Here is a 102564-nt window from a genome sequence, read left to right on the forward strand (position 1 = left end):
ATGGATTGGAAAGTGAGAGAAGAAACTGCTAAATCCCTCACTATAGCGTAGAACATGAGCCTCAAACCAGCTGTGGTTGTCAAGGAGAACAAAGTAACAATTCTGCCTTGAGGCTTTGAAGAAGACCCCAAGGACATCAGTGGAGCTGCAGCCTGATGAGTTTTATGGAGTCATGGGAGCTAGGCTAATAGGAGTGTAATGAACAAGATTTTCAGACCTTTATAAATACAGTGTGAAAAGATGACACTTTTTACAGCTGCCATTCTGATGGCTTTTTAGATACTTTGAAGGTGTCAAAATATGATTTATCTGACAGCCTGTTTAAAGGTATATAAGACATTACAGTGGGATTCTGCTACGTTTTAGCAGAAATTTATTCAGCCTACTTGTGTTCTGAGAAAGGGTGAAGGGAGAAGTCTGTTGATTATTAACTGAACTAGTGGAACTGGGATATAGAAGAGGGGGAAATTGCAGAGCAGAACCCCTTCACACACAAAAGGGATGTCATGGATGCTGATGAAGTCATGAAGAGGAAAGGAAAGAGCAAGAATTGCTCTCCAAGGGCAACAGGTTTAGTTACAAGAGAAAGGAGCACAGCGTCTATGAGGATACTACTGCTCCACTAGAGGACAGTAAGGAGCTGCTTTTGAGCTTAAAGCAGTGTAAGATTTACTCTTTCTCACCCTTTGATAGTTGGCCAGTTTTATAAGATTTATATTGATTTTTAAATTGGAGATCTCTTGTCTAGCTCTTCTAATGCCAGAAAAACTATTTCGCTTCATCTTGAGAAGCAAGAGATCAATTGTAAAACTCAAGAAACAAGAATAGAAACAGACTGATTTCTCCTCCAAAAAAAAGGATAAAGAAATGCCAGAAGTCTAAGCAACCTTTGTGTACCAAAGAGATTATTGAAATTTATAAATTTTAAAAATTTAGTTAAATATTTCTATTTGCAGAAGTTTCTAATTATGACTTACTTGCATTTTTAGGACACTCTTGGAATAATATGTATCTTTTGCCCAGAAGGAGTGGAAGAAAAAAAGGGGAGCCAATCAGAGCCAGCAAGGAAAGTCTGCTACAAAAAACTTTAAATATTGTTACATTTATACATATTGGCTATCTTTGTCGTCTCTATGGCACAGCAGCCAATTGTAATTGCAGTCAGCTGGGCTGTCAAGAGGAGTGGACTGTGTTCTTTGAGATTTGTGGGGTTTTCCACAGTCAGCAGTGGAAAAAAAAATCAGAAAAAAACCATAAGCTGAAGTAGGTTTCTGTCTTTGGAGAAGATTGGGGCTAAAACCAATGTTTGTGAGCTAAATATTCAATGGCTTCTTACCTGAAGGCATTACTCAGAAGTTGAGAGAGTGGGAGAAATTTCTTCAGGTGTATTGAAGGATGAGCATCCAAATGGGAATCTCTGTACAGCAGTGCCTATTCTGTCATACATCCACCACCTGGCAGTACAGCCAGGATAGCCACAGCTGTCTCCTAGTTTCCTGTCCTTGGCTGGGACTGCATCTTAGGATTCATGCTGCCTCTTCTCATTCTGTGAGATAAGGGAAAACTTAGTAATCCATGCTAGGATTTGTGCATCTTGCAGTTATGTAAATAAATGCTGATATAATATTGGTCATGACTGGAAGAGCTTGAGGACATGACATTCATGTAGGAAGCACCCCCAGGGAAACAGTAATACCTAGGAACTCAACCATTCAACAACAGCAAAAACAACGCTCCCTGGAATGAGTTGAAAACTGGAATAGGCTTCTGAATTTATCTGAAGGTAAACCTCTTGGGTTCCAGCTGAGGTTATGGCCTGCTGGAGTACAGCACATTCCTAGTGATTCTTGGCATATATTCCAACCTGTGATGTTCAGACACTGGTGTGGACCCAACAATTGTACAACTTCAAGTTGGTGGCTTAGTGTCATTCTCAAAAACATAAAGATGGCAAAGTCATGGCTTTAGCACTTCCAAAGTGTAATCTGCCCACTCTGCAAACAATCTCAGCCTGAGAAGGAAGCCTTTGATCAAAAAAATGTTTTTTTAGACTGCTTGGAGCACAGAAGTCAAATTGCTGGTAAAATGTCCATAGGCAAGCTGTTTCCTGCACTGCCCATGAGGCCAACTTGGTTTTTAGTTGCTTTTAATTAGATGTGCAGTTGAACTTTGCCTTTCTCATGCAGAAAGGATAAATGCCTTGTCTCTAATGAAGCAGAAGGAAAACTATGTCTGTGTGCTGGTAATTAGAAACTCCTGTCAAAAGAAAAAAAAGAAAAATAATACAAGAGCAGAAAAATCATAGGCCAGGGAAAAACCAGAGAGAGCAGAAGAGAATGATGAGGTTCTTGTTGGTGGTACATCATGGGGTATCAGTGGACTCTTGTTTTTAGAAATAATAAACATCAGCCCTGATCCTCAAGAGAAGGGGTTTGCAATGTTTAAATCAGTTGTGGAGCATTTGGAAGAAGAAGCTGCCGCTTCCTTTGTCCTGTGAGTCTCTTAGTGTAGAAAGACTGCTCGGTCTCAACATAATCTGTCTTTGTTGTGTTCCTACACAGAGCATAAAGCTTCCAGGAGTGTTCTCTGTCTACAAGTATGAACACCTAACTGTGAAGGAAAGGTAGCAAGACACTGCAGAAATAAACCTAAGGTTAACTCATTGGAAGATGGACCTGACTTTAAGATTAGTTTTTATCAGTAAAACCTGAAATGTAGTGTTTTCCTCAGATTTCAGCTTGCTTCTTTAGTCTTTTGTGCAATTGCAATTTGTATGTCACCATATCAAAAAATCGTGTGCTGTAAATGATAAAAAGAGCATTGTCCTCTGTAAATTATTTTACAGGTTATGAAGTGTCAGCACAGGTTGGGTTGTGTCTTAGAACAAGAATGTGCTATAAAAATACACAATTCATTTTGATCATCAAGTTCAAAATTGTGATTCCTCTAAATCTACATCAATCTTCTCTCAATGATAAATATGAGATTTTTTTCTGAATTGCAATTGTCTTCTGTCTCGCTGCACTCCTTTAAAAACTACTTCTCCTCTTTTGATATTTTTTAGGATACATCTGTGTCTGGATATTTGGCTATCCTGGGCACAGTGCCTGAGGTGCAAGCACCATCACAGCAGAGCCACTTGGACTTCCTGGGGTCTGGGAGAAGTTACTGTATCCCATTCATTGTGAAGAGAGCCTCCAGTCAAGGGCAGCGAGGTCTGTCTCCAGCACTTGGCAGTGGTGGGAGATAACCCTGCCCTGCAAGAACTTTGAGAAGGACATTTGAAGACTGCTTGCCCTTGGGTGGCTTTTGTCTGCATTCCAGCTGCAGCCATGGACAAGGCTTATCAGTCTCAGTTATAGCCAAGGCTCCTGTTTAGGAGCCTTGTTAGGAAAATTAGTTGGAGTTTAGGTCAACATGCGAGAAAGGTTTTTTCATTACAGATGGGAAAGCTGATTTAAGCTAAAAGTGTGTATTTATTGGGAAGGCATCCTCAAACTAGAACACGTTACCAAATCAGGACGGTAACATTTGGTACATGCTTGCTACACCAGTAAGTGACTACACTTGGAACTAACCAATGCACCAAGAAAGTTATCAGTACAAACTGATGACATCCATGACATACTCAGACAAGAAAAGTGAGGAAAATATCTCCAGAAATAATTGCAGGAAGAGTTCCATGTCTACCTCTATTCTACACCATGTCTTCTACAAAGATATTACACACATGTGGCAATAATGCACATTAAAATATTTCAGGTACTGTACCAGAATAAATAAAATATTAACAACAATTTGGAAATACAGAAGATCTCCCTTTCCCTCCTTTCTTACTTCTGAGTGGTCTACCCAGGCTTTTAAACTTCAAAGAAGAGATCAGTTAGATTTTTTTGTTTGGATTTGGGTTTTTTTTCACTTTTGATAGTCACTAACTTTAATACCTGTTTTGAATTAATTTATTTTCAGTTACTCACTACCTTACTTGGCATGGTTCCTACTTAAGACAACAATTTCATGTGGAGAATGCTTTATTAAAAAAAAAAAAAAGTAGTGATACAAAGGAAAAAACCTTTATATGCCTGTATTCCAGAGCCAGTAGGAATAAACAGGAGACGGTGATGTGGATCAGACACACATGAAACAAGAAGCAGAGGAGACAAAATTCAGATCTAGTCATCAGCTCTAATCCATATGGTGACAAAAGCTGCTCAATTCCCTCACAGTCAAAATTACCAACTCTATGAGTCTTTTTAGAACAGTTTTAAATAAAGTGAGAATAAAATAAAGCTAGATAAGGAAGAAATAACAATTTGGGGGCCTTTAGGAATATGTTTTGTGTGCTTTACTTGTGCCCGTGGGTAAATCAGTTGTGGGAAAAGATAAAGAGATTAAATACAGTCTTTGAAATTACATTCCTAATGACTCACCATTTCAGAGAGCTTGGGAATTTAAGCTGCAATTGAAAAGAAGCATAAAATGAAAAAAAGCTAACATTATCTTGGATAATGTGTCTCAGATAATGAGTTGATACTCTTTTAATGTTGAACAGATGTCCTAGAAGAGACAATTATTTTAATTCAATTTTTTTTTACTTAAACCAGTTTGCAAAAATACAGGTACCCTCTCACACAAATGTAAGGATGAATATAATTAGAACCAAGACACTGTAGCTGCAAGTCAGAAAATCTAATTTTCTATTGCTATTCCATGGAAATATCCTGCATCTCAAATTGTAGTATTCTTACACTTTGAAACAAAATAGCAAAATGTTCCATTAAATTAAATCTAAAATAATTGAGTTTGAAATATTAGACTTCTTGAAGTATTTCACTCTGCCCTAGCAATTGAACTCACATCATTACTGTCAAATTAATAGAAGCAGGCAAGAAACTCAAACTCATCATGACAACCCTCTCTGAAATCACTGCACTCTTTATATGTGTTTCTAAAGTGTTTTGCTTGCTGGATGTGAAATGAATACTTTCCAGCTTGCTAGCCTGCCAAGCACACTCTATTAATTTCTAATAGATCAGTAAATGCTTGGCAAACCATTCAGAGAAACCAGTGGGACTTTTGAAGTTTAATCCTAATAATTTGACTTCAGCAAGGAAAAAAAGACATGTAAAATGTTGTAAAGAATGTTTTTTTAGCCATACTTCCCTTTACTTCTTTTTTGGTCAGTAATAGAGAAGCAAATGAAGTCATTGGAAATATGAGTCTCTTCTTCTCAAACTTGTGTTGGAAGAGTTAACTGTTCAGGGGGGGTGTCAGAAAGCCTTTTTTATTCCTCAGCCTCTGAGTATTGACAGAGAATATTTCCTTAGCAATCCTGGAAAAGTATTATGCATTCCCAAGAAAGGAATTGCATTTACGTCTCATCTGCTCCATCTTCTGCTGTGGTTAACAGAGAGCATTGAGCCAGGGAGCTCTGGGATTGGTGGCACTTCACCCTAAGGATAAGCAAAGGAGGCTTTTGTGAAAATTTTGTCAGGACATCAAATGGCCATGTTGTTTTGATACAGTATTGTGGAAATATATATGGAAACATGTGACTTATTCACAAGTCATTAAATCTGATCTATATTTCTTTTAAAAGACAGGTATGTGCTGTGGAGACTGGTGGTTTCCAGGCAGTGCCAGCTCTTTGAAATTACTACATGTATGATTTTCTCACAGAACTGGGTTCATTTATAAAAAGGCATTTATGTTAAAGCAAATGTGAGCTGGCGCTGAAACAATTGCTATTAAAATATATTTCACTTTGCAATGTCAACAATTTCCAACTCACTATATATAAAAATAGCTGTCATGGGCTTTCTCAGAAGAAAACTTCTGCAGAATCTGCTTATCCCAGGACTGACCTGGGAAGGACATGAGAATAGGAACAGTAAGATTTAAGGCATTTGTTACTCAGAGAGGCTACAAATTGTTGCTCCAAATGGGTCTGTAGACTTGACATGACCTATTCTAGAGGCTCTCACCCATGTCCCCAAAACCCATGGCAGCTCTTCTACACCCAGCAAAGACACCCATGAGCTGTGGCACACACTGAGTCATTCCAGAGGGAACTGCCTTCAATATGCAGTTATGAGACTCACAGGAGACTCCCAAAACCAAACATTTCCTCTTTCTGCCTCTCTAATTCGCTACCTAGAGGCAGCACCCAGCTTTATTCTGCTCTTCCAAGTTCTAGATGTACCTCCATTTTATTTCCAGGAACAAAACTGATGCTTGCCTGCCAAGGGCCATCAAGGGCCTGCATTCCTGGTGGTGAAATCTTTTCCCTCAAAATTCCCCATCTCTCCCACAATTCTGGATTCAGGCTTTCAGCTCAGATTAACTGGAAGTGTTTTGAAAAGGGGGCCCTTATTTCAAAGAGACTAAAAATGCTCTAGAATGTGATGGAGCTCAGCAACCAGAAAGTGAGGTCCTGTAATTCACATCCCATTGCATAAATCTCAGATACAGGTTGGGGCACTGGCAGAGGGCAACTCATGTGGAGGGAGTTTTGTGTGAAAACATTTCATTTTCTCAAAGAAGCATGTTAATTTTAGGATGCTCCAAGACCATTTTGGTCAGATCCTGGCCTACTCTACTGCCATTTTCAAAACTCACCCATCTGTAGAAACCTACTCCAGTAGCTTTCCTTGTGCCATCATGCAACTGATGGCTGTTGAATCAAATGCTTCAAACTGGCTTACTGTATTTTATATCCTATTGCCTATTTGCTGTGGTTTTAGCTTTTAGACAAAGGGAACTACACCTTTTGTATAGATTTATGCTATATAGTAGCCAAGAATAAATCATGCAAGTGGAAAAATATCAAGGACAGAGAGTAAAAAAGTAAGATAATGTGATTATGTCTGTGGCTGCTGTCTTTGCAGTACTCAAGCAGAATATCTGCTGCTCTGCACATCTCCTATTTTTTTTTGAAGCTAAAAAAAATAAAAAACATAAAAGACCTGCTATTCCTCGGCCATGGCTGAAGCTGAAGGGAAGAATTTTTCAGGGAGGATTTCCAAGCTCCCACTCACTAGTCAATTCAATTTTTTAAGGCTTTGGGATAATACAGACTCATTTATTGCTCAGAAGTGGCCTACATGTAACTTTATACCAAGGAGGTTTGATGAAATTTCAACATGTGAAATTCCAGTGTTTTCCTGGCCTACTGCCAGCACTTCTGAGATCTTTCTCTTTTACTACTTATGTGTGTGCAATCAGGTATTTTGGTTGTGTTTTCAGACCATTTCCCTTTCCTGTTTTCATTGCTGCACCTTGAGGATCCTGATCTCACCACCAAACCCACGTTTGTTTTTTTTTTTTGTATAAACAAAGCTGCAGCCTCTAAAATCCAAAGATTGTATAAATTTCTGCTTTTACTTAAGCAAGGCTTTCAAAGTGAACGAGAGGGCAAAAAGGCTTTCATATGCCAGACCCAGTGTTGTTATGTGACAAAAGGTAGAGAGACCCTGATGACCTCATTGGGAACATGATCCCTCCCTGCCCTTTCCTGGACTGTCCCAGGGAACCCTCAGCCCCATGGCCCAAGGGTGACATCTATCAGGGTGAGACAACAGGAGAGGCTCACCTGAGGGGTTTGGCACATTGTGGGGTGCAGGGGAACAATGTCTTGGGATGCAACAAATTTAGAGGATGTTATGGGGAGGAATCAGAAGTGGCAAAAGGGAGGGATCATGGTGGCTTGGGGAATAATGAGTAGGTGAGAGTTAAGGGATATAAAAGACCAGTCAGTGCCCCTGTCTGGCCATGCCCTGCACCTCATTGCTGCCACCTGTCCTGTCTGCTCATTAAACTGTGTCCAGCCACATCCCTGAGTAGAGGCTCCACTGTTGCTGGCAGGCAAATGGAATAGGTGGCTTGGAAGAGAGATATCAAAGCAGAAATATCCTGGGCCAGATATTTCTCCATCCCTACCTGCAAAACAGCTGGAGGAGCTGGCTACTGATCAAGGACAAGCACAAGGGAGAGTGTGAGGTCTGGGGTTCACTGTGAGACCTGTCTGCATGTGTGTGTGTGTGTGTCCAAAGATTGATAAGGGCATCCAGGGCCAGCTGCCAGGTGGGCTGGGTGTCCATGCCTGGTTACAGGAGGGGTCCATAGCCTCTTGTGGGTGTGTGTGTATGTTTGTCTCTGCACATGAGTGGGGCTGGAGCCCCACTGGCAGGTGCTGGATAGATTGGATAGATTGGATATATGAGCACAGTTCCTGCCCACATGGCATGTCTGCATGCATTTCCAACACACAGGCCTTTGTGTGGATCAGACACAGAGGGGGACAGAACTAAAACTTTTGTGTTGCTTGTGCAAGTGCTGTGTTTTCTAGGTGTGCTGGTTTTGACTGGGATAGAGTTGGTTTTTTCAGTGTGGCTGGTGCAGGACTGTGTTTTGGATCAGTGTTGAAAACACAGGGATGTTTTTGCTGTGCCTGAGCAGCACTTACCCAGGGTCAAGGCCTTCTGTGCTCCCCAGTGCACCCTGGCAGGCAGAGCCCGCGATGCACAAGGAGTTGGGAGGGGTCAGCTGAGCATTCCAGTGTAGCTGGAATGCATTCCAAACCATATGGCATCATGCTCAGCATGTGGAACTGGGAGAAGAAGGAGGAAGAGAGGGATGCTCAGAGTGATGGAGTTTGTCTTCCCAAGCCACCATCAGGTGTGATGGAGCCTGGCTTTCCTGAAGTAGATTGAACACCCACCAGGGTAGGAGTGAGTGAGCAGCTGAGCTGCCAGCTGGGCTAAAACCACCACACTGGGTTGTGGTGTGTGGCCACGTGTATACAGGGCTTATGTGTGTGCCAGTTTGGAATTCATACTCAACCTGCCTACAGAGTATTTTTACTTCAGTATTTACTTCTGAATCTAGTGACCTCCAATCCCACATGCCCAGGTCTCTGTTCTACTGAATGCAGTGGGAATAAATAAGTGGCCTAAAGTCTGATACTAACTGAGTTTTAGTTTTGGGGTTTCTAAATGAAGGATTTTTTCTTGGACAGGGAAGGCTTACAGACACATGGGGTCCACCCATTCTCTGCTGGTGGCTGCTCAAGGACCTGTACAGGGGAAAGTGATTTCTGACTGCTGCACAGCCACCAGGCAAAAATTAGAGAAACAAACTATGGAGGGAGAAACTTTTAGCTGCCATTAGTGTAGAGGCTGCAGGTTCTCCCATCAAATTTAACTAATGCAAGGCCATGCCTCCAGGATGGCCGTGCCTGTGGGTCTCATTCTGTCATGCTGAGTGGGATTGCACAGCTTCCAGCTCAGGATCATGAGATACATGACCTGGGGCTACAGGTCCCTCCCACTATCCAGTTACCAGGAATTTTCCAGTAAGTGAGACCCCATAAGGAGGTGTCAGTGATAAAAGCCAACCTGAGAAGAACCCTCTCAGCATCAGCACTGAGCACATTAATAAATCATTTAGCCCAGCACCTTCTAAATACCAGCCCCAAAGCAGCAATATTTACGCAAGTTTCTCCAGCCCATGCACAGCTGGTCTCTAACTACTGACACTCTGAGACCTCTCAGCATGAACAAGAGGTGCCCTGGGTGGGGGAACAGCTCAGACTTTTCACAGGGACAGTTTGCATGGTTAGCTTTGGGTACTAAACAGTGCAAAATAAAGCAAAGAGTATTTCCTACAAGTCTGGGGATTCTGACCTAATTCTAAACAAGCAACTGTTTGCTCCAAGCATCAAAGCCATGAATAAGCACAGTAAAACCCTTCTTCTAAGAGTGATGGAAAGCTTTCAAACACTTCAAAATTCCCTTTCAGACTCCTGTGTTGTGGTATCAAGTAGAAATGTCACTTCAGTACCTGCTAGGACGACAGGCTGGGCTGGCTGTGACACTGTTTGGAACACCTGAGCCACTGCCCAGCTGAGCAGAGACAGGAAATTGTACAGGTGATGCCTCCTGTCCTGCCACCAGGATAGCAAACAGCACAGTGGAAGCAGGTCAGCCTTATCTCCTTGTCTGCCTTTTGGTCCCAAGTGGGACAGTTTCTCTCCTGCAAGCATTGCTAAGTGTGAGTAGTTGGTCCATACTCTCACACTCTCACTTTCCCTTAAAAAGGTAACCTTTTTTAAGCCATGGATTGACACAGGGCAGTCCTAGGTGATGCATCATCAAAGGAGATGCACACACAGCTGGGGCTGTGACATGGTCCTGAGCTGGAAGCTTCAACTGCAGCCCTAGGTTAAACAAAATAAAAGATGCATTAATTCCTGATTTCTAATATTTTCCATGAAAGAGGCAATAGCAAACACAGAAAAAAAACCCCAAATCTAACCAAACAAACAAACAAACAAACAAACGAAAAAAGCTCACACAAAACCCACAGGGAAAAAACCCAAACCAAACCAAAAACAAAAAGGAAGCAATAAACATATCAGTTCCATAGGGTTGTTTTGGAGGTGTCCTAGGGGCAAGGTTAGGTTTACCTGATGGTGTTTGCAAGTTGACATACAGCATCATTTGGCCTCCTCTTTTTCTCTATATTGTCATCTCATGTTTTCTTCTGTTGGAGCTGTGCTTCTGCAGGTGCTTTGATAGGCAGAAAGCTCACTCAGAATCCTGCCTGCAGGATGGGGACAGGCACCTGTCCCCATCTGCATCACGCTGTACTGACATCCACCGCCTCATGCAGGTATGACCATGCTACAACAAAGCAGGAACATCCTCTGCCTCCAGCAGCTGTACCACAGGAGCGTGGAGTACATCTCTACATGATAGCCCCTCATCAGAGACCACTTTTCAGCCCCCACTGGCATTTTCAGCTCCTAGATGGGTGTGAGTTAGGATTTAATTCTACCCAACAGCCTTATGATAAGAAAAAATTAAAACTTGGAGGAGCATAGTAATTTAAAAGTCATAACACAGAAACTGTGGATAATGCACCAGCTGCATGGAGTAACATGGAGCCCAGAACAACACTGCCAGGGCCCAATACCACCAAGCAATTTTCCTTACAGGCCTTTTGTCCCATTCTGCAGCACATTGCACACCTCAGACTGTTCCCCCTTTTTTACAACAGACCCATCTCCCTGGCTTGTGCCTGTATGCCAATCTCCTCTCTAATGCCAGAGCATTTCTACCTTGCCTGAATTCTCTTTCCTGAGACTGGTAAGGAGAAAGACCTATGGTCTCTCATCTCTTCCTGTGCTTAGATAAGCAGTTCCCTCTTAGTTTAGCTCCTTGAGACAGCAGAGCAGCCATGAACATGGGGTCAGGGAGTCTCAAGAGACAAGAGAGACCCCCTTCTCCATCATCCTGTGCCTCCTGGGTAAAGAGGGAGATAAATTTGGAATGAAGTTAAGCCCAGGAAGAAGGGAGAGATGGGAGGAAGGTGTTGTAAGACTTGGATTTTATTTCTCATTACCCTACTCTGATTTGATTAGTAATAAATTAATTTCCTGGAGTCAAGTCTATTTTGTCTGTGATAGCAGTTGGTGCATGACCTCTCTCTCCTTATTTTGACCCATGAGCTTTTCTATATATTTTGTTACTTTTTATATCCCCCCTGTTGAGGGTGTTAGGGCATCTTTGATGAACCCCTGGCATCCAGTCAGGGTCAAAACACAACCAGCCTCTGACTGTGCATGCTGTAAGCAAAGGAACAAGGATCTCTCTGGCCTCCACCTAATATTCAGTCTGCTCCCTCAGCAGGTAGATACTTCTGGAGCAGGGATTTCTAGAATATGTGCCAGGGAGATGGACAGTGAATCACAGAGGTCAAAGTAAGCAGTCAATAGAGTGACCCAAATGCAAAATGGTCGGGCACAATCTGCTCCACACCAGCACACTGAGCATCCATTCATGCTGCAGGGACAGTCTTCCTCACTCAGAGACAGACCCCGACAAACCTCCCCTTTCACCTGGGTGGAAATTTTAAGAATGGAAGGCAGCAGTAGGAAGAACACCTCCACTAAACCACTGCTGTGCCTTGAAGAAAGAGTCTAGAAAAAGAACAAAGTGTAGCAAAAGTGTAAGTAAAGTGTAGCAAGCTGTTCCTCCCGCAGCACAGCATCCCAGCTTCCTGAAATTCAGAGATTTCTCGTGCCAGGGGTTATTCACTGGACCATCATCTGAATACACAGCTTGCTCTCACCCTCCATGGAGGAGGGAGGCTTGTTCCCATGTGAAATAAGCAGATATCTCAGTGGAAGTGAACAAAATGTCTCCAAGGGACTTTGCCACCTCATATGCCCCAACACCAAGGCTCATCAGCATCCTGCCATCCTGCCCAATGCTGGTGCAGCTTGGAGTGAGCTAAAGCTGTGAGTCAATAGCAGGATCCCTGTGCTGTGCATCAAAGGAAATATTTCCATATTCTCCTTTCAGATTGTGTTGAGATTGCCTCTGTGCTGTGGGCCTGACTTGGTAATGCTTGCTCACAGCAGAAAAAACCCAAGAGTCAGGTGATGTGGAGTCCCTTCTAGGTCCTGCTTTAGGTCCCTCAAGCACAGGGGATGAGCTGTAGTCCAGCAACAACTTGAAGCCAAGGAGAGGGAGCAGGCCAGCCAGCAGAAGCTGACAGTATCACAGCGACTTGTGACCCACCTGGAGGTCTCAGGAGGATCTCAGGAGGTGCAATGTTCAGTTGCAGAGAGGTTCTTTTCTCCCTGACAACCATAATGCCAGCTTGGGGCACTGCTGCTTTCCACCAGCTGAGCTAATGTTTCAAGTATAGACTGTTTCCTAAAAATCCTCAGGGAAAGCAATCTCCTGCCATTATGCTGAGGAGGAAGAGGATGCAGTCCTCAGAGAAGCCCTGCTGGAAGCTGAAATCTGTCCACCGTACTTTACCAGCTGGATTAGGACAGGCAGGGGAAGAAGAGGGTTTCCTGCAGCCCTTCATCTCCTTGTTTTGGCACGTGCATGGCTCCAGACACAGGCTTGGATCTGTGAAGGCTAAAATTTGGTTTTAATCACATCTCTAAGAGAATATGACAAAAAGCTGTTAGCATATTTGTTTGCAGTATGAATAACTAATGAAGGAAATACCAACCAAAACTGAAACTGTTGTAATTAACCACTGTGTAACAGAGATTTCGGTTCATCATCACAGTACTTTTAAATTAGGGGGTTATCTGCACATAAATTGTGAGTATTATTTAGAAAGAGAGTCATCTTAGAACAACTTGGTTTGCTCTAAGAACACATTCTGGAAGTCAAATTTCTCTTTATTTACAGACAACCAAAATGAAAATATTATGTCTATTTTCATGTGACAGGCTTAGAAAACAAAAACAGTCACAGGAAAAGCATTTGTGATGGAAAGTTACTGTCCTCTCACTGGGACTTCTCAGACTGTGAGAAAAGACAGAAATGGGAGGGAAGGAATATATATATATATATATATATATATATATATGTGTGTGTGTGTGTGTGTGTGTATGCATATATATAGATGTACATATTTATCAATATATATTTAGTGCATGTTTGTTTATGTATATTTATGTAGAGAAGTAAGAATCACAATGTTAGGAGAAACCAATATGAGTATTTTTAGTTGACACAAGAATAAATAATATTGTTTCTTAGGCTGGAAGGGAGCAATGTGTGCACACAAATGCACGCATCCCTGGTGGGAACTGGAGGCCTGAACTACTGTAGTTTTGATGATGGCACAAATGGAAGACAACTAAATCCAGGCTCCAGTTGCCACCATAGCTCATGTCCTGAAGACAAGGAGTGTGGCTAGGTATGGAGAAGTGGGGGGGTGGGGGGGGGGGGACTGCAGTTCTTCCCCAATTTTCCCATGAAAAACCTTCAGAGGAGATATGTGTTCTATAAAGACCTTATACACTGCACTCTGTGAATGTGGAAAGTGACTGTAGGGACAATTATCATACTTGTCTCCTTTCCCTGTAATAAGGAACATCCCTAAGAGAGAGAGACAGAGAGAGGAGGGAACAGGGAGAGAACAAGCAGCTATCTCACTCAAACTCCTTTGTTCTGCTGCACCCTATATTTCCCCAGCTTTGATTAAGCCAGTCCCAGCAAACACCAGCCCTGACCTCACTTCTCCTCCATCAGCCCCAGCGGCTCAGCCCCTCTGTGAGGAAAGACAGGGAAAGAGAGAGGCAAAGAAAATCAGCATGTCAAAACATCAGCCAGTGCTTTTATAAATGAGAAGGAGGAGCCATTGGATAAGCCCCTGAGAGGTCAGGGGGATGCTCAGAGCCCAGCCCTGTGCACAGACATGGTGCCACCTGCCCGGGTGGGTGTGCAGCGGGCAGCGAGGCAAACCTCACGTGCAGCCATGCTGCCTGACTTGTGGAGAACAAAACCCTCCACCAACTCTTCCAGAAAAGAAAACAAAAACCTTGAACAAACCATGCCCGAGCCATTTCAGCCAGCAACAAAGCTAACAAGCAAATCAAACAGAGAAATATCCCAGCAGACCTCAAACGGCTGAACAAACAAATGGAGAAACTCAGGTTCCAAAGAGCAGGGGAGCTGGGTTATGAAACAAGATTTTTGACACAAAAGGAAGCTAACAGCTATCGCTGGTGATTAGACATGGAAGAAAAAGGTCACTCTGGGTGTTAGACCACACTTCACACACACACACACACAGAGGTTATTCAATCAATATTTGTCCTGGAATCACACGCGGCAGAAAAAATTTCAAGTGAATGGTCAGCAGAATTTAATGCTTGCATTCATTCATGTTGTGCTCTTGGACGAACTTGTGTTTTTATATCTAGTACAACCTAAGCTTTAGAATCCAGGAGGTTTTTAATCAAAATACAGGAAAATCTTGGAATTAAACACTACATTTGTATATGCCTTTCATTTACATTTTCAGCCGGACAGGAACACCTCACTTATTATTTTAGAAATAGATCTGTGATAGGAGGGAGATTATTTGAATCTCCAAGTTGTGGAACTAAGATGAAAAATAATTCAGTTAATGCTCCAGAAAGACAACACTGTCCACAGAAACTTCCCAAAGCAGAAGGGAGGGACTTATTCCTGCCACCCGTGTTCTCAGGCCATGCTGCTGCGCTGGCATTAGAGGTTTTATTTAGGGTCACAGCAGTAACAGCAGGAAGACATAATCCTCTGATGAACAAGCAGCTGTTACCCCCTGCCTTTGTGAAAATTATGATCTCAGGTTGAGGATATTGTTACCTTGAATCATCATATTTTTTTATCTCCCTGTGAGTTTGTCACAACAGATTGTTTGCTTATATTCAGATCATAAGGCCATGGCTCAATTTTCTCCCCTCAGCAAGAGTTAAAGGAAATTTGACCGTAGGTGCCCTAACCATGGACTTTAGAATTTGGGTGCAAAGAATCATGATTAAAACACAAACAAAGCAAAACAAAGACAAAACCCAACCCTCTTGCCTAGTGACTTAATTACAAAATATTTGTGAGGCACAGCAGAACATCCAGTTAGGGAAATGATATGATATGATATGATATGATATGATATGATATGATATGATATGATATGATATGATATGACATGATATGTGGCATTCAGAAGACTGTCACAAAGGCAGGATGCCTCTAAGTCCTTCAAATAGTGTCATAGTGTGACTGAAGTGACATATTAGTGCTCTCTAAGGTTGCAGAAGGGCTAATTTCAACTGCACAGGGGATAGCCCTGGAGAGGAGAGCCCCAGTGAACACCACAGAGAGTTATAGAACAAAGGCAAATACAGGCTGGCTGCTTCAAGGCAGAAGCTTTTGGGGAGAAGTTTATTTTAATATCCTAGCTGGAAATTCACTGGAAAAACAGCTTCATTGGCCCTGGTCAGGAAGGATGAGAGGGCAAAGATTATGTTCCTCTGGCAGTCGGTCCTAATGAAGCCCCCGTTCTCCAGCACAGGACAAAACGTTGCCACCTCCAATGGCTGTGCTTTCTTTCAAAAAGCCATAAGCTGGTCACACTGGTTAAGGATCGCTTTGATGGACTTCCAAGAGCCTGCAGAAATCATCTGCTGTGCCCGCAGTGCCACTCTGCTGCCAGAGGAGATGCTGCAGGAGGGCAGGGAGCAATCCCAGGTCCGGCACCACGTCCCGTTTCTCTTGCAAACCATTTTTCTTCACCTGCACACTTCTCCCCTCTAAAAACACCCTCGGGGAAGTGCTGATGATCCACGCCGGTGCTGTCTGCGCAGAGGAAACTCCCTGTTCAAAGCGGGACACCTTGGCACAAATCAGGGTTTATCCTGCAAATGGGCTGGCAGGTTTCACACGGGGATTTGCTCTTTCTAGGTTTCACCCACACAAGGCTATTGAATTTGTATTTTGTAACACTTGTAAGGGAATATTCAAAGTGGAGAGGGAAAACAAAGATTGTCCACGAATGTGATTTGTTACCCTCGGAGATCTGGCTCTCACTCTGGCATTGAGCACCACAGTGCCCTGTCTCACTGCTTCTCCAGCTCTACACTGGGGCAAAACTGCACAGATTCAGGCACAATTAAAATGATGTTTCATGGGAGTCGCTAAATGCTCTGTAATGTATTTCCTTAAATAGCCACAGATTTGGCCTAAAATTACTTGGCTTGATGCCCTTTAGAAATGTCCACTTCAGAAACAATTGCAAGCTGAATTTGAGCATTTGAAGTTCTGGGGCCGATTACCCTGCATGCATTTGTCTTCCTCTTACCTTTATGGGCCATCATCCTCCTCCTTCCCTCTGCAATCCAGGTATACTGTACAGAGCACTAAAAACAACATATCCCTCACCTATCTCATTCTATTGGCAAGCAAATACTTAAGGCTCAAGACCAGCAGATGGCTGTTCAAACAAATTCAGGTCTTATCGAGCCTAGAAAGGATTGACACACCCATGTTTTCACTGTGTGGCTCTCCTGTGAGCTGGAAGAGCTGTTCTGAAGACAGAAACTACAAATTGTTTTTTCCAAGGGCTGAGTACACTTCATGATATAGTATCAAAAACTGCATTTGGTCTGTGGAAACGCTGATTAGGTGTCAGACAGTTTAAAATTCCTATGAATTCTTAAGAACAAAAATAGGGAGAGGTGACAACATGTCATTACTGTTTAGAGCAGCATGAAATTTAAACCAGGAAATTTCTTGATGTTAGAAAGAGGAAATTCAACACTAATTGAAGTTCTGCCATTTTCAAACATTTCTCTACAGCCTGTTCCTCTTGATTTTTTTTTCCTCACAAACATGCTTACATCTCCCAAAATACACAATCAGTCAAGTGAAACTGTACAGGCAGGTGGCACCTCAAGGCATCTTGTGAGCTGCTGAGGTGGTCAAAAACACCAGTACCACATAAATCAGAGAAGACAACTCCTGAAATGTGCTTCAAGTTTCTCAGCACCAAGTGTCAATCCTATTACAACATGACCAAAAACCTCCTTGGATGTTTTCAGTGGTGCCTTAAACATAAAGGTTTCTTTGGCACCTTTAGGATTTTCTTCTTAGGGCCTCCTCACCACACTCTTCCCTAAAGGTGACAGGGAAAATGGCACTCACAAATGGTCCCCATGCCTGCACCATGTTAATGTCTCATCCCAGCCCTCAGAACCTCAAGCAGGGTGCAAGAGAAGCTGTACTGATTTAAGAGCAGCAGTGAGGCAAACCAGGGCTATGTCAGCAGAGACAAGATATAGATGAACCAGGACTAAGAACTAGAGAAGGCATTTGAGCAGTGGTTAAGAGGGGTCTTGGAGTGGTAAGACCCTGACTGGAAGGCCCAGCTCTGACATCCTTGTTTCACTTCTTTCCATTGGAAAACTGGTATTTCTGCACTCCTAGTACTAGATGGAACATAATGAGACCACACTTGGGGTTTCATTTACAGATCTACTCTTGATGTACAGGACTTCTGACTCCATTTAACTGTGTAATTCCCCCAGTTTACAATCTTGCCTTGAAATCTGAGTTCTAGTGTCCCTCTAACTTCCAGTCTGTTCATTCATTGCCTGCTGGCAAAGAACTGCAGGTGAAGTTCTGTTTCCCTCATATCACTTACAGACATCAAAACTACTTTGCTGGCAATTGTAGCAGCTCGGAGTTAAAAGTAAAGCACAGATGGACTTTGATCAGCTTCACATCAGGGAATGAACACTCAGAATACAGATTCAAATAAGTATTCAGCTAGCTGCAGCAATTGCTCTGGTCTCTGACCAACTGCTCAGATGAGTGGTTTTTTTCCCCAGAACCCTTTCTTTTCAAGGCATATCATAGAACTGCAGAATATCCCAAGTTGGAAGGGACTCACAAGGATCACTGAAGTACAGCTCCTGGCCCTGCACAGGACAAACCAAGAATGGAATGCCATGTGCCTGAGAGCATTGTCCAAATGCTTCCTCAGCTCTGTCAGGCTGGGTGCTGCGACCACTTCCCTGGGGAGCCTGTTCCAACCTCTAGGTGAAGAACTTTTTTCTAATATCTAACCTAAACCTCCCCTGATACAGCTTCATGCCACTGCCTTGATTCCTGGTCACCGGAGAGAAGAGATCAGTACCTGCCCCTCCATTTTCCCCTGAGAAGAAGCTGTGAACTGCTAGGAGGTCTCCCCTCAGCCTCTTCTTCTCCAGGCTGAACAGGCCAAGTGACCTCATCCACTTCTCATACACCTTCCCCTCTAGGTCCTTCCCCTTGGAGCCTCCTTTGGATGCTCTCTCATAGCTTTGTAACTTTCTTATATTGTGGTGCCCACACAGGGCTCCAGGTGAGGCTGTCCCAGGGCAGAGCAGAGCAGGACAATCCCTGCCCAGCTGGCAATGCTGTGCCTGAGGCACCCCAGCACATGGCTGGCCCTCCCGACTGCCTCATATCCAACCTGCCATCAAGCAAGGCCTTCATGTCCCATTTCCACAGTGCCACTCTGCAGAGTTTCATTCCTGCCTATACACAAATCCAGGGTGGCCCTGTTCCAGCTGGAGAGTTCACTTGTTAAACTCCATACATTTGGTGATTTCCCAGTCTGATGTCCCCCCATTGACTTTGCTCTTGAGCTGTGACCAGTTGCTCACCCATCCCATGATGTTTATAATATTCAAGAGAGCTTTGAAGTTTCAGAGTTTTCTTCTAGAAAAGATTGTTCCCACTACAAGTCAACATTAAGACAACATAAACCACTCAAAATATACAACACTTGTTTTTCAGAAGAGATCTGCATTTAAAGCAAACATGAACCTAAAGCCAGACTCCAGTGTGCTCCCTCTCACAGAGCAGTACTTAAATCAAGCAGTAGTCCCATTAAAGCCTATGGGATTACACCTGCAGTAAGGTGCTTTTCAAAAGGGAGAGCATCACTAGGCTGCAGCTCTGAGAAGTAACACTGTGGTTGCATGGAGGGTGCAAACAAGCTTTTACTACCTAGGATGTCCTCATTAGTCCTAATGATGGTTTGAATGTGACTGATTGCATCTTGCCTGGTTGGCAGAGTAGAAAAGAACCATTTCAATTAGTTTTGAAAATGAGTGAATTTAATTAGAATATTGCAGAATGCTTCATATTTAGGGAATATTTAATTTTGTGCTAAACACCAAGTTTTTAGCCAGGATTTTTGTACTCTTGCTATAAAACCCTTTTGCTTCGAAGGAGCTTGTTCCCATAGGAACACAGTCACACTGGCCACATGGAGACAGCTCAAACATTTCCAAAATCATCATCCAGCAGAATAATTCTGCTATGTATTCCTTCTACTGCTCTGATTTGAGTGTATGTATTATGTCCTATTATATCTAGTTGGAATTACATGCCCACAGGGCAAAGTGAAAAAAAAATGCATATATACATATGCACAAACACACAAACACACACACACAAACACACAGAACCAAAATCTTGTTAATTCTTTTTGCTGTGCATCTGAACTGTTTCCTTTTTCTTCTCTTTTTCCTGGGGGACTGGCCCAAAAAACAGCCATCTCCAAAGACATTGCAGTAAATTAGAACTAAATTGTTCACTTTTACTCTGGAAGAAGGAATCACCAGTGTGTCAAACATCCCAACAGAGACACCTGCAGATGCACCAAGTATGTACCAAATGCCATGCCAGGAGAGCTGTACCCTCCTGCTACATTGCCATTTCTTTCCATTTCTTTTCCGGCCCCTAAGTAAGTTTTATTTTGTCAGAAGTTTTAGGATGGATCAGACAGATTCTTTCCAGGTCTTACTCTTCCCAGGTCTTATTTCTTCACAACTTAATGGATTTATCCTTTCCTTGGGGCTCAAGGAAGCATGAATTTTAGTCTTTCAAGTTGAATGCCATCTCTCTCTTCCCTTACTTTCTTCTACATTTGAATGCTTCATTTATTTAACAACCTCATTGATCTCAACATGAAAATTATTACACTGAGGTTCTATCAATTTGAGCAGAGAAAGCAGAAGACTCTGGATCTGTCTTGCCAGGGGATTGCCTTTCCATTTATGTATTTTCCATTTGTTGCTTACAAAACTTCTCTGCCAAAACATTCAGAGCACAAATGTATCCTGTTTAGACCAATTTTTAGCAGCTTTAATTGCTATCAGACTATGTAAAACATGTATGTGGCAAGCTGTGGTTATGGGGGTAGACTGAGCTGCTGTTTTGCCTTGCAATGGCAGTAAGACATCCTCACCCCACAGGCAGCCCCCTGGTCCTGGCAGACCCCACTGTGCAGCTGGGGCACCCGTGGCCATTCCTCTGGAGGAAAATTTGCTGCTCCTCCAGCGGGTGGCTGGACTCCCTCCCATTGCAACATGAAGGCAAGCGGGAGGATTTGGGAAGTGGAGGCAGCAGCCCCACATGAGCACCACAGCCGTGGCCCAGGGCAGCAGGGAGCGGTGAAAGACCTCTGGAGGGCTGTGATGGGAAGCCTGTGACTTGACCTGGCTGTGATGAGAACTGCAGCCGGGCACATGCCAGGTCAGAGGTGCACAGCCTTTGGCAGCTCACAGGTCTGGGGACAGAGAAGCTGCCCATCATCCTCCTCCCCACCCAGCCTGCAGCTGAGGCTGGACCCATATTCCCCTGCCACCAAAGTCGCTGCCATTCCACCTTCCTTCTCAGGAGCCCAGTCACTTGTGCCAGCTTTTCTGACCACTCTGGAACAGAGGCAGAACTGACCTGGCTAGGTTTTATCATGTTGGAAATTTGCCAGTGGCAAATATTTAGCTGGGAATATTGCTCAGGGGATGCAGGCAGGATCTCTGCCCTATCCTGGGGGCAAGGTAAAGTGGCTGCAGACCCTTGGGACTCCCATGCAGGTGGCCCAAGGTGACAGACCACAAAGATGCAGGCACAGGTTTTATTCCTCCCTTCTGACTGCAAGCTTTCCACACCAGCCTGCAATGAGCACTGCCCACTGAGGACCTTCCAAAGTTAAAATGGTTCTGAAACCTTCCCTGAAATTTTGGAATGAACCAAGTGTGGTGCTCATGGGATATCGTGTTGCCTGCAGACCGGAAACCACCACGAAGCTGAACGCAAAAACCCAACCTCTGCCACCAGAAGTTTTCCATTTGCTTCCTTCATTCCCCTTCAAGTCCCACTCCTTGAATATTTTCAAGAGGAGGGGAAAAAAAATCCTTTGAACATTTTTATTTCTTTTTCTTGGGTATTAAACATTTCCAGTCAAACTGAACTTGTAGGAGAGTCTCTGAAACACTCCACCAGCATGTCCCTCTGGGAACTTTAGATTCTATTTATTTAGTGTTTTTACTCACTGAGGGCTGTGTCTGAGAAGGTGTCAACAGTGTTTTCCTTCTCATCCAGCTCCTTGGTCTGACTGTCCTGTGAACTGGAGGGTTTTCTTAGCCTCAGCAACCACCAAACTGAAAGACTTGCCAACATGAATGTTTCAGAGACCTGCAGCCTGTTTTAAAATTATCCCGAGGTGATTAAAAATTAACAGACATTGTGACAAAGATGGATGTTCTTCCAGGCTTCCCTCTGAATGTCCAGTGATTCTGTACTTGAGTCCAAATTGCTTCAGAATCGTAAAGAACAGGATAAATCATTGCTGTCACTTAATGAAAACCTTAAAACAGCTCTTCTTAGCAACGAGTCATTCTGTTCTACTGCAGTTGGAAGCTGATTTTTATTTACACCACTGCCTAAGGTGATTTCCAAGCAAACAGGACATTTGCCCCTTCCTTGTTTCAATAAAGATCACTCCATTTTGAACCTCACGCCTATGTTAACTTACGACACTGAAAAAAACCCAAAACCCAAACTCTGATTTCAAAGAAGAAAACTGCAGGAAGACAGGGACAAACAGAAACAGGGGTTGTTTTCTGTACAAATGCCCACAGTTTTTGTTTTTCAAGGGAGGGAGGAGCTATGTGGCCCCGTTCCCATTTAATCACTCTAGTAGAAGCCAGTAGGAGCTGGCAACAGCCACATTCCAGTTGCAGTTCCTACATGGCCACCCTCCTTGTTTTGTCTAGCTGTCCTGCAAGCTCACTGAGACATGGGAGAGTATTTCAGCAGCGCCCAGTAAAATGGAGCTTCTGGTGTGGTGTGGGTCTTTAAGGGATCCAATGGTATATAAAGAGAAAAAACAAGAGCAACAACAACAAAAAACCTCAAAGCCAGCTTAAGTTGAATGAGGAACTTTAAAAACTCAAGGATGCAAGAAAGAAGTGAGGAGGAATCCATGCTGGATGTGCAAGCCCTCAGCCCCCCTGCCGTGTGCATGCATGTTTTTCATGGTCTTGCCCTTGGAGCTCGCAGAACCATTTTGAGCAGTTTCCCAAGAAATGCTTGGAAATGGCCTGAATCAGGTGTAGCATGGATCTAGCAATGAAAAATATTAAGTATCCTTAGTGAAGGTGCAGTAAATTGGAATAATGATACAGAGGCCAGTTTTGACTTAACTAGAATGCCCTAAATTCTTTAAGAGACAAACAACTATCAAATTGGTTCTACCACCCGTGCGTGCACTAACAGCTTACTGATGATCTCAAGAACTCTTCAACACAAACACAAACACCATGCATGCCATAACTCTGACAAGCAAAATAATTGGCAGGTTGGGTGCCCTGACCATCCACACCTCAGCTGATCTGAGGAGACATTGTTTCATCTTTGCTGAGAGCACCTGCTTCTGTCTGTGGGTCCTGCCCCACAGTCACACACACCACTCCAACCATGATGGTTGGTGCTCACAGATTTCTGTCACTTTCCCACTACTGTATTTGAATCTGGTTTCATGTCAACTTGGTGATGTCAGCACCTACCCTGGAATGATGCAAGCAAAATTACGTTCTGCACAGAGAGGCAAGCGTGGACCAATCCTACCCAAGGAACACTGTTTTTCCAAGAAGGTGACACTGACACTCTTCTTAGTCTCAAAATTCTACACTTTAATTAGCAAAGGTGACTCTTAACAAGCAAAACATTCAGGCTCCTCAAAAATCACCAGTGAAAAGCACAAGCAATTAGCATTTCCGAGAATCCGGCTAAATTTACAACAGACTGAAGGTTTGGGCCTGGCACTAAAACAGGTCTTGCTATCCAGATGCAGTATTAGTCTTTTGTAAAGAATTTGTACTGTCTTTATCCAATTTCCATTCTTAACTATGGCTCTCAGTGAAATTTGTTCCAACTCCCCCAACTCTTTTTCTGCCAGACACTCCTTCTAAACAGAAGGATTATTAAATTCACATTCCAAAACCTCCAATGCTACAACTGCTTTCCCCTTTTGAAGTGTAATTCTCTTCTGCAAAGTAAAGGAAAAAGAAAGTGTTTATAAAGATTGGATTTGGATTGTTTCTCCAAAGTCTTGCACAGCAAGATTAGAGTACTTACAGGCCATGGGCACTCTGCCTGGCTATGGGGATCTTATAGTGTTATCCAAGACCACTGGTAATAATGATCTCTGTTTTCACCTACAGGAGCACTATCGCCAGACATCTTTGCTGAACTTCACATAACAGCACTACCTGACTGAGCCTGACATGCCTGAAAACAAGACTGTCAAAATTACAAATGCCAATTGCATTTACTCTCTCTTCCCCCTAGCTGCCTAGGTCCTGCAGCTCTAACAAGTATCAGTGACAATAAGAAACTTGTTTTTGTCCCCAAAGCAGGCAAGCACTGTACAGAGGCCACTCAAGAACCAGCCTGGTGACTCACACTGGTGACTCAGGACTGGTTATTCTCACAGAGTTAACTCTCAGTAAAACACAAATCTTGCCTCTAACTCAAATCCTGGGTGAAGTTTTCAACTCACCTGCAAAGATATTTTTAAGCTTGTCCTGACAAACTACTCAGGACCCCAACTTTAGCTCAAAGTCTGTGGCCTTTCTGGCTGGCTTTTCACATCCTGCTGGCCACACACTTGCCTTGCAGCAGGACTGCACCCACACCATTTAAATTAAACTAAAGACAACATGAGGATTCTACACGTGTTAACTTTCCTCTGAGGGCAGGTATGTGGAGGCACTGCTTCTCTAATCCCATTCTTCAGAAAGGTAAACTGCTGAGCTTCTGTTTTTGTTCAAACTCCCTCCACCCTCTTCAATCTCTACAAAGAAAGCTTCTCCATCACCTGTGTTAACAGGACCCCCAAATTCCATGCTGACACCGAACACCCACAACCAATGAGTCTCTCTTGCAGGTCTTGGTGCACTGGGTGAAAAAGCCATCATGCTCCATCACTCCCATTACCACTTGTCATCTAAGCACTTACATAAGCCTGTGACCTCTGAAATAAAAACATTTACTTGCACTTGGGTAGAGCTGGTTGGTTGGAAGAGAACTTGGAGAAGGAAATGATTGAAAAAACAGTCACAGAAGCAAGCTTATAGAATGTGCCTTTTTGGTTTTCCTTTCAACTTTGCTATTTCCTCCAGTCAACCACTGCTTCTCCATCAAACAAAAAAGTTTCAACCAGCAGAATCAATTTGTTTAACATTTTCACATATCCTCCAGCACAGAGGACTTCTATAGCTCATGCTTTCACACAAAATTTTGCTAAGTACAGATCAAGAGGACACAAGTAACTGGAAAAAAAATTGTGTTGTGCACATAAATTTAAATTTGCTACTAAATGTATAAATAGGTCTAGAGAACCGGGTATTTCTAATGTGCCAATTATCTTTGTACTGTGGTACCCCACTTGTTATCAAAATAGCTTCAGACAGGAAAAGTAATTTTGTTCTTGTATGTGGCTTTCTCAAATGGGTTTGTTTTCACTTGCAATAGAAGACTGGTTTAACCAACCTTCAGTGTGATTTTTGGAAAAGACAGCATCCCCCAGAGGCAGCTTGTGCATATTAGACCAGAGCATCTGTTTGGGTCCATGGGAGGATTTAGGCTAGTGAGCACAGACAAAGTGAGCTCAGCTGGATGAGCCAGGCCTGGAAACACCTACAATCTATCCTGACCACCCTAATTTTGATGTAAGGAGGTTGATAGGCTCAACCATTCACATAAGTGCTCCTGATAGCAGAGACTATAAGAAATTATTTTGTAGAATTCAGGTGCCAAAATCATTCAGATGCACACATGGACAGAGGAAGGGCTAAAGTTTCCCTCTGGGTCAGCTGCAGAGGAGCTCTAAAACAGAGGTTGTGGCTTCATTTAAAATAATGCTTCCAACAGACAAAAATTTATCGCATCACAAGAGTAATCCTGTGAAAGGAGTGCACACTTCTGCACTCATAAAAAATGTCCTAAGTTAAACCAACCTCTGGAGCCCCATCTGGCCTTTTGGTGGTGGGTCTCTTTCCCAGACCTGTGTACTGTGAGAAGCTGAATTTGGAAAATACACACCAGCACTCGGTTGCCGTACAGAGTTTTTGAGCTCCAGAGGAAAGTACACACTGTTGCTGCTGCCCCTCAGAAATGCAAGAGGAAAAAATATCCCAGTGTATATCTTACTTGGTTCCAAGGTGGGAGGCCTGAGTTCCATGACCTATTTACCATTTGGTAGTAGTCCCTGGACCAGGGGTCAGCATTCAGTAACATACCAACTGCCAGGCTACAGAGCTGTGACATTTTTCTGTAACCCAGGAGTCCTGCTCCAAAAAGTCCTGAACTCTTTCAGAAGTGGTAAAAGAAGCCTGGAACTCCTCCACAGGAGCCAAGTGCGTCAGTGCCCTGACATCTCACAGGTTGCCACTGCACTGACAATGCCTTAGGTCAGAAAAAGGCATTGCCATCAAATGAAGGTGGCAGGCATGAAATTCCTCAGCCTTCCTCTCCAAAACAGAAGTTTGAAGGAACCACTTTGCAACCACAGGGGTACAGAGCATCCTTCCAATAGATGGGACATGTCAGTTAGGCTTTTCTCTGGGGAGGAGAGTTTAGCACTCTGGCCTACCCACTTTCCATCCAAATGATCCATCTTGACATGCCACAGGGACAGGCACAGAATTACCCTCTGGTAAGAAAGAAAAAAACGGTGTAAACCTCAAGAGAGCAGGCTGAAATGAGAATGTCCATCTCAAAATAGCACTCACCTACCTCTCTAAGAAGGTGTGATGTGGAAAACATATCTTTCCTCCATCATTTCCCTTCCATTTCTCACTGCTCCTGCTCAGGATGCTGCCCATGCAGTGTCCCTTACCAAAACAGTATCACACCCCAGAGACTTGGTGCCTAAATCTGGGGGTTGTGGTACTCAGTTTTAGTAAAGGCCAAAGGTTCAGAAGTAAATCCAAGTCAGAGTGTGATTCTAAGATCTTTGAATGTTCAAAATATCACTTTTGAGAAAAACACATACCTGGGTCCAAAGCTTCCTCTAACAATGGGATCGAGTTCTCCTTTCTGATCAATCTTTTTTTTTTAATCATCAAATTAGCAAGGTTTTGATAAAATTGTAGGAGACATCACAATATTTTGTGACAGTTTGGGATGGCTTGTGAATCATCCACCAGCTATAACTGGAATGCAATACAAGCCATTGTAATGCTTTATGAAGAAAGCGCGCGCTGCTATCTTGCAACAACCATATGTTCCTCTGTTTGTATGTATCTGTTATCCAACCCTTACATAAGCCCTTGATGGAATTATCATCACAGGACAAGCACGCTTGTAGCACGGTTGAGTTGATCACAATAAAGTAATGAAGGAATGAAGGAGCTCGATGCTGAGGTGGACTGGCCACCCGCCTTCGCAAGCCACAGCTGCAGACGGTGCAGACCTGCAGTCAGCTGCTCAACAGCCTTCACTTTGGGGACGACACGAATACAGATATTTGGGGCTTGGGCTATATGCCCTTTTAGGAAAGAGTGAAGCAATGTACTTTTTCTGGTGCAGGAGAGAGGGAAGGGCTGGGGACGGAGTTGAAGGAAAGGCTGGGGAGGAGGTTGCTTTAATGTTTTAGAGAACCCGTGAGATGTTACTTGCACACACAGCGGCACTCGCACGCCTCAGACTGCAGCAGGGGCAGCGGGGACCGGGACAGCCCAGGTTTGCCGCACCGCAGAACGCACCGTCGGCATCCAAGCGCATCCCCGGGGGCCGCTCCCCGTCCCCGACTGTCCTCCGTGCCCATCGGGCACTACCAGCGCCTGCCCCGGGCACCAGCCCCCGCCCGGGAAAACCAGCGGGAGCGCCAGGGCCGCTTGGCACGGCACGGCTGCATCCCGGTGCCGCTCCCGGTGCCGCAGACGGGCCGGGCCGGGCCGAGCCGCAGCCCCGGGTCCGGGGCGGTCTGTGCTGGGCTCCGAGGGCCATGTGCCGAGTACTACGGGCACTGACTCCACCTTCCCCAGCTCCCGCCCGCCCCCACGCATCCAGGAAGGGAAAAAGAGGAGGAGGAGGAGGAGGAGGAGGAGGAGGAGGGAAGGGGGTGAAAGGGAAGGAAAAAAAAAAAAAGAGAGAGGTTGAAAGGAGGGAGCTCGCCGAGACCCACCCTTCTCCCTCCTCCTCCGGGCTGCTGGCCGGGCTTTTGTTTTCCTCCAGCGCCGCGTTTCCCACACGTGATTGCCGTGTTATTGCACAGGGCGCTCGGCGGCGCGGCTGCTGCACCTATAAATACGGAGCGGGCGGGCGGCGGGGGCCCGGGGCAGCGCGGCGCGGCCGGGCGGAGCGCACCCCTGGGCACCCCCATGCACCCCGCGGGCACCGCGGCGCCCCTGCCCCGCCGCCCGCCCGCCTGACGGGCCGGCAGCGAGAGGCAGCGTCCGGCCAGCGGCGAGGGGAGGGGGAGCCGGCCGACAATGGCGGCGGCCGCCACCGCCGCCAGCCCTGGCAGTCCCGCCGCCGGGCCCCTGCCGCCGCCGGCGGAGCCCTGCCCCAGGAAAGCGCCGCAGCCGCTGCAGCCGCCGCCGCCGGCGCGCAGCGACCCCCGCCGCAGGCAGGCCGCGCTGTCCTTCCTCACCAGCATCTCCCTCGACGGGCGGCCCCCGCCGCCGGGCAGCGACGGCTCCGCCGCCCGGCCCCGCCAGGCGCAGCCGCCGCCGCGGCTGGGCAGCCCCCCGGCAGCGCCCGCCGAGCCCCCGGAGGAGGAGGAAGACGAGGAGGAGGAGGAGGACGCCTTCGCCGCGGTGCAGGTGCCGCCCGCCGTCTTCCTGGGCGCCGCGGCGGCGGGCAGCCGCGGCCGCCTCAACTCCTTCACGGCGGGGGTGCTGCCGGCGCCCTTCGGCCGCACCAGCCCCCAGGGCAGCATCGGCGGCAGCGGAGAGCTGGGGCAGCCCGGCCCCGCCGCCGCCTTCGAGCTGCAGCGGTCCCGGTAAGCAGCGCCGCGGGGATGAGGGATGCTCGGCATGCGGGGATGAGGGATGCGCAGGATGGCGATGGGCTCGGGAAGGGCGGGCACGGCCGCCGGGCGGCCGGGGGAAGCCGTGGGGAGAGGGAGGCCCGAGAGCCGCGGGGCGGGAGCCTCCCTCAGCGGGGCCGGCTCCGCTGCCCTCCGGCCGGGGGAGCAGCGGCAGGGATGTGCGGGCGTGCAGGGGCAGGTCAGCCGAGGTGCCCGAGCCTCCCGGGCGGCAGCAGCCCGTCCGTCGGTCGGTCCCGCCTGGGCGCGAGTGGCTGAAAGTTTCCCTGGCGCTCAGCAGTGCGGGCGTGCGGCTGCACCGCCGCCGTGCCCGCCGCAGCCCAGCCCAGCCCCGGCGCAGCCCAGCCCAGCCCCGCCGCACAGCCGCTGTCATCCCGCGCTCCCGAGTGGTGGCGGATTCAGCCCGCTGTGCTGCCTGTCCTATCGACAGCAGGCTGGGAACCGGCTCTGAGTCAAGTGAGCTGTAGCCAGGTCTGGTAGCCCACAAGGGGGAAGGAAATCTTTGCATGGAAATCGCGGATTACGGTGCGAGCGCATGGTTTAAGCAGCGTCTCGCTACCACCCTAAATAGGCTCTTTATCTCCAAGCACTTTGTTCCTCTGGGTCGTTTCTTGCCGCCGGGAACTCTTTTGCCTTTTAATTCCCGAAGGAACAACCTCAGCTGCTTCAGGTCTCAAGCTGAGACTTCTGGCTAAGGTGCAATCATGTAAAAATGTGTGAATGCCTGTGGATACAAAATCACCTTCCTTCACTTCCTCAACAACATACTCAGATATCAAAGACGGAGGGGGGGAAAGAAGCTGGAGGAAATGACTGTGCTCCCCAAGCCCACATCGGCAGCCACTCCCACATTCCCCATTTGCCACACTCCCTCCTTGTTTCTCCCTTGGACAAATAGGTAGACTTTGAGTCACATGTTATTGCAAGGGTTTATAAGGGTAATTGAGCATAGATCGCTGTAGAAAAGTCCCTTTCAAAACCAACCAGCTTGGAGAAATTGGAAGTATTCCAGGGGAAAGTTATCTTAGATTCATGCTCCACTGTTGGTTGTTTGTTTTCCCCTTCCCTTCCATCTGGGTTGTATTGGTGGCTTTTTTGAGCCCCTTTTCAGGTGCTGTGCTAGAGGGAGCCCCACCTTCCCAAGCAGCATGCCTGCTGGTGAGTTACCACCCTTCTTCTCCCAGTCATGTGTCTCTCAAAACATTTTCTGCAGTGACAACCCTCTAATTGCTCCGTGGATCAACTGCACAGCTGTGTCACACACACACACTCACTCATGCCTTCTGTGATGTGATTCTGCCCACAGCCTTGTGGGGGAGAAGTGACCCACAGACCATGATTTGGGAATTGCTTTTCTTCTCTTGAACTAAGCATTCGAGAGACTGGGTTCTTCTTGACCTTCTACTTAGTTTCCTACTGCAACCTATGTGGGGTTTTTGGGTTGTTGTTTTGGTTTGGTTTAATTTGGTTTGTTCATTACATGAGAACAGAGTGGTGGTTAAGAGGGAAAGGTAATTACTGTTCTTGTTTACAACCTCGAAATCCAGAGTCTTGCAAGTTCAGCTGCACTGCTAGCATGCAAACAAACTGAATAGATAGCCCAAGTCCATGGCAAGGGAAGTCACCTAAGGAAACCTTTCCAGGATGCTCCTCCAGTCCTGTAGCGGCTGTCATTTGTTGCTGTATAATTTCTTGTGATGCAGGCTGCAAGGAAAGTGCTGGTTTTCTCATACTGTTTTGTTTTCTTGAGAGCTGGATTCAGTTGTGCTGAAGACTTTGCATTACTGCACTGACAAGAACGAGGCTCTCCATTGTAGCACTTGCTTAAAGCTGGCCCTGGTGCTGGAGAGCTCTGGATAATGTCCCCTGCCTTTGCTGGCTGTCCTGATGCTGCACATGTGCAGTCCAGGGCAGACTTTGCTTTCAATAGATCTGTTTCTGTTCTGAGAAAAGTGTATATTTTTAAACACCCGGAAGGGGCAGCTGCAGACCACGGAGCTTGCACAGAATGTTAGCAGCTCATCTTCTTAATGAAAAGGTGTGGCAGGAGCTCTGGTTGCTGCGTTCAGCCGTGGCTGCACAGAAGTTAAATCACAGGCATGCACCGGGCTGGCACAAGCCCAAGAACAGAGGGTTGCAGCAGCCCTTCTGCTGCTCTCTTAATGGAGAGGAAGGAGCCAAATCCCCAGCACCCAGCCAGCCCTTCTCAGGGTGACAGGGTGAAAGTCACAGCACCTGCCTAGGGACAGGCATTAGCTCATCTGAAGGATGATGCAGAGAGGAAAATTAGATTTTTTTGGTAGTTCACGTGTGCACTGGCTGCCTTTCCTCCCACCCTTCTGCTCTCCTTGCCGTGAGTGAGCTTGAAATTGAGTTTGAGGAGTTGTTTGACAGATGAGTCTTGTGTGCTGAGACACAAACGTGAAACCTTTTTCTGTTACAGTATCAGGCAAGACAGGTTTCCTTATGTTGTTATTTTTATTTGGTTTTCAGAAGCCATTGTGAACGTATAATCAGAGTTCCCTGGCTTTTTTGTTTGTGTTAGCAGTTTGTATAATTGCATACTAGTTTATATTTAACAAGGTTATCATTAATGTGGTTTGGGTTTGAGCTCTATGTGTATTCACAAGAAACAAACAATACAAAAAAGGAACATGGAGCTTCTAGCTGCTTGGAGGCTAGTATGTAATTATATGTAAATGGCAAAAAATAGGCCTGTTCAGAAGTTGGCTGGTTGGTGCTAAAGGCTCCTGTCTTCCTGCAGGTGTTTATTTCAGTTTGTGGTGAATAGGTGGACAAGGACATGAGTTTATTAGAAGCTAGGGCCAGGGTTTCTTTCATGTGAAATTATAATTCATTTTAATAGAATAATCTGAAATTAGTGAGGAGTTCTGTGAAGCCAGGTTTCAGCAGCACTGGTTTAAAATAATTGCACATCCTGTGGATTAGGGGATGGTCCAGGTGTCTGGTTTTGTGTATGCCTAAAATTTTTCTTGCCATAGTTTTCTTTGGGAAAAATATTGCAGTTTCCATATGTGAAGTTTCCTTTTCCAGTGGGACAGGTGGTTAAAAACAAGCACATGCTCTTTTTTTGTGTTGTTTGGTTTTGGATTTTTTTCTGTTTTGCTAAGGAAGCAAATTGGTGGTTGAATTTGGAGTTCAAACGTTGCTTACAGTTTAATTTGTCTGCGTCACCACCATGTCAGGTCTGAAAGCAGATGGGCAGAAGATGGGCACCTTCTGGGAGCAGCAGGTGCTGGGAAGCAAGGAGAGGGTATCTGCTGAGTAATCACTGAGGAGAGGTCCACTCAGAAGGACACTGAGGTTATCATGTCCAAATAGATTTTTCTTCAGAATTTACTGACCTACAATGTATCTCATTTCCTGATTAATTCTAAGATTAATTTGCAGTTAGTAAAGCTTGTGAAAATTTAATTTATTTCTACCTGTTAGAAAAAACAGAGATGCATTTGGTTTGCAAAGTTCATTGGGTTGTTAGTGCTGGAGGAAGCACCCAGGATGCTGAATCCTGCCATTAAGTATTTGTGAGGGAAGGGTGAGAGGTCAGAATCCAGTTGTGCATGGCCTTGGGCAGGCAGGCAGTGCAGTGTCAGCCCACAGCAGAAGATGCCTCCAAACTGAACACGCAAGAGACAAAAGAAGAGTCTCTCAGAACCAAGTGTCTTACAGGCAGAGTCCTGAAAGGGGAGCAGAACAAAGAGCTGGGGGCACCCTCCACCCTGTGGGGTCATCCCAGCATCAGGAGGTGGCTTGTGAGCTGCTGGAAACACATCAGCCCTTTAATGTGTGATGGACACTCTGCTATTCACTGAACCCAAAGCCCTTTGGGCAGCCTGAATTTCAGAATGATGTATACAAGCATAGCATGAAAACAGTGATTTAATGGTCTGAAAAGTCAGTGGGTAGTGCACATGCTAAACAAAGTCTTCCCTTAGGTGTGTGACCTTGTATACCACTGATAGCTGCTGGCTCTAAAGAAGGGGATGCTTGTTGACCTCAGCTGTCACTTCAGGAGGCTGAATTCCTGTGCCTCCCTGAAGGGGGAATGTTCAACAGCAGGGTTAAGGCTCAGGTAGTAAGGGCTGTTTCAGTAGTAGCACACAGTGTACAAGCTCCATGAGTCCTGGAAGGAGCACATCCTTCAGCACGAGTACGCCGAGAGGCTGGGTCCTCATGCTCACCATGAGCTGTGCAGGGGCACTCACTGATGCTGCCGGGCTCTCTGAGCTGTGCAGGGGCACTCACTGATGCTGCTGGGCTCTCTGAGCTGTGCAGGGGCACTCACTGATGCTGCTGGGCTCTCTGAGCTTTGGACGTGCTGAGCATGGCCAGCCCCAGACTGCAGGGACTGGCTTTTACCACCACTGCTCTCTGCCAGCCATTTCCCTTGCTCAGGGCACAGGTGTTTGTGCCTCCCTCTGTTACTTCCTTTGAAACTGGTGGAAATGGGGTCATCTTCCAGGTGTTAGCTGAAGCTGACCAGTGGTTGAGAAGTCACTGGAGTAGGATGGCACACACATGTATGGACACCATAGATGCAGCACCCTTGTTCCCTTAGTACACAAGCTTTTAAAAACAAATCCCACAGGAATTTGCTCTGGCATATTTTAGGCTCTTATTATACTATTTAGTGAGCATCTCTGTCAGATAAAAAAGGTTAATATTCATCAGACAAGGAAAAGAACCCCTTTGCTGTCAGTTCTGAAGAGTAGAACAGTGGGACAGAACATGGTGTTCATGAGTACTAGGGAATTAATTAGAGAGCTTCACAGAGGGACAGAGGCTGAGAGGCAGCTGTGTCTGCCAGAGCCTCAGGACTCTGCAGGTTTCAGAGTGAGGCAGCCTTGGAACTGGACAGGTGAGAGGGATATTCCTATGTGTGTGCACATAACCCCTGTGAGGAGACCTGAGCTGATAACATGTGAAAAAAGTCCTGTTTGCCCTCACTGGCTGCCAATTCAAAGTTTTCTTGGTCCAGCCCTGGGAGGTGCTGTGGTTATACCACACAGGTGCTTGGCTGGTGTGCAGTGACCCCTCATTAGCTGTCAGGAGAGCAGAAGGAGCAATTTCAGCGGGTTTGCTTATGTGGTGGGTGCATTTTCACTACTTGACTTTCTTTGCACCCTTTTCTTTACCAGCAAATCTCCTGTGCAGGCAGCCAAACTGGGTCTTTGCCTTAGAAGCCTGCTACACAGCTGTTGTCTGCACCATAGTAGTGTTGAAAGCACCTTGAAATGGTGAAGATTGGTGGCAGCTGTGTGAGTCACTAGCCCTCCAGACCATCACAAAAACAGTTCCATGGTAGATAAATAGGATAATGACAGATCATAGTTTGATGATAGCTTTTGAATATGAAGTGTGCTTTAGTCTGCAATTATTAGGACTTTGAGAATTCTTCTGGTGGAAGATACCGCTTAGCTTGGAACAGTTCAAAACACCTAAAATACAAATATGAGATTGCCAAGTGTGCTCTCTGAAAAGAAAAAAAACCCAATCCTCTAGTAATTCTGTGATTTCCTTGTTTCAAAAAAGTAGATATCAGGTGAGCTCTCTGGAGACTCAGTAGTGCAGTATGATGGAAGGTAATGATGAGAAGAACCAAATCTTGATTTATTTTCTTTTAATTTTTTTCCCTCTGATTTCAGCTGTACTACTCTTGTAGTATAAGTTCTCCACTATGCAAATGAAAAGGCTACTCTTTATAATTTAACCTAAAAGTGCAGAAATTTGGTTTATATGTTGGGACTTGGATACACTGAAGCTTCTGTAGGCACCAGCTTGTCCCTTACGAAGCGTGGGAAAGCAGATTCTATTTGCAAATGGGACAAGCTGGTGTCTACAGAAATCTATATGCAAATATCCACAGAATTCACCCCTGAACATTTGCCAGTACCTCTGAGGGTGTACTCAGCCTTTATGACAAGCTCTTTTCTGGACCCAGAATTGCTATGGATGGCTGTGGGGCTGCCACCAGATACCAGACTTAGCAACGCAGCAGGTGCAGCGATACACAGAGCTGGCTCTTTTCACAACCCAACTGAAAAAACCCTTGCCAGTTTGCTGTGAGAAGTATTCTTTCTAGAAAATGGAAATGACATAATTTGGCATATGGAGAGTATCTGCTTGCTGGCCTGTCGTTTGCAAATAACATGCTGAGAAATTTAAGGAATGGTATTTGTTTTCATAGGAAGGGCTTTCAGAAGTTTTCAGGGTTTTATGTTTATTTTTTTTTTCTGTTTCGTTTTGGTTTGTTTTTTTTTTTTTTTTTTTTTTTGTCTTTATATGTGTGTGGGGAGGGTGTTTGTTTGTTTTGTGTTTTGGGAGCGTGTTTTTGGGTTGGTTTTTTTTTTTTTTTTTTTACTGCAAAGGTAGGATAGAGAGCCGGTAGAGCATTTAGCAGAAGAAAATTTAATGGTAGTTGGAGAAAACGTGATGTGCCAGTGGGAGACTTCTAGGACTCTCGGGATTTGCTTTTCAGTGTGCAATATGCAGATTTAGGGGGATACACATTTAAGGAACTGAGAGGTTCCTTTACAAGGGCCACTGTGTTATGTTCGTAGCAACTGCTTTCCTGTCATCAATGCTAAATGTATTTTCTGTTCTCATTATGTATTTCAAAGCCAGCACTGCTTTTAGGAGCAGTGTTTCAGGGTGTTTGCCTAAGGAGGGTTTTCTGTTATGGAAAATTGAGAAGTGAACGAGTAGTGAAGCAAAGGCTACTTATTTTCTAGAAGTCTTTAAAAAAAATAAAATAACCTTTCACCTCATCTATGAATATAAAGCAGAATTGCATGTTCTTAGCAAGCAGTGGTGTTTTCCCCTGTGTTGTTACAGATCAGGCTAGCAATTTTGTGAAACTGAGGTTTGGGCAAAGATTCACTCACCACAATTGAAATGTTTTCCACTCCTTGTCTTGGATGACAGAGGAAGGTATGTCCTCTCTGACAAGAGATTCTGAAACACCTGGGCTGTATGTTTACTTCTATATAAAACTGCTCAGTTAAATCAAGCACCAGTGTATGATGTTTTCCTAGTAAGTAAATCTCTGCAATATCAGGGATTTGACTCTATAAAATTGGTGGGATTAAAAAATGGAAAGCTAGAGAAGTTTATCATAATTTTTCAGTCAACAATGGATTGCATTTTGGTGCTCCTAGAGATAATCATATTACCAACGTAAATATGATTAAGTTTTTGAATCTACATGCTGTCAAGGCAAATCAGACATAGGCACATCTGCTTGTAGGTAAAGGCATTCAAAAGAAGCATACATTTTCCTGCAAAGAAAAAAAATCCCCTCATTGTGTAACAGGAAAAATCTGTAAGGTGACATTATGACTTCTTTCTGCACCATGTAACTGGAACTGAGCTGTATGAAACAAACAGGGATGAAGCTCTTGAGCTTGCTTTTCCCTTTCTCTGGGTTTTGGGTAGGATTCTGGGCACCAAGAATTCATCAGTGCCTCTGGGTTAGCAGCCTGCTTGCACTAAGCTGTATTTTTCTGCCATCCATGTGCTGTCTGCTCTGTGTGGCTTCACCCGTGACTGTGCAGGTCATACCTGCAGTTTTTTTGTGTATGCAAGGGACAGAGAAGTGATGCTGGGATGTAGTGGTGGTGCAGCCTCAGTAGGTACCAACCACAGGCACTGTTGCTGTCCTTGTTGCTTGTGTCTTCTGTAGTGTGGGAAGGCTGGTGAGAGCTTTCTCTCTATCTTCTCCCTTCTGTGGGGCATCATTTCCTTTCCCATTCCAGGATGAAGAAGGAGCCACTGCAGGTAGCTAACAGGGTTAGTAACTCCCAGGAGTTACTAAGGAGATTGAATGGACAAATGTCCATCCGAATGGAAGGCTCTAGCATTTCCAGCATCATTGTTTCTGGTCGATCTGCCATGGGCGGAAGTGCAGGGAGATGTCCCAGCCCTCCAACAAGGCTGGATGACTCAGAGGTTCATGTACCAGAAAGGGGAAAGAAGTCAAGAGACCCCAAACTGGGTTCTCTCCCTTTTTGACAGGAGGTGTACATGCTGGCAGAGTGGCATGGATTTAGTTTCATCATGATTGAAGGGTCAGATATTATTACCATTGCTTTTTACAGAGAGAACTCACAGCACTGGAGCAGTCTGTTGCCCACTGCAGCTGCTAGCAGAGAAGTGGATTCTACCCCCAGCCTCATGGTGTGCCCTTAGAAGGGTGCAAGCAGCACGGCTTCACCAGCCTGCTTCAGAAAGAGGGCTGCTGAATTTGAGTTTCCAGGGTGCATGGTGCTGGAGGAGGGGAGAGCAGAGCCTCACTGCCCCAAGGAGATGGGATGCCTTTGGCACTCAGGAAGGACCACTGTGGCAGCTGGAGGGTTGTCTGGTTTCATGCAGTACCCCCAGCACATGTAGGATGGAGAAAGTGGGAGCCAGGAGGTGAATGTCACATAAGGCCCTTTGCCTTCAGGCCTGCTTGGATCACGTACATACATTTGCATATGCACTGGTGCAGCCCATACCTACAGTTCATAAAGTTCTCATTGCTCCCTGTTCACAAGGACATGTTCTAGGCACCTGCACTACCCACCCCACTGTACTCAGCCTGTGTGAAGGGTGGAGCATAAAGCAGAAGCTAGCTGTTAGCTGTGGTCTGAAATGTGTCCTGAAGATATCTTTCTGGGGTTTTAACTCACCAACTTTATTCCTTGTGTTTTGTCAAACTTTATTTTCCTGTTGCTTCTGCACCTCTGTTAGTACCTACACACAAAGGAGATGAATTTCCTCCTTTTTCCAGTCAAGGCTGCAAACAGCTACACCCAGGCAAATGCTGGGTGACACAGAAGTGTTGCCCACGTGTCCATGGGGTGTGGTGGATGGGCACAGCAGGGAGTGAAGTCCTCATTAGGTGACAGCTACTTGAAAATGAAGACACCCATCTTGATACCTGGGACGTGGGCACAGTTGAGGAGGTTTGGTAGTTGGAAGCACACTCTGCAGTTCCCTGAATTTGGTTAAGTGAATGATACTGTCTCTGACTAGAAAACATGGAGGTGTCTTTTTGGGTAATAGGAAGAGAGGCAAAACAGCTTTCAGGTGCTGCAGTGCAAAGTGCAGTTTAATGGCTTAGGTAGGTGTGTCATAAGGTGCTGCATCAGGTTATGTAAAAAGGTGTGGAAAACTCTCCATCTACTATTAATAGACTTGGAAGTGTGGCCTTTAAAACACAAAGGGTTGTGTTTGTATTTTTAAAAATACAAGTTCACGTCAGCCTCTGTCTTCAGCAGTGTGGAACCTCCTTAATTTTATGAGGCTGTTTTCCTAAAGCAAAACTGGGTTTGATTTTTAATTGGTGGTGTTCACTGCTTTGTAGAATCCCATCTTTTAGGATCCCATAAACTAATCCAGAAGAAGTGGCAGCTCAGAGGTGGTTGCTTAAAAAGGCAGAATTATTTACAGCAGAACACAAAGTGCCACTGTCAAGTACCTCCATTGTGACCTTTGAGATTTATTTGGAAAATCTGTATTTTTCCATGTGCATGACTTGCCTCAAGATAAAATATTCTTCTATTTTAGAAGGCACTCCAGGTACTGCAGAACTCGAGAGCAGCCTCGCAAGTAGCAAGTGACTGCACACATTTGTTTTAAGGAACAGACTTCATTGTCCCAGGCTTTTTGCTTCTGTTTGTTTTAAAGAGATTATTAGAAATACTAGTTTCTTGTTTGTTCATTAGTTTCATTACTGATGTAAAGCTATTCAAATCATAGATAGTACTAGGGTGCAACAGGGAGCAACTTTGAGCAGACACGTTTGAAAATAAAAACCGCAAATTGTATGAATTTGCCAGCACCCTTGAGCAGGCACTTTCAAGGCAGTGTTTTCTGCTGCTGCCCTCATGCTCTGTGGGAAGGTTGAATAGATGATGTGAATGGAAATGTGTATTTTCTCTCAGTGTGTTTGTGAGCTCGCAGTCTTCCTTCTCCTGGAAGATGTAGCGTTGCAGCAGGAGCGAGGATGTTTTTCCCAGTGTAGTACCGGTGCTGTGCTCAGTGCTGTACAAAATGCTGTTACTCCTCCATGTTCCTTAGGAGCTAAGCCCCGAGCCCAAGACCTGTTTAGTGCAGTAGGGCACTGCAGAAGGGTGTGGGTTGTAATTAGGATTCACTCCCTTGAGGAGGATGGGCTGAGAGCAAAGAGGCTGGTGTGAAAAAGTGCTTTTAAGCCGCTGCCTGTTTGCAAGGATCAGGGCATCTGAAAACGACCAACCTCTGCATTAATTGCAGGGTTGCTCAGGTACAAATGAGAACAGGATTAGACCTGTCCTTTCTATTTTAAGTGCAGAGGTAGTATTTCCAACCCTTCGAGCGATTGCATATCTTGAATATCTTACTGGATAAATGAATGTGATAGCAACAGTCAAGGGTGGCACGCACGGTCTTTGGTGTAACTAGCACTAACCTTGTAGTTCTTGCAGTTCTTTGTTTTGTATGATTCCCCAGGAATATTTCAACACAGTCTTGCCTGGTTTTTTGTTTGTTTTGTTTTTTGGGTTTTTTTGTGTCATTTTCATATGTTAGAAGAAGCTATCTTTTGAAAGGCTCTTGACCCTCATATCCACTTTCCAAGATGAGGGGTTATGGTAGTGAAAACTTGATTCACATCCCTGGTGACGTGGGGAGGGAACTGTTTTCTTTTTACTGGTCAGTTGTGGACTCTCTAAATTTTAATTTTGTAATGTGGTAGATTCTGAGAAAATTGATATTACATTTTTTTAATAAGTTGTTCACATTAACAGACATATTTCCTGTCCGTTTAGTGGAAAAGGTGAAACAGGAAAACCAAAATTTCATCATTTCAAAACTGCCATTGCACACTGATGGCAGTTTGTGAGCTTGATCAGTGTAGTGGTCTGATGTCATACCCAGCATGGTTTTACCCTTGTCCAGGGCTTTTTTTAGATGTGAACATGCAGTGACTGAGGAAGTAGTGGTTTCTGTTTGCGTGGTCTGGCAAGAGGGGGGCTCATTTTTTTAATCAAAAGAAAATAAACAGCCCAATTTTATACAAAGTATAGCTGATTTCACTTTCAGTGGAAGCAATAAGGCAACATTTTACCTGTGACTTCTATGTAAGTAGCTACCAAATGAGCCTTCACGCTATATCTCTCCAGAGATTTGCAAGGGGGAACCACACCAAGGCACAGAGGGGGGAGGGTTGTGGTCTTCTCTTGGTGCTGCTGTCTGCAGCTTCTCAGCCTTGTGAGAAGCACCTTTGTGTTTCTTCCTTATTCCAGCCAGATGCAAGTGGGGTTTGGCGAGCACATCTCTTCATTTATCTGTTCTGACCCATCCAAGCACAAAGCCATTCCACCCTTTCCTCCATGCTAGACAAGTTCATTATTGTTCAGGTCTGAGGAGGCAAAGGGTGACAGAAGCAAAACAGTGCAAGTTTTGCATAATCTGTTTTTTTTCCTGCGGCTGTGGGGGCCATGGCCCTTGTATAGTGGCACTTTGTTCAACCTTCTTCCTTTGCAGAGACTACTGGGAAGGGCGGAAAATGCTGTGGGTTCTCGGGCAGTTGAAGAGACAGCAACAGAAGTGTGGTTTTGGTTCCATATCTGGACAGGTTATTAAGGTCCTGCTGCTTGAAACCGAAAAATAAAGGCATATGAATCGCCTGTTTTCCAAATAGCAGTTAGCAGATCCTGCCAGGAAAGGAAATCTTCACAGGTCTCATTGTTCTCTGTCACAGGTAGCTGAGTGCTGCTCTGTTAGCACTTGCATCCCTCATTTTACTTGTTGAATTTGTGGAGATGGTTTCCTGCTGTCAGGATCAAGTATCCCAACTACCACTGCTGGATGTGCTACTCACTGCCCCACAACCACGCCTGCTGGTTGTGCTACTCACTGCCCCACACCATGGGCTGCACACCCCATGTCTGCTCCCCTCCCCACTGCTGCAGCCTCCTGACACCTCCTTGCCCTGTAAGGCTCCACCACAGGCTCATGGTGGCGGCCATCAGGTTGCTTGACCATCCCTTTCCTTGCTGACACTGTCCTGACAGTCTGCAAGGCTGCGCAGCGCCCGACGGAGCATGGCAGGGGCTGGAGCTGTCACTGGGGAGGCTTTGGATGTGCCTTTCTTCAAACAATAGCTGTGTGTCTACGGTATATTTGTTCTTATTAGTACAGTCAAGGATGTTTATTCTGTATTCAGAGCTGTACTTATTCTTTGTGAGGTGCACAAATAAGTTTTTCTGGTTTCTAAAACATAGTTTTTCCTGTCTAGAACTGCAGCAGTTCTACTCCCAAATTTCTTCTCCATTTTTTTTCCTTTCTTTTTCTTAAAAACCTTCAAAGCATGCTATGGTTGGGTGAAAAATTAGTTCATATATTAAAAAGAAGAGAAGGAATACTCACTCCGGGGGCCTCTTTCTCTATACCCCTTCTCTCTAATATGAATACAGAAAAGATTTTGCATGCAAACAAGTTCAAAAGGATGCGGAACAACTTGTATTCATGTCTTGTTACATTGTCATCAGGATACTATTTTCTGTGAATTACTTACCCAGGTATTACATTACATAGAATTTGAAAGCTTTAAGTTACCAAAAACACACTACAAAAGTTTCATGGGCTCCTACTTAAAGCAAAGAGAGAGAGATTTGCAGATGTACATTTACAGATGATAAAACTTCGTGTTTGGGGGAGGATTACTGTTGCTTTAATTGCCTGTCTGATATCCTCCTTGGAAGATTAAGTATTTTTGGTAGCAGCTTTGTGGTTGGTACCCTGTTGGCTTAATATCTGTCAGAAAATGATGTAACTGTTACTGGCACAGGTAAAATTGAGCTTGTGTTCAGCTCCCTGGGAGGGTGTTGTGAATGGGAAACTGTTGTATATACATAATCCCATTAGTCAATATTGTTCAAAATCCTTTTTTTTTTTCTCTTTCTCCTCTCACAACAAAGCTCCTAGGTCTGTGGTGAAGTGTTTTGTGACACGTTTTTGAATGGGCCTTTTGCCCTGCATTCAGTTCTTTAATGCAAGAAGCTTTACCAGGAAACAAGAATCTCTTTCTTCTCTGTCTGTGTTTTTTCAGCTTGGGGCTGTGATGTTGAATATGCAGACAGACACACAAGTCAGATGATCTGAGATGTGTGATATTATGAGGTTATCCATTTCACATGATTAGTATCTGTAACAATCTGGAGTTGTTCGGTCTGCGTTTCATGTCTGTGCCATCTAAATATGTCTTAATCCTTTTTAAAGGATAGATTTTTGTGTGTTTTAACACACCCTCAAGGCTGTTATAAAGTAAATCTTCCTTGTATTATATTTAGTGCCATCTCTTGAATGAGGCAATTTTTAAAATTAGCTTTTATCATTGATAAAAGGCTGTATAATAGAGCCTGATCCTGCAAACACTTGCAAATATGTTCTTACTTTTCCAGGTAACTTGTTGCCTTTGACTCATAATGACATTACCTAAAATAGTAAAATTTAGTAGTTTTGTAGTTTTGATTTTGATGAGCCCCATCAGCTGAAGTTTCTGCAGAAATGCATCATTAGTCATGCAGTTAGCACCTTTGTTAAGAACACTGAAGTGTGTTGAGTTTTTACAGGATTAGAATAATTTATTGGTATAAGTGCCTTCTTTGCATTACTAGGCTGGTATATTTTAAAGTCTTATAGGGAAAGTTTTCAGATGTTCTTGCAAATGAATGGGCGCAATTAGTTCTTGTAATACTGAAAGCTGAATGTAGCCTGTGAGAATACTGGACACTAAATCTGAAGTCTCTGACAAAAAATCATTTTTATCCAAAGTGGGGTCAAAATTAGATTTTTTTTCAAGGCACTTCATGCTTTAAGTTCTTTTTAATATACTTAATCTAAGAAGACATGATGAGCTGCTAGCAGACTTTCCCCAGCTGGTTTTACCTTTAAGAGTTTTGTTGTCTGCATAATGCTGCTTATAGAGCAAAGATTTTCTGCCTGGAGGTGCCTCTAGGTCATTTGGGGCAATTAAAGGGATTAGTGGCCCCAAAGCAGAGGCTCACTGAAGCAAATATGTTCACAATTCCAAGATTTTATTTCACAACCCAAAGTATCACCTTAAGCTCAAGTAGCTGCTGGGTTAAGCCAGCACAGAGGTCTGCCTCTGCTCTCATATTACCCCACATTTAATTTTTTGAGCTTTCAGAAGTACACAGCTTAATTGATTGAATGGAGTAGGGGAGCCAGATCAATATTATCCATTTTCAGGGACTCAAATTTTATTTCTTTCTGCATAAGATTTTAATATGTTTTTTAGTTACATTAGCAACATTTCTGAGTCACGTGACCTGATAAAGGGGCCCATGTCTCCTATCCATCTTTGTTGCAGAGGAAGCTATTCCAGTATTTCCAGCTCAAGAGTCTTCCAATCTATGGTAGAGACTTTTCAAAGTCAATTTCTTCATTCTGCAAGGGGATTCTGTTCTTACAAAATTTCTAGCTTTCAAGATTAAAAAAAAAAGTACCCCTAAAGAGCCACGTAACAGAAGGCAGAAAGTGAGATTCATTAAGGATTCACAGAAATTCATGAATGTTTAATATGTTTTAGCTTTGTTTTTGTTGCTTAAACAGAGTCACAGATCTCTCGTGCCTTCCACTTTCAGAGAATCAGCAATGAATACTGAATGCAGCATAAGCACATGCAGAGTCTTTTTGTATATGTTTTCATGGAGATCAGGCTCTCTGGAAAATGCTGGATATCACCATGGGAGTGGTTCACAACTGTGCCCATTGCAGTGCTGCTTTTGGTGTCTGCCTTGGTCCTGCTGTCACAGGAAGATGCAGCTTCTGGGGCAGCTCAGGTTCCAATGGGTGCCCCAGGAAAAGGGAGGGCTGTCTGGGGAGTTGCTTCTGCACTGGCATCTCCCCCAGCAGGAGCCAGGGTAAGGTAGATGTGAAACTGGAAAACAAGCCACCCCACCCTAATGATCAGCAGTGTGGTTCCTGAGTTTGTAGGAGGAGGTGTAAGGAAATCCAGGGAGAGCAGTGCATCCTTCTGGCTGCTTGACTCTCTTCTTGCATCTTCCACCCACCCAGTGGTATTTGAGGTTATGGCCTGGGTGTGTGGACAGCTTTTGTTCTTGTCTCTCAGAACCTTGTGATACTGAAGTCCACCAGGAGGGACTTCTGATTTTATTTCTTTTTATTGTTACTTTTCTTTTTCAGCAAGGCAATTACCTCCTCTTTCAAAAACCCCTTCTTCTGGATGTGACCCAGGGCCACCATTGCCTGTCACAACAAAACCAGCCAGCTGCTCTGGGACATGCCAAATCCCCAACAGGTTGTCAGCCTGTAGTGAGATGGGGTGTCATCTCCTGCTGGATGTAGAGGTTCTGATCCAGCTTGGAGCTTTTTCAGAGTTACCTGTTTTGTGGTCATACTGACAGCAGTGCCTGCGAGTAGCTCACTGCCTGCTCTTGCTGAAACTTGTCCCAGCAGCAGCTGCTGCTTTGTGGTGGCTGTGGGGCTGACAGCTGCTTTTGACAGGCTTTTTGACAGGCTTTGGGGTATGAATCCAGCTGTGTGGTCTCTGATTAAAATGCCTGGGTGTGGTTGAACAGTCTTTGACAATAATACATTCACTGACAATAGTGAAAGTACCTTGAAAACTTGAGCACTGGTACTGCAGGATTGTCCCAACATGTTTTGTCAGGCTGGGACAAACAGCTGCCCCTTGAACTTGTGAGCCTTATTTATAAGAATTTCTCTCTAGTTGTTGCTGTAATCTGTGAGTCGAAATAAAGTTGTATCTCCTCCCGAATATTCATGAAATTAGGCAATTCCATGGCCAGCTTCCCAGGCCATAGCTTGGGAGGTTGGTGTTACTGAATTTCCTTTCAGTTTCTGATTTTTTATGTGTGTATGGTCTGTCAAATCATACATCCATGGAGTCAGAAGTTCGAGTGAGCATCTTTGAGATGAAGATAAGTGTTTTTGAAATTTAAGACTTGGTTCTGTGGAAAGTTTAATGGACTTTTTGTTATGCTCTGGAGTAGTTCACTGGGCTTCAAATGGGAATTAAAACTAAATGCTGGGAGTGACAGTTGTTTTTGCACAGGATTCTGCAGCCCAGTAAAAGATGCTGCTTCAGCTCCCCAGCAAAACTGGCAGGGACAGGGTAGATGATTTAAAAGAGTAAAGGAGGGTAAGGCTTTTTTTTGTCCATCGTTTTGCAGGACAGAGGAAAAGAAAGTATCTCCTGTTACACTCTATGTATAAAGTGGAGATCAAAGCTTTCAGAAGAAATACCAGGTTGGGAAGGGGAAGCAGCTGTTTCCTTCTTCCTTCCACTTTCCTCTTCATTTCCCTGTCCTCCCCCATAGCTGGGACGATCTCAAAATGCTGCAGAGATTTGGGCTCAAGACTTTTGTGGTGAGATGTGGGTTGTGAGAGTGGTTGGGGGATATGGCTTAATGTGATTTTTCCTACATTTGTATTAGGTGCAGGGCTGGGGGCAGCATTCCTGAAGCCTGCCCTAGAGAGGCAGGCTGTTGTGGTGTCATCCTTGTGTTGTCCTGGGAAACTGAAATTTCGTTGACATAGAAAAGTGTCTCTTGACTGTTCCTGTTTAAGAGTAGGATAGATAATTTGGTGCTCCCTGGTGAAACCTTGCCACCTCCGAGTGTTTGATTACTTTGCAAAATACTTTGAAACTTTTTTTTTCCTTTTCTGTCCTCCACTGGCTTGCCTGACAGCAGTGGCAGAATACCTCCTGCTCCTCCTCTAGTTACAGCCTGGAACTAATGGCTGAAACAATTTCTAGAGAATAAAATTGAGGGGTAATAGAGGATAAAGAACAGCATGGCCACGCTTCATATGTTATCTGTGATGCCTAACAGAGCTTCTTTAATAGAAGACAATTCTTCTCTGCTGTCCTTGTGTTAGCAGGACACAATCCTACAAGAAAAAAATTGGATACGTGAATATTAATGAAATCTGTCATTAATTATCACCAGAGCAGACTGAGGAGAATTGGGTTACATTTTCAGTGGATTTAAACATAACTTTGCTTATGCAATCCTGTTAAACATTGTTGAAATATGTCACTGAGAAAGCTCATTATATCTGCTATATAAAGATTACGACTTTTGGGGGAGATTAAAGTTTTAGCAGTGGTCGCCGTCTTTCTTGTGGCCACAACAGCGACCTGTTAAATGTGGAGCGGGGGGAGGAAGCTGTGGGTAAGCCAGATTTTCTGTCTGTCTGGAAGCACAGCATTTAAAGCTGTTAAGCCAAACCAGAGGAAACTCTGTGAACTTTTTTTCAGGAAGCAAAATTCTTCAGAAAGAGGGCACGTTCAAACAGTGGGAAACATTCTTTTGTTTTCCTGAGTACATATCTTTTGTATCGTAGGTATCATAGATGAATGTGTATATAAAAAGAAAATAAAATCTAAGTGAAACATTGGCATTGGGCAAATCAAAATGCTCTGTTTCCCATGAAATAGGAGATTTTTTGATTTTGCTATGAATAGTGTCAAAAATAAAAGCAGAAAGTCGGAGCTGGGTGCACGAGGAGGCAGGGCTGCCTTGGCTCACAGCTTTGGTGTGCTGGGGTGTGTCTCAGGGGGCTGCTGTGCAGACACTGCCCTGCAGGGTGTTTTATTCTCCCCAGGCAGTGCTTGCTCCAGCAAGTCGTCTGCCAATCTGAGTTAAAGCAATGTCTGCAGATCGATAGCTCTAATTAGACACAAGGCACCTGGTGTAACAGTGATTAAAAATAAGAAACATTATGACTAGTTATTGTACAACTTGCTAGAAACCACTGTATAATGATGGTACATTTGCCATCAGATTAGGTCATGAAGCAGCTTTACTGCAGCTTGGAAAATTAGGATCAAAAATAGTCCTCTGATTAAAACTTGAGCTTTTGAAAGCTCTTCAGAGAAGAAAGATATGCAAATGCAGATGTATGGGAGAAATTAAGCAATCTGGATATGCATGATTCTCAAGTTTAAAGAGAGTAATTGATGTAACCATTGTGCTACTCATTTCTCACAGTCACCCTGTCTTAATACAATTAAATGAAACATCAGAATGATCTGGAAATAAGTTGCCTAAAATACAATCCATAATGGCTCAATAGATTAGCTTAGTAGTTTCTGTGGTCATGCAGCTATTCTGCACATACCAGTGTCAGCCTGCAATGGCAGTTTTCTTGAGTTAGATTTATGAATTTCTCCCACATTTAAAAAAACCCCATAACTTTATCACATATTTATCAGCAGTCAAATAATTTGTCTTTGAAACAACATTTGCTTTCTGATATCATCAGGAGTTGGTCTCCTCCTTCTTTGCCCTTTGCTGCAGCAGTATGATTCCATCAGCCTCAGGGCATCCGCAGGTCCCTTATGTCCTGTCAGGAAATTTTTAAACACTGGGGGAAAAAATTATTGTTTCAACCAATGGGAAAAAAATTGGTTCAAAGACTGGATGTGACCAATATTAGCCACAGGCCTGTTTGGCATCTCTGTCTGTTGAGCTTAAAGCAGTCCAGCCTATTCCCTGTGACTGTTGTAGATGCTGCTCACTGGCTGGGTGGAAGGAGGTGCAGTGGAGGAAGGTGTGAGGACAGCCAGCAGCTATGGGAGCACCTCCTGGGATGCAGGAACAGTTAAGCACTTCTTGTGATTTGAGGACCGTTTTGTGCTGATCCCATTGAGCACAGCAGATCTTTTCCTCCCTCACAAAACCCCAGAGAAGCTGATCACTAATTGTTTGTGTGCTTCCCTTACCTGGCTGGCTGCAGGAGACCTTCTGCTGGTGTGATGCAGGGGGTGGTAGATGGCTGAAGCAGCATGGTGCCTTTTGGTCACAGCATCAGCTCATTAGTATAAATGAGGCTGTTTTAAACCAATTTGAAGCTGTAGTTTGCAGGAGGTCTTTGCAGGGACTGACCTTTGCTTAATGTTATTTTGGTGTCAGGATGTTGTGCAAGTCTCTGGGTGTTAAGTTGTCCATGAAGACAGTTTCTCTACACACCAAGCCTGCAGCTGTGGGATGTTCTGCATGTAAGGTATCAGAGTTTGATAAGTCTTGATGGTATTCACTTCTTAAAACCTCATACCCATTTAGCCAAAATTCAGCACTGTGTTTGTTGACATGTGTTTAACTGATGTTTGTTTACACCTGGCCCCAGCCCAGTTTTGTGTATTAAAAGTGATGCTCTATTGAAGCAGATGTTGCCTCTTGTCTGTGACATGGACTTGATTTATGCTAGTCATGAAGGGCCATGATGATGGTGACTCAAGTTGCTGCCTGCTCCCTGTGCAGCAGCTCCAGAAGCCTGAACCACCTACAAGTGTGCTCTTGGAGAGGAGCAAGGAATTACAGGAGAACATAAAATCAACTAATGCTACAAGCAAGCAGTGTCCAGTAGGATGTTCCCCAAGTTCAAACGTGATGTGCCCCAAAGTCAGAGGTCAGCACAAGTCTCGTGCTTATTCAGAAAATTCCCACAGCTTGGCTGGAAAGGGCAGTGGTCCTGGCAGTGAGCACACTCCCTCATAGCTGGGGCAGTCAAATTCCCTTCCCTGTTTATCTGTGTTCCCAGTCTGAAAGGCTGATAGAAAGTGCTTCCTGATCAGCATGATAAATGGAATTTAGCATGATAATTATGTTTACAGCAGGACAGATGTACTAATGACACGTTCCCTAAAGACTTCAAATGAGCTATAAAAGAATCAAATCTCTGCCGAAAATGCTGGCAGCAGTATTATTGATTGTGTAAGTTACAGCTGATAATTGTCTTGTTTCATTTGAATGAGACAGTCAGCTATTAATGGCTTGTGCTCTGTAATACCAAAACAGCAGACTGTGCAAAATTTGTCAGTCTGGATAATATAGTTGTATATTAGCAATGTGTCCTAGTGGACATACTCTGGTGGCTAGGGAAGGGAAGAAGTGTTACAGTTAATTTCTAATGCTGTTTCATCTTTTCTATCAAAATACTTGGCGTCTGTGCCTTCAGGAAGAGAACTGGTTTTTCTTATCTACAAATTGTTTGATGTAAGACAATGCCTGCAGTAAAAAAACAAGCTCTCTTTGTGGTTATCAAGGATTGAAATGGAGAATGACTAATTAGCTGTCTTGTTCCACTTACCTCTTCCACAGTGGTGAAATGAATGAAAGTCTTACCATTTTTTTTATGTGTGAGAGATCCCACAGATCTGTTGTGCATCCATAAGTGTGCAGTGGCACAGACATATATATACATATAATAGAGACGTGACCTGAAAATCTGTTAGTAGTTATCAGGCTTGATTTTTAAAATAGCAGTAAAATGAAATTCAAATTGGAAATCATAGTAAGTATAGTACCAGGTTTACAGTTAAATAAAGGTCTTGTATGTAACTAACCAAATTCAAAACCCCACTGCTGCAAATTGAATTACTTTTTGTGACATCCTAATTCATTTGCATTCCCAAAGCACGTTTCATTTCATCTTGGGTAAGTTGAGCTGCAGATAATATCCCAGAGGAGCACAGTTCTTGTAGTCCTAACCTACATCCATGCTCTGGGTGATTAATCTGTAAATCCTTCAAAATTTCTCTCCCCTGCTATTACATCAAAGCATGCCTGAGTAAAAAACATGTGAGCAGAATCCTGAAATGTGTTCCCATAGCATGAGAAGGACTCTGTGTGTTTCATTAGGCAATATTTTGGGAATTTTTTATGGGGAAACAGGCGGTTGGCTTTCTAAAGAGTGTGAGATGTGTTCCTGGGTTAGCGAAAGAGAGCTGATGGTCTGGAAAAACTGCCTGGAGATGCTTTGTAAAAATTGTCCTTGGTTCCTTGTGACCTTTCATCAACTTAATTCATTGCTAATGAGCTGCAAATTCATTGCAATTCATTGCAGAACTTTAAAATTGCCACTGAGTCAGATGACAAAGTGCCTTGTTTTATGTTATCAAGAAAAGTCCTCTGACTGAGGGAGGACTAGGCCATAATGCACCTCGGAAAAAAAGTTACAGACCCTTTGTCTCTAAAGGCTGCTGGTGGAAGTGCAGAGATTAAGAGAAGAGAAGAGGAGGGGGAGACCAGAAAAACTGAAAGTCTTACATCCGCATAGGTTCTATCCGTATGCCTGTTCACCCCAGGGGAATGGTAATGTGATTGATTTGTTCCACATAGATAGGCAGAGCCTTTAAAATCAAATATATCCATTTTTGCATTGGCTTAGTGGTTTTTCTTCCTAAAGCCATTTAAAAAGTGCATGTATATAAAGAAATTAAACACCAACAAGAAAAAGCACACACAGAAAAGGGTCTCCGCTAAGGAAGAATTAAATATGTTTTTGCCTCTACAGTCATGGCATTTGCCATCCAAAGGTCTGCCTAAGGTTGTGCTTAGCATGGCTATAGTTACAGCCACAGCACTACTCTTCCAGACCCTGGAAATCACTCAAACTAGGTCATTTCAGAATAACTCAGTGGACCACACCTCAGCTTTGGAGGAACCAGCCACCACATCAGCTCAGGGCCCCATGGCAGGTGTTTTTCAGGTCTGGTGCTGTGATATGCTCCTGTGCTTCCCAGATACTTGGAGACAGAGACCTCAGGCAGCCACCTTTGACTGCGGGGAACATTTGGTGTGTGGAGTGGTGCTTTATGCCCTCCTGAATGCTTTTTTATAAAGCTATTGACAAGGGGATGTCCTTCATCAAATGTAGGATTATGGAAGCCATCCCTGCCTCTCCTGAGCCTCAGAAGAGGAGGAGGCATATGCACTATTAAACTGCCTGTCCTGGGACCTTACAGTAATTTTTAGACTTTTTGCCCCCACTTCCTGAATGTATAGATGTCTGAAGTAATGCACAGGTTATATAAACTCATTATAGCCTAATGTTGTGGTGTTTGTTTGTGACAGGGAGAGGTCGGTAACTCAGGTCCTCCAGACTTCCTGTAAGGTCAGGGTGTGACCCCATTCCAGTTAATCATCTCTACCAGGAGATGGGGTTTGTAACTGCAGTTAATTGTTGGCTATTTTGCTTTAATGATTGCTTATCTATTTATTTGCTTGTATGCTCTATAGACTAGATCAAACTGGTGGCTCAGTACACATTTGAAGTGGATCACTGCGAACATTGGGGTTGGTCAGCCAAACTCTACCCTTCCTCTTTGCATAGTATGGATGCAACAAATCTTTTGAGTGGGCTGGCAAGACACTGAACAAGTCAGAAATCATCACTGAGGTTCTTTGGTATCAGGGGTGCTTTAAGGTGGCTGCCTGCTCTTGCATCTGCCAGAGCTGCTGCCTCTGATCCTTTTGGCACAGCATGAGGAAACCAAGACAGGGAAGGAAATACAGAAAAAGTGAAATTTGAGTCTTGTGCTGCATTCTAATATCAGTCCCCTAAACTGTTGTTGGCTAGCTTTGTCACTATGAGAAGCTGTTTTATCATTCTGATAAAATAAAGTATCAGTAGACTCAGTCTAACAGAGTGCTCTGGTGATTTTCCTCACTTCTGATGTGTTAATGAATCTGCTTTTAGAATAAAATAGAATAAAATATTGCAGTTGGAAAGGACCTGCAAGGATCATCTAGTCCAACTGCCTGACCAAAAGTTAAAAGCATGTTGTTAAGGGCATTGTCCAAATTTCTTGAAGTTTTTTGTGTTTTCTCCCCCCAAAAACTGATTGAAAACTGATATCTCATTGCTGAGTATTTCCTAGCCAGCCAACTTGTTGGCACCCACAAAAATTCAGTTCTCCAGTAATTACATAATTTACTAAGCGGGAGATTGCTCAGATTACATTTTATAACCCAGCACTGTGGCAGTATGTGGGGAATATAGGAAAATAAAAGGCCATAAATTTGGAAACCATTCAAGTCTGCACATGCAGCAGTTTGTGGGGTGGCAGAGCAGGATGTGTTCTCTGAGTGAGTGGGGATGGTGCCCTGCAAAGAGGCTGTTTTCAGCAGAGAGCTGGGGAGGTGCTTTCTGGCCTCTGGCCTCAGCCCATTGCCATGTGTGCTCCTGGGGGCGTATTGATCCCGGGAAAGGCAGTCCCCTGTCTGCAGATGCAGGCTCCATTTGCCAAGTCAATGAATTGTTCATTAGGGTGGCTGCTGGGTACTCTCTGTTGTGAAAACAGGTGGGGAGGCTTCTTGGCCAGTTTCTCTAAATATTGGAGAGGACTGCACCCACCATACCTTCAAAGAGAGCAATGATGCAGCTCACAACCAAATGTTGCCACTGTTATGAGAATTCCTGCAATACTTCCTTACTGGAAGTAGGGGGAAACAAGGGTTCCTTGAGGAGATCCAATCTCTTAAATGTCACCTTTTAAACCATAAGTAGTCTTTGTGCACCTGTGATAGGCTGAAGCATGGTGTTCAGTCTGTGTCTGGTCTTTCACCTTGCAGAACTAAATGTTCACAGTGGAGTAAACTGGATTTTGAAAACATTTACATTTTTATTAGAGTTCTGTACCAGGAGAGAGTGACTTCAGACTGGGAATGAGCCAATTGTCGTAAGCCATGCTGAGCAAAAGACCTCAAAAGAGAGAGAAGAAAATGATCTAACCCTCTGCTAACCAGCAGAAACCCAGTGGCAAAGTGACAGGAAGAGGCCGTGCTCAGTTGTGGTGGCAGGGATGGGGGAAAGAGGACGGTGTTTGCTTTTCCCAGAGTGAAAAATGCTGAGTGGCTCCAAGAGTGGAGACAAGCAGGGAAGAACTGAGCTCTCCCCCTGCAAGACTCATGTCCGCAAGCTCATTGGTACATTGAAGCTCCTGGACAGTAAGCATCTGTTTACCCTGATAATGGATCTTGTGGTTCTGTTTTGGAACATGTCTCCTGTATTGCAAATATGTTTCTCAGTAAAGCATAAGCAAATGCAATATTTTAAGTAAATACATATTTTTGTACTCAAAGGCTTTTGGCATTGAAACTGACCATGTATGAACTATCAAGCAACAAGGCATTAATTCCTGTAGATGGAATAATATTTAAAATTATGGCACTGGACTGTCTCACCTTATCACAGGTATCAAAAAGTTAAGATATCTAAGCTGTCCAACATGATAGCTAATTTCTGAACAATATGCACAGGCTTGCTCTTCGGCAGTGAATGGCCAGGGAAAGCAGGGCAGTGACTCTTGGGTGTGTAATGAGATGCTGGGAAAAGTGCTTGATCCCAGGGGTATGTGTAGCATGTGTAGCCAGAACTAAATGGAAAGTACTCACCAGTGAATGCTCAGATTGCCATCACCTGTGCCAGCGTTCATATCTCATGCCCAAATGCCTCATGCTAATAAGCTTTCTCCTATTTGTTTGTTCTTTGTGTCCTGCTCACACAGGGGCTTTTTCTTCTCTGTCAAGAACTCTATTCAGACCATTCACAGTGTCTAGGATATATTTTTTAGCAGTGCAATTAATTGTATGTTCAGATCTCTTCTAAGTCTAAGAATATTAAGATCTGGGATTGCAGAGTGTGTTCTCCCAAGACAGCACATGTGTGTCTGGAAGCAAGACAGGGATATGAGGTTGGGCTGTAGATAACCTGAAAAACACCTCAAATGAAAGAGGAAAAGGCTGGAGTTTTAATTGCATGGTTATGTATGCAGGCCAGAATTAAAGTTTGGTGGTTTTTTTTGAAAGTTGGTGCTTCATTTCCCTGGGATGTGGTGTTTAAGGGGAAACACTGCTTTTTTTATTTTTTTTTAAACAGAACACAGTATTTATTGTTTTGCAATGCACAGAGTTTTGTCAGGGATAAATGATACATGAAGAATCTGTTGGATTCATGTTAATCCAACAAAGGCTTGTTAGGGTGTGGGTTTTACTACTACAAAAGGACATAAAGATGGACAGTTTGTATGTTCTTTGCACTGCTATTGTATCTGCTTTGGCAAGCATCCTTGTTTTCATAAGGTCAGATGATTAATCTTGTTGTTTGCTTCTTCCCTAGTTTTGAGTGTCTCCAATTAAGCTGATGCCCATTGATGTCTTACTGTGATAATGTGTGTTAGGTTATGAGGTAATGGTGTTCTGAAAAATATAACTATGGCAGTGTTGAGGCATACTCAGAATAAATCACTGCACAGAAGCCTTCTGAAAGCTATCACACTGCTGCAGAGTCAGTAAAGTGGAGACAGTGAATCTGTAAATCACTGGATAAAGGTAACAGGATGTAGATTTTTGTCGCTTCAGCATCTGTGGGAGCTCTGCTGTGTGTAAATGAATCTTACTGAATTGTGGCTGTAGCTCCTCATTGTGGCTTGGGCAGAGCCAACAGTAAGAGGATTGGCTGCAGAGGCAGCTGCCTGCAGAGGGAAGATAGCATCACTGAATCATGGAATCATTTAGACTGACCTTTAAGTTCATTGTGTCCAACCATTAGCAAATCTACCACTAAACCAGGATGGTAGGTCTCAAACAAGATACATCTTTGAAGAATTGGGAATCCTGCTGGGGGAGGTGAACATTAAATGTTCCCCAGAGTTAGCAACATGTGGTGATTGCTCTTCTGTTTTCCCTAGACTGGGAAATGCTGGGAGTTGTTTCCTCTTCACTAGAGATGTTTTGAAATCATGTCTTCTAGAAAGATTGATAGTGTGTCAAGTTGAATTGTCCATGATGCTAAAAAAGCCCCAAAAGCCCAAAAATCCTGTTCTCCCATACCTTCTGTTTTTCTGCACAGTTGCACGCACCGCTTGCCACTCAGCACGTGTAGTGGAAGTCCCTTATCTCTTTGGAGTGCTGATATTATTTTATATTTGATTTAATGAGACCCAGATGATCCCTCTGGGACATTGGGACAGGGTTGTGTTAGAATTTTGTGTGCTATTTGAAGGATCGTGTGTGTAAAGCTTTATAATAATATGTGAACAGAGCATTGCGTTGCATTGTGAAAGGTTGGTGCGATACTTCAGTATCGCCGTGTTTATTTTCTTCATTGTTTCTTAACTTCTTTTCTCATTCTTACTTAATTCTTACATTCTGTCTCTGGGATGGCAGTGTAAGTGTTTTTCATGTTGAGATACTATGTGCAGACAGGTCAGGAGGCAGCAGTTCAAGTACTGTTGTATTTCAGAGCTTCTGCCTTGGATATTGTGGGAGGATGAGGCTTGGAGAAGGAGTAGGATGACAATATAGGTGAAATACTGAGTGCAGGGGTACCCCTGGTTTAGGAGGAGGGTGTAGCATGGAACCATGTTCATGCCATACTCTCCTGTCATCTCTTTGTTTCTGTCCATCTTCCTGCTTGTGCCCAAAAGGTCGATGGAGACATTTTGCATGGCATTATTGTCCTAGTTATCACTAGATTTCAAGGTCTGCCTCCTTGCAGTGCATATCCCAGGAAAGCAGCTTGTTGAGAGTCCTGCTAGCTCAGGGTCTCTGCTTCCAGGACTTTCTTCACAGCCCACTGCAGAAAGCTGTAGTCTTAGCATGTGTTGGCATCCTGCCTGCACACAGGTGACAGCTAAATGGAGGGCTCTCAGTATGTTCTCTGTGTGTTTGGGTTGGGCTGCTGAATTAACAAAATAACCCATTTTCAGCATGTGCCAGATGCTTTTAACTCCCATTGTGTGCAGCCTTGACAATACTTGCACGGTGTGGAAGTCCTAAATGGAGTTTGATGTTCTTTGCAGATAATGGCTCTGCTGTGTAATTATGATAGCACACAATTAAAAATGGCTTTATATCGCTTTGGGTAGCTCCTGGAAATTCTATTTCCCTTAATAATTTTCAATAGTCTCTGGGTTTGTTTTTCCTGTGTTTGTCTTCCTGTAATATTGGCAAAAGATAGGAAGAAAATGAGCTGGGACATAAGAATCCCAGTAAAAACTTCAGAGGGAGGGTGAGAGGTGACTCATTAGCGGGTCTTTCATCTGGGTTCATGCTGGGGCATGAAGTCAGGGGTCAGGAAGTGAATGGGATTCGTTCACAGCTGATGTCTTGTATAATATTTCAGAAGAGTGAATTAATTGTTTCAGCTTAGCCCTGGAGTTTGGGCAGAGGCATTCGGCTGGCTGGCTGAGGAGGACTTGGAGAGAAGTGGCATTTAAGTTTCCTGGAGTGACAAAGGGGCTGGAGCTGCTGGGGACAGGGCATGGCCTCTGTCTGGCAGCTCTGCTTATACCTACTCCCCTGGCCACAGAGGGGGGAGAGAGCCAGCAGCTGCACTTCTGTTCATACCCAACTCCAAAGGAGTTAGGGAAGAGAATGGCAAGTGATGACTTACTTAAAACTCAGGGTAGCATGCAAGATACGTTTGTAGCCATAATACTGTAATATATAGCATATATATATATATGTATATATTATTTACTTTTAGTAGTGTTTTTTTCTTTTTTCATTCTACTACATGGAAGCCTGATCTTAGATCTCATTGAATATTCTCTTGTTTTCCTTTTACTGTTCAAACCATTTTGGTGCTGGAAGGAATAATACGAAGCCCAAATGAAAAAAAAAACCAGCCCCTAGTGTTGCTGTTCCCATAGAGGATCAAGGTGATGCTCTGCCTGGATTGACCTATGGGAACTGCAAGTCCAGAGTATGTTTTGGTAGCTCCTCAGGGAGTGCTTGCAAAGGACAGGTTGGCTTTTGGGCAAGACCTCTGAGTCTGGAGCTGGCACCTTTCAGAGGGTAGATGGATGCAGAGGGAGACCCTTCACTTGCACCTCTAGGCAGGTCCTGAGGTATCCTTACAGGTATCCTGATCTCATTCCCAATCACTGTAAGTTTTATGGTTACTTTCTTTCCACTCCCCTTCTGCACCTATCCAGGGTGGTGTTTCTGTGTGTAGGATACATCTTTTGTGACGAAGGCACAGTGGAAGTAAAGAACCCAACATGTTCAAAGTGTGGAGCAGTCCTGTGCTTGTCTGATGCTTCCAAGCCACATTAGGATAAACACAGTGATCAGAAGGTAATAGCCCAGAGGTTTCTGTCCCGTGATTTTGCCTGGCCACCTGAAGGGAGGAGGTAGCCCAGAGGATGTGGGAACTGCCAACAGTCCTCAGCTCTGGAAATGTCTCTGTCCTCCCAAGTTCTCCCATCAGCATTAATGCAGCCAGCAGGCATTCAGATGGCTGGCACTTGCGTGTCCCATGTCACTGCATCTCTGAAGGGATGCAGTTGCTCCAGACAAAGTGAAGAAGCTTATCCTGAAGGGTGTTTTTTGTTCTGGGAGCCAGCAGCACCCACACTGCTGGCTTCAGCTGTTACAGGCTTGTGATTTTAACAGAAGCAGGGGGAGAAATTACACTCCCAACTTTCACAGAAATTAGTTGTATTTAAAACACAACTTTTTCTTCCTGGTTTTGTATCTGTGCTAGAAAGTCATTACACATGGATTTATTTTTCCTTATCTCTTGGATTATCATTTGCTTCCTTCCTTCCTTCCTTCCTGACTTCCTGGATGAATTTATCCAGTGTTCTGATTGCAGCTCCTTCTTTTTTTTATCACTTCCTGTCTATGTGGCTTAAGATTTTGTATGTTTAACATAACTGAGCTGACTATTTTGCAGTAGCTGAGAGCAAAGATAATATTCCACTGATTGATTAGGTGGTTATGGTGAATATATTTGTAGTCTGCTTGCTTTGGTTATTTGCTGTTTTGGGTACAGACATGCCTTATTTTATTTTTCCTTGTATTTAGTTTGGGGTTTTTTTTGCCCTCGTATTTTATTTAATTTTTGCAGTTGAGCCACATATTAATATGACTTCTGGAGAGGGGAAAGGAAGACAACATTTTAGCTTTTAAGAAACTTCCACAGAGATTTAGACAGCTGGTCAAAGATAAATCCAGCAGAGTCATTAATATCTTAGAAAACAGCCATTTAAAATACTATGGCATCAAATGTCTCTCTCAAATGTTTTTTTTTCTTTGGTCTGCACTTGGAATTTGATTGCAGGGTACTGGTTATTTCTGGGTACATGCACAGGGAACCAACAGCAAGGAAACAGATCTAAAAGTATTTTAGGTAGGTGTTGAAGGGAAAGTGATATTATATGGTTTTTAAACAAAAAAAGTCTGTAAGTTGCATGGGATTGTGACCATTGTTCTGCAAGGGCTGATGCTTAGAATGAGGAGGTCGTCATCTTTCCAGCACTGAACTGCCTTTTTCTGTAGGGAGTGAGTTTGGTGTACCTTGAATGTGGTGATAAAACTAGGAGGAAGTTTTTAAGGCTTTCTATGGACTAGGAGAAATTAACATTTTTGTTGAAACATCTTTAACTTGGTTATTAAGGTCAATTGTATTTTTTGTGTTCGTTTGACATTTAGTCTACAAAAGTTTTAAAGCATTTTGTATTGAAATTGCATCTGCTTAGAGACTTACCCCAAAGCCTGAATCCTGTGTGAGTCACACAGTGCTGTTTTGTTTTGTTCTGCATATATTCTTCCTCCACAGTAGAACGATTTTCCCATAATTATTATTGAAATAGGGCATTTTTAAACACAAAGTAGGTATCAACACAGCTTTACATCAGAATGATGGTGATGTGTGGTATGAAACAGTTTGCGTTATTTCAGTGCAAGTGTCTACATATACCAGCTGCTATAGCATGCTAATCAATTTTTGAAAAATAACCCTTTTAGGAGTTCTATAGACAAATCCTGGCTGCTTGCCTGAAGAGAGAAGGATGATTAATTTAAATACTAAACACCAGTTGAGGCGATTAATTCTTAATGAAGTCAGTGGAAAACTGATTTTTCTTGTATTTCCTGGAAGATCCTTTCAAAAGCTTTCCTTTTCCAGAATTGTTTTTTTTCCTGTGTGTGTGGCACAGGATGTGACTTTGTTCACAGCAGGTAGGTTCATTAGTTGGCATTTCTAGTATAATATCCAGCTGTGGAAAGCTTATAAAATACTGGTATTTAGGTCATCTTAATTAGGCCTTGAAATAAAGATTTAAGATAAAGTGGAATAATTGTATATCTTTCATTGCAGCTGAGCTTCTTTGGTGAAAAGAGAATGTGATTCCTGTATAGTATGAACTGATTTCAACAGAGTCTCCAAATCCACCTCTCTGGTGCTCCTTTGACAGTGCTGGGAGTTAAAGTGATTAAAACTAATAATTCTGGGGAGAGGTGAAAGATGTGGCAGTTTTCAGCTGGGTTGGGGGCTGGGGTGGATATCCTTGTTCTCACTGCTACCTGTGTCAGTGCCTTTTATGTGTGTTTTCTTCCTTTCTTCCTGGATGGATTTATCCAGTTATGCTTGTATCATGCCCTAGTTGAGAGGGAGCTCAGGTATAAGTGCTCCTTTCCCAAGTTTGGGTGAACAAAGAGTTTCTCCCACTCCTTTGTGCCCACTCACTTGCCATGTAAGGTACCCAAAACACTGCAAAATCAGCACTGGTGAAAATTGGCATGAGGGGTGGCAGTGATTCCCATCCAGCCTATGCTGCATTCGAGGTTAGCAAGCAAAAATCAGGAGGCAGCATCCCTGGTGCTAGGTTTAAGAAGCTGAGAGCAGTGAGGGAAGGCAGAGGACCCCAGCAGGCAGCTGGATGACCAGCTGGTGAAATGCAGTTGTGTGTGCTCCTGCCACCCACTGCAGCTGCCTTAATGACAGATGCAAATTTAGGATATTCAAACCTGTGTCTGACAAACTATCAGCTATGAAGTTGAGGATGGTGCATAACTTTGGGCAAGGAGACTCTTGGAAAAAGGCTTCAGTGGCAGCTGGAATATGCACCTGGTGCTGTACTAGCACCTGGCATCTACAGGAGATACTGCATGACTAATTTGATAAATCTAGTATGAAGAAGGTGGCAAGGTTGTACCATTGTTTATCTCCCTTTGACTAACAACATGCCAAGAATGCTTTTGGTGTTGTAACACCACAAGATGGGAGCATGCCATTATTTGTGTTATTAAGCTAATGATGTATAAAGAGGTATTAAAAAGCCCACAGCTATCATCTGCCACGTCATCTACCAGTGGTGCTGGTACTTGAAACTTCCAGCTTTTGCTTATGGATCAGTGAAACTGAAAAAGGAGGTGGAGCTCCTCCTGATCTGAATTTCTCCCAATAGAAGCATTCCTGTGTCCTCTGTGATTATGGATGGAGCTGTGGGAGCACCCATGGGTGCAGGAGACAGGTGTTTGGTATCTTCCTTGTCTATGCCAGCACATCCTGAAATGTAGGCTCTTTTTTTTAGCATTTTGAAGGTGTATCCTATCTTGCACCAGGTCTTCTAAAATCCTAGTTTAGACAAAGCCTGAGGGGATTTAGGTTTGCATATTTTTCCTAAGAGGATTATGCTTCACGCTTAGTTGATCTATAAATTGTTTGAGGGGTTTTCTATGATTTTCTAAGGACAGAAGAAGCTGCATGCTCATTCAAATTGTCCTGAAATTTGTTGTCTCTGGGTTAGTAATGGAAATTTGGTGTTTGAATTAATAACAAATGGAATCACTGAACCTCAGGGTTATTTTGAACTGAAAAACATTTTGGTAATCAGATTTGCAGCACGGCTGCAGGAACAGTTGTAGCAGCACAACTGGAGGGGTAAGGGAATTGCAGGAAGGATTAGAAACTGCTTACACTGGCAACAGAAAAAACAATTTATTGTGAAAATGCAGCCCAGAAATAAATTAATGAGCACCTTTCAAGCATATAGGAGTGCTCATGACATTCTTTAAACTCTTTGCTTGCCGATGAAGGGAGTAAGGCAGCTCAGTGGGAATTGGGCAAGAAACAGTGATAGTCTTTGAAGACTTTTGTCATTCATACCTGGAAGGTACTCTGTGCCTCAGCCATGGCCCTGGGGATTGATGGGTGCTGGCACAGCTCCTGCCAGCCGGGTGCAGGGGCACAGTGCCACGGCTCTGCTGGCTGCTGCAGCTGCTTTGACGCCCATCGACGACGGAGTAGCTTCAATGATTGCCAGCTTAATTTCTCTTTGTGTGCCTGAGGGTGGGCCATGTCTTACACATTCATTTATGGTATTTACTGTGGTTTTGTGGAGGGTTGGGTGCAGTTCTTGTTTTGTGCTGCTGTCAGGGTGTTTGGAGGTTGTGCAGCAGCAATGGCTGCTAAAACAAAGCCTGTACTGGGGTATCTTCCCTGCATGCTAGAACAGCCAGAAAACCTGTAACGCTAAGATTTCCATAATTATTTCTTTGAAGATGGAGGAAGGATGTGACTCAGACATAGGAAAATGGTTTAAAACAGAGCTTAGCTCACCTGTGCTGCTCATGGGGATGGTCAGAGCTTTTGTTTAAACTGCTGCTTTATAACCAGTGTCGCTGGCACTATCATCTTTCCTCTCACTTCAGACACTCCTCACAGGAGTGATGAGATGGACATCATGGAGAAACAAGTGGCACTTACTTTGTATAAAGTGCAAGGAGCAAAGAGAAGTGCCCCTATGGCAGTGTGAAGGACAGGCAGTCTCTGTGGATCTACGTCTGCATTATTTTGTCAGAGCTCTATACTTGTAACGTTGCCAGCTGTACTGCAGCATATGTGGGACTGTGTTAGATGGGTGTTAAACCCTTGAAGGAAGGGAAGCACAAACTGAGGAGGAGCTGTTGCAAAGCTGAAGTTTCTGCTGTGCTGTAGCAGCTTGTATGGAGTAAGTTTGCTTCTGGGTGGAATCAAACAGATTAAGATAAGCAGAACGGAACAAAATTTATTAATATCCAAAGGCGTGGCTTGGCTAGTGAAGGGCAGTTTGTGATCTTTATTCAGTAACATCTCTGAGGACTTCCTTGTGCCCTCTAATAAGCAGTGATGTTTTGTGCTCTGCTTTCTCTGCAGACGTCGGCTGATCTCCCAGCGATCTTCTCTGGAGACTCTGGAGGACATCGAGGAAAATGCCCCACTGCGGAGGTCATTTTATTTACTCTCTCTCTGGCTTCTTGTCTCTAAAGCACATGCATGGCAGGCTTGCTCTCCCTCCTCATGTTGAAAACTAGCTGGGTCTTCACATTAAGATATCCTTCATAGCGAGTAAAAGTGTTGAAACTTCACACGCCCTGCAAGGTGGTGGCTGATAGGAATTGCACATTCCCTGGCTTTAGGTCATTAAACAAAAAGGCAGTATTTAGATGAAATGTCAGGAATTAAAATGCCAGATTTGACTAATAGAAAAGTTTCGTTGTCACCAGTATGAATGACTAGCCCCTACTTAGTAGTATCCTAACATCTGTGGTACATTTAAAAAGTATGTACAGATGGATTAATACAGAAAGTTTTTTAAGGCTAGTATTTTTAATGAAGGTTTACTGTCTATTCTCTCAGCACATGCAAGCTTATTTTTTGGTTACCAGCATTGCTGTCTGTGTGTTGGCTGGTAGGTTTGTGACTGCTACCCCACTAATAAAACTGCTCCCATCTTGTTATATTGGCCACTTCAGTGTGGTTTGATTTGTGCTTCTGGGAGACCACAGCTTCCTCCTCTGGGGACCACAGCAATTAGTCTCTAGGCAGTCCTCTGGGGTGATGGAAAATGGAGCAACTGCTTAACAGGTCAGAAACTGGCTGGTCAGTAATCTGACCAGCGCATGGAATACTTCCAGGTTCCGCAAGACAGCAGCCCAAGTTTGAATGCCTCTTTATCTTAGGACCTGTAATTCAGCTGGTTAATATTGGTGTTTAGCCTGCAGCCTTCTTTATCCACATGCAGATTGGCTGTCTCTCCTTACCTCGAAGCAAAGAATAGCAGAGGCTGTACCAATTGGCTTATTACCAAAGCTTGATTATTTTTACAAAGCTCACTGTTGCATGCTTACCAGCATGTTATGAAGTGTTCCCATAAGTGATTCAAATATGTATAATTGGTAAAAGATATAAACAAAGTATGGTTTGCCAGGCAGTATTTTTACTTGCTAATTTGCAGAATTGGTGGTAGAATGTCTCTCTTGGTGCCATTTTCCTGTGAAGAATCTAACAAGGCTAATTGCAATCAGAGGGTGAGGGAATCTCAAGGCCTTTACTAGCAGGAGGAAGGCAGAAATGGCAAAGTGATGGGGTGCCCCTCTTGGGATGTGCCCGTGCAGTACGATGGTGTTTGGGTACAGTGGTAGGGACTGGCACAGTGGTCTGTGGTTTCAGTCCAAGATAATGACCTCATGGGCTTGAGGAGCTGCTGAACTCTGCCTGTGCAGGGAGAGGATGGAAAAGATGGGTTAGGGAAGCTCACCAGTGCACCAGCAGAGGATGCTGGTTCCGTAGGTGCCACAGAGGATGTAGCAGCCACGGTGCAGCCCTGGCTGTGCTGAGAGCACAGGACTCATCTCCAGTGCTTGCAAGGGAGCTCTGCCTCACCCTGCAACAAAACAGGCCTGAGATGAAACAGAGAATGCTTTCACATGTGCTGTGGTTTCAGCTGATTAGAAAGAGCAAGGGTGGAAGGCAGGGGGAGGATATTGCTGTTTGTCTCATCTCTCTCCCTCTGGCAATTTCTTTCTGTAACTGCAATTTATAAAGCACATTCAGATGTAAAATAGATTTAAGGCTTAATGTTTTGAAGAACGATTATTTTTTTTCCTGGAGTAGTTTATTTTATTTTCAATTGTTTTGTATACTGTCAGGAATGTGAAAAGTAATATTTAGAGTTAAAATCAAATAGGAATTATCTTTGCAAATAGGAGATTTTTAATCTTTCTAAAATTAAAACAAGAAAGAACTTCCGTCAATGGCTCCTTTATCAATAGCTGAGGAGCATGCAAAAGCGTGGGTGTTGGTGCGAGCGGGGAAAGTTGCATATTTACTAGGTTTTGGTTTGGTTTAATTTTTTTTCTTTTGAAAGCTTGGGCTTAGCTGTCGTGGCAGATTACAGGAGGTTCTACTTTGCTGAGATTATTATATGATTTTTTTTTTTTGGCATGAAGGGAGGGGGATGGTGCCTTTTCTCATTATTACTTTAAATATTTTTTTTTGTTTGAGCTGTCGCGTTTCCAGACTTATTGTCTTTATTGTTCTTGCTGATTCCTAACACAGGGTGGCTTGAATCATTTGTCTCGTCTTTCCTTCCTGCTTTTGTGTAGGCTTCTTGGCGGTACAGCAGGGAACTGAGAACTTTTTTTTTTTTCTTCTCCCTCCCCTCCCTTGCAACTGATTTATTTTTCAGATGTCGGACACTCTCAGGATCACCCAGACCAAAGAACTTTAAGAAGGTTCATTTTATCAAGAACATGCGGCAGCACGATACCAGAAATGGCAGGTACTGTGCCTGCAGGGGCTGCTTCTGCAGAGGCAACCCCTGGGACGTGAGGGAAGGGGCAGGATCAGCATCCCCCTGCAGCAGCACAGCCATTGCCACTCACCACCCAATGGTCCTTGCCAAGTAATCCCTGAGGGTGCAGGCTGCAGTGCATGCTCTGTCCCCCAGGGAAGTATGTGTCAATGGAAGTGCTAGCCCACAGATTTTAAGACCTGTGTCTCCCTAATGCAAATAACCTGGAAAAAAAGGAAAATCTGTGATGATGTTGGAGCAAACTAAGCATAATCTGGTTGTGTTTCTTCAAGGATGTTGCCAGGTTCTAAATGTGAGAGGGGCACACAACTGAAACTGCCTGGACCAAGTTTAGCAATAGTTCAAGGATACTGCCAACATCTCTTAGTGGATACAGCTTGCTGGTAAATGCACAGCCAAGGATGGTTGTGGCAAGATGAGGCATGGGATCCTAGTTTCCATGGCAGATGTAGGCAGAGAGGCTTCCAGGGGACGCGTGACAGGTGCGCCTGTGTCTGCAGCACGCCCTGAACTGGGATGTGCCCAGGTTACAGCCACAGGCACTGGTAGGACTTGTGCAGCAGCCATTGGCTGAGACCTGGTTTCCTTCAAAGGCCTATTCCCATAGCTGAAGGTGTATCCATTAGCAAAATGGGTTCTCTTCTGTGGTGTCATCCAGCTCAGAAGTTAAACTGGCTCCTCCCTGCTTATAAAGAACATACCTGTCCTCTCTGATTTTTCCAATGACAATTTCTCCCTGTGCTTCATGATTTTTTTACTCTTTTTCTTCCAAATCTGAGTAATTTTGAACTAGGCCACCTGAATAGGTTGCACATAGGCTAAACTACCCCAGTGAGAGCTGACCCTTGCACATGCCTGTTCTCATAAAACTGAGAACCATGGCTGAGAACCATGTATGCTCTGTTGGACTGATTTTTCTGCCTGTAGCCTTTGATTTCCATCAGACATATGGAACCATGTCAGTAGAAATTCTAACATTGCATTGAATCACAGGTGTTATGAATTGAATTCTGATAGGTGTTAATTGGCTCAAGAAAAATTTTCTTCACTGTTATTCTCACACATATGATTGAATGCAGTGAAAGGTAGTAATCAGCATGAATGTTGTGCAAGGTGGCCCTGAGGGATTTTAGAAACAGCTTTTAGACCCAGCTTTAGTATCAAACAGACACATGCAGAACTATTGAACTGTTGACTATTGTCTGACTAGCTGCTGATTATTGTCTTTATAAGAAACATGTGTGGAATCAAACACTGAAAAGCAGTGTTTAATTTTAGTCCATTTTGAGCACAAGTAGATATATGCTCTGGGAATTTCTTATAGCAAAATATACTTATGAGGTATTATGCAAATTCCACAGAGAAAAATTTCTGAGATGTGTGCATAAAATCTAGGCATAAACTTGATAGAAATAATACCTGCAAAAGAATGAATAAACATTTGATTTGTAAACTCCTTTCTCGATGTTTTGCAAAGTATTTGTAGCATATATGCAATATTTTACCTTAATTCAAAAATCAGTCATTATGTCTGACAATGTAACTGAATATTTTTCTTGCTAAGAAAGCTGGGAGAAAGCTTCTGTTATTCAACTGGCTTCTTATCTTTATCAGCAGACACAGTTTTGCAGAATATTTCCACAATCATAATAAAGATCTCTTTATCTAGAATACAAATACAATAAGAATGAGAGACACAATTTTGGCAATAGTTTTCATCCTATGGTCGTAGAGCCGCAGTGATGCTAGCTAAAAATAAAATGCAGAGTTAACACTTTGTGTCACCCCTATGTCTAGCAGTAAGTAATTTGAGTACAGACTGTTTTTCCCAGGGGCCTGGATGTAGTCACTGGAGTTAATAGGCATTCTGGATTAAAAGGACCTCTAGAAATACAGGTGGATCTGCTTTGTGTATTCATCCTAAACTCAATAGGGTTTTTGAGTACGTTAAGACCTTTGAAGCTGGTGTCCTCCCCAGCTGCCTGTGACTCAGAGGAGCACAGGTCTTGTGATGGATAGAAAACCCTCCTGGGACTCCTTTCCATGCCTGAGACCTTGTCCCAGGTGGCTCATGCATGGTTGTGCAGGATGCAGGTGCTGAGCTGGGCTGGAGTCAGGCTCTGAGCTCCCTCCAAAACCCCTGATCCTTCTGTCACAGTATGTCAGTCTTTCACTTAAGATGAGGAACCCAGCTTTGAAAATATCTACACTGAATACATTTTTGGGTTATTGGTGAATTTGATGACTGGGCTTTAAAATAGCCAGCACTTTCAGAAGTTGTTTCACTGGCCTGTGACTGTGTCAGAGCAAAGAAAACTGCAGTGTGAATTGTAGCTCAGGGCTCCTCTATCCAGCTGCCTTTATTTGCATCTCTCAGTCTGTAAGGTGATGTGTCCTTGTCCTGTGGCACTGAGAGCTCTTCCCCTCTCAGCCTCAGGGGTGACATGTGTTGAGCAGCAATGCTCTGGGTCCAGCCTTTGGCAGTCCTGCAGCAAGGCAGGACCTACTGTGGTTAAAATAAGAGTTCAGCTATTTAGCACAGAGAGAAAGCTCATACAGAAAAATACACAGACTGGAGCTTAATCAGTGAGTCCTTGTAAAGCTTCCTGTTGATAGTTCTGATCACTGGTTAAACCGGTTTCTTTGGATTTCTAGGTCGTGGCTTATTAAAGGAGTTGGGAAATTAGGGTTCCTAGACTAGGCTAGCAAAGCAGTCTTGTAAAACAGCATAAAATAAAATCTCCCATTTAAAGACAAAGACCAGTCAACCCTGACATACAAACTAGCACAGGTAGGCACCAGCATATGGTTTTACACACTTTACTCAGCAGGTTTATTGGTGATGTCCTCCATAAATACTGAAGCAGAGGATTAGCAAAAACGAGCCACTGAAATGGCAACCTGAGCCAGCTGGACAAACAGTTACTGGTGAGAATGGGACAAGAAGGACTCCAGAATTATCATATATAGCAGGTATAAAAAGCAGTAAAACAACGTTCGTCTCCCACCCCCATGCCATTGCTTTCTCAGGTTTTTTTGTTAGCAAATACATGAGTGAAGGCCAAACACCATCATGAAATATCTCTTTTGCTGCTCTCTTAATTGCACACACATGCAGGCTAAGAGATTAATGATTGGCAGCACCCTCATGGTTCATAATAACTCTCAGCCACCTTCTAATTGCCCTTGAACTTCTGACACTCCAAAATGAAGGCTGCCACCCTGGCAGCATCCGTGTTTTGCATGTTCACCTTTGTGTGCAGGGCAACAGAGCCCTGGCAGTCAAAAATCATCAATCAGGAATGAGAAAAGAGACTGCAATATTCCACATATGAATGGTATATATGATGTATAATGCATTGCCTGATGGCAGCCTTTTGGTGGAACACAATCAAACCTAGACAGATGCTGGGAAAAGCAGACATTATTCCTCAAGTCTATCAAATTACTGATTCTGTTGAGAGCTTTGTGCTCATTAAGGTTTTTTGCAGTATAAAAGAAATTAAGAAATTGGAAGCTTAGCTTTTATAGCCTTTTGCACATTGTCAGAATTCTCTTGTAAAATAATGGTTGCTCTGAACTATAATAACTAGTACAACTTTTCAGTGAAATGTGAGAATTAAAGAATGAAAACCTTTTTGTGAAGTGGTTTTAAACATGTCTAGGTGGCACAGTTGGAATCAAGGCATGTGAACATTCTCACACAGCTTCTGAGATAACTCCTTCAGAGGTGTGCAGGATCATAGATGCCCTTTGTTGAAGAGTTGAAATCCAGGAAAATACTTTTCTCCTATAAGCAATAATTGGATTTTCTTTAACAGCAATGGACTTCCACCATGACTTCTTCTCCAAAGCATACTTTGTGACAAGTTTCTGGACTTTCTGCCCCAGCAAACCATTGTAGGCCTTCAGAAATTTTTTTGCTTCCATGCATGTCATCAGACCTATACATAAAATGCCTTTTTATCCCTCCATGATGAGTGTCTGGCCACTGCTTTCCCTGCTTCCTTTCCAGTCCAGCTCCTAAAGCTGTTTTGTATCACTCTCCCTTGGCAGCTTTGCAGATGAGGTTTTGTGGCATCCTAGCAGTGGAGGCTGTGGGCTTCTCTCGTGCTCTGCCTGGGAGATCTTTGTGTAAAGAGGATCTGCTGATTTATGGAAAAAGAGGCAATACTTGGGTCCCAAGGGAAAGAAATCTGAAAAAAATAGAGGCTGGGCTGGTGCTTTTTATTTCCTTTCTTGTCTGATTCCTTCTGATACACACAGTTCTATGGTAACTTCCTACTGTTGTCTTTGCTTGTGGACATGGAAGCACCAGTTTGTTTTTCTTTTAAGTATTAAGAGAGTTGAGTGGTATTTTTAGGGAGGTGTAGGGCGTTGGTAGAGGAGCTGTATTTCCAGAAGCAGCCAGAGGGAGGGGGATAATATGCTTAGTGGGTACTGTGGTTTTCCAAATTAAAGGATGCTTTCTGATGTCAGCCTCGAAACCTGTGCCAAGTTTCATACATCAGCAAACAAGGCTTCCAGTGAACAAGCAAGCTGTTGTGAGTAGCAACCATTCAGCAGTAAGCAGTGGCAAGCACAAAATTAATCATATGCCAGGGTTTTTTTGCTTGTGGATTGCTGTTTTCAAATGGGGAAAAATTGTTCCTCCCTGCTCTGTAACTCAGTGCCGCACCATGAGACCATCTTGAAGGATCTGAGATTTCCCTTAGGTAAGGAGTGTTACAGCATTCAGACAACAATGAAATTGTGCTTCATCTGCTGCAGGAGAACTTCCTAAAACTCTATGTGTGTTTATTATTAGAAACCCTTCTTCATTAAAGGGTAAATCCCTCTTTGCTTTCAAACGGGATTTTAAGGAAGAAAATAGGATTGCCATAACGGAGTAATCCAGGAGAAGGAAAATCGATCATTCTGCATTTTTCCAAGGATTACAGCAGCAGCTCTCTTGGGGAGCTAAACCTTTTCCAAGAACGATGACTAAGCTGGTCCCTTAAGGAAACAGTGTTCTAATAACAGGGTAACTGGTATGAGATTCATAGGTGCATGTGCTGGTTTTCAGACAGCAAAGAGCAAAGGAGCTTGCCAGGGTTTGTTGTCCAGCTTTGACCAGTGCAGGACAAAGGATGAAAAATTCAGGTTAAATCCTCACATACAGATCTGTGGAACACAATGTCAGAAAAAATAATGTTGGTGAGTGTAGCAAGGAAGTGCAGTAGCCCTGACAGCCAATGTAGTGGTAGGTCCTAGCATTTTCACCACAAGTGGAGATTTTTAGAAAGGTAAGATATCAGAAAATTCTAACACTAATGAGGTCAGAAAACATCACAAACTGCTGTCACCGTGTCTTAGAGGAATTTGACACGGTGCAGCCTGTTAGCCAGCTCTAGAGGGAGGAAGGGTCAGTTGTACAATGGTACAATTCTCACTGTCCTGATGGTAATAAGGAAAAAGGGTCTATTTGTAAGCAGTTACTTATTGGCATTTTATATCTTACTTCTTGACCAAGCTTCTCTTGGCTTCTTGCAAGTCTCCATCTCCCAGAACTTTAATAATGTAGCTGTTAGCATCCTACTCTGTTTAATGGGAAGTGGGTCTTGACTTCGAAGTGGTTTTGATGTTGCTTAATCTGTCAGAGCCTGATGGCTGAAGGCAGCAGTGTGGCTGTGTAACAGACAGGTTGCTCCAAGCTATTTGATTTAAAGGAGATGAACTCTATCTGAGCTGAAACCAGGACAGTATCACACAGTGACTTTGCAGATGTTGCAGAGATTTGGAGACTGGTTAGAAATACAAGGCATTTGCTCTAAGACTGTCCTGGATTCTGAGATAAGCTCTCTGCAGGCAGATGATGTATGATTTCATGTAGCCAAATTTTGGCTAACTGCCTATGAGGAGCAAAGGCTAGCCATGCTTAGAGGAGGAGGGATTCAGTCCTGACATTGACTGAGACAGATGGGAGCTGTGGGGTCAGTTATGCCTGAGTATCAATGCAACATCATAATCAAGAGGGCTAATGTGATTATTGAGCACAGAGGCTGGCAGAGTGTCATGGCTAGATGCTGATCTTAAAGGTAAGACTGGAAGCTGTGCAACTTCTGAGGTCAGGGATAATGCCTGGAGACCAAGAAAGGTGATGGGGCAAAACTGGAGAAGACTCAAAAGGGGAAGCTTGAAAACAGTGAAAGGATCTGGAAACATAATAGCAAACCTAGCCTATGGATAAAGCCTATTTCAGGAACAAGAAGCTGACAATCAAGGGAGTCCTTTGCTTTAGCAGAGAAAGGTCACAACCAGCAGCCAGAGTGTCTATCAGTGGTATTTGTTGGTGTGCATCACCTGAGTTGCTGCTGGGTTTGTCTGTTGGGTTTCAGCCATTGTAGTGAGTTGACAGAATGGTCCTGTGCCTCTGTGGGTAGACTTCTTTCACTAGGAAAGCATCTGTCCTGGATTACAAGTCACATATTCAAGATAGTCTTCCTAGAAAGCCTGTAGAGGGAATGGGGCTCTACTACTCATTCACTGCTCATTTGCTGTGGCACAGGCTTCAGCACTTCTGTAAAGACTCCGTAGCACAATATCTGCGAGATGTAAAAGAGGACGGAGAAATCGTCCATTATCGAAGTTTTGTGATTGCAAATTCCTCAAAGGTAACATCTATTGCTTTGCTTATTGTGGTGGGATTTTTAAATTTTAGTCTTTGATTTCTTTTATTTTCTTTTATATTTTAGAATAGTCCTTATCAGCAGCAGAAGATCCTTCTGTAGCATATTTTCAGTGCTGCCATATCGAGACTGTACCCAAGTCGGGTATGTATATTCATACGTGTACTGCATAGTCTTTCTGGGCCTGCATGTAGACCTGATAACAGAACACAGCATGATGGAGCCTAATGCTTTTACATGTCTGCTCTGAGAAGAGATAAATGCTCTTAGGTGTATTTGCTTTGTGGAGGTTAAAACTACAGCTCTCGGTCCCCACTTTATTTATATGTGTTGTGGTATCTTTGATTATTAAGCTAGAGAAAACTAGTCCCATGAAATCAATGTTCTTGAAAAAATGCACTTTTTTATTGTTTCTTCTGGTTCCACTCATCTTTGACAAAACAAATACTCTAGACAGCATGACTTTAATTGTATAAGCTATCTTAGCTGTCTCTTTCTCCTAGGCAAACATAGTGCTACTGTATCTAGATTTCCTGAACTATAAAGAAATACTTGGATTTAAACAGAGTACTTTTTTATTTATTACTTTTAGTCACTGGTCAGATCATTCAGTCAGTGAAAGCATTATTTTGGTGACAATTTTATACAGGTTCATAGCCGTCTGTGCAGCTGCCTCGCATCCCCTGACGTGCTGAGACACTGTAACTCTGATAGCAAAGTTCCTTTGGAATGAACTAGCTCTCCAGAGACTGAGAAGGCTTTTAGCTCTTCCACTGAAACCACAGCAGTGGAAGAAACTGGATTTGGCTGGAGGACGTGGCCTGGCAGGCTGTGATGGCCAGCTGGGTGCAGTGCAAGGCTGGGATGGGCAGTGCTGGTGGGCAGCAGCTCTGTGACCCTGCCACAGGGGGGAATAGCACCGCCACCATGCTCACTTGCCAGAGACCTGAGAAGTCCTTGTGGTTGACTCAGAGCAAAAAATGTGTGGGAAACAGTCAGATGATACACTGAGGGGGGTTTGGAAGATCCACAAATCATCTACAGTCAAATCTTTCCACTGTATAAAAGACAAATTTGGCTCATACTTTCCAGCCATCTATTTAGTTCTGGAGAGTGATTTGTCACAATCTCCTTGTGCACCAGTAATTCAAAACAAAGGGAGATTATTTTTAATGCACAAAGGAAAGGAAGCACCTTTGTCAGAAGGTTGACTCTGTCTGCTCACTCTTACAGTAAATTTTTTCCCTTAATTAAACTGTGATGACACGTCAGGCAAATTCTTGACAGACTGGCAGATTTGTTCTTTGTTCTTGAGTACACTGTCATTCTTTTATGGTCATCATCCCATGGAAATTGCCTCTTTATTGAAAATGGAACACATTTTGAAACTTTGATGACTGGTTATACCTTCTAAATTACAGCAGTAACGAGCCCAGCTGCAAAACTAAATATTATTTCAGCCTGTCATGTCTTGTACTGTGCTTGCACAGCAAGAAGAGCACGGGATGAGAAGGTAGCAAGTGCCAGTACACAACAATCTAACCCTGTTCCCTTGGCTGAAAAAGCCAAGATTTAAAAAAAAAAAAATAAAAATGCCCTCTGTCTTTCTTCCAGAGCATCAGAGGAAGAGAGAAACAATTCAGTGGCACCTCCTTCCAGGAACAGCTGGTGCAAAGAACAGATGAGGCAGTATAGCATAAACTGTAGCCACTCTGTTCAGGCTGCACAGGGCTTACTTGCTTGCACATTTTGGATGTGAAGTAGGAGGGGGGAGAGACACTGGATACTCTTGTGAAGTACTGTAATGACAGCATCCTTTAGTTTGCTTTCTCTGAATCCCTGGATTGCTGATGTCTGTCCCAGGTAAGATGTCCCAGCTGGTTTGTGTTCTACCAATGCCGCTGAGTAGTAAATGAAAAGAAACAGGTCCTTGCAGGGAGCCATGGGCACATCTGAAATTGGAACTGAAGAGAGCCCCAGCAGGAGTGGGAGAGTAGGATGGATGAGCAGGCAGGAGGAGCTGTTCTGTGTGAGAGGAGCACATAGTGGAGCTGCTACTGCTTCTCCACCTTTGCTCCAACTCACAGGCACTGTGGCCAGTGAGGAAATCTCCAGGCATAGCTTTTTTGTGGAGGCTGCCAGCCCATGTTGTACTTGAGGCAGTGCAGAAGAGCTGTACTCCACCAATGCTGGTAGATACAGTCTGCAGGAACAGATCCATTATAAAAACATGGTAAAAGGCACTTTCTGAAGTCCCAACTCTATGTACCTGTCCTGTGTGGATGGGGCAGCATCACCCCTCACCAATGAGGTGTGAGAAGTGTATTCCAGACTGTGGTCCTCAATTGCTTGCCCTCCATGCAGAGGTCAAAGGTCAAACTACAACAGCAAGAACCCTCCCCAGAAACCTCTAAGCCATGATTTTTAAGTGGTTGTACCAATACAAATGGAGGTCTGGGGAGAGAGACATAGTTGTACATGAAGGGATGAAGTTGGAGGTGTCCCTGGAATAAGTTTCCTAAATGCTTACTCTTCTTCCTGTATCTAGACCAGCAGAGCAAGTGTGAGAGCAGATATAGCCAGGTGAAGGCAATGTAAGGGAAAGCTTCATTGCAAGTCAGGAGCTGAAGGAGGTGCTGAGCATCCTGGCTGCTGGCATTCCTTGCCCTTCAGTACCTCTTGATGTTACAGCCCAAAGTCATCAGACCATAGGTAGGGTTTAGTGGTAGCTAAGGGGAGTGATGTAGTGATGTGAAAACACTTGTAACAGTGTTATTGCCTCTATTCTTAATTGGACAGACACAGAGAAAGGTTTCCTGAATGTTTGGTTTTATGACATACAGAGTCATTGTGTGATGCACAGGTTAGAGGCAAGTGCTAGTACTGCAGGTTTGGGTTGTGCAGTTGCCTCTCATTTTTCAATGCATTGGAAACATTAATAGATAAAGCAGTCCTCTTTCTTCTTTAAATATAATATTCCAAAAGATGCAAGATCCACTTTGTGAACCATGTTGAAACTGCCTCAGTATCAATTTCATCTCTTCCTTGCCACAGATAAGCATTAATCCCCATCTAGTTCTTTAGATGGGCAGAAAATTGGAGGTGTCGACCTGCCATTTTTATCAGAGGTGCACCTTGTGCATCCCCTGAGCTGCTGTGGCACACACCTCCTCTGTCAGAGGCTGGTTGTCACTGTGGAATCTCACAGCAAGCAGACTTGAGCCTCGATACTGTTCCACTTCCAGGACAGGGGAAGATGCCTCAGGTCAGCAGCAGGTGTCTGTCCTACCACACACACACTCAACGCAGGCGTGTACACCCTCATGCTGACCTGCTCTGGGCCCTCAGAGGGGCTTTGTGTCATGGCAAACCAAAGAGTGAAGCCATTTGCAGATGGATTAAATAAGACTTGAAGGAATTATTTGTTTGGAGATGGGTTCCAGATGGTTTGAGGTGAATTGGATTTCAGCCCTTTGAGACAGGAGACAGGGATCAGACACAGCAGATATTATCCTTTTAGCCGTTAGGGAGGTCATGCTCCGGACACTCAAGTCCCTAAAGAGGAGCTCTTACAGCCAGACTCTGGGAACATTCCTGAAGGTTTCTGCCCACCCCACTCCCCAGCTTGGTGTGTGCAAGGGCACTCTGTGGACCGACCATGTGGCCCCAGCCAGGGTGGAGAAGAACCAGGTTTAATTCTGCCTACCCTGGAAAAAGCAGATATCCTGGGCAGGGGAGAAGGGAGACAATTCTCCATCGCTTGCCTGTTCCTGAAGCTTCTCTAGGCTCCATCAGCTTCCAAGGACATGGTACAACTCTGGCAGTGTTCACAGATGTCAAAGTTGCTCCATGTGGCCAGCAGGATGTGTTGCCCTGCAAAAATGGTCTGTGTATGCTTGCAGCCAAGTGAGAACAATCCAGTCCTCATTAGTATAGCCTAAGCAATTTCAAAAAAGAACAGTGACAATGTCTGTCACTGTTAGAGGTGTTAAAAAGGAGGAAGAAGGTACCATGTTGGTTTTCACCCCAAAAATAAAAGGTATTGCAGTTCGTTGGGTTTACAGTTCTGACGCTGTGGTTTGTTTTTTATCTTTGGCACACACCATTATGCTTCATGATTTAAAAATGTGTTTTGGAAAAGGCACTTTTTAGGCTTGTTTTTATCAATGGCAAAAGCATCCACAGATTGAAATTGTACCTATTCTGATGGTATCTTTTGTGATGTTGTAAGAATTCTTTTAAGAGCTTCCAAGTTCCTGTGAAGTCCTGTCCAGAAGATGAATCTGGAGGACCTGGGGGAGGAGGAGAGCTGGCAGTAGGACACAAATGCAGCACTGCAGCCTGCTTAGTCTTACATGAGCACACAGACCTGGGCTTGCAGTGACTGACTGACAGCAGGGCTGGAGGTGATGAGCTACAGGACAGAAAACTCAAAGCATCAGATAGTGCACATCTTATAAAGATGGCCAGTTCACCTCATCTTTTCTTCTTCCTGGCATTGAATTCATTAAGTGGATAGAAATTTACCTGCAGCAGGCGTAGCTGCTGAATATTGCTGTATTGACAAAAATACTGGTACTCCTCTGACAAAACTTGCCTCCAGCTAAAGGAAATAATGCAGCATGAGTAATCAAATGGATTGATGCCCAGGAAACAGACCATTCTTCTTAAGTAAAGCAGCAAGTCGCTAGATAAAAAGAATTTGTGTCCTTCTCAGAAATGCTACTAACCAGCTTCATCCAGTTTCTAAAGATAAGTCACTGCTGAATTTAACTTCAGATTTAACTAAATGCTGGCCAGGACAATATGTTCAATGATGCCATGAGCAAGAGGTTTTCAATATCATCACCCAAATAATATCTAACCAAAATGATCAATTAGTCCACAGACCTGGCATTCCAAACAGCCTTCTTCATCTAAACTCTGCAATCTTTGTTCATATTTAGTATTTAAACTGGGTAAGAAAGCCATATGCAAAATGAGGTGAAAAGAAGGGCTCGTGTGGTTGTCTTGCTGCCATCAGTAACTTGGCATGTTAGTGGGTGTGGAAAACAGGGCAATATTTACAGGAGAAATGAGAGCATCTAAATTGCCATATGGATAGTTGCAATAAGCAGACAGCAAAGCAGGATACTCTGTTACATCCTTCAGAGTTCCTTCCTCTTCTTCCCCAACAGATTTTGAATGCAGGGCAGTTTTGATTAAGTCAACAATCTTGAGTGCTTTTCCTGAGCATGTATCAGAAATGAGCATGTATCATTCTGTAGGCCTGGGGAAGAACAACTATCTGTTTTTAGTCTGTGACAGGGAAGCTGAAATATCCCTGCATTTCTTTACCATTGCCCATTTTCCCTGCTTCTCACAAATTGAACAAAAAATGAAACCAAGTGAATATTAGCTTTACAGAAAGGCACATAAATCTGAATTTTTTTTTCCTCACAATAGGACATTTCAAAACTCATCATCTCATGTATGAATTTTATAGAGCCACTATTGCTCATTCTTAAATGAGTTGTCCTGTTCCCTTCGATTGAAATTGACAAATGAATCTCCAAAAGCTAGTAAGTTTAAATTTTGAACTTCTACTCTGTGTTGGGCAAAACATCAGGGAAGGAGCTGGCATGCTGACAGCTAAATATCTTTGGAGAGAGAAAAAGGAGGCTGACCCATTAGAGCCATCTTTCCAGGAGTTTTTTTGCTCCTTCTCCCTGTAAATTGCAGCTGGAGTTGTTCTGGCAACACTAATGGCATTAGGATCTGAAAGCTCTTGATCAATTATAGCAGGCAGTCTCAGGCAGTGGGAGATCTGCTGCTAGTCTGACTGGCAGTGCATCTTTTCCAGAGCTCTCATTGTCCTTGTCTCTATAAACAGAGATGATAAGTAAAAATCATTTACACTGACAGATGAGAATGGCATCTTTTCTTGATGTCTCATGAACCTCTTTTACTTTCAGAATAAATCTTAGCAGTGTGGGGGGGATAGCTAAGCATAAAATACAGGCACAGAGGGCTGACATCTCTAAACAACAATTATCAGATTCCTTTTTGCAATAAGCAGAAGGCTTTTTCATGTATCTGGAAGTCTGTTTAATATTTCATGGACTCCTAAATTATTCACAGGTTAGAGTGCTCAACTGTTACTGTCATTTAAAGAGCAAGTGCCCAGCAGGACTGTTGCATGGGACTTTGTAGATCATGTCAAAGCATAACATTTGGTTCATTAAAGAAGTGTTATACTTCTGAAGGTAACAGCATCCAATTTATACTCGGTTAATCCTGGCCTGGCTATTAGAAGACATGAGATTGCTTTTTTGATCTTCTGCTCAGTAAAACTTTTGACCATCTGACAACAAATCTGGGATCCCATGTCACCTGGTATCGTTCCTAGAAAATCTGTGAACTCTGTTAGATGGAGAAACTTTGACTTTTTTTCTTGCTAAGGAAACTATCCAGTCTGACTACTCAAGAGACTGCTGGTCACATTCCAATGCCAGAGACTTGCACTGCTGGGATTGAAACTGCTTCTTGGTGGGTGGCTCCAGTGACCCGGTGGGTCCCCACTTGACTCCTCACATACCCCATTCAGACCAGGTTTCCCATGGCAAAGTCCCAGATATCTCATCCCATAAAGCCATTTATTCATGGGGCAGTAGCACAGGAACAGCCAGAGCTGGTGCCTCTGAGGCAGATCCCCAGCCAAGGAACCCCTGGGCATTTAAACCCTCACAGTCTCCAGAAGTCTCCTCTTCCTCCTGAGTCTTTGGCTCCTGCCCACCTCTCTGTGTCCATTCACCTTGCTGGCTCACTGGTTGTCCTCTCCTTTGTTACCCAGGCTGCAATTCCCAGCTCTCCTGTGTTTCCCAGTGTCCATTCACCTGGCTGGTGTCACCCACCATCCTGCCCAGTGTTATCCCAAAGGCTGGCAGTCCATGGCCTCTCTTCTAAGGCTCCTACCTGGAGCTCTGCATTTCAATCTGCATCTCAGACTGCAGCTTGTGAGCCCAGCTACTTGTACCTCTTGTATTCCTCAACATTCTGCACTCATGGATAACTGAGACAATATGTTTATTTTTGAGGGTAGTTTCTAACACTGCTCAGTCTTAATAAACAGTATTCATGAAATATCTAGAGCTTGACATTGATGTAAATCAGGGTAACTCCCCAAACTTTGTCAGAAACTGACATCTAGTTTTTTGCCTTCTAAGGAAATCTTATCCCTGATCTTCTCATTTTCTCAAGCTTTCTCTGCTCAAATAAAGTGAAGGTAGTAAAATTAAGTTCCCATGGTTTATTTTTGGATTTGGGTGTCTGCTTGAATTCCTTGAAGTTTCCTAAAAAGTACTTTTGGAAATAAAGCAGGAAAATCAAAAGTGAGGAAGAGGAGGAAGGAAGTTTTCCTTACTGAAATGCCTCTTTGGCAAGGACTGTTGTTCCTTTTCTGCATTTTCTAAGCACCATTTATTACTGGACAGTGGTTTGTGCAATTCCTCAGTCCCATCGGTAATTGAAATAACTTAAACCCAGTGAAAGCCTGATTTGTTTTTTCTATGAAGTACCTGTCCTCCATATGCTCCTGCTTCATGAGACCCTTTGACCCTGATGCCATGTAAGGACATGTCCTACAAAACCTGGTGGCAGTGGATGGCCACACCAGTGCAGTGGCTGTACCCAAACAACTGTCCTGACCCTTTCGCAGGCACGACTCACCCATTTGGAGAGCTCTAAGGGAAAGCATCCCCCAGATCTTCCCTAGTTGTTCTTGGGATGTTGGGGCTGTGTGGAGGAAGCAACTGTGCTGGGGTCCCCCCAGCAGTGGGCAGGCAGCCTTTGGGCTTGCTCTCCCAGCAAGAGCTTTGCCAAGACTTTCTTGAGCTCTTTGTCTTTAATAGGAGTGAGGAAAAAAGATAAAGGCTTGTCATGCAAAAAATTTTCTTAGCTTGCTGTTGATCATACTGATAGGGAACTCAAAAAGGATACAGTAAAGTTGCTTAGGAATTCCTTATGAGGTGTTAACCAAGGTTTTTTACAAGAGAGAGAAGGATGTGTATAAGCCAGGATGAGCCTTTCCAGTTATATGCTCATAAGAAACTGCACATTGTTTAGTACTGATTTTCCTCAAGAGAGGGAGTTTAATTCCCTGTTTTATGGACAGATTTCTCTCCAAACAGTAACACTTTATTGCTCCATTTTACAACACAAGCAGTCATATACTTTCTAGAAATATAGAGCATATGTGGAGAAGGGGAACACCCCAAGTAGCTTTTGCAAAACAGGGAGAATTACTGCAGTGTTATTCACAGGGTCCTGAAAGGAGAATCCTCTTTAGAAACATCAGAAAGATGGGCAATGGAGGCAATAGTGTCCATCAATCTTCAGCTAATGTCCAGGAATCATTCCTGTGTGTGCTCGCACTTGCCAGCTGACCCTGCTCCCTACTTCAAAAGCACAGATTTCTTTCCAGTCCTTAGAGCTGCTTTGTATTGTTTAAAGCTGCTGTGCTGACTCTTCAAAGGGTGATGGACTTCCATTTGATGAATACCAGAGTTATCTATCCATGTCTGTTAATTACATGGAAAAATTTCTCCATGACAAGACTCTGTTTTCAGAGTAGTAACAGCATTATTTCTTGCTCTGCATCTGTAGGGTCTTGAATGGAAAGAAACTACACTATTCTGATTTCAGATAGTTCAGATATTTGTTTTCATTTTGGGGTTCAGAGGCTTCCTCAGGTTGTGTGTTTGTTTCATAGATAACTGCTGAAATAGTTACAATTTGGCATTTATCTCTGTGAGAAATAGTTCCCTTAAGCGCTTTCTGCGCAGGAGCAGAGAGGCTGATACCATACTTGTGACAGGGAGCTATTTTTACATCATTATTAGTCCAACCCCTCAGTAACATGGTATCAGGAAACAAGAATGATAATATGACACTGTGCTACGTGAACTCCAATCAAGAAACTAAGAGGACTTTGTTGGGATTAGAAACTTGATACAGCCTTTTCCTTTAAAACTGAACTATGTTTTCCAGAAGACAGATGTGTTGGATTTTTCCAGCAGTGAGGTACATGACTTACTGGGGGCTCAGGATGGCCATGTTTCACAGAAATAAAATGTTTGATAGGTTGAAAACAGGGTGTATTGTATGTCACAGCAGGAGATAGCCCAGCCTGTGACTGAGTGAACAGCCTGCAGGGCTTTTCCTGGCCTCCATATCAGCATCTCTCCCACATGGAGTTTTGAGCACACACTTGGACTTCAGCAGCAACCAGCCAGGAAAATATTGCAATATATACATTGTGGAGTTTCATACAGCTCTCATTTGTGAAGGACAGATTTGCTTCTAGTCTTTTCTACCACTGCTCACATTTTGGTCATGATGCTAAAGCATGGGATACAGCCTGGTCATCTCAGGCATCTCATTTATCTCCAAATGGAAGATGCCAGGTGGATCAGTCCTTCTAAAGTAGATCCCCGAGTTTCCATGCTAGGGTCATGGAAAACTGGCTTTCTCCTGTCAGCCTCCAGCAGAAGGGTCACTGGGCTTTGGCCACTCTCTTGTGTTATCAAAGGAGCAGGAATCCTTCCTGGAATATTCCACAGGAAATTACCTCTGTTTCATGTAGGGGAATGTGGGTACAGTGCTGTGGGAACATCTGCCTGCTGGATGCATGGCAGTCAAGTGTACAGGCTGGATTGTTGTATCTCACCTGAAGTGTGTATGACTTCCAGTTCCTTCCCAGTGCCAGGTTCTGTCAGAGGTACCCAGCAATGGGGAACCTTGCTCTGTGCCATAGGCTGGGCTTTGAGCTGCAACCATGAACAAAGTGGGGGCTTTTCTCTGTAAGGTGTTTTAGACAACAAAAATGCTTCCCGTAGGAAAAGTTGTCTGGTCTGTGCTTTGCGTTGGCATGTCTGGATTAATGCTGCACCTTGTTTCAGAGTTTGGTGGTGGGAGGTGAACAAGGTGTGTGTACTAAGAGCTGTTTCTGCTCTTCTTTCTGCTTCCCAGGGACATGAAGCTGGATGGTGGACGCCAGTGCCATTCTGCTGGAGTGTGTCTGAAAGAAATAATTGGTCTTGAAGGTGTGGAGCTCGGAGCAGATGGGAAGGTGGGGATGCTTCAGTTCCTACTCCCTTAGATTTGATGTTATAAGGGGAAAAAATGGCTTAACTAATAACAAGCACAAATACAACATGCAGCATAACACAGTAGTTAAAGCACAGTATGTGCAACTGTAAATAAGCTTAGCAGAAATTCACAAGGACTGCCCAAGCTGTCAATGCAGACAACTCAGTATCCTTGAAGAAATTTGCCTCTGGCAATATCTGAGTGTGTAAAGCATTACTCAGATATGAATTACTCAGCCTTCCCCTTGCTCTAGCAGGAGGTATCACTGCAGTGTATATTGTCAGGAGTGTGAAAATAATTTCTGATGAGAGCTGTAGGTGTAATTCTATTTGCTTTCAATTGTATTTAATAACATTTTGCTCAATATTTTTCCAGACAGCAGGAAGACAGTGGCACAAAGCTGATGAGTCTTTCAAAATCCAGAAGCTCATTCACTTGAATAGAATAAGCAAATATGAATCTTTAGGGAACTGATTGATTTTAAAGAAATATATAGAGGAGAGACAATTTTAATTGTAGAAGAAAACATTTCTTCCTGAAATCCTGATTTACTTTCTACAGTTCAGTTTTACTCAGTCTGCTGTCATCTATGGATTTAAAGGCCCTGGGTCAATGCTGCTACACATGTTGTGCTCACCTAACCAGGTGTCAGGCCAGACCACAGGCTGTAAATTCCTGAGGACAATCTGTCTGCTTATAAATAATGAAAGCTCACATGCCACATGTTTTATTTGATACCTGTTCTGACCTCCTCGTAAACCAGTCTAGAGTCTCAAACTCATTTTTTTTCTTCAATGCAATGTTATTGTTGGAAAATGAGCCAACAAGAAGCAAGGCATAGCTTTTTCTTGGCCAGGGGTACAAGCAGAGAATCAGTGCACTCTAAAAATAATTTTGTCACAAGTTACTCATTCACACTTAGTCCATGTTGGGGGGCTAGTAAATGATCTCCCACAACGATTGCTGTGAGCTGGAGCTCACTTATTACATCAATAAGACTCTGCCAGACAAAGTCCTGGGAAAGAAAACTAGCAGACAAAGTGCTTCAGTTTAGCAGTGTTTAAGTGATTTGCCTCTGGCAGCTGTATGCTGAGGGACCCATATAGATGATGCTAGTTCAGTAAAGAAGCTGCTGAAATGTGCTACAGAGAAGGCCCACTGGAAAGAAACCTGACCAAACTGATATATTTTTAAATCTGACCCTCGAGTAGGATTTTGTAAATCCAGTGTATTAGAGTGTGTGTGTGTGTGTGTGTGTGTGTGTGTGTGTGTGTTTGGCTGAAGAGCTAATGCCTTCTTAAAAGCGTTTTTTGCATGAATAAACTGACTGCACTGAAGCAAATGTAGGTGACTGGTTTATATTCATCTGTGCCAAACTACTAAATCCAGAAAATCCTCCATTAATTTGGCTTCTCTTGCTTCCAGTTGGAATGCACCAAAAGCATCCCACTGTATCCAAGCTGGGCTGAAAGTAACTGTCTGTCCATTCTGACTTTATTTTTTAGACGGTTTCTTATACACAGTTCCTATTTCCCACCAATGCTCTGGGAACTCGGAGGAACACAATAGACTCCACCTCATCTTTCTCCCAATTTCGCAATGCAAGCCATCGTAGCCTTTCTTTGGGAAGAGCTAACAGCACCCAGGGGAGCATTGATGCAGGTAACTTCTCAAGTAGCTCTTTTTAATACCCTGATGGCAGGCAGTTATTGCAAAGGACTGACATGTGTTTTAGTCCCCCCATTAGCTTAAATTAAATAAATACAGTCTTCTGTTGTGGGTGAAGCACAGCTTATTCCATATTTGCTTAGAAAGCTTGTGTGTGGAGGATGGAAGTTAAATAAACAAGCACATTGGTGGTATTGACAGCCCCGATGGCACCCAGCGTGCCTCCTCCTGTCATCAGCGTTGCTTGCTCCTCCTGCATCAGGCTTGTCCTTACCTTCCTTTGCTATGGAAAATTTACAGTGGCAACACAGTAGTCACAAGCTGAAGGTGTAAATTCCACTTGTGACCTTTGTTAGGCTGGAAAGGGCTGTGTTTACAAAACCGGACACAAAACATAAGCCAAAGCACTATATGCTTAAAATATTTTGGCATGATAAATGAAACAAATCAAAACATCTGCTTGAACAGATGAAAACTTGTTGCCAGGAATAAAAGTCATTGTGGAACTTTGTATAATTCTGCAGTTCTCTAAGCCCTAAATTCGCATTTAGCAGGTAATTCATTAGCTCTAGGTCCTCTATGTCTTGGCAAATCACATTAATATAGAAATATTTAGAGCTGTCAAGACTCAGAACAATTTTTTATCTCTTTAAAAAATCTTGCATGGAGATAATATTGTGCATTATCTGTAAACTCATTTGCCACTTCTGTTAAGTCCAGAGATGTCTTGATGTGATGAATTCCTTTCAAAATTCTTTATCAAAACTGTTGTTTTATAGGTAGCGACCTGGGAGACTTTGTTGAATACGACCCAAATCTTTTAGATGATCCCCAGTGGCCATGTGGCAAACATAAGCGGGTTTTAATATTTCCTTCATATATGGTAAGTGATTCTGTGTAGGACAGAGGAATTCCCATAACAAAATTCTGAAGGTTGAGGTTTCATTTGGCTGTATTTTAAGAAGACTGTTATTATTTTTAATCTACTAATAAGAGCTGTTCAGAATGCTTTGTTCTAAATGACAGTTACTTCTCAAGGCATGTTAAAACAAACTCTTGGAGGTATTACAAAAGCAAACACTTTTATTACCTCTGTATTTCATAAATGCTTTAGATGAAAGGCTTGTTCAAACAATGCACTCATTCTCTGGCGTTCAGAGGAAAATTTATACTTCCTCAAACTGGCACCTATTACAAAATAGGAGGATGCCCACTGGGGTTTTTCTGAAGTCATGAAGCTACTCTGTGTTTTGATACTAATCATTCACTGCTCTGAACAGCTTGGTTTCCCAGATATTTATTTCACCATGGGATAGTCCTTCCTTTAATTGCAGCAATTACGAGCAGAGTCTCTATATTTCCCACTATATCCAAACCCTTAACAATACAGAGACATAATTGTTCTGTGCTCTGTGCTGTGACTAAATGTTTTCTGTGGTGAGATACTTCTGTAGCCTTTGTTTTGATTGCTCCAAGTCTGTAGATTATTTTAGCAGGACTGTTGCAAGATGCAGTGCAGTCATACACATGTAAGCATGTATCAGTCTGGATTGTACATCCAGGGTAACAGTAGGCAGTAGGGAAAATATTATTTTTTCCCCCAAAGTGGTGACCTACTTCTCTTATCTATATACAGATATGATAGGATTTGAATGAGGTCTAAAGTGCTGTCCATGTTCTTGTTTAATTTGGAACAGAAGACATTATTTAAGAAACTGCTAGTGTATGTGAAGATACAGCTTTTGTATGTTCTCATCTGCCCTCTACCCCAGGGGTAATTTGGCTTGTGGGTGCTCCTTCTTCAAAATAAGCTCTAAGTGCTTCATGTGGATGTTTATCTGGTTGCACACAGAGGCTTAATTGAGTTCTAAGGCTGTGTTTATTCTAGATTTTCAAATGGCATATCCAGAGTATCCTCTGCTTACTTGCTACTAGTTTTCCTTTAAGGGCTGGCAAGTTATTTTTTGGCTGCCAACCCACAAAGTGACAACCTTTTATAGCAGCTACATCTGTGTGGGAAAATATTTGTCAGGTTTTGATATGGTTACTGTCATGGACAGGGAACTGTCTTCCCTCAAGGGGACAGCCATTGTTAGCCAACATCCAAAGGGAACATAGCTCTAGCAGTCATGCCTGTGTTTCTGACTTTCCTCAGGCTGTGAGTGTCTGCCAGGCAGTACAAGTCCTCTAGAATCACCTGAGATCTTTGAGCCCCTTTTAAATTGATGTTCTCATGGACATGGTTAAATGAGTAAAAATGAGGCAGCCAGGATGGCATCCTGCAAGGGAGTTCTCCATCCAGGAGTGGGTATTCAGTGCCGTTCTTCTCTGTATGTTGGTTGACCACAGCATTTCAAAGTCTTATGTTTGTACTTCTGTTGTAAAAAGAAGCTGCCTGGGGATTCGACAAGGGGTATGACTAGATGCCCTAAAGGTGAAAAATTACTTCAAGGACAGTTGTTAAAATCAATGTCACTGTTTATCTAGAATATATTTGCATTGACAGGAGTCTCCCTGCTTTTTAATTTTCTCTGGGGTTGATTACTGCTGTGTCTGAAATAATGTCTTATTTGACCGTTGAGGGGTTTTTTCCTGAATGTACCCTTCCAGACATCACTTCTTCAGCACTATCTGAGGGTCTGTGGGACTTCCACTTCCCTCTCTGAAGGCAGGCACTAATCTAAGAAAGGGTTAAAGGACATTAAGTGCTCTGTTTCTTTTGTTGAGGTAGATCACAGGCAGGTGCCAAGGGCTCTCTCGATGGGGTTTTGCCTGCCCACAGCCAAGCAGCATAGCTGTGATCCTATGCAGGAGCTGCATGGCTTTGCAAGAAACTAAGGGGTGGATGGTTGTTCTTCAGTGCTCAGCTGAAAGATTTTACAAGCTGCTGGTGCTTCCTTCAGCCAAGAGAAGAGAGAAAAAGTAGTGCTGGAGTGTCCTGGGAGTTTGCAGGTTAAGTAAGATTTTTCAGTTTGGGTAAGGGCTCGTGCATAGAGCTGAATATAAAAGGTCATTTTGGCTATGTCGGAGACTTCACTCACATCTGTTTTAGACTTTCCTGACTCTCCTGACATTCCCTCCCCCTCTCCCTGCAGTTCACATCAGTCTGAGCAGGAGCATAGTAGCCTAATAACTTCGAGTCATTTTCTTCCCCCCAAATATAAAAATCGGCTCACACTGCAATTAAAGCAAATTGCAGTCTGGGGCCAGCAAGAGACCTGTGCTCTTTTCCTGACCATCACAGCCACTGCAGCAGTGCCAGACCTCTGCCAGAGAAGCACAGAGGCCAGAGCAGCCGCCAGAGCTGGGCGGAAAGAGGCTGGGATTGCTGCCTCTCAGTGCTGGGCAGAATGGGGCTGGAATTGCTGTGGTGCAGGGCGGAATGGGGCTGGGGTTGCTGCCTGAGTGCTGGGTGGAATGGGGCTGGAATTGCTGCCTCGGTGCTGGGAGGAATGGGGCTGGAGTTGCTGCCTCGGTGCTGGGAGGAATGGGGATGGAGTTGCTGCCTGAGTGCTGGGAGGAATGGGGCTGGAGTTGCTGCCTCGGTGCTGGGAGGAATGGGGATGGAGTTGCTGCCTGAGTGCTGGGAGGAATGGGGATGGAGTTGCTGCCTCGGTGCTGGGAGGAATGGGGATGGAGTTGCTGCCTCGGTGCTGGGTGGAATGGGGCTGGAGTTGCTGCCTCTTGCAAGCGTTGGAGCAGCTGAGAGCGGCTCTGATGTCAGCGCCCAGCATTCTGTTGTGCGTGGAGAGCTGCAGCTTGTAATTAAAGTTTCGCTACTTGGCCAGGATTTAGCATTAATGCTTGACAGCTGCAAGCTTGTCGATGTTCCCCTCACCCCTCCTTATGGATGTCAGAGCAATTAATGGGGAGAAGGTGTGGAAGAGGAGGGGATGCTGGGCTGCGTCACTGCCGGCGGGATAGAGCTGCATGCACTGCTGTTACTCCCATGAGCCTGGCTTGTGCTTCTTAGGCCAGGATTTCTATGCTTGCTGGGAAGGCTCTGTTGAGGTCTGTGTGAATGCTGCATCAGTAAACACTGCAGGCTTTATCCTGAGGCATAGGACAGACCAAATGTGTGGTCTGGTTTAGACTTTACTCAGAAATATGTGCAGCTAGCACTCGATGTGCTCAGTTCTTGTGGAGCCTGAGTTTATCATCACTGACATTGACTTTATAGTCTTTTAATTTTACTGAGCTGAATTAGCCCTGACTCTTGGAGAGAAGTGTTAGCTGCAAGTCCTCAGCTGTTTTCAAGGAGAAGCTGAGGGAAGCAGAAGTGCTTTTGGTTTAGTCTTGTTTGGGGTTTTTTTTGGTTTTCTGTGGGTTTTTGTTGTTGTTTTGGGGGGGGGGGGGGTTTGCCTGTTTTTGTTTGTTTGTTCTTTTTTGGTTTGGTTTAGTTTGGTTTTTTCTGTAGTGAAGCCTCAGGCTTAAGAGAGCATACACTTCCCTGTTGCATTTCTAGAAGTAATACCCACAAATTGCCTGTCAGGATAACTCTGAAAAGTATTCTTCAATACTTTCCCAATACCAACTCTATGGCTTCTATTAATTGTATTAGTTGTATTTAAAGTCTAGTCTGCTCTGGAGAAATTATTTCATTTTGTGTTGTATTTGTCGGAGAGTCTGCACTCTCTGCTGCAGTATAAACAGTAAGAGGTAGAAAAAATTCATGCTGGGGGGTGGGGGGAAGGGAAACATCATGTCATGGTTAACAGATGTCTTCCTGGCTGATACTGCTAAAACAGGAATTTGTGCAGATTCTTAAATCTCTCTAGAACAGGAACTTTATCTACCAGACTAAGCATTAATTTCTTTCCTCGAATCTCATGTTGACTAGCATACGTACAGACTCGTCAGTGCCCCCCTGGTCTCTCTGCATTCTTTCCAGCAGAAACTCCTTCTGTGCTGGACTAGAAAACTCATTCTCAAGAGGCTGGAGGCTGATCCTGCAGTACTGCTTTTGTTGGTAACACAGAAGCACAGGAGCATGTTAGCTGGTCACTGTGTGCTGCCAAAATTTGTAGCAGAAGAAGAAAAGCCCAGATCAGCAGCATGTTGACTTTGAGTGACCCATTCTGTATTCTCATCCCTGAAATATCCATCCATCTGTGCTCAAAGGATACACATGGAATTAGGTTTGGGTACTGAGCTACAATGTCAGTGTGTTGGTTTAATTATATAAAAATTAATTGACATCTCTACACCCCTTATAAAAGAAGCAGGTCACAAATCTCTGCAGAGCTGTTGCAGTGCCTGTCTGCCAGCCTCACTTGCCAGGTACCGCGCTAGTGGCGAGCACAGCCGGGCTGCGTTATTTAATAGCAGCCCTCCAGTGTGATTTTAAAATTAGAACTGCTTGCTGCCCTGGCCCTTTGGTCTAACAAAAGCCCTGCATGATGATATAATGCATTTGGTCTGTCATTCTCTCGTTCTGTCTTTCACAAGGAGCACCAAGGTCAGGCAGACTCCACTTTCAGCCAGTGAGTGTCCTTCAGTGCTGTCACCCTATTCTTCGAGCCTCTTCTGTAGCTGTATATTAAGTATCTCCAGACTGCTTCTTTATCAGCTACTGACCTTGTACCCAAAAGTCTCAGGGAGCAGAGGATAGCAGTGGTAGATAATCATGTATAAATCTTGTGCTCTATGCATTTGATGCTATATTGGGCTGAGACTCCAATAAATAACTATTTTGAGAATAATTCCTGAGTGTTAACAATATGAAATAAACTGGTGTCCTTCCATGTACTTAATTCCAAAGAAGCAGTTTTGAGACTATTTGCCTTGTGAAATTCAAAATCTTTCAGTTTCAGGTCCTTGAATGTTAATAACTTTGTAACAACAGAAACATCTTATTCTAGTCTAGCTTCCTTTTTTGGAATTTTAATTATAATTCGGAATCACTCCCATTTTCCATCACAGTTTAAAGTCTCTTGTCTGTCAGGATTTCTCATATATATGCATCATAAGCCATAATTGTATGAATTAGGTTACTGCAGTTGATAGGTACGTAGCTGGTCACCTATGGGATGCATTAAAGTAGTCAGAGAGTGCAGAGTTACTGACTTCTTTTCACTTCTTGCGTGGCTGAGACCTTATCAGTGACCTACCAAAAGTCTGTTTCAGGTGTCAGTCTCCCATCTGCTTTCTGTGAAGCAGATTAATCAGGGATACACAGAAACAGCAGCTAAGAGAGCCTATCATTCATCTTTCATTTTATTCACCTATTTTATTCTGATTTTATCCTTCTTAAGCTAAGAGATAGAGGCATCCAAGGCTAGATCATATTTTACTGGTTGCATGCCAAAGTAGGATTTATTTTCTACAATATTTCATCCTGCCAGTCTTACCAACCATTTCAGGCATTCTCTCTCCTCCCATAATTATGAAACTATATATACAGCTTTCCTATGAGAAAGCAGCTGCCTGAAAACACTTGTGAATAACACACGAGCTGAGCTCCAAGTTCAAAACTGCCAGCCAAGCAAAAAGTGTGCAGAGTAGAGACTTGGGCTGAAGCATTTATCACTCTGTCCAGGCATCTGTCAGCTACCATATATCAAGGTTTTCATTTGTTTTGTGCAGCTTCCATCACCAAAGTAAAATATACATACACAGATTTGTACACAGAGAATGTAACAGAGCCCACAAAGGAGTATTGCTGAATGCTGAACTGAAATGTGTTCCCTGCAAATAAGCTGTGAGAAACAAGACAGACGGTTCTGGATGACAGAAGTCAAAAACATTGGAGATTAGACTATGAGAGAGACAGTTTGGTAGTTCCCAGTGCCTTGTTCATGTGTCTGACAGCTCTGGGAGTACAGAGTGCCTGCCTGGTAGGGAATAATATTATGTATAAGAAAGCACGTTTGGATGGAGAAAAGCTGTGCTCCTTTTAGGGAAATATTTGTAAACCTTTCATAAAGTTTTGGAGCATCAATATTGATCAGAGCCCTGACACAGGCAATACCAGAATTGTCCTGGACAGACAGTCATGTGTTTTTCTTCACATGGCAGCTTCATGTGGGACACACAGGAAGCTCAAGGGCAGTGGCGTGGCCTGAAACAGAAGAGAAGCGTAAATGCTGAGCAGGGAACAGGCAGAGGAGGATGGTGTTGTGTCCAAGCCCTCCCCTGTCAGATCCCAGCTGCTTCTTGTGGCTTGCTGGACCACCCCAGAGCTTAGCTTCACTCCCTTACTCGTGGGCAGGGGCAGCAGTGGGGGTTGCTGCTCAGTGGCAAGCTGTTTGCAGGGTGCATTAGGTGCCCTGGGCAGGATCAGGGCTGGGGACCAAGATTTCTGCGTAACCTCGTGAGCGCTGTGCCCCAGCAACAGGGGTGCTCAGGTGCCTGGTCAGAAACCATTTGAAAGTGTAACTGATTTGATCACTCAACAGATGTTAATCCAACATTGCTTTTAAACTACCTCTCAACAGATATTTTTTGGGGTATTTTCTGCCTGCCTCTCTGCTGGGCAGGGTCCTGCATGCACAGGATGCATTTCCATAGGTACCAGCTGGACGAGCAGCATCCTGTTGCTCAAAGTCCAGCTTCTGCAGCAGCTATGAAGGGGAAAAAAAAAGAAGGGACAAAAAAAAAAACCTTGCACAAATCCTTTTCTTGAGAATAAGGGCAGTTAGCTGAGCTCTCCAGCATGGCACTGACAAGATGAGACAGCTGCCTTAGAGCCAGTGTGTTCAAACATGCTGCTGTTATCCTGTTACATGAATCAAAACCAGCACACACCAGCTTTCATCTGGATTTCATTATTGTGATTTGTATCGTAGAGACTGTTGTCTCGCAGGAAGCGGCAGAATTCAGAGCTGGAGAGGGGGAGATCCTTATCAACAGGACAAAATTGACAAATCTCTGTGTTTAAAAATAACTGTACCTCTGTACTGTTCTTAGTTTTAAGCTGTCTGCTTAGTCTCAAGCCTCTGAGCGCTTTGCTTTAAATGAAATTTTTAAAAAGAGCTTTTCTCCTTCTAAAGAGAATTTAGCTGAATTCTGGCAAACCTCCCACAGGCTGGAGGAGTCCCAGGTAAAACAAGTCAGTGCCTGCAGAGCAGCCATGGGGAAAGGTGCATCCCAGGGGGCTACTGCTGCTGCTGCTGCTGTGTGGCAGAGCCCAGGGCTCAATCCCCCTCTGCACGGTGGCCCCCAGAGCCACCCTGACTTGTTAGAGGGAAAAGCAGCTGAAACTTGCTGTGTGGCACAACTGTGCAGCCCTTCAGCAGAGCCTGGAGGATGGAGAGGCTCTTCCTCCACTGCTGTGCCCTTTCTGTTGGGAAGTGGTTTCTGGTGTGCACGTAAGCAAAAGAAGAAGATAACCTGGAGAGAGCTAAAGGCAAGTTAATTAAGATAAAATTATGTGCTCTGTGCTAATGAAGAACAAACAATGGGCAGTTAGGTTTGTAGTGAAGCATGAAATAAGGTGTCAGGTAGCTTTGTAAGGTAACACCGAGCTCAGTATTTATAGGATTGCCCAAGACAACCAAAAAATACTGGTAGAAACTAAAATCATCTTTACATTTAATAGGAGGTATCTGGTTAGTGTCTTTTGGCTCTGTAAGCTAGAGCAGCAGGACTTACTTTTCTATACCCTGAGTAGCAGACAGCAGTGGTCTAAGTTAGATGTAGCTTGTTTCAGTGTCCTCTTGTAGCAGTACTGAGAGGAAGCCCCTTAACACATAAAACTCCCAGCATATCTGTGCATTAGCAGCACCCAGCTTGCTGATGATCCTTTGGCAGCAATACCAAGGAGTAGGCAGGCCAGCTGCAGCACTCCAGGGAAAGAAAGGAAAAGGGGTAGTTGTTAAGATCTTCATTCTTCTGCTTTAGAGGTCTGAGCCCTGCCAGGTGAGATGAAGCATGTGAGAAGCTGTCTGCAGTGAAGAGGAAGAGCCCCAGCTGCACGGTGTGTGCATACATCCCTCCAGCCTCTGCAGGGTTAAAACCAGGCAGGCCCACACATTCCATTGAAGGCTTTCCCACCCGGGTAGGGCAAGGCTTCTCCTTCCTGTCTTTTCTTCTCTTCCTTTTATTCAGGTGTGGCAGCACATTGCCTGCTTGAGCATCAAGTCAGCTTATGAATTTTTAACCTCAGGGGCATTGCACTGTCTGCCTGCACCTGCAGTCAGGCTCATCCCTACACGTGCAGGGAAGCAGGTGTGGCTGGGGAGTGTTGATGTGGCAGAATGGCCCATGTTTTAAAACCTGTGCATGACCATAACAACACCCCATGGCAAAAACCTGGGTTTTTCCTGTCTGTTTTTCCCACATGCATCAAGTCCTGCTGGGCACTATTCAGGGGAAACACATGCTCTGTTTTAATTTGCTAATAATTCAGTACCATATCTCATAAGTAAAGTGCAGGAAAAGTTAGGTGTGTTTTACTCTCCTTCATGCTTATTTTGAAAACAGAGAACAACATGATTGGATAAAGGGAATTGTCTGCTTTCTCTAGAGCCATTGCACTTTGTATTCCCCAAGCCCTTCCATATATTATTTTTATGACAGAAAAAAAGCCTGAAAGCATATTCAGTCAGTCTTTTTGGCTGATTTCAATTCCCATGAGGATACATTTCAGCAGAGCTCCACCTTCTATAAAGGCATAACATGCAACAAGGGTTTCACACACCTCTTTCCACCTCTTGTGTGGTGTTAACAGCCCGTTGCCAAAATACAAATTAATTAAAACCAGAAATCAGATTTGAAATATTATTTTATGAGCAGGAGAATGCACTGCACTATCCACTGCTGCTTTCTTACATGCTTGAAGCTGTCAGGGGGTTGTATGCCTGGGGACCAGGCTGTCCCCCTGGTGCCCAAGCTGGGGCTCCTCTCCACTTCTGTCCAATGGGCAGAACTGCTAAAGCTTGGAAGAGAATTTACACATTCCCAAAATAAAGGTTGGTTTGTTGGTGAGGTGCTAGATTTTGGCCAGGTGAATGGTGACAGTGGGTTTGGGTAAAGTGCTACCTGAATAAGGACTAAGGGAACAAGAGAAGTGCTGGACACGCACAGACGCAAGGGCTGTGTGGGCCAGGAGAACCCTCTGCAACTTGGGGAGATTCATTAGGTTGTAATAAAAAGGAATAGGAAGCTCAAAGGAAATAGACTGTAGACTTTGAATGTTGTCCTGACTCTTTTGTCCATTTACTGCCTAACTTACCTCAGCATTCCTGCCTTCCACTCTACTGAGTGACCTACCATACAAGCTGGTTACTTACTTTATTATCAATGTATGCTACAGCAGGCAAGAGTTTGTACCTGTGGTTTCTTTAAAGAATCAATCTGAGAGAAATTCACAATGGGTCTCAGAACCACATAGAGGTATGCACCAAAATCTGGTCATCGTATCAGTTACTGTGATGAATTTTTTTTATCTTACAAGACTTCTCAGGTAGGTTTCATCCAGGCACATTCATCTTCAAATCACTCTTAGCAATATTTAGAGGATGCTAATAAGGTATGTATTGTTCAAGGCTTGTGCTGAACAGGTCACTTGTTTTGTCAGTCACAAATAGTTGCCTTAGTTCAGACTATATTTTCCTGTCTGCTGAAAGTGTTGGGACTGGCTGGCACTTGTTTGGTATTCCTTGCTTCTGGAAATTGAGTGACCTTCTTTGTTACAAACTAAAAGAGTCATTCTCTCTTGCCCTGTGTTACAGACCACGGTCATAGACTATGTGAAGCCATCAGATCTCAAGAAGGACATGAATGAGACCTTTAAGGAGAAGTTCCCTCACATCAAGCTAACCCTCAGTAAAATAAGAAGGTACTTTGCAAAGCTCAGTAAGGCTGCAGTGTGATGCAGCTGTCTCACATGTCAGTGCAATTCCTGCTGTACAGGAGGGGAAGCACAGCACTGATTGATCTTCCAGGAGCAGTGACCAGCAGAGGTGCAGAGTTAGTCAGATGACTGCTTGGATTACTGGGATGAGTAAACAGGATAGAGGAATGTGCAGACATGTGCTGGTCAGGTGTCAAACAGAGCATCTAACGGGACGAGGATGAGAGCTGGGCATGCTCTATATTAAAATAGCCAGAAAAATAACCCAACAGAGTCTCTAAGCTCATGGGAATTGGCTTAAAAAGAGACTGAGGAAAGAGAAGCGCTGCTTTTGTGCCTTGGCCAGAAGCAAAAAGAGTATTTGGCTTCACAGCAAAGTTGTAATATTCCATATCTGTTTCTGGTGTAGCATATTGCTCCACTGAAGTAATAATAATTTCATTTGACCCTAGTGGCCAGAAGGACACTGAGCCACACTGCTCTGTAACCAGACAGTGCTGCAGTACATGGACTGAACTGTCAGCTTGGATTTGGCAAACCATAACCAGCGGCAAAAGCTGCATACAGAGCACCAGTAATCAAAACATTGTTACAAAACAAATGGTATGCAGTGTAGGACCTCTGATAAAATATTGTTGCTAAAACTGTCAGAGCTTTTTTGGTTGCTTTAATAGTTTGACACAACTGTCTGTTGCGGGCAGTGAGGGTCACTGGTGATGTAAAAATGTGCCATGAAATGTGCCCCCAAAACAGCATAAAAATATCTGCCCAATAAATTATGTTTTCCCTTCCATTTGACTAAGCAGGAATCTCTGAAAGCTTGGCTCTTAGGGTGGAATGAGAAATGCTTTAAAACTCATCTCACAGCATACTTGTCTGGTCTCTTTACTCAGCTTGAAGAGAGAAATGCGCAAGCTTGCTCAAGAAGAATGTGGTTTTGAAGAGCCCACAGTGGCCATGGCCTTTGTCTACTTTGAGAAGCTCGCTCTCAAGGGGAAGCTGAACAAGCAGAATAGAAAGCTTTGTGCTGGAGCTTGTGTTCTTTTAGCAGCCAAAATTGGCAGTGACCTCAGAAAACATGAAGTCAAGCATCTTATAGATGTACGTATCCATCGGTTTCCAGTGTTCAATCTGCATGAAGTGCCAATGTGTGGTCTGTGCAAGCCTGTTTGTCAGTGGACATGCTCTCTTTTAGGCTTCCAGATGTACAGCCAGCTAAATATCTTCTTTTGTTGCACATTTTTGTGGAAGTAGTAGTGATCAATGTCCCTGCAGAGGTGTGGGAAGCTTCTTTAATGGGGTAGAAAGCCCTGGTGTCAGATACTGTGAGGTTTTAGATGTATCTGACCATCATTTTGTCAATACAAGGCAACAGGTGAACCCTCAGGAAATTAATTTTGCTTTTAGTTGTGTTTTCAAGAGTGTCAGTAAGGATTCTCCTTTAGGAATGAAATGCAGATACTAATTTCAGATGGAGTCCAATGGACATTTTTATTTATCAAGTTCAGCTTTTGGACAAGAAAACCTAAGGAGGTGTTCCCATCAGAACACCTCATTCCAGATGGATTTTTAGAGTAAGGTGTTTTGTCTTCTACCCGCTCCACATGAAAGAGGTAACATGAGGGTGTTATGCCATAATCCTCTGCAAGCACTGAGGTACCAATCTGATTTAATACCACAGAAAGTTAGGCTGGTGTCTTGGTATGTGGCTACAACCAGCTCGCTCAATGGAAGAGACATGGGATTGTGGACCGGGGCAGGACTGGACTCTTGCTCTCCTCCCACCGTCACAGAGCTGGGTTGACAGTCAGTTTGTTAGAAAGCCCTCTGAATAATGACAAAAAAAAAATCAGCCAAGTGAGAATTGGAAGATTTGGCCTCTCTTGCTATCTTGAAATGTTGGTCCATAAGACACTGAGCTTTGCAGTAGCCCCAGTGGGCAGAGGAGTAGCAAGCCAGGGAGATCCTAAGAAGAGGATGAGGGGGAAATATCTCTGAGCAACTGGCTGCCTACTTGTAGCATCCAAATCCAGTGAAAACAGCAGAGCATATGGGAGGTTTAGTACATCACAGCACAAAAACAACTATAAAACCCATCTCATCCCTCCTGAGGATAGCAGTTTCTATTACTCACTGTTCTTACGACACCTTCTGCCTCTGAGGTATTAAGATCAAATTATGGCAAAAAAATTTCCCCAACAGGGCGTTGTAGCACAGTCTAATGCTGAAAGGAAAACTAGTGATTTCAAGCAGTGCAGGAAGTTTGTGGACAATTACAAGATGCATGTCTTCCATTACACAAGTGATTTTGCTGTTTGCATGAAGCTAGGAATTTCCTGTTGCTGCTGTGGTAATCACTGTGACCCTTAGAAGATGCATCTGCTCACAGTGGAATGGGTGAAGTGACGAAGGTGTCAGCAATAGCATGGCTGGCTGAGCTGTATGAGTTCACCTTCACAGTAAGGATTTGGAACATCCAGTTCACACAGCTCTGGTTTTCTAAACCTAGAGCCATGCAAGTCCATCAGGACAGAAGTTTAATGACAGCAGCATGCGTGTATTGAATAATGCCATTTGTGGGAAAGCTCTAGAAAGGCAAACCCTCATTCCATTTTTGCTCATTTATATTTTTTCCCCTTGGCTGTGGTTGCAGAAACTGGAAGAGAAGTTCCGGCTGAACAGGCGAGAGCTGATCGCCTTCGAGTTCCCGGTGCTGGTGGCCCTGGAGTTTGCTCTGCACCTGCCCGAGCACGAGGTGATGCCGCACTACAGACGCCTGGTGCAGAACTCCTAGCGCTGGCTGCCGGCGGGGAAGGGGCTCCCGACTGTTCCCGCTTGGCTCTCCCAAGCCACAGTTACTACTGGAAATGCAAAATCAGACTCCTAACACTTCACACTCTCTCTCCCCCCACCCCCAAACAGTTTTTCTGGCTACAGGAAATACTGCATCGACTCTTGGCTTTGATGAATTTATGTATCGTTACTTTCTCAAAGCAGGTGAAGACTGAGCTGTTGGTGAATAGTTCACGTGCTGAAACTGGGTGGCAACTGACTCCACCTGTAGGGACTACAGCTATAAAAGTAGGCAAAAATTAGAAGGGCAGCCTCCATGACCACCCCTCTCTCCATCACACAAACCCTGGAAGCCCACTGAGTGCATTCTCGTAGCGCTTTTTCTACAGACCTGCTGCAAATTCCAAGAGAACTTCTTGAAGTGAAAAAGCTTTTAAAGAAGATATCTTCACTGTGTCAAAAAGAATGTGCCAATCTATTTTTGTATCAGCAATTGAAAGTGCACTTTTTCCTGTGGGGTATTTGTGTGTGTATCCGTGTGTGTGTGTGTGTGTGACACCGAACTGATCTCAGTCCAGGTGGTTGGCTTAGCTGTTTCCAAGTGTATCAGTTACTGATGGTGAAGATCAAGGTGACCTTACACGTTTACTCCTTGAAAAACGTAACTACTGGAAAAGTGGTAAATGGGATCATTTTTGGACACTTGGGTTTTTTTATTCTCTGATCTTTCCAACATTGTACCTTTGAAAGGATTACACTACTACTACTACTGCGAGAGAAGGATCAGCAATTGACCTTAAGTTTTCAGTCATGTTTGTGGTAAAGATGAAAGCATTAGTATAAGATTTCCGTGTCATGTTTTTTAAAAATATCTTGTGTTAAGCCACATGCATATTTTTAACCTTCGCACTTTTCCCACTGTGGAGATGGTTAGACTTGCACTCTGTAGTGTTGTATTTCTGTGCTCTATGTTAGAGTGCGTAATAAGCACATTTATTGTGCTTTATCTTAAAACAGTGTTTTATTAAAAAAAAAAGTGTAGGGCTCAGCAGTTAACGGGTGTCTTAAGGCTCCAACAGCAGGGGCATCAGCTATTATACTTTTGGGATTTTAATTAGGATTGACTGTGCAAAACCTAAAATCTGTGCCCATTGAGATTCAGTTCCTTTAGACACTGCAGTGCTGGAGTTTTATGGTAAAACTTGCAGCCTCCCTGATTCTGACTGGACACCCAGAAAGCTTGAAGGCTTTATCCAAGCTCCTGATGCTATATCCACACTAAGCTAATGCCATGCTGATGGATATTGTTGAGTTGCTGTTATCATGTGGGATTCCACCCCTGTCCAATCTTCTCCTGTGCTAGTTCACTTAACAAGCCTTGTCCTGAACATGCCCCACATGGATCTGCTAAAGTCAAGTTATTACATTTGTGGTAATTATAAAATAAATAATAGTCTCAACTGTGAGATTTCAGCTGAAGCCTTACCTCTCTAAGTTTGGGAATGCTTGCTCAGAGTATGAAAAGGGCTTGTGAGCAGAACATAGAGAAGTGGGACATACCAGAGGATGTGAACACACTAATGCTTACTTTCTTTCACTCTTACTTTAATCAGTTTTATTATTTCCTTCAGTTAAGCCAGGAAACATCCAGTTTCTTTATCAGCTTTGACTCCTTTAAATTCTAGTATGAAAAAAGCCTGCATACAATTGCTCTACAGGATCTAGAAAGGTTACACATCAGGACAAATGGGAATTTGTTTGATGCTATTCCTCTCCCCCTATTCTAAAGGGGAGGGTGACCATGCTAGCTTACAGTTATTAGTAATACTTACATAATTACTGATATAGATACATTCCAACAGGACTGGGGAGGAGGGGGTAAAGAGAAAAGTGTGCACTTAAACCTTCCCAGTATAACATCCCATGTCGCTGCAACCCACGCATCACTCAGCCAGCTGCAAAGTGAGGGGAGGGGGGGCAATAATTTGCCACTCCTCCTCCTCTTCCTCCACCTCCTCCACCTCCTTCTTCTCCTTCTCCTGTCCCCCACACAGCCAAGGAGCAGTGGAGAGAAGAGCCTGGAGGGCACCTGGAGCCTGTGGCTGCCTTGCTGGTTTATTTAGACCAAAAAAGCAGTGGGTGTAGTGTGGACCTATGATCCAAAACAGTCTGTGGGTCAGCTAGGAGGGCTTTCACCCTTGGCCATATCCCTTTCCACCCAAATTGTGTACATACATTCAAGATTTGTTTCTGATTGTGGACATCTGTTTCTAATAGCAACCACTCAAAGCTAAGCAGAAGCTTTACCTTTCCATGGAGGCTTCTACCTTTTGCTTTTGAGTCTGATTTATTTCTTATATTGCTTTATAGCATTGCAGGGAAAAAGCAAATTGTGATTGCAACATGCAGACTAAAGAATGACAGTCTTACAGTAGTCTTTAGAGATGCTATTGAATCAAGCTGTCACATCTTTTGCCTTCTGTGCTGCTACTCAACCCTGATCTACAGTTTACACAGATTTCTGGATGAAATCTGATTGCTGGAGACTTTCTGCTTCTCATTGTTATCACTGTTGTTTTGGGGCGGAAAAGGGTTTCAGAGTGATGTTCAGTTACAGTCTGAATGTGGAATAAACACTTAAGGTGGTGATGATGTTGCACTGTTCACTTAGGAACGTATATAAAGCCATATGTTGCTAGATCTCAGAGCACAAAGCTTGGTCAGTACAATTATGATTAGGACAATGGGCAGGATTTGCCCCCCTTTTCTGCCCAGCCCTGGGAAAATTCAGGCTGAAGAGGTAGAGAAAATCTGTACCAAACAGAAAACATGTTGATTGTTTTCTTTTGTCTTACATGGCAATGAGTGTTGATTTACAAATGATTTTAGGTTCAACTTTAAATAGTTTGGGAAAATAATCCATTCCATATAACTTCTTCTGTTTTGAAATTATATACTGTACACTCTACCATGCAGAGTTATTCCTTTTCTAAAAAAAAAAAAGAATAAAAGTTTTAAAAAAATTGAAAAACACAGTCTGTTTTTCACCAATGACGATATGTAAAATTATTCTGTCTCTCATCTGTATGTGAAAAGGGGTTTGGTTTTGTCTCCCCCTGGGACACACAGCTGCTTATTAAAAAGCCAGTGGTGGGCTTGCCAAAGGACCCTGGCCATCTCCTGGTGTTCAGCTCCCTGCAGAGCCCTCACTTCAAACATTTTCCCTCCATTCAAGATCATAACCTTCTTCCCTGACCACTGGGTTTGTTGGGATTATCACCACTTCTTTTTGGCAGCACCTGGACCTGCCAGAAGCAGGGTCTCTGAGTCCCAGCTGTTGGTATACCAGAGGATGAGGCACAGGCAGGCTCTCCAGGCAGGCTCTGTTCATATCTCATGACCCCTTGTTCACAGGAGAATTTGGAATATGCTACTTTGGGTTATTCCAGGTGGTAGTAAAACCAGCCCATGTGCCAGTTGTGGTTCACAAGCAGCTGCTTCCTCTTTGGAGGCTGAAAGTTGTGGTTTGGACATTCATGTGTTGCACACCCAATTGCCCACCACGTGTTTGCATTCATGCTCTGTTTATTACACCTGTGACGCCCCCTAAATCCAATGCCTGTCTAGTTGATCTCATCAAGCACAGCCATTTACTTGTAGTTCATTCCATTTTAATAAAATTATGGGAAAAGTTTGCCTCCCTACCTCTACCCATCGCTCCAGAGACCCACAGCTTTAAATCATATTTGTGACAATACGAACATTACCATGATTTACACAGACCTCAGAACATCGAAACAGACAGAAAAATACTTGGGAGTCATTTTCCTAAACTACTTATTAACTTGCAGTGGCTTATTTGGGATAGTTTGTAACATATCTAAATGACACAGCTTCAGCTAATTGCTCCAGCCTCCTAAAATCCAGAGCATGAGACTTCTGTGGAAGCAGTGAGGAGAGATTTGCTAAGAGATGATTGCACCTTCCCACGATGCTAAAGGATTTTGGCACCATGCCCCACAATAAACATGTAAAAATACACAAACAAGGTAAAAGTAGTTGAGCGAGGCGAGAGACTGAGCAATCAGAGTAACAATGCCAACATCAGTAGCTGAGACTGAAATCTGTCCCAGGTTGCACCTTTGGGAAGGGAGGAGAGTGTGGGAAGCAGATTTGAACTTAATTTGTTCATCTGCCATTGTAAACTCTGTACTGAAGAGGGAGGAAAAAAGAGAGGGAAAAAAGCATCAGGTGCATCTTTTCACAGAATGTTGTGTGCAAAGCAAAAAAGCCTTTGCAAAATCCTAAACTGATGCATCAATCCTAAACTTTGCATCAACTTCATGAGAAGCAGTAACAGGCAGAGATCCACACCTCAACCTGGAACCAGATGGTCCAGACGAGTTCAGAGGAGAGCTCTTCAGTCCCTGAAAAAAGCCAACAAACATACACCCTGCCCAGATCCAGCAGCAAATCCCAGGACCACCAGACAGAGAGGAGAAGTGGTGCTTGTAGCATGGTACTGGGAAAGAGCCAGAGCTGTGATCCTGGAATATGGCCTGCACACCTTCAAAGCAAGGCAGGGATGAACCAAGAAGTTGCTGCTGACTTGAGCAGCAAACACATCCTCCCCTTAACAAGACCTAAATATTGGCTGCTATCATAAATTGCCCTTCCTACACATTCATCTATCCCGTCGTACACTCCTTTGCATAACCTTGCTAAACATCATCTTAAGCCAGCTAGGACCCTTGCCACTGTTACACTGTTTAGACAGATGCTCCAGGGCTTAATTCCTCAAACCTGAAGAAGTCTTCCAGTTTGCAGTCAGTTTTCACTGGTGACCAATGTGTACCTTTTTGAATTCATGTTATTCATCTAACTTGAAACTGAAATCTCTCCCCTAAGTGAACTCTGGTGTGTGGTGCTCCTTAACAGCAATCCTTAACAAATTCTGGAATGTAGTTAAGCAATACACTAAAAGGAGAAAGTAGAGGCAAGAAAACCAATCCTCTCCCAGGGGCCTCCAAGCATTGTTGTCTTGGTTAACATCAATGGGTACAATCACCAGGGAAGAAGCTGTGCAAGTCAGGTTTTCAGAAACACTGACACAAGACCTAAATCTCCCTCATTTTCAATGCAGCAGCATCCATGAGCAAGCCTTTGTACCCTTCTATCCCTTCTTTCACCCAAAGGGCAAGTTGCCCTCTTCTCCATTGCTTCCCTTTACCAACAGCTGGAGAATTTTACCCTTGAGAGTTAACTGGGAGAGCAAAGGATGAAGAGGCAGAAGGGTTTATTTACAAACCAGTACTAGATCACCCATGTTCAAAAACAAAGCCTGGTTTACCATGAATGGATTCTGTTCATTGACTTAGGAGAGGAATATTGGGATTTTCTCTTAGATCTTACATGGAGCTTTAGCTAAACTTTTCTTTAGGCTGAAGCCTTCCAGCAAGGGAGGGTTTGGAGACATCTAGACTAACTTAAGCCACCTGTTCTTCCCCTGTTGGTGTACCATTTATAGTGCCCACAGGGCTGAACTGTGCTGGGTTTTTACAGAGGACAATGGCAGTGTTTCAAAGCACAAAAATTACAGGCACGACACCAGCTTTTAAACTCCCACACCAGAAGACTAAAAGAACCTACCCTGTTCTGGTCCCCAGATTTCTTCCCATCTGTTTGTGTACCAGGAATCCCTGGGAGTGCACAGGTCCTCAGCTCTTTCTCCTCATCTCACACTTCTCCAATCATCGCATGTATCCAAGTTAAAATAAAAAAGGAGGTAAGATGGCAAATCTCAACATATTTATAGAGTGCTAAGAAAAGAGCAAGCTCACCAAACAGTAAGCACAAGACTTTCATGCTGGTTTGCTCCCTTCTCGCAAGGAATGCTCATGGCAGTCACTGGCTGGGGAAGCAGCACACTCGTGACGGCCTCCCCCAGCCCTTCACAACTGAACATGCTGTTAACTAAACAGCCACTCTGGATGGGGAGGGAAGAGAACGCGCCAGGAATAGATTCAGAAGAATTGCAGAGCTGAAGAGTCTGACAGGGTGCGTGAGGGAAAGAGAAATGGTTTGCAAAATTATAAATATGCAGGAAACAACAGGAGGCTGTGGTTTCTAGTGGTATTTTTTGTTGACAACCAAAGAAGCCTGAATATTGGGGTGGGAGTTTTGTTAAAAAAGAGAACAAACTACTGAAGAAACAGTAGCTGTGAAGTTTTAAAAAGACACGTACGACGCTTTTATTTCTAAACTGCTGTCATCCCACTCAGTCAAAAAAGATTGAATTGCAACCATTTGAGTTGGATTAATGGTCTAGACCACACTGTTCCCCCAGTCCCTTGCCACTTGCCAGAACATCTGTAACCAGAAACCTGAGTCCCAGACACCTTCTTCATGTTGCCTTGCACCTGTGAGTGAGAGCTCACAGCTTAGAGCTTCACAGCCTGTGAAGCAATTAACACTGTCAATTAAACTGCCTCATGCAGTCCTTTTTAATTGGGAAAGATGCAGTTCTGTCCTCAGTGCAGGGCAAGAGTGCACGGTGGGCCTGGTTCCCATCTGGATACATTGGCTGCCTCTTAGTTACATGCTGGGATAAG

The 102564-nt window shown here is 43.8% G+C and overlaps 1 protein-coding gene across 2 annotated transcripts; it reads left to right on the plus strand.

Annotated features, from left to right (window-relative positions):
- The first annotated feature begins 28085 nt into the window (after positions 1-28085).
- On the plus strand, positions 28086-96462 carry CABLES1 (Cdk5 and Abl enzyme substrate 1). Of its 2 annotated transcripts, XM_036406966.2 has the most exons (10): positions 28087-28644; positions 61462-61533; positions 63776-63868; positions 70636-70713; positions 80578-80677; positions 82203-82359; positions 83145-83248; positions 93039-93145; positions 94054-94261; positions 95814-96462. In XM_036406966.2, exons 1-10 carry the CDS (start codon positions 28133-28135, stop codon positions 95952-95954), a joined length of 1572 nt encoding a protein of 523 aa, XP_036262859.1. In that variant the 5' UTR covers positions 28087-28132; the 3' UTR covers positions 95955-96462. The 2 variants fall into 2 exon arrangements, with proteins under 2 accessions (XP_054372211.1, XP_036262859.1); XM_054516236.1 differs by lacking the exon at positions 70636-70713 and having other exon boundaries at positions 28086-28644.
- Positions 96463-102564: the final 6102 nt, after the last annotated feature.

The sequence above is a fragment of the Molothrus ater genome, chromosome 1 (genome assembly GCF_012460135.2).
Source record: "Molothrus ater isolate BHLD 08-10-18 breed brown headed cowbird chromosome 1, BPBGC_Mater_1.1, whole genome shotgun sequence".
NCBI classification, from domain to species: domain Eukaryota; kingdom Metazoa; phylum Chordata; class Aves; order Passeriformes; family Icteridae; genus Molothrus; species Molothrus ater.

Coding starts and splice junctions, on each gene's coding strand:
- CABLES1 (XM_036406966.2), top strand. CDS start 28,133: ATGGCGGCGGCCGCCACCGCCGCCAGCCCTGGCAGTCCCGCCGCCGGG. Junction 28,645..61,461: donor TTCGAGCTGCAGCGGTCCCG/GTAAGCAGCGCC, acceptor CTTTCTCTGCAG/ACGTCGGCTGATCTCCCAGC. Junction 82,360..83,144: donor CCAGGGGAGCATTGATGCAG/GTAACTTCTCAA, acceptor GTTGTTTTATAG/GTAGCGACCTGGGAGACTTT.